Raw genomic sequence first — 143,198 nt, 5'->3', positions numbered from 1 at the left:
GCCAGTAGCTCTACCAAATATTTTGACAGGTCGTACGTGGGGCTACCGATAAAGGATAAAGAAACGTCTAATGAAGTTGTTTTTTCTGTTATGTCAAGTCGGTGTACTTATTTTAATTATGACGTCTCCCGGCTTTTGGAGTATTTTTGCATTTATCCGTAACATTTACGGTTCTGTGGCCCTCAGCAATGTGAGGGAATACCTGAACTTGTCAACGACTATCGTACGACTGGAGTGCCAGCAGGACTTCAACCGTCAATGCATTCAACGTGGCCTCATTCCTCAAGGGCTGCGCTGCAAGCCGCTCGTGGATACCCCCTACGGACGCAAGCTCGCTCGCGATTTCAGCCTGAACTGTGTCAAGGCCCGTGTTCAGGATAACAAGCAACGAATCAACCACGCCAAAAAACGACAGGCGACGGCGGAACGGAACCTTCGACACGTGCTGCAGTATGATGACCTCCGCAGTATTTTCGTCGCACGAAAACAGGCCGAGGACATGGAAAAGAACAAACAGTCAGAACTGCACAACAAGAAGCTCGCACGGTTAATGCCCCCAGAACCAGCTTCCCAGAACGAGAAAAGGACTGTGTTCAACTACTCTTCCAAGGAATTGACGGACCACCACGTGAGTCTTCTTTCAAAAGGTCTCAACTTTGCAATGGCACCTCGATACGTCCCCAAGCGTGACTTCATTGTCGAAATCGAGGAGAAACTCCGCCACATATCTAGCGAGACTGGCGTCAACCTTGCCCGAAGTCGAGTGTTGTCCATTTTGAACAATGCCAAGCCGCCGCAGCCAAACCTGGACCAGCATGAACGCAAGGCGTTGCAGGAGTTGAGAGCTGATGAGTCGATCGTCATTGTACGTGCTGATAAGGGTGGGGGAACGGTGATTCTCGACAAGACCGACTACGACCAGAAAATGTATAACGTTCTCAGTAATCCCGCACACTTTGTCAAACTAGCTCGCGACCCAACTGGGAAAACCGAACGTTCGTTAGTTGATCATCTCCGGGAACTTCGAAAGAAGGGTAGGATAAATGATTCTCTGTACCGCCGCCTTTTTTCCTCCGACGGATGCACACCTAAAATGTACGGCCTACCTAAAGTGCACAAACCAGAATGTCCTCTCCGCCCGATTGTATCCTTTATCGGTAGCCCCACGTACGACCTGTCAAAATATTTGGTAGAGCTACTGGCGCCGGTGACAGGGAAAAATGGTCTTTGTGTGCAGAATTCCCAAGAATTCGTTCAGTTAGTCCGCGCCCAGACCCTCCTTCCGAATGAAGGCATGTTTTCTTTTGATGTAGTTTCCCTTTTCACTAATGTTCCTAACGATGTTGCCATTGATGTCGCACGCGAGCGTCTACTTGATGATCAAAGCCTAAAAGCACGCACGTCACTTCACGTTGATGATATAATTTTACTTTTGCGTTTTTGCTTAAACCAATGTTTTTTCGCCTTCCGTGGGGAGACGTATCATCAGGTGAACGGGTGTCCGATGGGGAGCCCGGTATCTGTCAGTGTTGCCAATCTCGTTATGGAGCATATTGAGGAGAAAGTGCTGAAAAAAGTTCTGTTCCCGGTCAAATTTTACCGCCGATATGTGGATGACACTTTCGTCATTTTAGATAAAAGTCATGCTAATGATTTCCACCGGGAACTAAACAGTGTTCACCCCGCGATACAGTTTTCTTGCGAGGCAGAACAGCAGGGCAAATTGCCCTTCCTAGATGTATCTGTAATAAGGACAGGCGAGCCGAACCACAGGATTGAAACGGGGGTGTACCGCAAACCATGTGAAACAGATAATTTTTTAGATTTTTTGTCCCATCACCCAGTGCAACACAAGAAATCAGTAGTGCGATCGTTTGTACAGAGATCAAATACCGTGTCATCTAATGAGCTCCATGGCGCAAATGAGATGAATCATTTACAGGGAGCTTTGGTGAAACGTCACTACCCGAGGCGTTTTGTTGACGAGGTCAAAAACAAAATGAAACAAAATGTGGAACCGTGCGAAAGGGAAAGAGATAAGAATGTAGTGTGCATCCCCTATGTCAAAGGAGTCTCCGAACCTCTTATCGCGCTTTGAGGCCCCTTGGCATCCGAACTGTTTTCAAGCCATACAGAACTATTGGAAATTCCGTTTCCAAACCAAAGGACCCAACCCCGGCGAACGTCCAAAGAGGCGTTATCTACAAGATCCCCTGCAGTGACTGCCCAGCGTCCTACATTGGTGAAACCGGACGGAGGAGAGATACCCGACTCAAAGAACACAAGCGTGACGTCACGTACGCATCCCACGCGACGCGACTGAAGACTGAACTGGTGGACCACGCGTGGACAATGGGGCATTCTTTCGACTTTCCGGCCGCGACGACCTTGGCGAGAGAGGACAGATGGGGGCCCCGAAAGCTTCTAGAATCGTGGTTTCTTCGCAGGGACACATCCGTGTGCAACAAAAACCGCGGCCCTCTCCACGAAGCTTACACGGACATTCGTGATAAATAGCGTTGTGTTTAGGTTGAACCCTGCATTTGCTGTGTAACTACTGATGATGCCTCCCGCATGGGAGGCGAAACGTCCAATGAAGTTGTTTTTTCTGTTATGTCAAGTCGGTGTACTTATTTTAATTATGACGTCTCCCGGCTTTTGGAGTATTTTTGCAAAGCGAACGCGCGAAAGAACTTGTTTTTGTTTTCATTTGGAATTAGACGGTTCCATCCTCACACACACACACACACACACACGCGCGCGCGCACGCACACGCACACGCGCACGCACACACACACACACGCGCGCGCGCGCGCGCACACACACATTATGGCTTTTTGCTCGCCTCCCCTTCGCCTTCGGGAGGTTGATACCATCCTTTGTAGTACCCGATGCCGACATTGCACACTCACGAATAAATAGCAAAGAAATTGCCGCTTATAAAATGGCGGGGTAGCAGTCCCAAAACTTGCAGCTCGAGCTGGGAGAAGATCGAACGCGCGTTCGAAATTACAAAGTAGACAATAGCGTGGGACACAAAATGGTCTGATATCGCCAGCCTAAGACAGAAGCATACACATTGGGACACCCTAGCCCGAACAATACACCGTTATAAGTGTTTTGTGCGAAAGATAGCCATGTGGCTCACGGCAGGGCCAACGACGGGCGACGCTTTGTCCTAGCTGAACGAGGAGATCCATGCAGGAGGCGACCGCGTACTGCAGTCAAGCTGAAAACTCTCACTCTAAGGGCAAAGCTCGTGCATTTCACAGCCAGAGTGAAAATATTGATGGCTCGTTATTCCCCCCCACAATGTACTCAAAACAAAGCGTCAATGTAACAGGATTACTCACCCGAAGGAAGTTAAACGACCATCATGACGCTTGTGACTCTCCGGCCACGACCGTTTCCAGCTCCGTGAATTGGCGCCAAACCTTAGCACCGTCTGAACTCTTTGCCGTGGATTAGTGCGCCGGCACCTTTCCTCTTGACCGAACTACATTGGTCCAGTTAAGAGGGTTCAGTCCCCTCTTAATATAAAAAGGGAAGCATCCATTTTTCTGTCGGTCTTCCCTACTCAGAGGGACAAAGGAAACGGATTCCTTGGTCTCTCTTAATATGTTGGTGTCCCTCTGGATGTTGCTGGTTTATTTTTTCATTTCCCTCTTAAAAAGAACTTTCCCCCTGAAAGTATCGTTGTCCCCTCTAAAATCAGAGGGACAGTGTTTTTTTATGAGAGACCGGTTTTAGAGTGAAGCCTTCGCTCCACGCTCCGAGCTGAGACGCGTTAGCCCACTTGGCCACTTCCTCCCCTGGCCTCTCGCCCCCTTCTCCCCACCCGCCATGGATGGATGGATGAATACGGCTGAGCCCTTTGGATCGGGCGGTAGCTTACGCCACCGAGCCATTTTGTTTTACCATTTAAGCTTAGAATATTTAAATGTGAAATCTATATTCACTCCGCAGTGCAAAGAAAGTGAAACTATGAAACCCCCTTGCCATCAGTGGATAAGAAAATACCTAGTTTTCTCTCGATTTCTGCCACCATTCACTTAATCTTTGCTTGGTAATCTCTACAGTCTTGAAATCCACTCTCCCTTCGCTGTCTCTAAAACCCAATGACTTTATTAAATCTATGTTGTCTTCGGTAGGCATAGGGTGAAGCCCTTTACAGTAGAGTATCAAGTGCTCAGCCGTCTCGTCCTCCTCTCCACAAGCAGTGCACACTGTATCAATTTCCTAGTACTTCACTCTGTATGTTCTGGTCCGCAGAACACCCGTCCTCGCCTCAAACAGGGGGCGCCTGCAGCGCCCTCCAGTGGCTAGGAGAGAAAGCGGCGCGTCGGGAGCCGAATTCGAGATCCCGATCGACCCCGCGGCGACACGACCATGTGATCGTGTCTGAGGCGAGGCAGCTACGCAGCTGCCTGGCGGCCAAGGATTGGCAGAATGGTTTGATGGACGCCCTCGTGAATGCACGGTGCGCCATAAGCCCACGACCAAGAATGGACGACGGACGAGTCAGCACGAAACCGGTAGATAAAGGAAGCGGCGCCCGCGGTTGTAGGGGTGGCAAACAATGTCTGTTTCGCCAACTTTGGCTCACTCTTCTCTGGTGGAGACCATCTGTGGGTGTCGGTGGTCGTGCGATGTCTCCGAGTGCTCCGTCTGGGTTGTGTTTGGAATATGTCCGTGCTGTCGTTTTTACACCCAGCCGTTCGCCGCTTTCTCATCTCTATTATTTTTCAAAGAAGCCGTCCCCATATTGTGCAGAAAGCCGGCGCTTGCAAGTATTTTCTTCTGAGCCGCTCGAGTTAACATGACTTCTACAGTTGGCGTTTCGGACACAGACGCCGCGGTGGTCGCCGTACACTCGTAGAGCACCAGAAGCTAACTGTCTCCTTTCCCCCTTTATTCTTCCGAAGCTGTTTGACCTTCTATTTTAGGCCTGCTTCCGACCGAGTATATCCCATAAGGTAATTATGTGACATTATCTGTCCTCATTCATTTCGGAGTGACAAATAAACCAAAACGTTCGATGACGCGGGCCGATGACAACTTTGAGAAACGGTTGATTCTAAGTTATAACAATTATTGAAAATAAATTATGCACATCAAAATGCTAAAACGGCGAATGTCGCAAAAAAAAAAAAAAAAAAACACTCTTCGGGTTTAAAAATTTCCAATTTCTCAGTTTACCTTTCTTCTCACTATAGTGTAACAATTTCAGTTTGTGATTTCTTGTGTCCAATTTTTGTACCGTAAAGCGAAAGTAACAGCGTTACGGTTTTTGCAGTAACTGTAACACGTTACTTTTTGAAACCGGTAACTAACTGTAACAGAGCTACTTTTCCCTCCTATGTAACTGTAACACCGTTACTTTTTACTGGTAACGTGCCCATGACTGGGTGACACAAACTATGGGAAGCGCAAGTTCGTCTGCTTCTTGCACACGGGTTGCTATAATGTCGGAACGCCAAACTCTTATTGACTGAATGAAAAAAAAATAGTGAATAGACCTCGAAGCATTTAGTAGTGAGGTCTACCCACTATCCTACGAATCAAAGCCAATCAGAACTCGGCATCGTTCTGACGTCACTGCAAACCGTTGCGCAAGAAGCAGACGACTTGCTCTCCACAACTTGTGTGCAGTTTCTTTAAGGTAATAGCGAAGTATGCATCTTTGTTGCTGTTTCCTGGTGACCGTCTTCAAATAAAGGGCTCTAGCCTCCAGCAACATGTTCACCAGTAAAAACAACAACAAAAAAACTCGAAACTTTTACCTTTGAGTATTTGGGCGCCATACAACTTTTTTCTGGCGACGAGATGGTGCGTGTACGTCCCCGTACTCTGTTTGTTCCACTCTAAGTGCGACCGCAGCCGTCGTTTTTTTTTATTTTTTTTTTTATTATCTGTTTGGACAAGAGAATACAAAAGTAATCACAATGTTATAATCACATGCACGACGTGGGGTGAGCGACATGATAGTTTAAAATTCCTTCACATTCTCCAGAACATCAAGAAGGGACACCCAATCAGGAGGGCAGATCATTGTGGCGTACACCAATTTCAGTCTGTGGACACTTTCTATAAAATACGACCGTACAGGGCGCGCGTTAACATCAGCGTGCCGCACAGCCATTCTGCTCTGCCATATTGCATGCAGGCCCAAGAGCATGACCAAATCTACAGGGATATCATCATGTTTTGCTACAGGAAGGAACCTTATGCCGTGTGGCGATAGGGCCGAGTCTTTTTTAAGAGTTCGCTGGAGAACATCCCAAAAAAGAAAGGCATCCCAGCAGTCTAAGAATACATGTTCCACAGTTTCAGGCTTTTTGCACAGAAAGCAGTGAACACCCCATGGTACAAAAATATTTTTCTGTTCGAGCCAAGTTTTCACTGGAAGCGCGTTTGTGTGTAGCTGAAAGAAAAATGTTTTTATGGAAGGCTGGACGACCACCTTTTTAACCCTGCCCAAAACATCGTGTCCGGGCCTGCATGGAACATAGAACGATACACTGGTTCGGGAAAAACACTTTCAATAATGTCACGCGATAGACGCTTGCGCGTGACAGTAGACAAATATTCCATGGAAAAACGGACACACAAGAAAAGGTACGCGTCTACCACTTCGCTCAGAAAACTACAAATTCTACGCTGTTGGCGACAATACGTGGAAACGACAAAAGAAGGAATATCCTCTGGCAGTCTTGTCTGAATGATAGTGCGAAGGAAAGGATTACTTTGGTCCCTAAGAAACAACGCGAAACTATTTGCTTGATGAACACATGTGATAATGAAAGCCCTCCTTTACTCACGCGACGAAACAGATTATGGCGACATACTTTTTCCCGCCCGGACCGCCAGATGAACACAGCAAAGATACGATGTAGTTTTTGCATGTTTACTCGAGCGCATGCCAAAACTTGAAGACCGTACCAAAATTTAGCTACTAAAAAAATATTACAAACAGTGGCGCGCGTAAAGATAGCCATCTCCCACCCTCCCCATTTACCAGCTTTCTCGTGCGTTTCCTTAACTACCGTCGACCAATAAGCGTTAGACCTTTTGTAATGTTGTATTGGAACACCCAGATATTTAGGCGGGGTGGTCATAAAACTTATGTCCTGAAAAACGTCGGGTTTCGTGGCCCATGTACCGTGCCAGAGGCCACGACACTTCTGCCAGTTAACTGCCGCTCCGGTCAGTTCACAGCTTCGGCAATACTACTCTTATATTTACAAAATAGAGCAACATCATCTGCGTACGACAAAAGTTTGACTTCGATATTATGAAGGGAAAAACCAATAATCTTACTATTTTTTATTACTTTTCTACAAAACGGCTCCAAATAAATACTAAATAACAATGGAGATAAAGGGCATCCTTGCTTAACTGATGAGTTAACCCCAATACGGGTGGTTGGCTTACCGTTGATTATAAGCTGTGTAGTGCACCCCGTGTACGCCATTTGAACAAAGCTAATTAGAAGTTCGCCTACTCGTACATACTCTAATATTTTGTAAAGTACCTGATACTGCACACGGTCAAATGCCTTCTCCAGATCAATCCGGAGCATGGCAACCTGATCTAGATCTTCATCGCAAAGCTCTAGTATACTCCTCGCAACGTGAACATTTGTTAAAATGGACCTCCCTTTAATTCTACATGTCTGATGGTCCCCTACGATTTCACTTATGACGTTTTGCAATCGGCGGGCTAATACTTTCATTAATATTTTATAGTCGACATTGCCAAGTGCTATAGGCCTGTAATTCTTTATATTTTTTAGCTTGCATTCCTCATCCTCCTTGGGGATAAGTACCGTATGCGTGTTCATTAATGACGGTGGTAATTGCTTCGTCTCATATGCCTCGGTTATTACTGCGGGAAGGTGCTTGGTGGCGACATGTTTATATTTCTTATAAAAAGCTGCAGTCAAACCGTCAGGACCCGGAGATTTCTTTGTCGCCAGTTCGCCAATCGCTTTCTCGATCTCAACCACGCTTATCGGCTCGTCCAGTCGCTCCTTTATCTCGTCGCTTAGCCGCGGCATCACTGCAAGATAATCAGCGAGCTGCGAGTCACTCCCGTGCCTTTTGTGCGCGAAGAGGTTGCGATAATACTCAGTAAATGCCTTTTCTATGACATCGGGACGACTGCTGAGCAAGCCACTGTGTTCTATTTCTACAATTTGTTTCTTTTTCACATATTTCGCCTCGGCGCTCAATGCCCGTTTGGTTGGTTGTTCACCAAGAATGTATTTCTCAGCGCGAGCACGTATCAGAGCCCCTTGATATTTCTCTAATTGCGCAATATTGTCCTTGACTTGCTTAAGCTGGGCCTCAAACCCTCCCGGATTTTCGCTCTCGAGGTGACATAGTCTACGGAGGTCTTCCTTTAGTAGCCTTTCCTCGGCCCTCTTCCAATAGGCAAGCGTGGCGGAACGTTCCATAGCACATAATTTCACCTCGCGTTTAAACCACCCCCATCGCTCGCTCGCGCTGAGACTTACATTCAGCATTCTGCTGATTAAGTTATCCACCATCTCATTAAACAATTCATCTTCGAGGACGTTGTTGTTAAGTTTCCACAGATCCCAACAAAACCTAGATTTCATCTTTTTCCCTCCCACAACAAAAAACACCAGTGCATGGTCAGAAAAATAAACTGGCAACACATTATAATCATCAAATCCAGTTAAAAGTTCAATTGACACATATACTCTGTCAAGGCGAGCATGACTCTTGGACTGAAAATGGGTGAACCATAAATTTGCGTAACTTCTTTGATAATTTGCAACATCTTGTAAGGTAAATTCCGTTGTCATTTCGTTTAAAATTCTTGTACTACTATCGGAGTGTCGTGTTCTACTAGTACGATCCCTCGCGTCGCAAACGCAGTTGAAGTCCCCCAACATAACAAGTTTTCGTTGACAGTCTAAAAATGAATAAATGCGCTCAAAAAACTTTTTCCTTGCATTTGTTTCGTTCCGCGCGTACAGATTTATTATTCTATACTCAACATTGTTAATACTGCAATCAGAGATAACAAACCGACCATCGCTGTCAACTATTACAGATTTGACAAGTGCATTTAAAGATTTCCTTAAAAACAACATACAACCTCCTTAAAAACAACATACAATTTCAAAACTGTGCAAAAACGGCGCCAGCAGGAGTGCGATGTCTTCCTCGCCTTCTACCTTGGTCTCCTGACCAAGGTAGACCGAACATGATGCAGCAGAAAGCACATATGGACGGCACGCAGGGCACAGACGAACGACACAGGGACGAGCAGGGGCCATGCAGAATGATGCAGAGGCGACGGCGTGCAGGCAGGCAGGCCATGGCAGGCGCCATTCATCACGTGGTATTTGTGACGTATTAGATTTAAACTATTTAGTTGTTTTAAGTATTTTAAACAATTTTAAAACATTGCCATTTAAAAAATAAACACTTTTCACAGAAGGAGTTTTAATTATTTTAACCAAATTGCAGAAAAGCGCCACGTAGCGGAGGGTATTAAACGCACTATCTGGGCCGCGAATCGGCTCCTGTGTCTTCTCTTTACGTTTACTATATTACTCTATGCGCTCACTTCGAGTGCCGGAAGAAGAATCGACCGCAGCCGTCGTTGCTGGTCCACTGGACTCAACCAGGCAACGCCATATGTGCAATGTCACGGCGTTAGTCGTTTTTTTTTTGTTTTTTTTTTTGCGTTTTTTATTTGTGGTTAAGTCAATCACGCACAGCAAATGCCCCACGATCCGGCGTTTTTTTTTTTTTTTTTTTTTTTTTTCTTTTTTATGCGGGATTGGTTTAGTCGATGATAGCAGACCCAGAAAGACGACGATCACCGTGACGGTGCACGTTTAGTGCTGATGGATTGGCACCGTCGGATGTCGCATCTGTTCGCCAGAATATTCCATACAACCTACACCTTTTTTTTTGTGTGTGTGTTCATGAATCTAGATTACGGGCTCTATCGTAAACCTAGCTATACACGAACGAACGTGTCCGTCATGCTACAACGATCGCCTTGATATATGGCACGTAAGAGATGTTATATCGCGTCACATGACGAAGAAAAGAAGGCGTATCCTGAACCACGTTATAAAAGTCAGCTTCTTTCGCAGTTTACGAACATTTGTTATTGTATCGGGCAGGGTGCAAGTGGTTTTGGGGTACTCTGCAAAACATAGTCCGACAATGATCCAGGTTATCCTCATTGCCACCGTACTGCAAGGTAAGTACACTTTCTATTAGCCGTTCTTAAGGTGAATGTTAACGATAATTTGCATCTATTTCCAGCTCTATGTCATGCAGAGTCTGCCGCAGCCCTAGGAACGCCTTCAGCGAGGCACGAAGCCGTGAATTTTACAGTACCGCAAACTAGTTCGGTTCCTGAGGGAGGTTCAACCACGAAAGCTGTTCCGAAATTGCCGACCACACCAGCGCACAACAGCGTCACAGTAGCCGAGAACTTCCGAAACGCCACAACCTCAACGACTATGCGACCGTCCGCAGAAACTGCGCCTACTTTCACCACGAAGGTAACAAGACCGGAAGAAACTACGGGCAAATTCATGATGCCCGCCGTAGACGCCTTGGTGGCCGAAGATGCAGCATCGTTTTCAACTTCGGGCGCCGACTCTGCCGGCCAGTCCTCGGTGCCAGGAGCCTGGTCCTCCTCCGAAACTTCTCCTGCCCCAACGACAAGCGCCTCGACTCGAAGCGTCGTCGAAACTTCAACGACTGACCGATCAGCGTACGATCCTCTTGCTGAACTCGTGCGCGCCTTCTTGCATCCTGAGCTGAGAACCCGTACGCCAGACTACGAGGGCGACTTCGGGGATTCCCAGATGCACCAGGACGCACCCTTCCACACGAGCGACGGTGAGGCGGTCCCGTTGAAATCGAGCCGCAAGGATCATCATGACGACGAGGTGACCTCGACCGCCGAGGCACCCGCCTACGACATGAGCAAGGAGCGGTACTGCACGGCAGCCCGGTACTGCTACAAGGAACTCAACGAACGCTGCATCACAAGGCGTATGAGGACCGTCTGCGGCTGCGGACGTGCCTTCGTCAGGAATCCCGAAACTTTCACCTGCGAACGTGAGTGAGGGCCACTTGGTTTGTAGCATAAAACATTGTGCGGCAATATTTCGTCTGCTACGTTCCAGTCAATCGCAAAACCAACACATAAGGAAAAATGTTCTAAACATTACAGAAATGTTCATTAGGTTGATGTTTATGTTGTGTTTTGTATGCATCCTTGTTTGCGTCCCTCGTAAATCTGGCGAGCGTAGTTGCTTTCACCTTCGCTACCTTCCTCCGCACGTTGATGGCTTTGGGTCTAGGCAATACCACCTAGAACACAAGGCCTGCGCGTTTCCTCCTCTAAACGTCATCACTAGTAGATCCCCTCAGCGCCCCCTAGCTAGCCCGGATGAGCGACATCGTCTGCTACATCGTCTGCTCCATCGCCTGCTTCAGTGGTTTGTGTAACAGATAATGAAACAGATGCTCACGCCGAGTGTCTCTTGCAAATATCATACGACGAAGTTAGACGTTCACGTAAAGCGTCGAATGCATGAGCGAAATTGCCTTGCTGCTGCGCGAAGGGCTGAAAAGCCCTTCGTTGGACGCTGGACGCTGACACTGGACGCCATTTTCGAGGGCGCTGTTTATACCTCGGGTAGCTGCTTCGAAGCGTTCTACCGCAGAACGAGCGCGCGCGCTAGAAATGCGCGTCTCAAAGCCAGGAGCGCGTGCTAGCTCGCGCTCCTGGCCGAGGGAGCGTTCGCGTGCACGTCGCAAATGCACTGGAAGCTCGCTATCAGCTCGCGCTCAGCAGTCACGCACACAGCTGCGGCCGCAAATGAATGCGACGTAGTTGCGACGCGGCCCCTACTCTCGTCAAGCTTCGGGGTGTTTGCCGCTTGGGGCGGGTCGGGGATCTACTGACGAAACGTCATGCGCAGGCCTTGTCTTCTAGGTGGTATTGGTCTAGGCCAGGGACGTTTCTTAGCGCGGCCCCATCTTGCCGACTAAGGCGCCGCCCTGCGTGCATTTCGCGGGGACTGCGGTTTAGCAGGAGGCGCAATGCCGTCCAGGGTCTTTATAAACTCGTCAAACACGAAGTTGGGGCCGAAGTTCACGGAGAGCACCGATTGGACTATCCCGACGATGACTTCGCACTTTCGTCGCCGACGCCCAATAGACGCGCTCAGCGAACTTTGTGTCTGGCTTGTAGGTTTGCCTTTGGCAGCTGCTGCTGAGAGGGAGTTCGTGCGGCCGAGGTGAATTTTTGAGCAAAGAGTTCGCACATCCAGCCTAATAGTGGTATTGCCGTTAAGCTTGATTTGCATAAAAGGGCCGAAAAGCAAATATTTAGACCAAGCAATACTCAACGAAAGCCGAATAGCCTTTCGTAAGCGACAAGGATCGCACTTCATTCGGTTGTTTTATTGTTTTTCTTAGGGGAAGGGGGCCCCTAAAAAACAAAAAAACAATAAAACAACCGAATAGCGTACTGTCATCATTATCGCTTACGAAAGGCTATTCGGCTTTCCTTCGTTCTTGCGAGTATTAGAAACTTTCAGCGAACCGTTTTCCGCGTACCACACTGCCGGAGCCTTTCAAGCATGCTTTTAAGGGCGCGCCCTGCGGTCACCGTGTCCCCCCGGGAGGGCGCTTAAAAAGCATGCTTCACAGGCTCCGGTAGTGCGGTGCTTAGAGCCATAGCCGAGGTTATGGCAGAACATAACGGTTTGCTAAAAATAGTGCGTTCTTTTCATAAAAGGCGGTCCGCGCGCGTCTCGCATATTACCAAATCAACACCGCAAAATTTTTGCGAAATTTTCGTAGTACGGAGAATTCTCGTGTGGGTATAGAGCCTGGTAAATGTCCGAAATCTTGCTTCAGGCGTTCCTTTAAGCATGTTTTCATTTTTTCTCTTCCTCCTTTGTTTCTGGCTCGCAGGTAAGCTGCCACTTATCACCTCATTGGAACTGCCCCACCAGTCCTACGTCCAGGAGGTGGCTGACAAGAAGTCTGGGGAATTCCGGCGCTTCGAGTCGGCCAGCCAACACCTGGTAAGGGAAGAAGCCGAGCCCCTGGCCTTTCCTCCTCTTGCGAGCTACGAACCTGACGACCAGGTGCTCTGGAAGCTATACGACTCCGACTTGAACACCACCCCTCAGCCAGCAACCGCTGTTCCCTAGCGCGTTGTCTCGACGTCGCGCCGACTATTAGTGGCTGTTGCAGCCTGCTTGACCCTGACCCTCCGTTAACAGTTTATATAATAAAGACTAAGCCAAGCGTAACTCTGGTTTCCTGTTTCACTTTCGTTCCAACCATAGGGGCAGTCGCCAGTCTCCGCTCTTTCGATCTGCAGCTTCCGTTCATGGCTTCACTCAAAATTGCACGTGATGGGCCCGTATCTGTTGCAGAATGTGGCGTGCAAGGCCATACCCGCCAAATTAACGGATCTATAACCATGAGTCTTTGCACATGTTCCACCGTGAATTTTTAAATCTGTTATCTGTTAATGTTAGTCTACGGAGAAGCGCAACCTCCGAGTATTTTTAGGTTGCGCGAACGCAGACTGGTCCTTGCATCAGTGCCTTATCGTGGCGTGAAAAAGCAGGTCAGCTAGACTACGCGCGTGTGGCAGAAGGCACATGCCTAACCTCGCTGGCTCGCTGTTTCACGCCGCTATAAGACACTGATCTGGTGTTCGCGCGATATAAAGTTTGGAGGCTGTATATGCTGAAACATGTAATTGTTGGTGCGAAAGTATCAAAGCCTGCAGATGGAAGCCCAGCCCAAAAGATATTACACGCTTATGTCAGGTAAAAATTACATGACTCCAGAAAGACTAAGGTTTTCCGGATGGCTGTGAAATTCACTCCGCCTAATCTTAAATTGACCTGCAACAAAGACTACAACAAATGGAACCCTCTAAATATGCCGCCCTCGCTTGTAGTTTGCACTGTAGTTCACATTATGATGGAGCAGAGTACAGAAGCTCCATTTCTATATGCTCGATAACTCCTAGCTTAAACCTCCTGCTTTCCCGGTCGTGAAATACATATAGGATTTTGTGTGAGTAATCTAGGAAACCTTTATTCCAGCTCCTGCCAAAGATCGGAATCGGGAATCAACTGATTGAAGCAGCCTTCAAAAAAAATATTGCCAGATAACTTTGCACTTTCACCGGCGCAGTTCATACTCCGTAAAGGGGAATAGATCCGTTGCATCGGTTAATATTTTGTGTGAGCCTCGGGTTCTGCACTGTCGGGTTGAACATGCCCTTTTTGTGCATTATATTATATACTCAAGGGACCAGTGGTCTCATTTCAATAGAGCAGGTGCCAATGTTTCCATTTCAATAGAGCAGGTGCAGATATACCTCCTTTCGAAAGCATGCAGGTCGTATACGTGCTCCTCTTGAAATGCTGAAAGCCGACAGTATCATATATGTAACCCTTGACGTGCACCTCCTGCAGTGACTGCTGTTTCATACTTCGTGTACTCCATTTAGTGCTCTCAAAGCTGCGGGAGCTCGCGTAATAGTCTACTGAACATTGACGTTTTGTTGTTGTCAAGACTAGCGTTCTTTCCACAGTGCTGCACCCTGCAGCATGCTGGGAGAAACGAAGCGCGGGGCTTCTTCTTCGAACGCCTTCTCGGGGAAGGAGACTTCGAACGAAGTCACGTGCTCGTGCGAGTAGCTCTGACGGCGTTGGAGCACAGCGGAAAGCATTGGAGCATTGCTGATGTGGCAGAAAATAGCCTAACGTCAAGCACAAAACGAAGTATAAGTTCAAACCAATTACGAACGTATGACGAGATGTGCGAAAGCAAGGGCGCCCGTAGCTTTGATTTGCACCCGAAAGTTATCCCGGAGGAGCTTGGAGTACATGTACGCTTGTGGGGTAGCAGTTTCACAGTGGCCCTGACTCGTGCACCCCTCGCCCTGCTATAGTTGTAAATTTATATGCCCACAGAATCGGCTGAGTCGCAACTTCAGACGATTAATTCACAAGTGTTATATTGTTCGTTCGCTCGTTCTAGATATCGGTCCTCGTAAGAGTTAAGTGAATGAGCAACAACTCTTGTCAGTCTGCAAATTCTGATCGCAGGCATGAAGATGGAACTTCTTTCTCATTTACTCTACCGTCTTTCATTCTTTCGTAACAGATGTGGGACTTGGTTCTTCATTCACCGATGCTGTGGACTTGGGTCACCGACATCAAAGTGACCGGGTTCCGAGCTGGCCTGCTGATTAGGAGCAAGCTCGTGGTTCCGGCGTCGTTTACCTCGCGTTTTGGCCGCAACGTGTCAGCCACTCTCCACGAGCAATTTCAGAGGAGCATTGCGGTCAATCGAACTACAGCTGGCTCGTTTCTCAATATCACGGGAATAAAACTCGTCGCCGCGGACATTGGTGAGTGGAACAACCTTTTTCCGTTTCAAAAACGTTGCGATACCCGGATACTCCTCTTACAATTAACGTCGGTCTCAATTTTTCACGCAAGCTTCAGTAGCAGGGATGTGTACAAAGCGGTTCACTTTTTTTTCTTATTTAGATTCTATGCGTCCTACTTGTGCGCACAACTTATCGACTCTTGTTGGATTGTTGTTGGCACGTGGTCAGTGCCAACAACCATATTCGTTACTCCCTAAATTTCATACAGTTAATATAATAATCAAGAGGGAAATGTCCCATGCGTTTCAACCACTTCGAAACGGCGGGACACGGCGTGGTTCCGATGGGATCAGATTGCTGACGACGCTTTGATAGACACAAAGCGGGAAAACGTCGCTTGCAAGATCTGTATCTAGTGTTCCTCTGGCTTTATTTCGCACAATTTCACCGGCGTCGTCCACTGTATAAAAAAAGAATAAGGATATGACGAGCACTCGGAACTTAACTCGTCGCGGCAAAACGAGCCCGACTAACCCATCTTCTCCCTCCACATTTTCCTCTCTCTTGACTGCCGATGTTCAGCGCTTAGAATTCGCCGCGTTCTGATACCATTTTACCACTTCGTAAAAAGTAGAATATGGCTGACTCGGTTAGCCTAAATGAGAAATGCGATTGTCCTTGCATTTCTGATCAGGATCGAAACCACTACCGCTTGAGACCGCCCTACACATTTTCTCTGTGCAAGTTACAAAGGATGCATTTGAAAGGATTCCATTTTTGAAAACCTTCAATTCATGGTGCAGTAGCTTCCACTCCCACATGTTTAATGGAAATTCTAAATCGGAAACTATACTCGGGGTCAACCTTTTTGCTCTAGGTTGTCAAGACTAGCGTAGTTCTCTTAGTGATGAGAAAAATGCTTGCGCGGGAGTTCTCAAATGAAACGCAAGACGAAGCAGCCCCGGGAAGTAAGATAGCCTTGACAACGTAGCACAGAAAGATGGACGACCAGTAAAGGCTCTTAATGAGTTGAATTACATTATAACGAGCTGAAACTCGTTACAGCCGGGCTAGCATTAATCAAGAGTTTGTGAATCACACGCTCGGTGTGAAATATATTTTTGTTATAAGAGGTTATTTATTCGCCCCTTCTTATGCCAGTGACTGTTAACAGATAAAAGTTCAAGGAAATGAGGAACTTTATAAAATTAGCGTGTATAAATCTAGCTTTGGGAAAGCAGGAGCGACGAAGTGAGCCAGCTACGTTGAGATGTAGATTCAACGCCAAGCTCGCTTCTTTAAAAACGTCCGCTCTGTGAATGTCGCTTCTCTGCAGCGCGCCTGTGCAATTAGAGGAGCGCATTCGACGGAGCTAAACAGCCCAGACTGCATTCGCGCAGAAGCATTTTGACTGGAATTCGCATCGAGATACGACCGCAAGTTACCGGGATATTCGCATGAATCGTAGAAACTAATATAAGGAATACGGATATAGCGGTAATTTTCAATTACATCCCAACATAACGTAATCAAACGCAACTGTGTGAATGGGCGTTTAGAAAAAGTTGATGACCAATGTTCACTACGTTATGAAATAATTTAATACTCGCCTTTGAGGCGTCTTTATTTTTTTTAATTGATTTCCCTTAACACGTGGTTTTACCTTAATCAGCTCTTTGCCATCCGCATTTCGTTCGTTCGTTATTCATAATTTGATTTGCTCCAAAACTTCGCAGGGAAAGCTCGGCACAGTTTCATGCAAATGCCAGAAGAGTTGCATCCCTGGACGATTTAACATGTAGCGCACACTTCACGTATTGTCTCGCTGCATTCATTTCTTTCGGGATTATTACGCCAGGTATATGCATGTGCACTGCGTTTCAGTGCGAACATGAGTTGCACTCTCTTTTTACATTTTAAGCTTTTCCCACGAATGAGCGCATTCTCATTCGTTAGTAGTTTTTGATTACAAACTCGAAATTTGTACGTCGCGTCGAACTATGTACGACGCGCCAGTGTAGGTAGTTCGAATGTTTCTTAATTGCAACTGGCAATGTTACATTCCAGCGGTGAACCCATGTGAAGATGCGGACTCAAACTACTGCAGTCCCTATTCGATGTGCACTTACCGTAAGCGGACCTTCAACATGACGTGCCGATGCCTCCCAGGCTACGAAGACGTATCCCCCGATATCCAAGGCTACGCTGGAGAACTTTGTTTTTGTAAGTTGCTCCTTTTAATGACTGGCGTCTGTCGAACAAAGTTTGCTGAATGCGCTGCAACGCACCCTGATCTTCTTTCAGCCATCTGTGAACCAGGCTTCTGCCAGAACAACGGCACCTGCAAGAGTACCGGCTTCGGCGTTACGTGCGAGTGAGTAAAACTATGAACGATGGGTCAATCTAACTAGTTCTTTAATTTTCACACACCAGGTGTGTGCGCATGGATGTTGAAAATGTGTAATGCGAAATCAATGAAGAGCACAAGTTCGTCCGCTTCTTTTGCAGGGGTTGTGGTGACGTCAGAACGCGGACTTCTGATTGGCTCTTATTGAAGGATAGTGGGTAGACCTCGTGGCAGCTTGCATGCTGTGAGGTCTACCCACTATCCTTCAATCGGAGCTCGGCGTTCTAACGTCACCACAACCCCTGCAAGAAAAAAAAAAAAGTAGACGGACTTGCGCTTTGCATTATTTTCTGCTTCCTTCGAAGTGGCCCTCGGTCGAATCGATTCATACAAGGCTTGCACTGAAGTCACGTCAGCTGCCATTGTGGTGGCGCCTTGCTGCTGAACACGTACCTTTTGCAGCCTACATTTTACGCTACCAACTTTTGTTTCGGCAAGAACAAGTGAGAATGATCTTTAGCATGGTGCGATGACACCACGTGCAAGTCATGTATACTCGCACAATCTCTTAGCTTCCTTGGATCTTGAGGCCACAGATGCGAGCGAATGCCTCTAAAGTTGCCGACCAATGGTCGCAACAGTAATGGGAAAACTAAGTAAAACCTTCTAAAGTAGTTGTTGCTGTGGTTCAGCATACTGTAATGCGGATGACCACAAGGTCATCTAGTTCAGAACATAACTGTACTTCAAGGCATTATAAACGAAAGCAATGGTGAGTCTTCGCGTGACCCGAGTTAAGTGTATAGAGTTTTCGTGGGCGGCGTGGTCTGGTCCGTGGACACGGAATTGTCATATCAAGTTCTGACTACTCTTAATCCTACTTTTATTGCGGCTTGCGACCTTGTGTGCAGATGCGGTGAGTGGTTCGTCGGGAACAAGTGCCAGTACCAAATGAAACGTGAGTATTCGCCAACAAATTGGGAGCGGAAATACATTAATCTTGTATTTCTGCACGCAGAGATTATCGTCATCGTCGTCATCATTGCCCTGGTACTTCTGACCGTGATCGCTGTTACATTCCACAGGTTTTGGAAAAGAGGGTGCGTACTGTCTGATAATCGTAGCAAGCAGTCGCCCAAAATTATTGCCCGGACGAAGGAAACAGTGTGTGGGGGCGAAAACGTGGGCAGGCTTTGAACACGATGGATAATCTAAACCGAACACCAACTTCCTTTTCCTAGCCCTTTAATAGCTTCTCCAATTGGTCATTATTCTACTCTTGTTGTAATGTACTGTGACGGACGCTACGAGCGATACGAGCCAATCCATCACACCACGCGTGTCATGTGACTTCAAATCCCGCGCCTTGAACTCGCCAACCGGAAGGTCACGTGACACACCCCAAGCTATTAGGGAGTTCTAGTAGATCGTTTTTCTCCTCCGCTACGGTGTCCCCGAAGAAAATGCCGCAGCTGCGCATGCGCGCCGCCAGCCTTGTCTGCATAGTTGAAGGTCTTGTGGCGGATTACGGAGCGCTATCCGGGTGCTTAGCGAGCTGCGGAAACGGTCTACTACAATTCCCCATTGATTGGCTTCCGTTCAGTCTGTTGCGGTATATCGTAAGGGCGTTTAAAAGTACGGCACTTGGGGGCCGTCACCTTGCTGTTGGAGTGTGTAGCGATAGTCAAACCTTGCTGTGTCCCTTGTTGCCAGACTGGCGCCCATACTATGAATGAATGCTAACGTCTCTACCGTTTATAACGGGCGGTAGCTTGCGCCACCTTCCCCTCTGCTATATCGTAACCAGCTGGTGTAGGGTATCCCCCGGATGACCTTTGGGGGGGGGGGGGGGGGGGGGCCGGAGGAGGGGGGAGAGGGGAGATGGGAAAACACGCAGCATTTTCGATCCACGGTGAATAAACTAGGCTTCTTCCAAGCATGGCTGATTGCAGCCCTCTGTACTAGAAAGCCTAGGCTTAAAAGCGGGAGCAGCTTGAACCGTAAAGAGCGTTCGCAATTTAATGGCGGATGCCTCCTGGACGGATTGGTCGCTAGTGAGCACATGCCTTGCGTTGTCGCGTGGAAAGAGCCGTTGAAAGCAGTCTGAAGACTTGGCACACTAGTCTGTAGCAGTGCATCTCCATTGAGTGTTTATTCGGTGCGCAACCCTCAAAGCGAATGCTCCTTGTACCTGTTTCAGACAAATTCACAAGTCCAACATGGTGTGTCGAATGCTCATCATTGAGCCGTCAAAAAAGAGGAACAGGAAATTCTACGAGCTGAGACTGGATTCAAGTTCACCCTTTCCATCTCCGGGCCCAGCGATCTCGCCGAACCATTTTTCGGTGCCAACAAAGGTGGCGGGATCTGAAATCCTCCGGAACACCTCCCCGATATTAAGCTAGAAGTCGCAATGTTTTTTTCTTTCTTTTTCTTTTCTTTCCTTTTACGCGTTACGACCATTGTTGTGCTACATATGAACCTTTATACATATATATATTTTACACACTTGCATGAGATGATGGCTGGAACTTTTTTCATTAAAGTTGCGGTGGCCACAGTACTATAGTCCTGCTTGTTTGTGAAATTGTGTTGGGGTTCGTTTCAGGTGGCCTTAAAGCCAGAGTATCTACAACTCAACATCCGATTTTCTTGGACAGTGCCATTTTGGTGTTTACTGCAGAGCGGGCGTTTGGGGCGAAGCCCCACGATTTCATTTAGCTACCTCCGATTTAACCCCCGTACTGATATCTATGGACAAAGGGTCTCAAACACGCGGCCCGCGACTCGCTGGGACGCGGGGTATGAGTCGCGGTTCCCATATCTCGAGCGCTAGAAATGACATGCGCCATAGTGATCTCGTCTCGCAGATTGATTTTCGCTCGAGAAGTAGCTCTGCTCTTTATGGTCCCTAGTAAGATCGACTGGCTAGTCTTCCGTTCGAACGCCTTTCTCCTCGCTTCGAGATGGCAGCGCCGTGGATGAAATTGCAAGGGGCGCTGCGCGCAGTCGGTGTGCCGTTGAAGCTGACCTTCCTCAGATACTTTCTTCAATCTCAACAAGCTTAATGAGAAAAGCACCGTTTACTTCTTGTGTCCTTGGCAAGGATAGATTTGCCTTTGTTAGGCTGTCAGGTGCATGCAGTAGCGATAACGACAAGCATACTCAAGTTCTTCATCCTTTTCCTTTTCCGCCTTTACACCAAAGCAATGAACGAGAGGGAGAGAACGACTGAGGCATCTGAAGGTCAGGAGGTGTAGATAATACATCTATGAAGTGCTCATTTGCTTGTGTTCGTCAGATTTTCTCCAGATTTCTTTTGTAGCTTGACTGCCATCTATCGCCGTGTAACTCGTCGGGACAGCGGAAACGGCCGTCTCTGCTGTCTTGGCGAATCCGGTATCTCGGTGCGTCGGCGGCAGCCCTGACCCCGGGCGCAGAGCGATGCGCGCGCGTTTTCTCGGACGCTGAAGGCGCTCTGTCTAATGCCAGTAGTATGTATTCTAAGTATTCCGGGCTCTGCTCCTTCAAAGGGTACGCGTAGCGCTTCGAGTGCTTACGGCGCTTGGACTGCGACAAGTCGCTTGCGGTAACTAAAAGTTTGTAACACTCGCTAATGTATCTGTAGACCTTTCCAACCGCTCATTTCGCAAGCGAGGAATGCTGTCGCAGGACTGTGGGCGCATACGCGAGGCGTCTCATTTCGTGGGGGAGAGCTACTGCGCACGCTCAAAACACCTTCGGCCAATTAAAGAAGCGGCATTTGACCATTCGTAGAAGGTTCTGTAGCAGACAAAATATTGGTTTGGAGCAGCCATTTGACGCTAACATCTGTTAACCTATCACTTGGAAAAAAAGAAAGACCGCATCGCTAAATTAGTTTATCCTCGATGTTGAATGAAGGTTCCCCTTTGATAGTGGATCATCTTACTTCTTACCTTTTTGCAATAATAGATAGGTCACAAAGAAAACACAGGACCTTATTTTTATTTATTTTTTTAGAAATAGGGCTTTGGTCAGAGTAGGTCCCATCTACAATGGGTACTAAGGAGTTTTGTTTGAAAAATAAATCATAGAGCAACACTTTGGTTGGGATAAAGCCTCTCTAACCTTCCAGTTTTACAACCGGTAGTTTATTTAGCCTATAAATATAATTTCTGTAAATGACAGGAAGAAAAAAAAAAACTGCATATCCGCTAACAGGTTTACCAATTTCAATATCAGGAGTTTTATGAACCTACCAAATTCAGAACTCGAATATTATAAACTGCGAAAACAACCACCCACAAATATGAAAACCTACGTTTGTGCTTTGAAAGTGACACTACTCTTTCGAAGCGTTGGAGCCGGAGTGAAGTCGAAGTTCGCTGCTCTTTCGATCGGCAGCTGCACGGGAACAACCTTGACTACCGCATTCAAAAATAAACCTGCATTTTTTTAATGCCTTAACAGTCTCATGGAGCAGGCTGACGTCATCAGTTTGAAGAGCGAAAACGGCACCTAGTTTCCTTCAGTTCCATTGGCTGGCGCGCGTCGACGGGGCTCCCATTGGCCGCTGCGCTCGTCAGTTTCCACGACCGCTCACCCCACGGCGCTGCGTGCCCAGGCCGTGCCCAGCCCCAGGGGAGCACACGCGCTGACCGGCGACGAAAAATACGCAGCAGACGAAAAAGGGAGCGGACGGGCGGCTTGCATGCTTTCGCATTTACAACTCGTAAGGAATGCTTAGGTAAAGCATATAAAATAGCGCAACAGAAACAAGGACAAGTAAACAGGACAGGCTTAGGTGTACCTCAATATGTTTTTTTTTTTCTCAGCCCAGTTAAAATGTTCCTTTTTAAATTAGAGATGAACGTATACAATCGAGACCAAAGACCGTGGATTTTTAATAGTACAAAATCCGATTTCCCAGCGTATGTCGCGCTAACCCAAACGTTCACCCGTCAGCCGCTGCTCATAGCACTCCGGCGTAAAGCGGTGAAGCGCGACGCGAGCGCGCTGGAGAGGCGGCACGGAGTCACGCGGCAGACATGCTAATCAAGTAATTTCATACGGAGTACAGGACCTTGGTTCTGTCTTATGACAGTAGCCGCCATCCTATTATTTTGCAGTGTTTTCTCGAGACGTTTATCTCCTCACATCGCCGACATCATCTGGAAATACAGACGATGTCGGCGATCACACCCCGTCAGCGCATCAACCAGCAAGCGCAGTTGACGAGCAATGTCTATACTTCGTTTTACCCCTATTTAAAGCGCAGCCGACAATACGAGTCAATGGGACCAACCATCCAGCGTCGAAGCACGACATCATGGCATTCGTCTACTCTAAACCGTATGCCTCCGCCCAAACAGACCCTCTGAGGAGAGACGCTGTGAAATACATAGTTGTACAAGTTTACATTCCTCCTATTTCTCTGCATATTAGAGTCGACCACCAATAAAGTTTTTTGAAGTTTTACTTTTCAGCTCATTTCGGCGCAATTCTGAGCAAAAATGGCAATCTGGCGCAAGATGCAGCACACTTTCGTTCATGCCGCAATCTGGTGCTGCACTTCTATTACTGCGTTTCACAGCCCAGCAAGCAAAGATGGCAACCCACAGAAAACGGTTAGGTATTGAAAAGGTGCCATCTTTTCACCCTCCGTCGCATGGGCGCTGCCATCTTGGAATCGCATATCTTTAAATTGTCGCTCTCGACTGGTATTTTTCCTAAAGGTATGCAGATAGCTAAGGTGTCTGTCTTACACAAGTCCGGAGACAAAAATAATATGTTAGACCGATCTCAATATTGCCTGTTTTCATGTGAGGCCTAATAAGCTTTGAGAAAAAAAAATATGATGCTTCTGTGAGACCGATCTCAATATTGCCCGTTTTTTCCAAGGGTTTCGAGAAAGTTATTCATGTTAGGCTTAATAATTTTTGTGAAAAAATATGCTACTAACAGATTTTCCAGATGGTTTTCGGAAAGGTCGCTCTACTGAACTGGCTCTTTTACAGCAAAAAGAAATCATCTTAAACATTATTAAAAACAAGTGTCTAACCTTAGGAATATTTATTGATTTTTCTAAAGCCTTTGACCGGCTGAGTCATAAAGTTATGTTAGAAAAACTATTCTTATGGAATTCGAGGGCATTCCCTGGCTCTTGTGGAAAACTGCTTGAGCTTCCGGCATCAAACTGTTCAAATAAACGGATATTCTTCAATGCTGAAAGCATTTCGGACAGGAGTACCTCAAGGTAGTGTCTTGGGGCCATTGCTGTTTAACCTATTTATAAATGATATAGTTACTATTACAAGTAAGGCCTCATTAGTCATTTATGCAGATGATACCAGTATTTTTTTTTTCAGGCAAAGACATTGACAGTCTAGTTAACGATGCAAATATATGCCTAGAAAAACTTAGTTGGTGGACTGCTTCCAATTCTCTAAAAATTAATTAAAGTAAAACAAATGCAATTATCTTTAAACCGAAAGGTACAGTGTGTAAGGCCACCACAAACTTAAAGGGACCATGAAATGACTTTTTTACTTTTTCCACATAACTTTTACAATAAACCGTCAATGTTCACTGAATGCCGAACAGGCATCCGTTTTCGTCTCGGTTTATTAACTTCTACACAAAAAATTAATGAAATATCGACTTTTTCTTGACCGCAAAACAAGCCGTGACGTACGATGTTTCCGGAACCGGAAGTTCTCTCTGCAGTAGGAGATGGGAGCGTTAGCGAGTTGGGGTGCGCCGGTGGGTTTTACTGCGCCGATGTCACCGACGTATTTTCTGAATCGGCGCCTCTCATCGCCGCATCGCAGCTGAACGAAATTCAATGAGATACGTTGCGCTACAGCGACAGCATGGGACTAGTCCCATACGCCGGTATGCCTGTTGGGAAGTGCAGATGGGAACAATTTGCCGCGGCGTTTTTCGCGGTCTCGGAGATGCAGGAGCGAGCCGACGTTAAAAAAAGATACGTTTGAACTGTCAGCAAGAGCCACGTAAATACCTGTTCACACTCGGAGCGGACGCGCGCGTTTGATGAAGTGCTGTATTCGCGCTGTTGGTAAGCGCTTCGGGACCGATCTTTTACAATTGCAACTCGATACTGACGCGACACTCGGCAAAGAAAGGTTGGACCGGTATTGCACGTATACGTCCCACGAACTGTTACAGCTCGACAGTGACGTGCAGTCTGTCAGAATAAAAATGACATACCAATAACAAAGTGTACATACCGTGCTACGAAGGTAATCCATACAGCGTTTATTTCAGCTCTATATCACACAAAACAAGGAGAGGATAGACGAGGGTCCCTTTTCGACGAGTGTTCGTCAACACTGCCTCGGAAAACAAGGGGAAGAGATTGACCTCACCTCTTAACCTAAAATTGAGGTCAGCGATCAAACTATAATACGGAAGGGTCCACAAGGGTAGCGCGGGCATATTCCATTCAGTACGCCAGCCGGTCGTAGGCAGACGGTCTTGCGACGAAGCAACGCTGCGCCGAGTCGGAGTGCCTGCTAGGCCTATATTCTGAGAGTTTCGTCGGCGCGGGATTCGCGGCTGTTGTCGCTCTTCTCGGGTGTTTGTGGATCCAGCGTTCTTGTTCGTCGTGGTTTGTTTTAAGTACATTTCTTTCTTGCTGCTTGAAGTCGGCACGCGCGAGATGAACACGTAGAAAAATAAACGTTCAGTCAGTCAGAGTTTTGAGAGGAAGGTAACCAAAGGAAATAACCGTTCTGAACTTGGCCCTGCCCTACTGCGCACGCGCAGTAGTTGCTTCGTTTACCACACGATAGATGGCGCTTGGCTCTCAGCATTATCAAACTTGGCAATTTTCGCCACACATCTCTAATTATGCTACAGAATGTGGATCTGAATATTATTTAACAAAACTTTTAGGAAACATTCGCCGGCTATTTATTGTTTACGATCGCGGTGCTGGTGAGGTAGGCTCTTACCCAATAGGCGATGTGGATTCGGCTGACGTGCACCGATTCTGCGTATGCATCGTAGTGAAAAGGCAGAGCTTTCGAAGGAAAGAAGTCGCAAAAGAGTCCAGTTTTCTTTTAAAAGTTCTATAGCAAATAATTTTTTTTGGCTCCCTAGTCTTGTGTTTTTGTGTTCCTTTTCACACCTTTTACGACGTGCGGTGGATGAAATTCGATTTTAAAATCATTTCATGGTCCCTTTAATGATCAATTCCTCGGAGGTTAAGTTTGTAACCACTGTTAAAACATAGGCGTGATTTTTCACGAACATATGTCACGAACATGTTCAAAATCTTACTCTCAAACTTTCGAGCATCATAAGTATTCTATATGTAAAACTTTTAATTTACAATGCATTATTTAATCCTCGTATATCATAGTGTCATCTAGTTCGGGGAACTACGACAAGTACTAACGTTAATAAATTGTTTTTGCTGCAGAAAAAAAAACGATTCGCATCGTAACTAATGCACATACTGGACCTCTTTTCTGTAAAATGCAAATCAAAGAATATTTTAAATATAAGCTAGCAACTATGTACATGGCATCACTTAAATTTCCTAATCATCCATTACGGCAAATTTCCAAATTAACTAACAAAACTATTGCGTACGATATGCGCAGCGTCGGAACCTCGAGAGTACCCCGTCCAAGAACTAATTATGAGCTTCAGATGATTCAGCACACATTTCCAACAGTAATGAATTTTTTTTTTTTCACAGAACAAGGTGTCTGCATCGAAAATTTAAATAAGAATAGATTGCGTGAAACATTATCCTCCTCATAACATACTTCTCGGTGTGGTGCATATTTTTTTTTTTTCACAGAACAAGGTGTTTGCATCGAAAATTTAAATAAGAATAGATTGCGTGAAACATTATCCTCCTCATAACATACTTCTCGGTGTGGTGCATAATTTTTTTTTTTTTTTTGCAGAACAAGGTGTCTGCATCGAAAATTTAAATAAGAATAGATTGCGTGAAACATTATCCTCCTCATAACATACTTCTCGGTGTGGTGCATAATTTTTTTTTTTTTGCAGAACAAGGTGTTTGCATCGAAAATTTAAATAAGAATAGATTGCGTGAAACATTATCCTCCTCATAACATACTTCTCGGTGTGGTGCATAATTTTTTTTTTTTTGCAGAACAAGGTGTCTGCATCGAAAATTTAAATAAGAATAGATTGCGTGAAACATTATCCTCCTCATAACATACTTCTCGGTGTGGTGCATAATTTTTTTTTTGCAGAACAAGGTGTCTGCATCGAAAATTTAAATAAGAATAGATTGCGTGAAACATTATCCTCCTCATAACATACTTCTCGGTGTGGTGCATAATTTTTTTTTCACAGAACAAGGTGTTTGCATCGAAGATTTAAATAAGAATAGATTGCGTGAAACATTATCCTCCTCATAACATACTTCTCGGTGTGGTGCATAATTTTTTTTTTCACAGAACAAGGTGTTTGCATCGAAAATTTAAATAAGAATAGATTGCGTGAAACATTATCCTCCTCATAACATACTTCTCGGTGTGGTGCATAATTTTTTTTTTTTGCAGAACAAGGTGTTTGCATCGAAAATTTAAATAAGAATAGGTTGCGTGAAACATTATCCTCCTCATAACATACTTCTCGGTGTGGTGCATAATTTTTTTTTTTTTTTGCAGAACAAGGTGTCTGCATCGAAAATTTAAATAAGAATAGATTGCGTGAAACATTATCCTCCTCATAACATACTTCTCGGTGTGGTGCATAATTTTTTTTTTCACAGAACAAGGTGTTTGCATCGAAAATTTAAATAAGAATAGATTGCGTGAAACATTATCCTCCTCATAACATACTTCTCGGTGTGGTGCATAATATTTTTTTTCACAGAACAAGGTGTTTGCATCGAAAATTTAAATAAGAATAGATTGCGTGAAACATTATCCTCCTCATAACATACTTCTCGGTGTGGTGCATAATTTTTTTTCACAGAACAAGGTGTTTGCATCGAAAATTTAAATAAGAATAGATTGCGTGAAACATTATCCTCCTCATAACATACTTCTCGGTGTGGTGCATAATTTTTTTTTTTACAGAACAAGGTGTTTGCATCGAAAATTTAAATAAGAATAGATTGCGTGAAACATTATCCTCCTCATAACATACTTCTCGGTGTGGTGCATAATTTTTTTTCACAGAACAAGGTGTTTGCATCGAAAATTTAAATAAGAATATATTGCGTGAAACATTATCCTCCTCATAACATACTTCTCGGTGTGGTGCATAATTTTTTTTTCACAGAACAAGGTGTTTGCATTGAAAATTTAAATAAGAATAGATTGCGTGAAACATTATCCTCCTCATAACATACTTCTCGGTGTGGTGCATAATTTTTTTTTCACAGAACAAGGTGTTTGCATCGAAAATTTAAATAAGAATAGATTGCGTGAAACATTATCCTCCTCATAACATACTTCTCGGTGTGGTGCATAATTTTTATTTTTTTTTGCAGAACAAGGTGTCTGCATCGAAAATTTAAATAAGAATAGATTGCGTGAAACATTATCCTCCTCATAACATACTTCTCGGTGTGGTGCATAATTTTTTTTTTTTGCAGAACAAGGTGTCTGCATCGAAAATTTAAATAAGAATAGATTGCGTGAAACATTATCCTCCTCATAACATACTTCTCGGTGTGGTGCATAATTTTTTTTTTCACAGAACAAGGTGTTTGCATCGAAAATTTAAATAAGAATAGATTGCGTGAAACATTATCCTCCTCATAACATACTTCTCGGTGTGGTGCATAATTTTTTTTTTTTTTGCAGAACAAGGTGTCTGCATCGAAAATTTAAATAAGAATAGATTGCGTGAAACATTATCCTCCTCATAACATACTTCTCGGTGTGGTGCATAATTTTTTTTTTGCAGAACAAGGTGTCTGCATCGAAAATTTAAATAAGAATAGATTGCGTGAAACATTATCCTCCTCATAACATACTTCTCGGTGTGGTGCATAATTTTTTTTTTCACAGAACAAGGTGTTTGCATCGAAAATTTAAATAAGAATAGATTGCGTGAAACATTATCCTCCTCATAACATACTTCTCGGTGTGGTGCATGATTTTTTTTTCACAGAACAAGGTGTTTGCATCGAAAATTTAAATAAGAATAGATTGCGTGAAACATTATCCTCCTCATAACATACTTCTCGGTGTGGTGCATAATTTTTTTTCACAGAACAAGGTGTTTGCATCGAAGATTTAAATAAGAATAGATTGCGTGAAACATTATCCTCCTCATAACATACTTCTCGGTGTGGTGCATAATTTTTTTTTTGCAGAACAAGGTGTCTGCATCGAAAATTTAAATAAGAATAGATTGCGTGAAACATTATCCTCCTCATAACATACTTCTCGGTGTGGTGCATAATTTTTTTTTTTGCAGAACAAGGTGTCTGCATCGAAAATTTAAATAAGAATAGATTGCGTGAAACATTATCCTCCTCATAACATACTTCTCGGTGTGGTGCATAATTTTTTTTTCACAGAACAAGGTGTTTGCATCGAAGATTTAAATAAGAATAGATTGCGTGAAACATTATCCTCCTCATAACATACTTCTCGGTGTGGTGCATAATTTTTTTTTTTCACAGAACAAGGTGTTTGCATCGAAAATTTAAATAAGAATAGATTGCGTGAAACATTATCCTCCTCATAACATACTTCTCGGTGTGGTGCATAATTTTTTTTTTGCAGAACAAGGTGTTTGCATCGAAAATTTAAATAAGAATAGATTGCGTGAAACATTATCCTCCTCATAACATACTTCTCGGTGTGGTGCATAATTTTTTTTTTTTGCAGAACAAGGTGTCTGCATCGAAAATTTAAATAAGAATAGATTGCGTGAAACATTATCCTCCTCATAACATACTTCTCGGTGTGGTGCATAATTTTTTTTTTCACAGAACAAGGTGTTTGCATCGAAAATTTAAATAAGAATAGATTGCGTGAAACATTATCCTCCTCATAACATACTTCTCGGTGTGGTGCATAATATTTTTTTTCACAGAACAAGGTGTTTGCATCGAAAATTTAAATAAGAATAGATTGCGTGAAACATTATCCTCCTCATAACATACTTCTCGGTGTGGTGCATAATTTTTTTTCACAGAACAAGGTGTTTGCATCGAAAATTGAAATAAGAATAGATTGCGTGAAACATTATCCTCCTCATAACATACTTCTCGGTGTGGTGCATAATTTTTTTTTTTACAGAACAAGGTGTTTGCATCGAAAATTTAAATAAGAATAGATTGCGTGAAACATTATCCTCCTCATAACATACTTCTCGGTGTGGTGCATAATTTTTTTTCACAGAACAAGGTGTTTGCATCGAAAATTTAAATAAGAATATATTGCGTGAAACATTATCCTCCTCATAACATACTTCTCGGTGTGGTGCATAATTTTTTTTTCACAGAACAAGGTGTTTGCATTGAAAATTTAAATAAGAATAGATTGCGTGAAACATTATCCTCCTCATAACATACTTCTCGGTGTGGTGCATAATTTTTTTTTCACAGAACAAGGTGTTTGCATCGAAAATTTAAATAAGAATAGATTGCGTGAAACATTATCCTCCTCATAACATACTTCTCGGTGTGGTGCATAATTTTTTTTTTCACAGAACAAGGTGTTTGCATCGAAAATTTTAATAAGAATAGATTGCGTGAAACATTATCCTCCTCATAACATACTTCTCGGTGTGGTGCATAATTTTTTTTTCACAGAACAAGGTGTTTGCATCGAAAATTAAAATAAGAATAGATTGCGTGAAACATTATCCTCCTCATAACATACTTCTCGGTGTGGTGCATATTTTTTTTTTTCACAGAACAAGGTGTTTGCATCGAAAATTTAAATAAGAATAGATTGCGTGAAACATTATCCTCCTCATAACATACTTCTCGGTGTGGTGCATAATTTTTATTTTTTTTTTCACAGAACAAGGTGTTTGCATCGAAAATTTAAATAAGAATAGATTGCGTGAAACATTATCCTCCTCATAACATACTTCTCGGTGTGGTGCATAATTTTTTTTTTTTTTTTCACAGAACAAGGTGTTTGCATCGAAAATTTAAATAAGAATAGATTGCGTGAAACATTATCCTCCTCATAACATACTTCTCGGTGTGGTGCATTTTTTTTTCACAGAACAAGGTGTTTGCATGGAAATTTTAAATAAGAATAGATTGCGTGAAACATTATCCTCCTCATAACATACTTCTCGGTGTGGTGCATAATTTTTTTTTCACAGAACAAGGTGTTTGCATCGTAAATTTAAATAAGAATAGATTGCGTGAAACATTATCCTCCTCATAACATACTTCTCGGTGTGGTGCATAATTTTTTTTTTGCAGAACAAGGTGTTTGCATCGAAAATTTAAATAAGAATAGATTGCGTGAAACATTATCCTCCTCATAACATACTTCTCGGTGTGGTGCATAATTTTTTTTTCACAGAACAAGGTGTTTGCATTGAAAATTTAAATAAGAATAGATTGCGTGAAACATTATCCTCCTCATAACATACTTCTCGGTGTGGTGCATAATTTTTTTTTCACAGAACAAGGTGTTTGCATCGAAAATTTAAATAAGAATAGATTGCGTGAAACATTATCCTCCTCATAACATACTTCTCGGTGTGGTGCATAATTTTTATTTTTTTTCACAGAACAAGGTGTTTGCATCGAAAATTTAAATAAGAATAGATTGCGTGAAACATTATCCTCCTCATAACATACTTCTCGGTGTGGTGCATAATTTTTTTTTCACAGAACAAGGTGTTTGCATCGAAAATTTAAATAAGAATAGATTGCGTGAAACATTATCCTCCTCATAACATACTACTCGGTGTGGTGCATAATTTTTTTTTCACAGAACAAGGTGTCTGCATCGAAAATTTAAATAAGAATAGATTGCGTGAAACATTATCCTCCTCATAACATACTTCTCGGTGTGGTGCATAATTTTTTTTTTCACAGAACAAGGTGTTTGCATCGAAAATTTAAATAAGAATAGATTGCGTGAAACATTATCCTCCTCATAACATACTTCTCGGTGTGGTGCATAATTTTTTTTTTCACAGAACAAGGTGTTTGCATCGAAAATTTAAATAAGAATAGATTGCGTGAAACATTATCCTCCTCATAACATACTTCTCGGTGTGGTGCATAATTTTTTTTTCACAGAACAAGGTGTTTGCATCGAAAATTTAAATAAGAATAGATTGCGTGAAACATTATCCTCCTCATAACATACTTCTCGGTGTGGTGCATAATTTTTTTTTTCACAGAACAAGGTGTTTGCATCGAAAATTTAAATAAGAATAGATTGCGTGAAACATTATCCTCCTCATAACATACTTCTCGGTGTGGTGCATGATTTTTTTTTTCACAGAACAAGGTGTTTGCATCGAAAATTTAAATAAGAATAGATTGCGTGAAACATTATCCTCCTCATAACATACTTCTCGATGTGGTGCATAATTTGTTTTTCACAGAACAAGGTGTTTGCATTGCAAATTTAAATAAGAATAGATTGCGTGAAACATTATCCTCCTCATAACATACTTCTCGGTGTGGTGCATAATTTTTTTTTTTTTCTCAGATGCAATTTGATTTTGCTGACCGATCTGCCTGTAGGGGGCAGGGGTTTCGTCAAGCTGCAATTCTGCAGCTTTTTCTCCTGCCTCCATCGCCCATTTTGTACTATGGGACCCACGTAGCATCCAATGTCGTGCGAACATTCCCTGGGTGTTCTGAATGTTGAAGGAACGTTAAAAACCATTCGGAATGTTCTAGGAACGTTCGTATGCGAACATTCCTTACAAGGTATGCTGCTCAACATTCTAAAAACGTTTGTTGGCGAACATTCGTATGCACAATGTTCTCGGAACGTTCCCCTTTGAACATTCATATGTGCAACTTTCTTAGAACGTTCGCTTCCGAACATTCCTAGAACTTTCGCAGGTGAAGCCAACTTTACGGAGCTTTCAAGCAACCTTTGTTTCGAAACACCATCCACCATATGCCACTTTGTGCCAAAAATATGCAAATTAAGTTGAGGTTTTGGGAACTTAGCATAAGGGATCAGTTTTATCTTGTACGAGTGTACCGAGGAATGTGAGATAAGGTGTAGGAGAAAAGCAGTGGTCTTCAAAATGTGATAATGAGTTTGGCACTCACTGCGTATGTAGAGGGGCAGTTTTGAATAGACCCGATTTTAAGCATCTCGAGTTTAATACCTTGAAGAAGGTATGTCCCGCTTAAGTGTGGGATGCTGTAGGTATCTGTTCTTATGCTCCGAGTGAGTAATCGGTTATGTATACCGCACGTTTTGATAAGTAGGAGTAAACTGCCGTTATAGTACAGGCTGTGGCTAATGCGCTGGTAAAGCAGTCTAGGTTGCGCTAGGCCTAGAAAAAATATATTTCGATTAAAAAATATTGATCGCTCTTTGAGATTTATTATACCAATATATGTAGTACGGCTCAGTGGGGATGTAAGGCAAGCAAGCTATAATTGTGCAATCTTTGTAAACATTCCTCAGAGAATGTTGCAGACGTTCTTTGGATGTTTTGGGAACGTTCTTAAAACCTTGTTAGGTTTTGTCGTGCTTAGAATGTTCTAAAATTATCACCTAGAAAACATTCCCCGAATGTAGCGATAAGTGCCTGCGCCACATTCTGACAACGTCGATAGAATGTTCTTACGTAAATTTGCAACATTCAGAGAATATTGCAGAAGTTCTTTGGATGTTCTGAGAACGTTCTTAGAACCTTGTTAGGATGTTTCAAAGTTGATTGAATGACCTGGTAATGTTCTATGTCGTTCTCAGAACGTTCTAAGAATATCCCTTTGAAGACATTCCCCGAATGTAGCGATAAGTGCCTGCGCCACATTCTGACAACGTTGATAGAATGTTCTTACGTAAATCTTCAACATTCCAAGAATGTTGTCTATGTTATTTTGAACATTCCCGGAATGTTCTCAGAACGTTTTCGTGCTACGTGGGGAGTAAATAAAATGAATTGAATTAAATCACGTGTCGCGGCCGCCATTAGGTGGTGCCAAATCATCGCTCCTCTCTCCCGTCCGCGCTTTGATAACGGCCTCTTTATTTTTTTTTTTGCCTTGCTTTGTTAAGTTTTTTTTTTCTTTGACTCGTGAAGTGTCGTCTGATACTTGTTTTTACCACCTAACTGCGTGCAATTATTATGTGCACAGCATCTGCACTTTATTTTATAACAGGGTATGCTTATTTGCACCGTCGGCGTACCGAATACGTGTGAGGAATCAGCGTTAGCGCACATTGAATTTGTAGATGAAGACGGACGAGGTGTTGAGAGGCCAAATATTTATGGCAGCGTGGCCAAGGCGACAAAGAGCAGTTTGCGGGGAGCGCGCTCACATGACCCACAGCGCCGTCGCGAGTGGCCTAAAGCGTGCTCCGTTCGTTTTCGGCAACACGACACTCGCCCGGCACAGCTGACGCCGTAAAGCAAGATCCTATTTGCACAAGGTTTCACGTAACCTCAAAATGGCAAGATCTGCACAAAACTGATTGTCTACACGTGGTATTTATTCCCTTAGGTCACTTGTTCACTTTTTTTTTTTGCAACTTTTTTTTTTTTTTACTTATCTCCTCAGTCTCCGTCTTTTTGTGCGCTTTATTTATTTTTCTAGTTACTGCTCCGACTTGACTTCAGAAATATACCAATGTGTTTGTTGCGTAACATTCATATCATTATAATTGCTGTCGTTATTGAAATATCGCCTTACTTGTGGGTAACATTCTCAGTGAAGGCATGGATCCAAGTTATTTTGAGCTCACCGTCAAATATGGCAAAAGCATAGTGAATCTAACAGTATTAAAATTATTAGGAAAGTCGGCATACCGTGGCAACACCCGAGCAAACCAGCAAAAAAATAAAAACACACTGGATATTCAGTCCTCCCATTTTATTGTCTCTTCAAAGTAAGCAATCACAAAGTTTGCCATTCACCAAAAATGCTGAATCTTCCCCTTTTCAAGACGTGCAGCTATAAGCACACATACAACCCAACCTAAAAGAACTCCTTCGTTCGGCGCACTCATAGCAAGAAATGAAGCGATAGGAAGACAGTACAGGCGGTGTCTTGTTGCAAGAAACCATTAGCTATTTTAAAGACATACCCCGTCCTTCCTTAATATACCGCTATAAATGCATTATCTGAAAAAATTATTTCATGTAGCTCGAGAAAACTGCTCTGGATTTTATTTTTACTACAAGCAAGTGATAGAACCAGCCAATATTGCACTCCATACATAGCCTATATTCTAACTCTTTTTATAAAGCCGGTTTCTAACACTATAGGCAAAAAACATTTTTCGAGGTAACATTTTTCTTTTTTGTAAGCAGTCTCTAAATAAACCATAAGTCAATGCAAAACCATTTGGGCTTATCATTCCTCTGACACAGGACTTGGCTCAAGATTTCTATCAGGCTATACATATTTTCCATCTGGCAGTATTGTGTTATATGTATGTATATAGATATATTGGATTCCCGTTTACACAAAATGTAGCGCAACATTCTCAAAAAGCAGTCAATGCAAAGGTTGACGAGGACAGTATTGTATAAAGGAGAAGAAAGACTGGACAAAAAAATGCAGGAATAAAATCACTGTTAATTAATAAATAACATAACTGAAAGCTCATGCCATTCCTATTCATGTACTACAGCCTTGTGTAAAACTAAGTCAATAATCGTGATGTTGTTTGGATGGTAGCGCTGATAGATCCAGGTTGTATTGGTGACAACAAAAAGCAAAGGTATGTACAAATCTATATTACACAAAAAAACTAAAACTTAGCAAAAGTAGCATTGCTGTGAACAAAAAGGCTGGACCACTATATGTCTCTTCAGAATCAAACCGGCATGAAATCAAGATTCATGAGCATTACCACAGTCGTTGTACAAGCGAAATAACAAAAAGGGTCGTACAAACTAAATAGTAGGTCACAATAAAACTGCACCAAGGGGAGTCCTAACCAGGGTGCAAAGTTACAGCCCCTGGCTACAAAAATGCCAGCGATCAGCTCTGGCACACAGCTTCGACGTTGCACATTGTAAATATAACGAGGCTTAAATCAGCGCTTGATGAAACAAGAACTATTTCTCACAGCAGTCACTAGGCACAGGTGTTTTCCTTAACGTTGACTCACGACACATAAAACTCTCTTCCGTGAAATATCCGGCGACAGTGAAACAGTGTTGCTTTACTCCCCGTCACTACAACTAGGGGGCTTTAGTACATCATTCTGATAACGATGTGATGCACGCACAAGGGTGCCAGCGGAGTATTGGATATCGTTATTGAAACGATCCACTAAAACTCCCCGTTAACTTACATTAAAAAGACCAATGTGTTCATGCCTTAAAAGTGACAAACACTGCGAAGCGATGCGTCAAACGAACGGGGATGATAATGCACTCCGGCAACCCCAAAGACAACAGGTTCCCGCTAGCCTGAACCCAAAAAAAAGAAGAGGAAAAAGTTCCTGCTATCAACAGAGTATGTTCCTACTGCTTTCCGCCGTACGTGGGGTTCTTGAACGTCGACACAGCCCCCTTGTAAATCGGGTTTTCTCCCTGTGGGTGGAAACAAGAGAGGCAGGTAAAGTCTCGCTTAGCGTACACTGCATTTTGAGCACAAGTTTATTCACAAGGTAGTAGTACAGTACCTTGTGACCTTGTACCTTGTAGAAAGGTGCATACCTAGTACTATAAATGATTAAAAGCTTGCTATGACTTGCAAATGCAATCAATAGTGTACTCAATTATATCGCTGAAGTTTATAGTGTGAAGAAACTGGGCACACTCATGCTCCAGGTAATGAGGATGGCAAACGAAAGTAGTGAATTAGAGGAGTAATTTTTTTAAAGTTGTCACTATGTCACAAGGATTCCCCTTTCACAAGGTTTGGAAGTGTTCTCTTTTGAAAAAAATTCTATAAACATTGTATATTAGTATTTCAGAAGTGGCAAAACTAAATGCATGTACATGCACATAACTGGCATTCTATTTTTGAGTTTCGTAATGACTTTCTTCTGTACATGGACTATGCCAGTTATTATAGTGAAAATTACTTAACTAGTATTACAGCACACGGAAAACCTTAAAAAATCACAACATTTATGTAAAAGAGACTTACAGAAAAGAATTGTGTTACCTAACCCTTTCTAGTCAACTTACATGAAATTATCTTGCAGATACTCATGACAAACAATGACTAAACACCAGGCATTACAGAGGTATACATAGGGAAGTGGAAAAACTAATTATAAAAAACTGCCTCTTACCAAACGGTTTTCTAATCTACAATCCCATGCAGGTCAGTTTTCTGATCTTATAACGCTGGCATGAAAGTAGTAGACTCTCGGTAATTCAAAGCCGCTTTATTCTAATTTTCGGTTAGTTCGAAGCAGGGCTGCGGCCCCGGCAGTTACAGATACCAATCTATAGGAGAAAAAGTGCAGGAATCCAAAGTTTAATCTCTGGAACTTGTTTATTTTAACAAAACTTGGTATGAGGCATTACCCAGCCCTATGAGATGTTTTGTCCATCGAATGTACTGATGTCAATGGACATGCCATGGTCTGTAATCTGCTTTCGAACAGTTACATCATGCAAGTGCTCAGGCCTAGGAACAATCCCGTCATCTTCCATGCCGAGTGGCTGAGAGCCGCTGGCACGGAAACTGCTTGTGGTGTCCTAATAAAAGTTTTCAATTTGCTGAGCATAGTTCAAACTGAGCACCTTGGTTAACGGAAGCAAGCAAGAATCAACGTCTCCCAGGGAGTACCGAATAAAATACAAACGGACCAAGTATGTCTTTTTTTAAATTCGAAGTATGCTTAAATCAAAGCATTTCGCTGTCCCCATGAGCTTCGAGTTATCAAGAGTCGACTGTAAAAGGAAGAACAAAAAGTACTCACAGTGTCCCACTTGGCCATCTGCCGTTCCTTCTCGAACTTTGCAAACTCCCTCCTGTCGTGGATCGTGGTGAACAGCTTCCAGATGAGCAGCAGTGCCAGACCGATCAAGACTATGCCAATGATGACACCCAGAATGATCGCCAGTATGTTCACCGGCTCTGGACATTCTGGAGAGATTCACGAGGCAACATCATTGTGAGCACCCGCACAACTCGGAAGGACCCCTTATTATTTCTGGACTGCTTTTAAATTTGTGCAGAAACCGATCCAATCTTAGAGAACAGGGTAACGAGGCAAAAGAATACTTAATTAAATGTTTAGGACAAGCAAATTAAATCCAGAAATCCACATTGCAAATTTCTCTCCTGGCATTTTTGGTGCTCATTTGAGCGGCTAATTAAGGAAGCAAGTTGACTTGTGAAAAGTTCGAGGAAGTGGAAAATGACTGCTGGAAAGTTTGTCTGATCGCAGATAAGCGTGTGAGTGGAATCGTTTCGATGGGTTGTTTGTGTGTTTTTTTCTGTTTATTTCGTGTTTTGTGCACAAATAACCTTTCAGTTGCTAGTCAGCACCGTGTCTGTCGTTACGTCTTCTACTCGTCCCTAGTTTATTTTCGAACTGTTCCCGTTTCATGATGTCAAACCAACTCGCCAAACTTTATGCGTTGTTGTCTCTAATTAGCTTCTAGGCACTTTAAAGTTGTTTTGAGCACATCGGAGAGCTCCAAAATTTGGGTGTTTTGAGCATATTGAAAAGCTTGAGTAAGGAAGAAGGAAAATAAACTCATCTGGCAAAACTGAGGACGTCATGTTTGCAATCTTTTCCTTTTTTTTTTTCCCCTTTTTTTTGTGCATTTTTTGCTTTCCGGTTTGGTCATCAGTCGCACACATGCTGCTCATTGCATGGAAACAGTGTGGGCAATCATTTCGTAGCTTACGCTTTGTTTTTTCTGAGCAGTGCATCATAAGGCACACCACCATAAAATGTGTCGTTGTTTGTGAGTCGTATGGCGCAAGAGATCCAATGGCGTACCGAGCCAAACTAAGTACTACGTTAAGGAACATTAGTAACAAGTATGCTACAACTGAAACTGAGAGTGCCAATGATATTGGAAACGGCTACCATAGAAACAAGGCAGGGTGAAATGGAATGCAGTACTTGAACTCTAGAGAAGAGAACTTGTGTTGGTGTAGAAGACCAGGACCAATGCAAAGCAAACAAAGTTTCTATCACAACAAAAAAAACTGAAGGTCAGAATCAATTACAGTGCGGTGGTTGTCTTCTCACCTCGTTCGTTCTTGGCCCTCACTGTGTATTCGCCGTCGGGCTCCAGCTTGTAGATGAATGTGTATTTGCAGTCATCCTCATCCCGGAAAATACACAACTTTTCACCTTCTTCGCTAACTGCAGAAACAGGTGTAACAAGTTGGCACATTAGCATTTTAAGCGAGGGAAAAGGGACACGCAAACAAACAATTTCTCATTTGTGTTCTACCCCGATGCATAGCCTCCTTGGGATTTAAAGGGCCCCTGAAAAGAAAAAAAAAGTTTTTTAAAAACAGTCTGGTTGGGACACGCGTGTCAAAAAATTAATTTCACGCGAAAAAAAAATTTTTTTAGAGCAATATTGACCGCGCCAGACGCAATTTAGTCGGCAGTCACCTCCTTTCCACCTTTTTCTCTCTCGGCATCTCGGGCGCGTGGAGGAGAGGTACACCCCGCCTCTTCGTAGCGGATCGGCTTGGCTACTTTCCCGGCTTGGCTGCGCCCCGCACGAGAGCCATTGCTACTTCCTGGCCGTGTTCCAAGACTTACTCGATCTTACCCTAGGGTTAGAGTTTTGTACCCTTGGCGTTCTAAAACCTACCCGCGTACAGCGTTCTTCAATCTGTGCTGTCACGTGATACGATCCGCCGGAATAACTCTGATCCATTTGGAGATTTGGAACACAGCCCCTGTGTCTGCCGGTCGCACGACGTACCGCGTCGTATCGTGCACGATGGACCCCGACCTGAAGCGTCGGTTGCTTCAACTAGAGTCACTAGCTTCAACCCTTCAACGCTGCCAGGAACTGGGCCTTCGCCCGTACGAGGACACGCCTCGCCAGCCGGAAGGCGTCCGCTCCGATCGCCGCGAGACAACCGCTCGCGAGGAGGCACCTACTTCGCCGCGGAAGGCGGCGAAGCGGATGCCTCGACGAGTTAGTCTGAGCCGCACGACCCTTCAAGCCGCCGCGAGGACATGCAGTGGTGACTCATTTTTTTATTAAACGTTGAGTGCGGTGCCGCGTGCCTTCACTAAACTCTTTATGGGAACCGACATCTAAAAAACAATTGGCACTGGCGCGCGCCAGAAAACATACAAAAGATGGGGTAAACGGGGCACACGAATCACGCAAAGAAAAGCAGGAAAACAAAAACCTGTCACACCGCGCCACTTCTAAGTACTTACGATGACTAACTAACACAAGCAACAAGCCCTCTTCAGAAAGTTTTCACATATAAACGCGGTAAAACTATAAAACCACCCGAGGTACGCGAGACGCGTTACAACGACGGCGACCATGACAGAAAACAAAATGGCGAAGCGTTTGTTTGTTGTTTTGTTGTAGTATCCGAACGGAAGTTACGATTTTGTAAAACGTTTGTAAGCAATTGCGACATTCATTCGATGGATTCTTTCTTAAACCTAAAAATGTGTCATTCAAAAGGCGATCTCAAGAGATCATGAAGATTTTATAACCAACATCTAAGCTGTCACTCATTCTATTGACCAATGAGAAGCCGATTTGAATGACCATGGTTACCAATGAGGAGCCGAGCTGAATGACCTGGAATTTGCGCGCAAAATTTCAAATAAATCTCTCGCCGTCAATATTGCTCTAAAAAATTTTTTTTTTCGCGTAAAATTCATTTTTTGACACGCGTGTCCCAACCAGACTGTTTAAAAAAAAACTTTTTTTTCTTTTCAGGGGCCCTTTAAGAAAAGCTCCCAGTTTGCAGACACAAACAGAACTATCCGTATATGAAATTTTTGTTTGTCTAAATCAGGGGTGCACAACTCAAAAATGACGCGGGCCAAAAAAATGTTTATTGGGAACTGCACGGGTTTTTTTTCAATATCTGGCAGATAGGTTTTCAATATCTGGCATCATCGTACTGATTGCCGTCTTGAGCACATCTGACAGTGTCGTGTCTGTGGGCCGCATGTTGTGCAGCCCTGGTTTAAGTTATTGACGCCCCCTGCTGGTTGTACCGCATGTCCCAAATAGTGGCCAGGCCCTTTAAATCGACCGCAAAAATTGTTTTCTTAAGGGGGGACATGGGCCTAAATTTCAAATTTCTTTGAAAAAATTTATATTTCAATTTTGAGGTTTTTGGTTTTAGAAACTAATTATACACCCTTACATCAAATTTAATAACCATATGCCAAAATGTTTCGTTGAAACAAAATATTTTCAACACATTGTGAGGCAGTAACAAAGTAAAGGAGTTCAATGTTCACATGCATTTTTCTCAGTTCCACTTTTTGCTGCAAATTTCATACGAAGGAATCTTTCGTTTGAAGGTGAAAGTATTCCGACACCACCATCAAAATGTTTCTTAACTGAAATTTACAGGAGAATCGGGCTATCTGCTTTATTTCGTTTTAGGTTGAAGACCTCAGTGATAAAAAAAAAAAACTAATTTTTCAAAACTTTACATGGGACAGATATGCATCTGATATTTTGAGGTATTAACTCTTGCTGAAATATTTACATATAAGTTATTAAAACTAGATAGCCCAAAGTCCTATATCCCCCACTTTATATTCAAGCAGTCAAAATGTTGTCGCTTAATAGCTTCATTTCCATATCATACATTTTTTAACAAGAGTGACACATCATCTTATGCAGGTATGTAATTTCGTCCTAGAAAGCTCAAAGTTTGCACAGTACACATACGTCTGAAGTTAAATCTCCCCTGCAAATTTCATTCCGATCTTTTGAGTAGTTCAGTAGTTCGACCCCTAGCCAATGTCCCCCCTTAACCTATCGCGTTCCGATTTTGTACAGCGTTGGCCACAGGTGGTGCATTTTTTCTATAAAATTCGCATAGAGCGAACTTACCCGAGGAAAAAGCAAAAAAAGAAAAAGGCTTAGCTCCTATAGAAACGCAGCGAAGCCACCGGTCTTCAAACCATAAGGCGCCCTATGGTTTGAAGACCGGTGGCTTTGCTGCGTTTCCATAGGAGTTGAGCCGCCTTCTTTTTCTTACTTTTTCCTCAGGTAAGTTCGCTCTTTGCGAATTTTATAGAAAAAATGCACCACCTGTGGCCAACGCTGTACAAGATCGGAACGCGAAAGGTTAAGAAACTGATTTTTGCAGTCGATTTAAGAGTCTTGCCGCTATTTTGGACATGGGATATATCAGTGAGGAAAGTGTGTCACTTCTGGCGTGCCACTGTCTTAGTGAGCTACACAAATCACCTGTGCAACAACACAAGGATTAAGCTCATTTATCTGATGCTGGAACCGTATTGTAATTTCCAAATGTAAATAGCAGGAACTACATCCAAACTGAGGAATGAAAGCCTGTGCATGCCAACTGACTGTGGATGACCAAGATTTAATCGCACGCTTGTTGATTTGACACGGCAGATGGCGCTAACACAAGCAAACGAGTGAGCACCCATAGCCCTTTCTGCCGAAATATTTCAACATATCACCAGGAAATTAACCCTTCAACGGCCGTCGCCGTATTTCAACGCTTTTCAGAATTAAATTTAGAAGATGAGAGCTCATCATTTGGCAGTGAAGTTCCATTAAGTACCTCCAGTTAGTAATTTAAAGCCGTTGGAATGTCGCAGAAGCAGATGCGCCAAATTGAAACCAAATGGAAGCAAGGTGACAACTTTTCGCCTTCAATATCTTCATTTGATGCTTCTAAACCTAAACAGCTTGCAAGCACTGTATGCGCTTTGCCCTAGATAGCAAAGGAAAAAACCTGCGCATGGATTCTTTCTTTATACCATTCTTTTGCAAACAAAACCGGACCACTGGCAAACATCTCTTGGACACAAAAACTTGACCATCAAAGGGTTAAAGGAATGCTGAACCAAAATCTGGATTCCACAAAGCACAGCGGCAGAAGCGTGCAACGGGATGCTACAAACATCAAAACATCGCTCATACAACGATATCTCGAATGGATGACCGCATTTTTTAAAAAAAAGGAGGCGCATGTGACAGAAATGTTCACGTCATGTTTCTCCGGGAAGGAGAGAGAACGGCCTCGCGTCTACTCTGCCTCGCTGCCTTGAGGAGGCAAAGCGAAGAGAGGAGGAAACGAGGTACATTCACGTCACGCGCCTCGTCGGCCTGGTTCAATCTCAATCTCTTTTTCGCAAAATACGGCCGTCCATTCGAGATATCGCCTTACGAGTAGTGTTGTAGGAATATTAGCATCCCGCCTACATCTCCTGCGTGTTTTTTTTTTAAATCCAAATTTCGGTTCGCCATTAACAGCTTGCCTCTTAAAAACTAAACAACGTCTGTGATTTTGAAATTGTTTGAAGAGCTATCAAAAGCTAATTGCCATAAGCATGGGTTTTCTTCCCTTGTCCTCTGCTGGCAATAAAATTTGGTGTACAACATCTACTACGAGGAAAACGTGGAAAGCACCAGCTAATGTCTCGACTTCATTGTGCAGCGTACCTCAAGCAGCGTTTTGAGAGCTGAGTATGATACTGGAATTAGTCAGCCACACCCTTCAACTGGGACACAGTCCATTCTCCCTGTGACCAATCCCTCGTGATTTTCTAGCACTTCAAAAAGGGTTATATTCAGTACATGCAAACACACAAGCGGGAATGCCAGTTTCGCCAACTAAGTTGTTCTATTTTGAGCCCCAGTTTAAGCAAGGTTTTCCCAAAGGTCGGGTGCATACCTTCAATGTGGGGGGCCTGGATAGCGAGAAAAGTGCAGTTTGTCTTGCACTCCTGTTCCGAAAGTGCTCCAATCTGGAACACCTGGCACAGGACGCAATCCTTGAAGGCTTCGCATTTGCCAGGACAAGTCTGCCAATGAAAGAAGACACACCTTTGGAGCCAGGATACAAAAGACAACCCTTAAAGGGACACTGACAGGGTATTTATGCTCGCCGAGGTTTTTAGTTGTACGTAACATATGAGAGCCCAACTACCCCGAACAGAATTTGCAACTCGAAATTCGGTTTCTTTCAGCCCGAAAACCGCCGATTGAGAGCTGACCGGTTTGAGTCGCGCTCACTCTCTTTTCCGTGGTCACGGGCCGCTTTTCTAAGGTTTCGACACGACCACCAAATTTAATCAAAGTCGTGGGTCACTGAAGGCGCACAGTCAATACTAAAATTAGAAAAAAAATATAAAACCCATTTATTGTGGCTTTCAACAAGCTGCAAATACGTTGATTGAAAAAAAAGCTTGCACAGACAACCGGAATTATTCTGTGCATTTACTGCATCATTCTCAACATGGCGTCGTTTTGTAGGACTCGCGGATGGCAGCGGACGACGGGCGTGGGACCTCTACTTCAGAACTGTCGGTCACGGCACCGGCAAATTCTGTCTTTCTTCGAAAGATAAATTTTGGACAGACGAAAAGAATTGATATTCGTCCCGTACAACACGCCCGACCAGCAAGCCGATTGTACAAAGGTGTCGCCGAGCCAACGTCCCTTCTCATGGCTGAAGACATCGCTCGCTCAAACGTCAAGCACGAAATGCATACTTCGAGTTGAATACATAGTCGACCAGCTGCATTACTACGAATGAGTATTCCTTCAGTAGCTCAGTGGAAAGACGTCTGCTTCCCACACAGCGGGCACGGGTTCAATCTCCAGTGCAAATGTACCGTTTTGTGTTTTTTTTCAAACATTTTGCAATGTTTACATTTTTTTTTTACAATTATCACTGAAAAAAACAATTGTTGTGGACGATACGTCGCTGAACTAAATGGTATGGGATTCCAGTTTTGACACCTCTGCCGCAGAATGCCACTTTCAGATGCAGGACATCTGAGGCAGCTCCTCACGCAACATCTTGGGAGTATTTTTTTCGGAGCCGATCACGGGAATTCACCACAGGCACCCACTACTAGTTGCCAACACTTAAATGTACAAAACAACTTATCTTGAAGTACAGAACAGCGAGCAGAACAAACATAACTGCAAAGGAATTGCATGGCAAACAAATCCCGCAACGCATTTCGTCTGCTGCGCGCGAAGGGAAAAAACAACAAAAAAACTATCGCACAATTGGGTGTAGCCACGCGACTTACGCCACTCACTCTCTCCTCTCCACTTCTCCATGCGGTGCGGGGGTTTCGGCATCGGTTTCGAGCAGTTGCGTCTTTTGGCTTTATTAAAAAAATATGCGACTCTGCAGCAAAATATTAATTAAGTAGTATTCCGACACCATAATAAATTGCCTGGCAAAAAAATGAAAAAAAATTTTGGGGGGTGTCAGTGTCCCTTTATAGGGGCCGTGCTGTCCGTGCAACAATGTTCAGACTTCGGTCAAATAAATGTGGTACTACTTGTTCCCTGCACCGTCTGGATTAAAGAACTAAAAAAATATTTTGCCTATGAGCGTACACCGTCTTCCGAGTGACGTGCAATGGGGATGGAAAAGATCCGGTTGGGTTCTCTTTCAGAGCCTCCAGGACGATTCTTGCGATTCACATGGCGACCTTAAGGTTGGCCCGAGCGATGGGGAGAAGGGGAGAGGGGGGGGGGGGGAGGAGCAAAGAGCTTAACTTTCTGTAAGGAAGTTTGACTGACGTATTAGCACAAAAATACAGTACAACTTTGTCAATGATATGAAGTTTTGACTCGTTTACTCAAGTTCAAACAACAATATTTATCAAATATAGCATTAGATTGAGCCCGAAATGGCCCATCTTGCCAGCTTATTATATTATACCCATCGTGCGTCATGCCTTACTTTTTATGGCCGCCACCCCGCGGCTGCAAATCGCGAAATACTCCCGTTCTTCTCTTTGCTATAATGCAACGGAATAGTGATATTTCAAATGAATGAGGCGGTTTCTCCCTTCTTTTTGATAAGATAAAGAATGTGAAAATTAAAAACCGCAAATTCTTTCGAACTTAAAATTGTTGCATTGCCCCTTTAAAATTGAGGCAATACGCGAGGTGCCGAAATCCACATATGCGACACACTATTTGTGGAGTTAAAATCCAAGATGATTCAAACTAAGGCCAGGCTTGCTTTGCTAGCTCAGTGAGCTCATTTCGATGCTGACTTCCTTCTCTCAAACCGTGCGCACCCGTTGCTACAGAATGCAAGCAGCACGAAATCGGTTGAGATACTTGTGACCGAATTAAGGAAGCTTAGCATTTCGTTTCTTGAAGGAGAGAGAGAGGGAAATACATTTACTGGAAGGGTGAAGAGATAATTATCCCACAGACATTAAAAAACTACTTCACACTTAAAAAAAAAAAAAGGGGGACTAAAATTGTAGACCTTTCTCACTTTATGTAAAGATGGAGGACCAGCGAAGCTGTTTTTTTTACAATGTTTAGGACGATGCCTAGAGGACAGTGTCTAGGACGGCCTCAAGGACAACTTTTAGGACGACCTTGAGGACAAAGCCTAGAGGAAGGAAACTAGGAGGACATCAAGGACAACTTCTAGGATGACTTCGAAGAGGCTGTCTAGAACGACCTTGAGGACGACGTCTAGGACGACCTCAAGGACGACTTCTAGGACACCCCAGGACGACCTCTCGGACACCTTCTAGGACAACCTCGAGGACGACTTTTAGGACGACCCCAAGGACAACTTCTAGGACGACGGCTAAAGGACGACCTCTCGAACGACTTCTAGGACGACCTCTAGGACGATGCCTAGAAATGATAACAAGAGATCAGGTACTCACTACCTAATAATGCCAAGGAAGGCTGACTCACGCTGGTTGCCCCCTCTTTTTGTTTTTATTTATTCCTACTTGACCCCTCTTCTTGCTTTTATTTATTCATACTTCCCACGACCAATGGGGTGTTTTAAGTCGACATGTGAGGACGCATTTTTTCCCAGACTCTAGTGTCAAACAGCTTCATTGTAAAAACTATAAAAACAAATTTGCACAATGTTGTTGGTACATTTAAAAAGTCTGCCCCAAGAGCATTTGATCCCAACTTGCAAGCACGCAGCAAAGCACACACCGATAGACACATTCTGAAAGAAGCTTGTAGCCCCCGAGACCAACCGCGCGCACTTACAGGACAGTCCTCACAATACAGGCCGCTGTAACGTTCTTCATCCGTCTCGTGGCACTTGCACTGCCCGCAGAAGCACTCGCCAAACCCGCTGCATATTTTCTGCGGAAAAAAAAACAGGCGTGGACGTCAATCACCTGCCCCCATTACGGCAGTCGACAAGTGCCGTAGTCACCAATGGCTTAGAAAACGCAGGTCGTGGCTCGTCATGTTTTCGCTCCCGCTTCGTGATTCATTCTTTCGCGTTCTCGTCGGCAAACGCCGCAGTCCCGTTGGCTGCGGGGTGAAGACGAGATGCCTGGGACTTGCCGCGCCCCGTTTATTGCCCAAGCCATTGGCGACCACGGGGGACACTGCGAGCGAAACTCACCCCATTGGGACCGATGCAGGTGTCGTTGGTGTCCAAGCAGTTGCAGTTGGGACCGGTCCAGCCGTTGCGACACTCGCACTTGCCACAGATGCAGCTTCCCTTTTCTTCTCCTGTGCCGAGAAACAGAACAAGTTTTGTCGTTCAGCTTGCGTCGTTCCCAAGACACGTCCGACGGCTTTCGGCCTGGGAAACGAGGCTTCAAAGGACTGAGTCCTCGAAGGGGAATTTGCCTCACCTCCGCAGAGGTCTCCGTCGACCCGATCACAAGAAAAGTTGTCGCACTCGCAGTACTTGCCGGTCACAATCTCTTCGTGTTTCTACGGAAAAAAAAAGAATGAATTCTTCATTTTATGGGTAGAAGGGCTTCTCGCATGTCGGCCGAGAGTCGGCGTCTACCGAAGTAGAGACCCAAATGTTCCTTTATGAATGTCTTCGTTGGATTCAGCAGTAGATGCATTTTTCAACACTCCACTTCACTAGATCCACATGTTTGCTAAATCCCCCTTTCCTATGAAAAGGTTCTACGGTGGAAACATGTAGAGTGGCTGCCAGGATTCCAGATGCCAAAATACTCTGTAGGCTTGAACAAAAATCTAAACTTGGAAAATAATTGGCTGGTCCCAACTTCGAAATAAAAAGCTCATATAATTTCTCTTAGAGTTCCGTCTTTTTCGTTTTTTATCAGTTAAAAAAAATGAAACCAGAACTTGGTCAAAACAAAGGCTAAGTGTCACCCACCTCCCTGGGGTGACACTCGCAGACTCCGCATCGGCAGTCCCCACGACCGGAGCAGGGCTTGGTGTCGTTAGGGCTGAAAAAAGAACACGGACCACATTGTTGCTATACTTAGTTTCACCTTCAGTCTGAGCGCAGTGGATGCTACGCGCCCTCCCAGCCAATCCAGCGCCGGGGGAGTATCGCGTGACCTCGAGCTCCGCGTGTCGCTCCGCCCAACCACAAGGTCACGTGATACTCTCCCGGCGCTGGTTTGGCTGGGATGGCTCGTAGCGTCCGCTGCGCTCGGACTGAAGGTGAAACGAAGTATAGACAAGCGTGCACTGGCGGGGAATCGAAGGAGCGAGCGGTAAGCGAAGGATCAGATACGAGGCACTCCAGTCGGTACTCACAAAAAGCATCCTTTTTCGTCCTTGATCTGGTCGGTGCCCTTGGCGTCGCACTCACACTCTCGGCCGTAACGGTTGTTGTAGCAGCTGCAGATTCCGCACTCGAAGGTTCCATTGCCTCCCGAGCACTTGGGACTGTTTGGTTCCTGAGCAAAAAGAAAAACATATGACGTCCTCAAAACTGGGCCTTCTTTCTGTTCCCGTACCACGCCCTTTTTATTATGCTGTTTAAACTTACAAAGTTCAAATTTAACTAAAGCAGAGATCATCACTTCTACAGCGTGTACATTAACGCTTATATCCCACACTGGAAGGTCTGCATAAATCGGGTTCTTAACGTGTCGCGCTAGGATTAACTAAAGAGGAGGTCGAATATGGCAGAAGCTTTCATCAAAATTGTGGTAAAAATTGGACCACCCGAGTAAATCACAAAAAATCAAAAACAATTTTTTCCCTATACTTTGCATGTACACTTAAATAATATGCTGTGTCACTGTGGTTCTTATTAGGGCCAAATGAAGTGAAGAACAGTAAGGCAAGTGCATTTTCTTTCCATTTCATTGATTTTTCAGTTGTAATAAATGTCAAAATAGCCCAAAACGATTTTTTTTATAATTTTGAGAAAAAAGGCTTAGCAATAACTTTTCCACTGACAAAACCATATAAGTTTAGAAAGAGTTATATACGTAAAGACAGGGGACGGGACAACACATCAAGATGTGTTGTCCCGTCCCCCGTCTTTACGTACATAACTCTTTCTAAACTTATATCATTACCAACGCGCTCACTAACAAGTATGACAAAACCAGTTTTTATTTTCTTTCTTTTGACTCCGGAGGTTTTGTGTATTCATATTCTCAATTAATGAATGCATCACTCTCGGGTACCTCTGCAGTAAATCTCAGCGCGATACAACAGAGAGAAACCGATTTTTGCACACCATCAAACGTAATATCGAAGCGTTAGTATACACGCGGTGGAAGGGTATGAGAAGTGATCTTCGGGATTGAACCAAACTCAAACTGTCCAGTTTATTGGCGTCAAATTCTCTAAAATTTAGGGTATTTGGACTGAAACAGCCAAATGAACAATTCCACTTCATCCTAATTTGCAGAATAATGCTAACAGATGCTTGTCACTTTACTTTTCTATGACCTTGATTCAAAATTTATGCAAAACATCTCGCGAAACTTTACAAGACCTTCGGAGAGTTAAAAGAGAAACCAAAATGTCTGGCTTTAAATGTAACGTAAAATATCGGGCAGCAAGCGCCCACTCAAAATGTAGAGATAATCATGAAAAAATGGGGAATGGGCGCTTGTACGACCATCAATTTTACATATAAATGTACTGTGCATATTTCCTCAGATATTAGAAATTTGGATATGGGCGTTTAATGTGGAATGGGTGGATGCGCAATATTCTATGGTAATTTTTCTCAGTTAGAACTGGGAACTGGTTTAAACACCAAAAGAGGCACTCCCCCTTGAATCTGGGCAGTTTTATCTCACACTTACCTCATTCCAGGGCATCTCACAATCACACTCGCAGATCATTTCTAGGTGAACGATGAGTGATTCGCTGATACCAACAGGATAGATCTGGATAGTCTGGTTCCACTGACTCCGATCCTTGGGGCACGACTTGACCTCAATGCTTGCTTCAAACGTCACCTGTCGCAATGAAAATTGAACTGACACTGCTGGCAACAAAGACCCTGCAATAGACCCTTTCAAAATTCTGCGCCATCTGGTGGCTCAAATGACAGCTCAACTTTTGCCATACTAATGGTGGTCGTGATAATATGTTTCGTAAGACAGTGTCACTTTCGTATGACAATGGCCGAAGAGAATGGGTTCCTTACCTTGTAGTTCTAGCTATTTCAATATTGATGGTGTGAAAAAAAAAAAGTGAAAGCCGTTTACAACTTCCTGTAACGCCGAATTGGAGCGCAGCTCTTGAGGAGGAGGAGTGGAGGGTATATTCCTCCTCCTCCCTCGTGATCATGCCTGCTAGTCCTCCTCGCCTCCCGCTCCCACTCCCTCTCCTTTACCACCTCCTCGTCCTTCAAGCTCCTCCCCCCCCTCGCCTCCGGCTCCTCGTCTCTCCTCCCCCCTCCTCCACCTTCGCACTGCTTTCCTCCTTGCCGCTCAAGCCGGACAATGAGGGGAGGAGGTGGAGAAGGAGGGGGAGGAGGGGGAGGAGGAAGAGGGGGAGGAGGAGGAGGGGAGGGGAGAAGGGGGAGGAGGAGGAGGGGAGGAGGAGGGGGAGAAGGAGAGGGAGGAGGAGGAGAGGGAGGGGCGCGGTTACGCCGACGCCGACGCCGACGGCGACGCCGACGGCGACGCCGACGGCGACGCCGACGGCGACGCCAACGGCGACGCCGCTCAGGCTGGAAACGGGCCCCTAAGAGCTGCGCTCTAAAAAGAACTGTCCAGTATGAAGCACCAAACCATCAACCCCTCAATAAAAGTCACATCATCAAGGGGCTTTAAACCCGACTTTGTGCCAAGAGATCAAGTCTGAAATAAATGCTGGTGCCGCACCTGCATTTAATTACCATACAGATACCTTACAGTCCGGCGACGGCGATCAAGGCGGCCAGACTGAATTTTCGGAAGGGTTTATTGCATCCGAGTCTAGAACGTGATCCAAGTGTGAAACTCAGCTTACATTGGTACCAACTTTCAGGCCTTTGCAGACATTTGTCTTTTCTTTCTTGTCACTGCAAATGGGGACCAGACAAAATATTTGATGGAAGGCAGGCAAATAAGAACCGGTCTCGCGGGAACCTCCAATACGTTGATTACGTACCCGAGACAGGTAGACCAGTAGGTGATTTGGATGTTGCTGCTGGTGACGTTGTCCTTGATCTCCACTTTGGAGCTAATTTTCTGCAGAAAAGAAATGTATTAGAGAGTTGTGCTTCTCATTTATTTATAAATATTGCAAGCTCATTTGTGTGTGTGTGTGGGGGGATACTCCATAGCATACAACAACAATACAATGCAAACGCAGTAAATGTTGCCACACAAACCAAAGTTGTGTGCAGTACTATCTTTGTGAGATATGCACAGGCCAAAAGAGGCATACCAGGTGATGCAAGATGGAGATCAACAGCTTTAACTCTGGGGCAGTCATGTAACACTCTGTCTGTTTGCAAGGACAAGCAAAGACACCAAAAAGCAGAGAAAAATGTAAAACAGAGGTGGAAGAGAGAATAATAAGTGGAGGCCCAGAGAGGTGAAGAGGCAACGGGGTAGAAGGAAGCGAGATTCGAGCAAAAAAAAAAAAAAGAGATTATAGCAGAACCCTGTAGAAATATCTTCAGGATTGCCTAAGATGGTGGGATCAATCCAAGCGTCCCTATAACTGTGAGTTTTCATAACCACCGTACCTTCATTCGAGACCGTGGGCAACTAGCCCACAATCCGGTGTTCCCATCACAACACTCCATCTCACCTTACGATGGACTGCAGTCAAAGCTGTGGGCCACCAAGTCCAATCACAAACAATTCAGAAACCATACGGTGTATTGCTCCGAAAAGCATTTCAGTAAGCTTGTCTCAGTTCACTGACACGAGCGTCGAAGCATGTGCTTTGTAACCGGCTCGCCATTGAACCTGGTGGTCCGCAGCCTTGGATGTGCAGTTGACTCTCAAACAATTCAAAGCCCATGGGGACGGCAAAATACTTAGAGTTAAATATACTTAGAATTCTAAAGAAACGCACTAAAACCATTTGTTTTTTTATTCATGTAACATAACCCTCTCAGGTGAGATCTCAAATAGCATCACCGCACAAATTACCCTTTTGTGAATGCAGTTGCATTAAATTGTTTTATAATTTACGAATACATTTTTTTTAAAGGCCTGAAACAAATGACCTAATCCCCCCAAATTAGACCGATTTCCCAAAATTTGGGTTTTATTTAAGATATTCAGTATCTGATTGCACATTGGGAACAGGTGCGAGATGTGTTATACATATCAGTGTACAGTTAAACCTGGATGTAACGAACCTGTATACAACGAAATCCTCTATATAACAAACTTTTTCAATTCCCAGACGCGATCTTCATAGAAGCGCTTGTATTTGTGAACTCCATGACACGAAGCGCTCGCACTGGATAACCTTGATCTCGCTCTGCCGCAATCTCCATTTTCTTTTTTTTTTTCCGGACTTCGATAATTTTTTATTTGTTCGATATTTCGGACCTAAAGGCAAAACCGTGACTTACCCCATAGAAATAGTGTATATTCACGACCAATGTTTAGGACAGCTTGAAGTCCGAAAGTTTGATTATTCTAACAAAATCGTCGCGACCGATCAGCGGAAAACACCATCGAGAAGCGGCCATTTCGAATTCTATGTTGGCTGCAGATGGAATGGCTTGGTTTGGCAGCACTACTGGCGCTACTTGAGTACTCCTGAGTCCTACCGCTAGGTGAGGCTATGCTAGCTCTTTCTTCCATTTAGCTGCACGTCATCATCATCATTATCATTTTGCTTTTCCCATTTCTTTGCATCGCCAGTCGCCATTTTGCGCTCGTGATTTTGCGCCTCTTATCTCGTTCGCACAACGCTGGCTTGGACGTCATAGCCCCATCCGTTTTTCTGCCGCTGCAATGTGTCATCAAGAAGCGCATAAAGTACTCGACCGTAACGCTAGAAAAAAAGGCAGCGATCCTCAAGCTAATAGAAAGTTGCCGAAAAAAAAAGGAGGCGTAACCTGAAACAAAGCACTATTTACAGCTTTTTTAAGCCCACTTGGAAGTAATAAAGGCAAGTTTTTCAATCTGCTGATTTTTCGGACTGCTCTATTATTCGGACGTTTTTTCGGACCCTGCAAAGTCCGAATAATCAATCGGCGACTGTACTTAAAATGCAGATATGTTCATGTCCAATTGCCACCAAAGGCGAGCAGCCTTTGGTGCCTACAGCGAGGGAGGTCTTGAATGCCATCGATGTATTTATTATGCCGGGTCGCCGACTCCCAGGACGACTACAGAGCTCTAAACGCTTTGGTGTCCTTTTGAGTGCTGCGTGTTGCCTTCGCTCGCGCGAAAGACGCAAGGCAAGCTTACAGACTTTTTAGAGCACAGCTCTTAGGCGCCCGCTTCCGGCTTGAGCGGCGTTGCCGTCGCCGTCAGCATAACCAAGGTCAACCCAAGATCACCCCAAGGTCACGTGACCCCCCTCCCAAGGTCACCCCAAAGCGACCTGACCCCCCCAAGGTCACGTGACCCGACCCCCCCCCCCCCCCCCCCCCCCCCCGATGACATCCTCGTCACTGATGACGTCATCGGCATCCGCATCGTCATCATCACTGATGACATCATCAGTGACGCCACTGATGTCGTCACCAGCATCCGCATTGTCATCGTCATCATCATCACCGACATCTGCATTGTCATCATCACTGGTGACGTCATCAGTGACGTCACTAATGAAGTCATCAGTATCCGCATTGTCATCGTTGCTGATGATGTCATCAGTGACGTCACTGATGACATCATCGGCATTGTCATCTTCACGTGACCCCCTCCGGTCAGTTGACCCCCCCCCCCCCAGTACCCTTCCCTCCTCAAGAGCTGCGCTCTAATTCGGCGTTACAGAGAGTTGTAAACGGCTTTCACTTTTTTTTCCACTAAATAAATGACGCAGTGAGTTCGCCCACGTGGATTTTTAATTTTCGCTTTCTTTCCACCTGTCCTTTACGAGTTTTTCCACGAAAACTGCATGTAACAAAATCCTCCATATAACAAATTATTGCAAACTTTTATTAATTTCGTTATATCCAGGTTTAACTGTATAATATGATAAGTACTGTAAGACCCTTTATTTTCGCGGCCCCTATTTTTCGCGGATCGGTCACAGATGACATAATCGCGACCACTAAATTTTGCGAATTTCAGTCGCCCGCATTGAAAATCTTAAGGACCGAAATTTTCACACGCCCTTAAATTTCGCGAATTCTTCAATTCGTGAAATTCGCGAAAATTGAGGGCTTGCGAACATTAAGGGTTTTACAGTATTCTTTCATAAATAAGAAAATTACTCAAAAAGCCCCACAATCCTCCTTAATTGGCTTGGCCGCCTCGCGGCTTGTTCACACGCCGCGCTTGTTCTCTTTTTTTCCCGACCGCGCACGTGGTACAGTACAATCAACTTATAACGATGTCACATATAACAGGTGTACTGCTTATAACGATCAGTTTCTAGTAAATCTAGTCCAGATACAACGATAATCGGACATAACAATTTAATTTTCGGGTTATCTCATTATCTTTATAAGTTGACTGCATTGTAGATAAAAGCGATGAAGCGTGCTCGCATGCGATTTGAGCCTGGTCAGCACAATCGAGGCTTTTCACGCTCAAGAGTTGCCGGACTTCTCAATCACGTAAAAAAAATCCTTCGAATTCACCGGTCTCAGAGGTGATACTTGGTATCACTAGACTCGTATGTGTAATCGTCGGGACCAAGCCCCCTTTCTAAATCAAACGAAAATTTGAATAAGGCGACTTCGAGTTACCGAGGGTGGGCCGCAGCGAGACAAAGTACACCGACGTAAAGACTAGCGTCACGAAAGACAGGAAAGCAAGGTGGTTGGTCCACTCACATCGTACTGTTCCCGGACGAGTTGGACGACGTTGGAAGAGTCATTCTCGAGGCGCCCGCTGCTGCAGCCCTCGAGCTGGTTGCCCAGCTTCTCGTAGATGCCGATCTGGTCGGCCGTGACGGCGAAGATGATGTTCACCTTGTGCTCCTGGATCTTGGCGTTGATCTGGCTCAGGGACGGGTAGTCCTGGTGCACGCTCTGCGTGTACTCCCCGTTCTCCAGGTGGCACGACCCATCATTGGGCTTCACAATGCCCCCAAGCTGCAAGCGGAACAAGCAGTCAGACGCTGCGTGCTGTTTAAAGAGATGCTTTCGCGCAACAAAGAACAAAGAAATCACTGGACAGTCATGGTGCGATTCCCCGAGGGCTACCAGAACAGATGTTGGTGCCAAGTTGGCTCTCTTTTTTGTCCAATGGCGTCTCTGGGTTTTAGTCGTCGTTGGGGGCGTGTCTCTCCGCACTTTCCGCTTAATTTCCGTTAACCCCATTTCACCACCAGAAGCTTTCTACCTCCATGATAGTTTATGACCGTTTAAGAATCTAGGAGAAGCTCCGGTGCGAGCTTCCTGTCATCGATAACACTTCGGCGCCTCGTGGACATTTGCGGCCAAAGTATGACGGAAGGCAAGGAGCAGATGTTGAAGGCGGAGCTCCTACTGCCGTGGTAGTTGACCACGGCGGAAGTAATGGGAGACAAAAGGGTGTTGGGCGATTACGACAATGACAAAATAAATGAACACAACTCGTTGCTACGAGTGTGAAATGGCCTTTTCTCGTTCCCCCCATACACAGAAAAAAAAAAACATTCCACAAAAGTGAGATTTTTTTGTTGTTGTTCTTTCGGTGTATGAGAAAGGACAGTTCTAATTGCCAAGCTTGCCCAACTAGCAAGGGCTTCGCAGACTCTAAAATTCCTCTAAGGATCCCTATTTTAAACCACCGATGTAAGTAACTTATGACAGAATTTACGGTGCAACTGCTTCGTCATGCCAGGTATGTCAATAATTTGGTATCGCGAAACAATGGCACATGTGCAATCTCCTATTAAACATTCAAGTGGACTGGAGGCTGTCCCCTTTCAGGAAGTAGGGCCATTTATCACATTTCTTTTGTCTGTAGAAAATAATATAAATAATTTATGGACTAGAAACGTTATGGATGAAAACTGAATGACCCACCTTGCCGTCTCCTGCGTAATGGAAGCCGCTGTCTGTGGAAAAGAGGAGAAGCCGCCGTGCTTTTTCTCTCCAGCCAATGTCTTGCTGCAGCCAAAACAACAAAAAAATGCATGGCAAATCGCTAGGCAATACTGTTGGATGTGTGAAAAGTTCTAGCACCACAAGCATTTAGTGATAGCTGGCCCTCTTGGCTGCACCGATATGGAATCGGTTTCGCGTAATGTATGTTTTCCGCTAAATCTAGCAGGGAAGCTTAATCACTGTATAGGTCATGTGACATCAGGTCACTTGAAGTCAATTTCGTCACTAAATTTAGCAGCTAGACCGAGCTTTTTGTGAGGGTCAAGTGACGTCATTTTCCCGCTAAATCTAGCCGAGAAAATGAATTGCTGCTGAGGTCACCTTAAGTCAATTTTCCCGCTAAATCTAGCGGGAAAACTTTATCCGGCTTCACTTAATCCGGAGCAACTAGCCATATAACATGAAGTCATTTAAAATCATTTTCCCCGCTAACGTAACCTAATAGGTTACGTGACACAAAGCTATGTGATGTCGTTTTTCACGCTAAATTTAGCGGGGAAGCTAAAATGATGTTGAGGTCTCGTGATGTCAGTTTTCCTGCTAAATCTGGCGGGGAAATTCAATTCGCATTGATGTCACGTGACGTAAATTTTCCTGCTAGTGGGGAAACTAAATTTATGTGTAGGTCACGTAACATCATGTTAAGTGACATCAAGTTTTCTGCTAAATTTAACAGAGAAACTGAATTTTGTGTATAGGTGATGTGAGATGATGTCATGTCACATTTTGTAACACTGCGTGCGTTGCACTATGGGAAATCACAGGTGTATACACCAATTTAACTCCCCCGCTAAACTTAGCGGAGAAACTGAATTGGTGTGTAGGTCTGTGATGTCCCATAATGCAACACTGCGAGCGTTGCAATATGGATTGAATTAGTGTTGAGGTGACGTGACCTCAATCTGCCCGCAAAATCTGGCGGGGAAACTTAATCTGGTTTCATGAAATCCCGAACAACTAGCCAAAGAATGTTTCACATTGAAAAGAGCTTGTTACTTAAGAACATGCAAGAACTTCAAAACATTGTATGCAATTACCATCTGTACATGCCTGGACAAAAAACAAGTCACTGTGCAGGTACCACAAGTAAAGTAATTAATGTGGAGACCTCACGCTTCATAATTTCACAAAGCACACAAAGATATATTAAAATTTATTTGAAACATTTTTATGCCATAAATAAAAGGCTGTGTAGAGCAACAAAATTAACACAATTGCCAACCAACTCAAAACAGTGCAAGTTTCCCCCCATGCCTTCGGCTTGGTTGTATAAACAATGAGCCAATATAGTCTCTTACTAAGAACCACTGAAAAGGCGTCACTCCCCCCCCCCCCATATACACACACACACTAAATTTCCAGAGAAATGGAGTTACTATGGTACTCAGTACAAAGACACTATTTTTCTGTCACAGAAAGGAAAAAAGTTCAGTCATCACACTTTCTCAAAGATTGGTGTCCATACGAACAAGGTTCATCTAATGCCCGCGTCCCTCGAAATATTGGGCAGAGCGGAAACTCAAATTCGGGAGTTTTACGTGCCAAAACAACGAAGGGTGACGCCCCAGCGAGCGAAGGACTGAGGATTAATTTTGACGAACATCTTTTATGTGCAATTGAAATTTCGGTTACACAGCTTCTTCTTCGCAATAAGCCTCCGTAAGATTGCAGGCACCTTGGCCGGGGTGGCCACTGAGCGCAGTGCGGTGTTATTGCAGCTCTTGTATTCCAACAGACTAGAGCATTAGCTACGCGAGCACAAGCAAGTCGTCCTAGGGCACTCACGTGACAGACGACGGCTTGCATTATGGCATCGAATCCGCCTTCGGGGGCATCGAGGTTGCCAGAGACCTGTGCCTCGTTCACTTGCTCCTTGAAGGAGGCCGTCTTGGAGTTCAGAGGCATGTGGTTCTTGAACCCGTAGGGCGCAACACAGCCATCACACGGGACACGCAGCCTGGAAGATGGTAAAGCAACCTGAGAAAGGAGCGTCTAACTGCTCTCCTGATTTCATCATCTGAACCAACTACCATCTGTCCTATTGCTGAGATGAAGCCATGAGGTCTCCCTTTTCTGCTATCAAAAGAGGAGTGCTTGAAATGACATCTGGTGGTAACCAGACACGTGCAATGTACTTATACAGGAGTAGCCACAATATGATGACACCACTAAATACTGTGACAAATGATATAAGCAGTATTTGTTGCCGTTACCATGATATGAATGCTGTAAACATCAACGGCATCTACCGATTAAAAAGAAACTTAGGCTGCAAACATTGGTGAACATGCGTCGGTAATAAAAATATGAGACTGGTTCAATCTGAAGGTGACCTGTTAAGTGCAAAATTGGAAGTGAAAGTAATCTCTTTGTAAACTTAAGTGGTACCTCACATTATGCTACAATTTTCATAACTGGCACTGCAAGAAAAAGTGAATGATTTATGGTGATGATTTCTCGAAGTACGCTTCCTCTTGTAAATTCAAGCTACCTTTTAGTTTAATTTTGGACATATCATCCACCGAAAAATATTTCCTGATCACAATGTTTGCACTTCGGAAGCCACTTAAATACATTGTTCTACTCCAAATAAACAGGAGGCAAAATGCACTCGCAGATCTTATAGAGAAATAAACATAAAACAATTTCGGGCCTGGTTAATATACTGCGGCCTCGTAAATATTCATGTGCAAGGCACGAATCGGAATGCTACATCTACTTCACCAACACATACAAATTTAGCAAATGAGAAAGATGTGTTCAAGACCTTTTATCCTCCACTTGAAGGTTGCACATTAATAGCTCAAACCACCATAAGAGGCCGTAAAAGATGACATCACTCCTTGTTGAAGAGGGCATCTTAAAAAAAGCTTCTACGTTTTTTTTTTTAAGAGAAACATTATTCTTAAATGGAAGCAAGGAGCCAGCATGCCCTTTGCATGAGTATGGGTTACTATAATATGTTATGAACTCTTCTTAATGAGTATTCATTTTTAGGCAGGGCAAACCACTAAAAAGAAATACTATAGCACTTTCTATTAAAACTATTTTAATGACCCAAACACCCCCTGAAGCATTAACCTTTTGAATTATCTGCAATCTATAGTGCCATCTTTCATTGGTGTAAACCAGCACTACATAAACTTTACGTAGGCCTCTTCCCCGAGTCAATATTCTAAATTTCAGCCTGTCATTCAGGTAACCGGTAAACAGCCTTGGAAGACCTTTGCTAAGTCAAGACGCGGTCTGCTATTGACAGTTTCGTAACAGGACTTTTCCTTTGCCAAGAAAAAGGTCACTGGCACTTAGCACCACCTTTGATTCAAGCAAAATGATTCTTCGTAATTTTGGTTGAAAATTATCCGCATCCTATGCGGAGCGCAAGTTTGTCCGCTTCTTGCACAGGGGTTGCACTGATATCAGAACCCCGAGCTTTGATTGGCTCCAATGGAGAAATAGTGGGTAGACTTCAATGTTAGCTGCCTTGCATATATATACAGCTCCAAACTTGAGCCTGACATGAAACAGATCCTAATACGCTCCGCTCCAGATCTCGCCCACACATGACCCTGTGCAAACGGTACCCAAGGGGTCAATCCCCACATTCTGAGGAGTGTAAGTTACCATTATTTTTACAGTTTTCCACAGAGCACGTACCATACAACGGTGGTGTACCGACATTTATGACAAAGGAGGAACGGTAGAGCATGTGCCGATGGCCTGCACTTCTGTTAGGTCAAAGACAGTCCAAAACTATGATGGCATAGGTCCACGGCTGCAGCTACTCTGTGTGCCATCCTTAGCTTTGCAGCACTCCACGACTACAGTCACATAATGAACGCACCCGCCACAATGAGCATCAATATTGGAACTTTCATTTTTTTTTTTTTTCTGGCATAATGAATGCATTTTTAATTTTCAGCTTTGTCTTCAACTCCGTCCATCTTAGCTAGCCAACTAGCCACCAAGCCCGCCAATTTTTATTTTTTTTTGCCGCCAAGTGGTCGGGCCAAGTCATGCCAAGCCAAGCTGCTCTTGTAATCGCTGGAATTGCGTGGTTGCAGAAGTGACCAAAAGTGAAACCAAGCGGCGCGCATGCCTAGCGAAGCTGGTGTCGAGGAACTGCCCAGCCACGGAAATGCTTCGTCCATTGGATGCATTGATGTCAACAAACACGCCGTCTTCTATGGTCCGCTTTCGAACCGTAATGTCGCAAAAGTGGTTAGGCCTAAGAACGGCTGCATCACTCTCTGTGTTGAGTGAGCTTCGTAGGACGCTTTTTCTTCGGCAAAAGGCACGCCGAAAGCGCCCTAAAAAAGGTTTGCAATTTATAGAGCTAATTACTTTGGCACGCCAGCCATGGACACACCTCTGTCAGTGGATATGTGCCACAGTACCGTGCATCCTTAGCTTTGCTCTATATTGGCACCTAAAATGACATTTGCGCAAAGTGAGTAAATGCAGAATTTTACCCCAATTATGTAATTTTTCGGGGAAAAAAAAAAGTGTGTTCATTGTGCGACTTATACAAAAGTGTGACTTATTTACCGGATTTCACATGAAAGCAGCTGTTTTTAGGGGGGTGCAACTTATACAACAGTGCAACCAACAGACTGAAAGATATGGTGATCAGTAACTAGCCGTAGGCATAAACACGAGGGCCACCCACTTTTCGGGCACGGTGTTGACGTAAGGCATGACGACCTTGTCCACAAAGGAGCCAAAGCCCAGCCGGAAGTTTGAGGTGATCTTGCCCATTTCCTCGGCCAGCAGGTCTCCCAGGAGGGCCAGCTTGTCTTTGTCGTCCTTCATCGAGTTGGACAGGTCCATCAGGTAATACAGGTCCACGGGGTAGTCCTCCGCCTGCTTGAACTCCACATTCAGCGGGAACGGCGACTCTGAAAAATGAATTCAGTGCGATTCATCCAGTTAGTGCGTTTCTAGTCCTTCCTACCAGTTTCTAGACTCAAAAGACTGACTTTGATACTCTGCACAAAGCTTCAATCTGTTTTGCCCACTAGGTCTCTTGGGCTAACCTGTCAGGGCAGGGGTTCACAAACTTTCCAACCTTGAAGAACCCCATCAACTTAGACGATTAGCCGAGGAGCCCCTCCCAATCTTGGCATTGATGCAATTAAACAGTAAAAAAGCCCACAGACCATGTAAAACATAATGTGCATACTGGTGAGGGTTTGGCTCATAGCCACACATTAAAGGGACACTGACAGGGTATTCATGCTCGCCAAGGTTTTTATTTGTACATGACATATGAGAGTCCAACTACCCAGAACAGAATTTGCGGCTTGAAATTCGGTTTCTTTCCGCCCGAAAACCACCGATCGAGAACTGGCCGGTTTGAGTAGCGCTCACTCTCTTCTTTGTGGTCACGAGCAGTCTTCTAAGGTTTAGGCACAACCACCAAATGTAATCAAAGTCGTAGGTCATCGAAGGCACGCACACAATATTAAAAATAGAAAAGAAATAAGATACCCATTTTTTGGGGCGTCTAAAAACCAGCAAATGCATTGTTTGGCAGGAAAAAAGTATCAAAGCCCCGTGACTTCTGCCACCTCACTCCTCCTCTGTATTTCTTCTTCCTCCCCAGTCCAGTTCGTTTTTTTTTTTACTTTATTAAAAGTATATGTGACGCTGTAGCAGAATATTGATTGGGTAGTCGTCTGACACCATAATGAATCGCCTGGCAAAAAATAAAAAATATATTTTGGGGGGTGTCAGTGTCCCTTTAAGTCTGGCACGAGCACAACGTCATGGAAGTCGTTGAATCAGGTCTGCTAAAATAGCACTTAAACTGGAAAAATGCCTTACTTAGGGTCAGGGATGGCCAAAAAAAAGAAACTCTGGGGAGTTCTGTGTACCTAGGAACTTACATTGAGAAACAGTGTTATCTATGAAGTGCTCCATTTCACATCTACAAAGAGATCCAGAGCACTATCCAGTCATAAAATAAACCCAATAAATCAGCCAATAGACCAAATGCAATGAGACCCCTCACAAATAAGTGCCCAAATTTAACAAACACAAATCCTCCCCCCCCTCAAAAAAAAAAAAAAAAGTTTTGTACACGGAAAAAACAAACGTAAATAAACCGTTTTCCCCACGCTGCCACTCGCGAATGGAGCAATCATTGGCAGGCACGGCAACACAAGGAACCTTTCGAGTTCCCGTTCCAAATGATGACTTGTTGTTTCTTCAAAGGTTACATTATCGTTAGTTTGAAAATTAAAAGTGAAACCAAGAATAAATTTTTAAAAATGGTCTGTTCGGCATTATGCAACGTAGACTTCATTGCTGAAAACAATTTTTTATCGCCTGCTTTCCAACTACGGCTCGTTTCCAGCGCTTGTCCTTCCTCTCTGGATTTATCTTTATTACTAAATTCCCTGTTTGTTTTATTGTTGTTTCCTGCACGAAATACATGCCGACGTGTACTGTGGAACGGCGTACACTGATAAGGTGCTGGTGCTGCGAACCTCATGGGGCCATCTGTGAGTGACAGTATCAAGCCGGTGGTTTGTTTGCATTTGTTTTTCTTGCGCGTAGAAAAATTTTTCCTTGTATTTCTTTTTGGAGAAACCCACACTCTCGAAATTTGAGTACAACAAATAAACCACCTAAAGGCAGATTACTGAAGAGTTTCACTGCCCTCTGCTTATTGGTCGGTTCATACGTTGCAGTTTGCGACCGAATAGCAGCTGGGAACTTCCCGTAGACAACTAAAGTGCAGAAATCTCCACAAAATTTCTGTTAAAGGGATGCTGAACCGAAATCGGGATTCCACAAAACACGGCGTCAAAAGCGCGCAACGGGATGCTACAAACACCAACGACATGAATGTAAAAATTTTCAAGCATCCGAGACCCTAGAAATCACTTGGGGTGTTTCAGTTCCCGCGACTCTACTTTCTAAGTTCCTTCTAACCAATAAATTCTCTTGTTTCTCGGCGGTCAGGAGGAATTGGGTTGGACCGATTTCATTATTGTGATTAATAAATAAATGCCTCAGGCAGCCTTAAGACTTATAAAATAAACAGAATTTAGTGTCGATATTGAATGAGACCAGGGTATAAAGAGCAGGAACAATTATTACATTAAAAAAAGCTTTTTTTTTATTGTTGCACTTTTTTGTTATATCTTTATAAAAAATTTGAGATACTGTAAACGACTTAATTTTCGCGGATCGGGCCCAAGCTGAAAATTCGAAATTATTCGCGGGTTCCAATTTTCGCGTATCGAGTGTAGCTTCCGTAGCGTTCACATGATTGCCCGAATTGTTCGCGGGACGTATTTTTCGCGAATTGTAGGCGATTCGCGAAAATTAGGTCCTCATGAAAATTTAGTCGTTTACAGTATGCATAAATGCTTTGTGAAAGGCCTTTCAATGCCAGTGTAACCAGAGGATCAGACTGTTCTGGAAGGATGACTTACTTGGCTTCAACCTGAGCCTGATTTCTTGTGGCTTGATCTGAATCGCCTCGCCTTCTCTCACCCCCTTGTTGCTCAACTCGGAGTCCTGGACACAGTGGGCAGAAACAACAAGTGTCGCAGCACCCAAACACCATGATGGCGACAAAATTTGGAAGGTAACAGGCATACCGTGATTTTAGTCATTGTGTTTTTGGGGTGGAAGTAGTCGTTAGGGCAGTACTCGGCCAAGTTGATGAGAGTATCACATCTCGGCTTTCCATCATTTGTGTAGCCCTGAAACAAAGCCATGAGATTATAATACACATTTCTAGAAATGTTGGCAATTTCTTTTAACATAGAGCATTTAGTTATGACAGGTGCAGCTGCTCAATGTCACAGGTTGGCAGCTAATATTTACTAGAGGTAAATCATTGGATTGGATTCTGGCTGAAGCAATTTCAAACTGAATGCACTCCAACATAAAGTATTTCTTTTGATCTTTTTTGTGGCAATGCTTACCTCCTTCAAGCACCACCCACAGTCAGAGTCAAATGTGAAGCACTCGTGACATGTTTCCCTGCCGCTGCAAGGATTGCTCAGGAGCTTTTCTGGCGCTGGAATTAAAAAGCATAATCTGTTTAGTATACTTTATCACTCGACCAGAATTTGTTTCATGCCACTTAATGTTTTGTTCCGGTTCATCTGTGCGGTTTCATGCTAATGGGTAGCGTTGTAACATTTAAACACTGTCAGGCTATGTTTGTGCATTATTGAAAACATTCTGGCAACTTTTTACACTGCTTAACTGAAGCAAAAGCAGAGAGGCTGAGTGAGCCCCTCCAAAGGTGGTCCCACTAAATCTGTGTACAGCCGTGGACAATGTAAGCTGAAATGACCAAAGTGTACCGGTGGCACTGCCTCAATCCAAAAGGTTGAACTACCAAAGAGAGGCAGCGTGCAAATGAGAGTGAAATGGCCACTGCTATCCGACTCAGCCAGTTCCTTTTCCACGCTTTAGGAGAACTCTGATATGGCTTAGCTTCACTCTTTGCTAGCACCTAGCCGGGCTTGTCACTGCCTTTATAATCTAGGTGCATGGTCACTGCACTAGACAAATCATTTATGCGATGTCTGAACAAGCAAGATAAATGATGATAACTAGAAGCTTGCCAAGCAGCAGCCTGTGAGAAGCAACAGTGCAGTTTTGAACCCTAATTATGCCGAGTCAAATATTATACCATTGTAATCTCGCAACCACTATCGTAGAGGCCCCACCATAGCTATCTTTCAGTCACTCGGTCGTTTCAACTTATTTTGTAAAATTACTGCTCTTGTAAGTGTAGCGCGAGCATGTGAGAAATGGTATAAGTTCAGGCTACGCTTTTAGATGGAACGTGTCAACAAAGACCAGATATCAGGACCACACAATGAAAGATAGCAGTATTTAAAAGGAGGAGATTCAAGATCAGGGCTTTCTTTCACAACATAAGAATAAACTATGAACATGTATCAGCTAAACTTGCTACCAAGCCAAAAAAGGCAACAACACAAACAAGTCCGAAAAAAAAAAAAAAAAATCTAGCAATAAACGAGGAACTCAAAGACAAAACCTACCTTTCTTGGAACTTTTAGTGATTTGTTTCACTTGGCAGTGTGTTGTACTAACAAAGACAAGCAGGAGTAAGCTCAGACTTGTACAGGCGGTGTTGAACATCATCTTGGCAGAACTTCAAACTTTTTTTTTTCTGTTTTCCGTTTTTCTACAAAAAGAATCCTGAAATCAAAGACATAAAATGAGTGAACCGACATACTCGCAAACCATCAAAATTAGTCATCAAATGAGCGTCTTGCGTACCTAACGGCTACGAGGAAATAATCTGAACACAGATTTCAAAACGCGTCCACACCCATCCGAAGTTCAACCGCACCAACGAGAAGCGACAAAAAAAAAATACACAAAAAAACAAAAAAAAAAAAAAATGGCAAGGTATTTTAAACGCTAACCCAGATGAAAAACTTACTTCAGAGGCTTCCCTTTTTACAAGAGCCGCCGCTCCCGAGCTCAAACTTCTTCACGATTCTCCAAACTTCGAAGTTTTCAACAGATGGATCACAGATGCGCCCATCCCATTGTTTACGTTCTACTCGTCGCTCGACCCCAGAGTTCTAAGCTCGGCAATAAAATTAACAATCACCCTTAACGCAACACCAAAATGTTTAACAGAACCTTCCGTTAAAGCACGGACGCCCTCAGAAAACCTAGCGAGGTCTCGTCTGAGGTTTCTATACAAAAGCATCGCAAAGTTTCACATGGCACTACTGGCACTACGGCGGCGACCTCGGGAGAGGTGCCTAGCGAAGCATCCGCTACGCGAAAACAAAACTCGCCGTAGCACTGCAACTCACCGGCCAAAAAAGCACGATGCGGTGCGTCTTCGAATCCACCCGTGTATCACGTCATTTAGGAAAAGGAAAAGCACATCGCCAAACTACACCGAAACACAAGGCACGACTACGAACACAAGGCACTTGAACAGTTCCAGTTGCCTATGTAAGGAAGGGGACTCATCGGTCCCAGTGACGTCACGCAGGAAGTGTGTTGCTCACGGCGCCCGCGCTGCTGTATCCCCGTCTGCGCGGTGTCACCTCGAAACAGGAACTTGTAACTTGATCCAAGACCAACGGGGCTATAAACTCCAACGCGCGAGTAACGAATGAGAAAAGTTTTCACGAGTTTGTTACGGGGAGTACAGAGATCTGGCGTTGTCTTGCGAACTATTTCGTGTCGTTGTATTGCGGAAGGAGACACCGGCAACTTTGCTCGTTCGCCCACGTACCGCCCTCCATCCGTACGCACCTAGTTTCTTTGAGGTGGTCGCGCTGTTCTAAAAACGGGTTCTCCGCTGTCCTTTGACTCTGCTTTGGCCCCACCCCGAAAAGGGTTTGCCTTCTTTTTGGTGTCAAGCCCGGGAGGACCCACGAAAACACGGCGGCAGCTGGTTTTTTTTTTGTCCCGCTCAAATAAAAACAATTGTGAGCCATGCCGCGCGCGTCGGCGGTTGTAACGGGACTTTTGTACAATTTATTGTTTGGCATGATTAAAAAAAAAGGGGAAAAAAAAAAAGAAACAATATATATTGAGGTGGTAGCGGTATTTGCTTCTATTGGTCCACATAAAGATGTTTCGGGTCTGTGTTGCATGACGCGAATTCTGGGTTTTCCAACCTTCGATTTTTCTGTGGGAGACGTGCGGTCACGTCACCGGCATGCCGCCTTCTTTGGATTGTCTGGTTGCGTTTGGAAATGTAATTAGAAGGAAATGAAGTTAACAACGCATATTGTAGCTTCAATCGAACGTCGTAGCCACGATCGCGGCAGTTTCCCTTATCCGGTGTACTAGATTCAATCTGCCTTCCGCAGGACACCCACGCTTCCACTGTCTGCCTTTATTTCACTCAATCCAAGCGCGCAAAGCGCAACGTTCAGTAGGGCGTTACAAAGTGTGCACTTTTTGCTTAGTGTTTTCAATGCTCCCTTTATATATTAATTTTCCACGCCCTACCGGCCCTACCAGCTCTCCCGTTGCGCTCACCTGCATACTTTCTCTCTTAAAAACGTTTAATTTAATTTGGAAGCGACTCTGTAGAGTCAGCTTGGCACAATGCTAGAAGGGAAAAAATTCGAAATTATTGCACGTTTGTTGTCTATGTTGAATGTTCTCCCTTAAAACAAGATGTACTCTTGACATGAAGCGCATATAAGACGCACCCCGAGAACTCAGCGCGTTCGATCATTCAGTGGCGCCTATCGCAGCTAAATCAACCCCATGACGTCACAATTGGGTGAAAATCGTCTAAGTGGTCTAAGCAGTCTAAGCTCGCATCAAGGAACACACTGAAAGCAACCCACCAAAGCGCAGCGCACGCGCAATTATCGAAGACGACCAACACAGCTTTTTTGGCAGCTTCGCAAGTATTTGGTTTGACTCCTACCGCTTTGGCAACTGTTCTAGCTGTCACGTCTGTTGTGACTGTCATAACCGTGCGAGTTGTAATTTTAACGACCTCGGAAAGGCTTTAACGAGACGTCGCGGTTGCAGGGACCACGGCCGTCTTATGCGCTCCTTACGATGTGCTGGTGCTGGCGCTCTGTGACCCGTGTGATCCTTTTCACGGCGAACTGCTGGGCGAATATGAGCTGGGCGGAGACTTTCGGGGCACCAACAGGGCTTCACACGAACAGAAGACGCATCTGTTTCTCTTAGCCCGTCTTCTGGCGACTATGATCAAAAGCCATGCCGACGCTATCTACAGAGGAAGAAAGAGAAAAAAGCGGCAAGATCTTGGAGGTTGTATACGAGCACTTGTTGCTTGGCTTCTGTCAAATCGTATTTTAACGCTTATCACAGAGTTTTGGAGATTACCTATGGTGCAAGCCTAAGACACCAAAACAACATTTGCGCGGCACCTTAATCCCCGACTCTCAGTGTGTGCTTTTATCTTTCGCATGCCTTGGATTGTCGAAGCATTGCTGGAATTTTTTTTTATACATTGTCGCAATGACGTCGTCCTGCCTATTTCACCATAATGATGAATTGTCATAAATACTATCCTCAAGATTTTTTTTTTTAAATGCTAAACATTAATTTTAAATGTTTCCTTTTCTTTTTTTTTTGCTCATCTGGAAAGCACATTATTAAAGGAGCACCAGGTTGTTTATAGGCCACTCACGATACACAAACAAACTTGCACATTTTTTCAGGTATTCGACGATGTCCGGGCATTTCTGTCGGACCAAGTTCTGCGCTCCATCCCGGACGGCATCGAAACATTCTTCCAGGAAAACGGTGTTCCTGGAAAGCTCCAAGAAGACGTCTCGACCACCTGCCTGCGTTACCTAATCCAGGGATCGTTCCTCGACATTCTCACGGCACGCGAGATTCTACAGAAGCACGTGTTACAGCAAGACGCCATTGGCCCGTGCCAGATCTCGGACGCCGAAGAAGTCACCCTGTCCATAGCATTTCAAGACGGCATTCAAGATCCTTGCGGAGATGACGTGGCATCCCACGAAGTTATCAGAACAAACGATGCGGACGATTCGACTGAGCTTCCTGTTAAAGAGGAGGCGTTCAATTTGTCGAGCGAGACAACGCTCCTCGTGAATGTTGTGCCGGACTCCAATGACTGCGGCGAGTTCTGCCCGACAGACCTCCAACACGCCTTTCAAGAAGTCGGAGCGGTTGCGGACGATGGTGTGCTCGAACAAGTCGAGCAGGTGTGATTTCTTTTAATATTCTCAACTATGATTCTCACATCTGCACCACACATGCTCGGCACAGCTGCTGTTCGATTTCAAAGCGCAATAATTCCGACGGCTTTTACAATACTCGCGCAGCATTCTACATTACTGCGTTCACCTTCATGAAGGCATGTTTTGCCCCTGACCTTCTGCTCCTTCTTTTTTTTTAACTGTCACCCCAGACACTGATTAGCCACCTGTTGTGTGACCATTTGTAGCCTCGTGTAAAATAGCACAGACCGCGGGTCTGGTTTTCGGGTTTTCGTATTCAAGAACAACCATGCAAATCCCAGCATGTTTCATTACAAAGCAAGGCTCATAATATTTTACAGCCTCTACAACAGTCTGTTGAATGGGATAGGGGTTTGTCATACAATTTGCGAGGACTGTCGGCATATTTTGCACCCTGCATGCAATAGATCCAGTTCAAATTTAGTTCCCCACTTAGTAAGCGGTAAAATTGAGTATTTGGTTTGTCTTCCTTTAACCATTCACATACATTTTTTTGGTTTTGTTGGCAGAGCGATAGCAGCTCTGTGCCCCTGCCAGACCCAATGGTCATTGAAATCCACTGCTCCAAACTCGAAGATGCGATGCTCGATTTGCCGGTGGGCATTTCAACAACAGAAGATGGGACAGAGCCCGCTGCGGATGTCCATGATGCAGGAAAGGAAGCAGCGCAGGAGACTGTGGGCCAGAGACGAAAAAGGAACTATGAGCAAGTGACGCCATTCAAGTACTTTTGTGAGATGTGCTCCTTCAAAACAAAGCGTAACAGTCACTACATCAAGCATATGAAAATACACGAAAAGGTGAGTATCCAGTAAATGTACCAAGAGGCTACTTTTGTTTACTTCCTTCCCCCACCCCAGGTCCTCTCCTTCCTTCACTCCCTCTCCTCCCCCAGAAATTAACCGAGGCTGTGGGTCTTTCTATAGGCATCAAGTTCTAATATTTGTCGGGTGTCATAGTTCCCTGCCTTCTATTGTGCTTCTCATTTCTCAACAGGAAGTAGCTAAGAACCTCATTTAGATGAGAAGGAGGTGCTTGTTACCCTGATGATTCACATCCTCCTCAATTGTGGTGCATTATACATTGTGGTTTGTACTCGATCAAAGAGAAAACATAGAGGATCATACTACTAGATGTCTCCCAGTGTTCTGACAACAGGCTCAAGTTAACCTCTTATTAGGGTGATGTGCAGAGTCAGACTCGGCATTTTTCCGCCCTAGACAGCCTTTAACAGTGCTGCCCCCTGCCCTCCGTCCCCTCTCCCTGCAACTTCCAACCCCCATAGTCAGTGACCATGGGCAGTGGGCTGCAAAGGAGCTAAGTTTGGACTTAAAATTTTCAGGAGTAACCAGATTTGGAGCTAGAATTTCCAAAGTAGCTGATAGATTTTAAAAAAAGAAAGGCAGTTAATTTTGGGGCGGCCACAAATTGGCCGCCCCCCGAACCTTCTACCGCATTAGGCAGCTGCATTCTTTACCTATTGGTAAGTTCTTCCTGGTGATGTGCCTGCCTACTGGAGGTGTTTGATGTCAATGATTGCTTGGCACACAAATGCGCTTGCCCGACGTGTCGCCGTTCAATATGCAGGGTGTTATGAATCAGGGAGCTTGAGGCAAGAAAAGTGGCACCTGCACGTAACAAGCTCATATTTTCACAGACATATTTTAGTGGTGGATTTGACCTCACAAAATTTTCAGAAGTGGCTTCAGTCCTGCGAGAAACTAGAACCTCCTTGACACATTCAAAGATGGGTTTTGATGCAGACGACCAAGTCGCGCGAGAGTCATGCTTGTAGCGCCATCTCTCGACAGGTGCAACAAGCGGACGGTCGAAAGCGGACAAAGGTCACTTCGTCGTCTGCTCACGACCGATTGCCGCTTTCCGAGAACGCAGGTGAAGACGCTGCACAACTGCGACAAGTGCGCCTTCACAACGCTTCGCCTGGGTCATCTGAGGAGGCACGAGGCTACGCACAGCAACCTGCTGCACCACTGCAGCCATTGCAGCTATGCCACCGACGACCAGAAGCTGCTGCTACGGCACAACCGCATGCGGCACTACTGTGTCAAGCGTCCCCGAGTTGCCCCCGCAAAGGTACCGCCGCGGTCCTTAGATAGACTATTTACTTACTAGTCTAGAAACTTTGGCGGTGTCTGTTTTATTAAATTTAGTCGCTACAAGTTGCTCAAACCCATGTAGAAATGAAAGAAAGTTAGAAAATATTCAAATATCTTGATAATTAGTTTCGAAGCCTATCCAAATAGGACACTTCAGAATTTGTGAGGTGACACAACTCCAACATAAGTTGTGTGGTGGTCCACTTTTGACCGTTTTTTTTTGCCAAGGGTAAAGTTCTCTCCATCAAAGTTTGCTTGTGTCCTTGACGGAAGCCTTGAGCATGCTGATCATGTGGGTCTGGACAGCCACTCACAGGCTCTGTCGGCTGTCGGTCAATCGCTCAAGTTACCCGCTGCTCTTCAAAGTCCCGAAAACGAAAAAGGGAAGGATTGTGTTCGAAATTTTACCCAAATAGTAATTACTCCGGTGGGTTGTGTCGCAAGATAACACAGATAGAGCGGCGCTGGACGCGGGTAGGTTCTCGAACGCAAAGGTACATTACCCTTGCTCTGGTGTAAGATTGAGTAAATTTTGGAAAACGGCCAAGGATATGAGGGCCCGGCAGAACAGATGGACAGCATTGGCAGGTGGCGTGCGAGCATCAAGGTCCCCTAAAATTGGAGGAAGCAAGGAGAAAACTTGTGACGTTTGCTTGGTGGTGTTCAATCAGACACCGAACTGCCGGATTTCAACCGCTTCGACTTCCACGACTTTTGATGGAATTGTATTGCCTCACGATTTCTGAAGTGTCCTATTTGGGCAGCCCTTAAAGGGGTACTCCGCCGTTTTTATCATAGTCCCCGATTTGCCTAAAAACTTGCTAAAAACACCAACAAACATCGCTGAACTAGTAACCCAAATATTTGGACAAAAATAATTTTTTTTCGCGATGTTACAGAATTTACAATTTTGGTCCTCATCGTGTTTTCCAAAGTGAAAAGCTCTACTGGCAACATTGAAAAAGTGACGTCATGAGTGTGCAGGGGTTCACTCTTTGGGCTGTAGAGTTTGTTTTCAACTGATTACAAGCAGTTTTATGGTGTCAAATGAATGCTTTGGAAAGTCGCTCCAGCTCCTGTGCAGCAGCACATTTTTAGACTGCCCGCTCGAACCGCAAGCCGGCACATTCGTGACGTCACGGCAATGAAAAGCGCGGGTATATTCGAATCTTCGTTTTGGCATCATTTTCATTTGCCGATTTCACAATAACTATTCTGAATTTTGCGATACAAAATAACATATTAGAAAGAGTAAAGGACGGCGATTTCAAAAATATAGTTAGTTGGGGTTGCTCAAAAGGTCGCCGGAGTTCCCCTTTAAGCAGATGTTGCATCCTGTACGTGGCATTTCAACTGTTCTGAAATAATGTGACTCCTAGGTCTCAAGTATAGATAGCGTTTCCAATCGTCCGTCCTTTCGACGGGTCTTTGGGGATTTATTGAAAAGTAGACGCATCTGGCGACTTTCCTCCCATTGGCTTCTCTGAACCCAAGTCCATCCGGCAGGTTCTCCTAGCGATCCGATTGGTCGACTCCTAATGTTGGCAGGACGTCTGTGGTGCTTCAATCGGTCCCTAAGAAATCTTTACCAGTGTGACAAAAATATTCTAGACCATGTTATCGCCTCCCTTGCCAACAACTTTATCCTTTCACACGGTACCCTAAACATGAGACATGCTATCTTGGAATCGTCGAGATGAAGAAATATAGTAAAAAATAAAGGAAGGAAAACTTTTGCCACCAATGAACACTTTTGACACTGTCACCGGAAATCCGCAATGACGTTGCAGGAGCATTATATTATTTTCTGAGAAAAAAAAAGCATAGTTCAGTTCACCACTGTCAGCTACTGTTTCATGGCTTCTTCAAGTAAGGCATACCCTGTATTGCTAAACCTAGCTTCGAGGGACAAAAAGAAAAAAAGAAAGGAGCAACGCTACAATATATTCTTTATATATTTCATTTACTCTGTGTGCATTCAAATTAAGTCTTCCTTTGTCCCTTGGAGCTATGTTTATGGGAAATTTTCCTTTATTCGGCATTGCAGGGCATACCCCGTGTTAATGCCAGTTCATTTCTGCGTAATGTCCAAGTTTATTGTCGGTAGCGTTTTTGGTTTCCGGGGTTTATTTCTGGCCCAATCGAGTGTTTATTTTCCCAGAGTTACATTGACATTTATCGGTGCTTATTTGACATGTGCTCAACTCTAGCATGCGAGATTGGTTTAACATTTATATACGTAGGCTCGCAATAATTCAAACGCGGATATTTCATTCTTCTGGTTAACTCAAACAAATTTCAATATTTTGGTTGTCTTGATACGTTTTTAATGTATGTATTCATAAACCGCTTAATTCGAATGGCGTTTTCGTGTACTTCATACTTTTTGTTCTCGCGGCCCCATTGAGTGTGCTTCTTCCCGAGCTCCGGTGCACTGCAGAGAGGCAACACCCGTGGAGCTTGCTTTTGCAGGTGTTGCTTCTCTGCAATGCACCGGTGCTCGGTGAGAAGTGCTCTCAAGGGGCTCAAGCAGGGTGCGCACAAGCTATGAAAACAGGCACCACGCGTAAATTTCCATAGCAACTCACGCGGATGCTATGTCGTGGCGGCATGGCATAGGTCCATGTCTCTGCGTCCATGCAAGTTGCCGTGTAAACTGCCGCATGGTGCACCTGCTGAATGGTTCACATGAGACAACTTCTTGGCCTGATGAACAAATCTAATTTCTGTTTGAGTTGTCATGTGCTGTTTAAGCAGCCCACGATAAACAACATTTTTCAGGGATAAATAAACTGACGTCATACCTTTCACAGATGTTTCATGTATGGTATATCTGCTTGTGATCAGTAGGCCTATGTAGAGGAAATCATCAATGATGTGCTTTGTATGTGTAGCCAATCATATGGTAAATCATTATTCTATCTTGCATCATATTTAGATGAATTTCTGATAATTCAAACAATATTCATGACCTCCTGGAGTTTGAATTAATGAGAGTCTACTGTAAGTAAAGAAGCAGCGGCACACAATGGCGAGTCTATGTTCAGCTGTACGAGCATGACAACGGTTTCTTCAACGACCCGAGCCTTTCTGGTCACATATTCGCGAAAAAAAAGTGTATCGTGGCAAGCGGTCTACATCTCCGTTAACCGAGATATCAAGAATGAAATTGTCGGGAAAAATACTCAGATTTCCCGCATCAACTTTTTTTTTTACAATCGCGTCGAGAAATTATGGCGTCCATTTGTCCGTGTTTTTCAGTGACAAGTACTGTCAGGGTTTATTTTTTCTTCTGGTTCGGTGTTTTCTCGCATTAATTTTTGGCATCGGTAATAAACTTGGTTTCTACGGGGCTTTTGTCGAACAAAACAGGGCATGGGCTTTCAAATCCTCCAAGGAAGAAGCACGTGACCCAGATGCGTGGAAAACATCCCAGTACTGATGACAGAAGGAAACGAAACACAAAGCGCGTAATGTCGTGCACCGCGCTCACACTCATGACGACCTCGCCCCCCGTCCCAGCCGATGGAGTGCCCCCACTGCAGCTACCGCACCACGCGGCCCCTCCTCTTGGCGAGACACCGGCAGCGGCACTCCGGCGACAGTGCCACCGCGCAGGGGCCCCTGCACCAGTGCGCCCAGTGCGGCTACCAGACGCACCGCAAGGAGCACCTGGTGCGCCACCGCACCAACGTGCACGGCGGCGCCCGGCCGTTCCTTTGTCATCGGTGCGGCAAGGCGTTCAAGCGGGCCGACGCACTGCGCCAGCACCACCTCACCCACGGCACCAATTCGCAGGAGGCCGATGGCATGCCCAGGGCTTCCTTTCCCTGTACGCAGTGCCACAAGGTGAGGAGGGCAGGAGGAACTGCCTGTTTCTTTGTAATGTGACAGAGATTCTAGAAATTTGTTGCATATTTCACAATATGTTTATTGTGAACATTTTTTTAAATATGCTCATTGTGAAACAGTGCAGTGACACTCTCGCTACTAAGCTGTGGTTCTCCTTAGGGCCACTGCCTTTGGGAGTACTACGTTCGCGGCGAGACGCTCTACCGCGAAGCGGGTTCGTACTCGCGTGGCATGCTGCTCGTTGAGCGCAAACAGACACCAGTCACGTTGGTAACGGTGATAAACTGTTTATTTACAATGAAACAAAATAACAACAACACAGCGGCTATAAGCTGGTGAACGCCGTCGGTGTAGAGATCGCCCACGGCCGAACGGTCGTTCACAAATGTACAAAGGACGGGGTAAACGCTCACCGGTGCGCCGGAAGGTTCCCCGTTGTCGCCGCCGCCGAATCCCAGGAAGAAGAGCGCGGAGAACTGTTGACCGCTGGTTTTAAGATAACGGCGGGGGCGAAGTGGCCAATCAAGGAGCGACACGTCGATCCCCTTTGTGCGGGGGTTCGTTACGGAAATCGCCCCAAGGGGGGAGAGGAGGAAGCCACTCACAGTGGTAAGCAGCGCCACCTCTCGCTACGCCAGCGCGGCCGCCACGGCGCGCCAAAACGCTGACGCGACAGAATGTTGAGGGATCACAATCCCCACAAAGCATAGAGTCAAATAGTTTGGCTAAATGTTAATGTCGTTGGTATTATCTACGTAGCTCTAATAAGGTAGTTGGGCTTTCTACACTTTGAGCATATGTAGCTTATATGCACTCCTGCACCTTTGATGTATCAAAGCAGAGTCCAGTTTTCTTTTTCTGTGTTCTGGAGAGACCCCTGGGTGAGTACTCTTTTAATGAAATTAACTTTAAGTTCTTTGAGGCGGTTCAGTGCGCTTTGGCTCCGAAGTTTAATCGGAGCTACGGACGAACATTGCAGCACTGACAAATTTTTCGTGGCACTGCGTAAAAGAGAGAGGAGTAAAGGGTGCACTAACACTCTTATCTCTCTCCCCTCACTGTGTACAAGCGGGGACTGCGTCTTAGAATAGGAAAACAATTTGTTTTCCACGTGCCACACTGCGTATCATTCTGATAGCGAGTGCCGTTCATTGAAAACCCCGTCAAGTGCTATCGCACTTTCATTGCATGTTTGTTCTTATTCGGACGCCATGTTTGAATGTCTAAGCCAGGCGACTATTTTTTTTTTAACCCTTTATTGACAAAACATACAAAAATTACTTAAGACATTTATTTTTTAAGATGTTAATTTTTAACAAGATCAAATAAAAGAACAGAGCTGAAATAAAAAGAAATCGTAAGGTAAACTTGCAAGTTATAGGTTTGTTGCCTGTGGGCAGCACCAGGCAAAAGTCCGAAGGTGGCTCTCTTGTGTAACCTGTATGGATCCCTATAAAATGTCAATATCTGCGCATAGGATAGCCTCGAGTAAAACGATCACCTATCGTAAAATATCAGTGGCCAAGGAAAAACACTTACCCTAAAATACTGCACATCCGCCCATTCCGCACTAAGCACCCACCCCAAATTTGTAAGATCTGAGAAAATATGTACAGTACATTTATATGTAACATTGGTGACAAAACAAGCACCCCCCCCCCCCCCCCCCCCCTTTTTTTCGTGGTTATCTCTAAATTGTGAGTGGGCGCTTGCCCGGCACTTTTACGGTATTCATATTTTTGCCGTTCCGCCATTTTCGGTTGCGGCGTTCTTGGCCACCAAACCTTTTTTTCTTATCGACTATTTGCGTACCTTTTCACTGAAGGCACCATAGTTTCAATCTTCAAGACTGTTGCCAGACCACTAGATTGCAAAAACACGATAAAACTGAAACTATTAAACAAAAAAAAATTATGTGGTTTGTTGCCAACGCTCGAAAAACAAAGGACTAAGACAGTTCCTCCATTCCTCCGGCACAGGAGTTCCGAACGCACTCGCACCTGACGGAGCACAAGGCCATCCACTCGACGGCGCGCCCCTTCCTGTGCGAGATCTGCGGGTCGGCCTTCAAGACGCGCTCGGTGCAGCGCAAGCACGTGCAGTCGGTGCACCGCAACCCCCGGGCCTTCAGCTGCGCATGCTGTGGCAAGAAGTTCAACACCCAGTATGCCCTCAAGCGCCACCAGAAGCTGCACTCTTCTCATGGCGTGGAGGAAGAGGACGCGCCGGTCACCGAGGCAGCTGCCCCGCCATTCTCAGGTGCTGCCCACATTTTCAAACAGAATAAAGGAACCGAAAGACCGTATTCGCCGACGGGATGAAAAACGGCAAGGCGTCTCTTTTGGACGTTCCTGGCCTCTGGGAGGCGCTCGTCGTCTTTCACCATGCTTTGGCCGCGAGTGCACGCTCAAGGTACTCACGAGACGCCCAAGCGTTATCGAAGGACGACCAAAGCTTTTTCCTGCCGTGCTCGTCCTATCGGCGACTACGGTGCAACGAAGAATATTCCTCGTTGCATACACACGCCGGTCGAGAAGCAAGGCACAGAAAGCGTGACCTTCCTTTTATTTACCCTTGATGGAAATTGAACACAGCAACACGTTCGCATGTCTTTAGTTGCCCTACCTAAACTTTCGGGTTTGTTATTGGTTAGACGCGACTTACATTGGCATCAACTATCTTGTGCTAAGTTGTCGAGGTCACTGTTGCTTCCCAAGTGCTGCAGTCTGACGCTGCTGCAAGAGCGTGCGACCTTGTCTCGCATCTCGTTCGCATGCGCACTGCGGAAGCAATAGTTAGCCTTAACAACGAAGAGCAGAATAGCTGACGCCGAATATTGTGCGATCTTAACACTACTGTAGTTGACCCGGTTAAAAATAGGGGGCGCGGGAATACTGCTTGAATTGAATAGCATCGGCATCATCCCTAACTTGGACGCTGCGAAGAGAGCCAGTGTGCCACGAGATTCCTTATCACTGTGAAGGCTGTGAATGATGCAGCCCGATTCATTTCAAACCACTATTCGCCCACCTAGTAATGTGATTGGTTCGAGTCATGTTGTAGCATTTCTTGTAGCAGCCAAAAGTTCATTTTGGAGCAGCAATAAGAAGTTTTGGAGCATTCGAGCATGCTTCAGTTTCATTCATACCCCAGCAAAGATTATAATGTGTTGCCCAACTAAAAGGCAATGCCTATTTTGCCTTCTCAGTTATGTGCAGCCTTTCATTAGCATCAATTGCAGAGGAGAGGCGATTCCCTCAAATACAAAAGTAGCTGTTTACTTGCGTGTAGAAGCACCGGACACAGTAACAAGATGACCGATGAAAGACAGTACAAACTGGTGTGGACGGGTATTTTGGGTATGGAATCTAACTGAAATAGAGTTGGAATACAAAACTTTTGAGCACCTAAAGTTCTGATAAAAATGCAATTCTTTATTCACATAAAGAAAAGACGAAGCTTTTTTCATTTGATTATGGACGTCAGTTGCATTTATATGTAGGACTTTATAACAAAACTTGGCGTACGAGCCCTCTTAAAAACAATCTTGCCAAACTTGTCAGTGCTTTTCCCAAGCTTCCGTTCACTGCTCCTGTTCATTTAGTTTGAATAGACTCCCACTTATATTAAAGCGATAATTAAACAAAAGAGTTGGCATAAATAATAAGCCTACAGAAGAGCCCATATAAATCGCCTTGAAATACCAAAGTATCCTTGCAAAATCTCAAACTGGAAAAGGATACCGCTAGGATATTGCAGACTATCATATTACATAAAAGCCAAAGTTTTATTCGGATATTTTCACGTCTCACTCCGGAGGATAGTGTTCCCCCTAGCATGCGGGTGCGCTGTTGCACCAGCGCGCAGTGAGAAGTGCACTCAACGAAACTAGCTAACCTGCCAGAACAGACCACCAACATGAGAATTATTGCGAAACTTCCCGAGTGCTGCCAGGGTTTGATACGAAATCAAATCGAAAAGTATGTTATATGCAAGGCAATACATATTCGCAGGTTCTGAAAATTTGCCTTTCGCAACTATCCGTCCGGGTAATGGAGCCTCAGCTATTATATGCTTCGAGTATTATTAAAACTAAATCAAGTTTTAGTGCAATGTTGGCGCGAATTCCTCGCAATCCTGGTCAAATGTAGCGGGATGTAGCAGGGTATACACCTCGGCGCGAATGGCGCGGCAATCGCATCACTGCACGCCGCTGGGCCCTGGTTAGAAACATTGTGCTTTCGGAAACACGGAGAGTGACTGGCGACCTCCACCTGCCAACAGACGTCCTCGACTGTGGTGCGTCGGTGGTGAGTGGAGCGGCAGAGGTCGCCTGCTTGGAGCGGGTGATCACCACGGTACCAGTGCAAGATTCGTGCGACGTGATCAGCCACATCTCTTCGACCATGCTGCAGCCTGTGGAGACGGCCACGCTGCTCTACCTCACCAACACCCTGCCCCCCTTCTGACTGAGGCATTCGTGAAACAGAGGGGAAGAAAACGCCCGGGCTGCTAGTCCTTCCGGCTCTCGTGCAGCCTGGGCCACACAAGCTGCGAGTATACCACATTTGCTGGAATATAGTCCGCAGATTGTACGGGATGTTTTATATGTGGTGTGCATTATCCGTAGGTGCGAGCTAACGAGGATTTGTTGTTTAAGGTTAAGATTACCCAGTGCGATAGTTGGGATCACTTTTCCACGCTCAGCGTTAGTCTGCAACGAAAGGTAGAACTGTCAGTGCATCTCGCCCTTGTGGATGGCACGCATTCCGTTACGTATGTATTTCTTAATATTCAGGATGGAATGCTCTTCCTTGTTAGACTAACACATGTGGCTTTCTTAACCCATGTTAAACATGGATGAAGATTGCGCTTATTCTGGGCTGTGCACTCGGTGTGGACGGTCCAGGAGAAACACTTTTTTCACCCGAAATTGGGTATGCACTGACTGCGGACTATATTCCAGAAAATATGGCATTAAATCTCCCACATTATTTTTGAAGTAAGGGTGGTTTGTGCATGGGACCAACAATAAAGATTCCTGTTGACATTTATTGAACGATAAGTTTGTGCCTACATTTATGAGTATTCATCGGAGTGTGAAGGTATGAGGTTATGCTCTCAAGCTGCAGTCAACAGTTGAGGCTAGATGTAATAATGTGAGAAGTTGACCCGTGCCATTTTCTGTAGGCAGTTCTGTTTGCTCAGATGAAAGTTATACCAGTAGTGTCTTGAGGTCAGTTTCTACAAAGCTCATCAGGTAATCGAACCACTAACTTTTGCGTGCATTGGCAAGACTAGTGGTATAGCAGATGCCTTTGGGAGCTCTACTTTCGAATTTGTCTATTGCTATTGCATGTAACCTTGCATTTTAAAATTGGGTTTAAATGGACAATTCCAGATCCACCGTTTCAGCCTCTGCATGAGAGTGCTATGTGAAGCTTCAGTAGAATACACTTTCTCCTTTCCACAACAGACAAAGCCATTTCGTGCTCAGAAAAGGTTCTATTTACAACACTGATCAGTGGAAAGACTGTACAGGTGGTCCTCACAAACACCAATTAGTCCACTAAGGTTCAGCTTTAGAGAGAAGGGTCGAGTGCACTGCCATTTCAAGTTAACATTTTTCACATCAACGTTGCATACATACTTATGTACAAACATATGATTCTTAAGATGCATATACAGATGCTAATAAAATTATAACCTTAAAAAAAAAATATGATGCATAATGCAGAGAGAATAACTGTACAAAAAGAAAATGTAAAAGTATGAAATAATTTTTTGGGATCAAGACATAGCATACTTCAGAAACTTGCGGACCTTTTTTGAAAGTCTGTCGGCTATCTGAAGCTCTGAAAAACCTGGGAAATGGCAGCCACAATAGTCATTGACAAATTTACATCTGTGCAGATCATAATCTACGTGTAGCATTAGACTTATGAGTCGTTAGACGTGAAGGGTTTTAGACCTACAAGACATGGTGTCGGCTGTTCTGCCAATATCCACATGAACAGTTCTCCAAACGATGAAGGTGTATATTTTTAAGAATTTCAGAATTCCGTAATCTTTGCATCGCCTTGCTCCAAAGAAACTTCTGTCCGGTGAAACAGGAAAAAAATGGATGTATAAAAAAGAATGTTCCAGAAACACTTGCTGGTCCGTGGCACTTCTTGAACACAACTGCTGCACTTCCGGAATCTTGCGAATGTTGTTCGACTAGTGTGATGATTTCAGTTCCTGCGCCTGCGGACACGCGAGATTCGCCAGGCGTTGGGCTCTTCGTATTTGTTATACAAGGGCTCTAGCCGGAGCTGCTTCTTGTGCTTGCTCAGCTTGGTGGGGTCGGCAAACTTGAAGAAGGACGCCGCAAACTCCACCAGCCACTTGGGGTCGATGGTGGTCACCTCCCGCATGTACTCCTTGGTTGTCAGGACCAGCTCGTAATAGACCACCCTAGAAAGTCGGAAACATCTTCAATGTTGACAGCATTGCCAAGTGCACTAGTTGGGCACAAAACTTGCACCGAAGTACCATGGGATCCCGAGTTCAATGCCCACCCCTGCCCGTCTTTGGTCTGGATGAGCCTCGTACCGGCATGCAGTCGTGTGTCATGATTGTATCACCACTGCATGATGCACATTAAAGACTGACCAGCAGTGGTACTGCACTGGCTAAGTTTCTCATCTACAGCAGACAACAGACACGCATTCAGGCTGACTAACTCCCACAGTTTACACAATTACTTCTAAGCTTAGTGTGCAACACTATGTATCAGTGTGTCTTCCTGAAGCAACCGGAAGTACTGAAACTAAACGCTCATCAACCAGGTTAACCACCTGTTTGAACAAAGTTCAATCAACTGGACTACACCCATCCTTGTGCTCACGTCAGTTCGCCAAAAAATTTTGGAGACAGAGTTTTCACAATGCATTCTTTTCACTGCAGAAGTGCCGAAAGTCTGGAAAGAAGGCACACACCTAGTATTCCGTGCTTTGCTCTACACATAGTGTAATTAATTGTCCTGTGCGCATGTTTAGACAGCGGTAAGCTTGTCGGCTCTTATGGGAATCTGGTGTCTGTTGTACGTGAGAAATCTAGCCAGTGCAGTACCGCCACTAGCCCAAGGTCTTAAAAGGAGTACCTGCAGCAATTTTTCGAGCTACCCCAACTAATTATACCTAATTTTGGAATCACCGGCCTTTACCATTTCCAGTATGCTATTCTGTATCACGAAATTTAGAGTACAGTCGAACACGGATATATCGAATTCAAACGGGATCGTAAAATAGTTTGATATATCGATAATTTGATATACAAAATACATGTGAACTTAAGCTCCAGTTGAAATTTCCACGCGTCTCTGCTAATACCGAAGGCCGCAACAAATGGGACATTACGAAATAAAGCATCTAAGACCTGCTAAATGCAGTAGAGCATAGTTGGTGAAGATCGCAAACACCGCCACACTTATGTGACTGTGTTTGCGATTGTGTACGCGCGCGCCTTCGGTATGGCAAGAAAAAAAGATAAGGTTTTTAAAGTGCAATTGCTCAACCGTTGTTGTCGACACACTCAACTTGTCTAAAACTTTTTTAAAATTTTATTTTATTTTGGGGTTAAGGAGTTGCGTAGCGACAGCGGTGTTCGGGAAAAGAGCGCACGCTACCGCTCCAACAGCGGGCACTCTCTGCCCTCCCTATGCGTGCATGCGTGTGTCCTTCCCTTGCATTTGCCATCCTCCACTTTTTTTTTTTAAGGTTGCTTTTTTTTTTTTTTTTTGACAACTGTTTTTTTGTTGTGTATACCCGTGTGCGTATGCTGGCTTGGCGTTCTGCCAGCCCCGTAACGTAATGCGAGCAATGTGCTCATGTGCTGGCCGAAGGCGCGATATCTAAACGCGGGAGTAGCAAGGGGCGGCCTTGCTTTGTTTGCTATATCAAGTGTTCCCGCCCATGGGAGTTCAATACAGAAAAACAATGCTGGTATACTATTACATGTGATTTTCAAGGGGATGTTTGGACTGTTCGATATAAACAATAATTCGAAATACCCGGGTGTGATATAACCGGGCTCGACTGTAGTTATTGCGAAATTGGCTAGTGAAAATGATGCCGAAACTAACATAAATATAACTGCACTTTTCAGTGCTGTGACGTCAGTGGAAAGCAGGCTTGCACGTCCAGTGGCAGACTGTGCCAAGCATTTGTTTTGTTAGGTGCTGCTGCTGGACTAGCTTCCAAAGCATTCGCTTGGCATTAGGGATGTCGCGAACAACCCAAAGTTCGAATTCAACGGTTTTCTAACTTTGCGAACATCCCAGGGGTTCGATTTCGCAAAGTTTGGAACGTTCGAAACTGCCCGGATCTGAATTTGCAAAGCTCGAAGTCATCGAGGTTTTTATAAATTCGAAATTGACGGTTTCAACTTTTTTCAAGGTTGAGGTTTGCAAAATTTGACGGTTTCAATTTCTGTATGATTCAGGCTTGCAAGATTCAATAATGTCGAATTTCTCTGAGCTTCAGGTTTGTCGAAACAATCGAATTTTTTGGAGCCTAAGCTCGCGAAGTTCAAAGTATTCAAACCCAACGAAGACCGGAGTTCCCGTAAACATTGCGAGCTGAGCTCCGGAAATTTTACTATGAATCTTACACGTGCGGTAAAGTTAATTTAGTGCTCGCTACTTCGATACTACTCGATCCTGGCCACAACTTCTGGCTGGTGGGAAAGACGACGCTCATTTTAAGGCAGACAAGAACAAAAAAATTACTGGGCCACAAGCAAGAATAAAATCAACACAGAACCCGACACAGCGAAAGAGCAAGCAGCACCCACCGACTAAACTCGAGGCCCCCAAAAACGCGGTCCAACAGGCTCCCAGAAGCATCCAGAGCTTGTTTATCTTTAAGCTACTGCTTCAAACAGAACAAGGCTTTGTATGTACACTGAAATCCACATACCCAAACACTGGTTACGAAATTTGGTTCTAAATTCGAGCCAATGCTTTTAGATTCTCTAAAAACATTGACTCGAGCGGTCTGTACTGCTGTCTACGCGTTTTCCTCCGATGGAGTGGCGATGTACAGCGGACTAGACTCGAAAACTTCTCCTATTTGTGGCTCGCGCGCCGTTCATTCGGGAGAAGGGCGCCTCAGACAAACTCCATTCACCCGCAGAAGCAATTCGCCTTCAGCCATTTGCTTCTGCGCGATTCTTCTGCCCTTGCTAACACGTGCCTGCACGTGCAACCAAAACAGCGCAAAATGCAGTGTGCTGGCAGTTAAGTCGGTTGGGTTGCACGCTTTGCTCGCTTTCCGAAGCAGCAAACAACGAAGTGGGGGCAGTCAATGCCAGTCGGGGCTCGCTAACAACGGGCAAAAGAGGCAACAAGTCGTGTGGTGGCTCCACCTAGGAGCAACGAATAAAACCTTCGGCGCAAAATTTTGAATCCTGATGAGATTCGCAGTTCGTCTAACTTTTCAAGATGGCAGGTTTGGAAGTATGATACTTTTCAAACTTTACAAAAAACAAATTCGAAGTTTGAAAATTGTTGAAGTTTTTAATTTAGTAAGTTTGAAAGTTTGTGAATTGCGAATTTCTTAATGCATTAAGTTCGAAATAATCAATTTTTCAAATAGACGAAGTTTGGAAATTCAAAATAATACAAAATAATGCAAAAAGTTTGCGAAAGCAAAAATTCTCAAACCTTTCGAACCCGCTGGTTCGACCTTCACCATGAAACTGCTTGTAGTCAGTTGGGAACAAAGTCTACAGTCCAAAGAGTGAACCCCTGCCTTCTGCTGTCGGCATTTTTTCATTGTTGCCAGTAGGGACTTTCACTTTGAAAAACACAGTGAGGTCCACAATTGTAAATTCAATAACTGCAAAAAAAAGTGATATTGGCAAATATCTGGGTTTCTATTTCAGCAATGTTCGCTGGTGTGTTTAGCAAAGTTTCAGGCAAATTGGGGACTACGAAGAAAATGTCCGAGCACCCCTTTAACGAGCATCCCCGCAGTGATGATCCATGACCGCTTGCCGGTACGGCGCCTGTTCAGGTCGAAATGAGAAGGCGTGGGAATCGAACCCAGGAACCCTGGTATCTACAGCATGAGCTTTTGCTCCAAGTGCTCCAAACTGTGGTGCGCCAACGCACTCCGCCGTCTAACGCCCCCTCCCTACACATATTGTGCGACACTTGCCATTCTGGCTGGCGGTTGAAGAGGGCACTGGAAGGGTGTATGTAGACCACCTGGCCGTCCACCAGGGTGCGGTAGCCCTCTTGGGGGTCCTTCTTGGCTGCGTTTCTAAAGAAGCCGCTGCACACGGCTTTCTGCACGCGAGCCGTGTTCTTGGCGCATGACACCACGTCCAGCTTGTGCCTGCACAAATGTCACAACAGGGAACGACAAACTGTTTTAGAACACGCCAACAATCAAATCCGTAAAGGCGACTTGCAGAAAAAATAGTCAATATTCCTTTCCACTTGGGAATGCACTGGGGCAAGAGTTTTACTACGGTGCCTAAGGCAAGTCTCTGGCTGGCGTGCGTGGCATCTCATATCAGCCACGTGTCGGAACTAGTCTCAAAATGGCGACAAATTAGATTACAGGAGCTGGCGTGTCATACTGTTGGATGTCGCAACACCGGTGGATGGTTGTACAAGCTCCAACGGAAAGCACGAGTGTCGCCGTCTGCATGTCGTCCCAACTCGTGGCTGCCGATGTTTCTGTGGACTGTGAAGCTGAAGAGCAGCGTACAATTGGAATCAGTGTCTTGCATTCACCTCCGCTGCTAAGCCACCACCAGGACCGCAGCAGACGGAAGCATAACAGTTCTATGACGTCATCAGGCAGAAATTGAGGGACCATAAATGAATACATGGGAAATGTTAGACGAAGACACATAATGTTACTGCAGAGCTTGTCCCCATCAGAACCTAGAGGAACAATGTGATTAGAATACACTAAAAGCGTTTTGCACTGCCCTCACCTGCTGCACCTCTAAACATTTCTTGAAACTCTGTCACTCCAAACATGCACCAAGAATGCAACTGATCTGCAACATAGGTCAGCCAGCTTTGGGCCGGCCTGTGCACAGTAACTGGTGGATAGTATTGCCCACATTAATGCGGCAATGGAAAGGCTATTGGAAGTGGAAATCTTCAGTGTTCCCAACATGCTAACCGAGGTCGAGGCACAAACTACTAGAGCGACATACATTATATAGCTGCTACTCTATCTCGTCTGATCTCTAATGGGGCCCCAAGCACCGACCTGTCCATGATCCCGAGCAGCTGTTTCCTGACGTCCTGGGCCCTCTTGAGCGTGCGTATCTGGACAAAGTTCTCATAGCACCAGGCATTGGAGAACTTATTGTTCTTCCAGGAGTTGTACACCGAGAGCAGGGTCAGGTGGTCGCCCTCGAGCTGGTTGAACTTGGCTTTTTTCTGGTCGGCCAGGGCTTGCTTGTCCTGGTGCATGGAAAGTCGACGAGCATTCAAGAATTGGTCGCACGAAATTTCTCTGGACCACGAGACAGAAGGTGTAAGGCTGGTCTAGAAACCAGAACCGAAAAATTTCGAGAACACCTAAGCACTTCTTATGAGTTGTGAATGCAAAAGCATTCTCGGCGCCAAGAGGAGCAGAAGGGGCCGCAGTGCCGGCAGGGAGGGCGGTGGTGCGCCGTGTAGACCGCTTTGGCTTGCTGGTGACTGCTGCCCCGCTGGGTGAGGCAACGGCTGGGGTGCGAAGCTCAGCACGGTGCCAGGAGTGCAAAGCTCAGCGCGGCGCGTGCTGGTGAATTACGTGTCCTCTCATCATAATCATCGCCTTAGCTGTGTGCACCGGTTGACGATGTTAGACCTCAAAGCGTAACGAAAGGCCTAACGTTAGGCTCAACGTCAGGCCAGTGTATACCCGCGTACCCCACTCCAGCTGCGCCGCCAGCAGTTCGGCTGGCCCCTTAGCAACGATGACACCGTTGCTATGGAGCCACATGAAGCGTCACAGCCAATGGGAATTTCGGTGCCGTTTTTCTGCTACGAACGGCTAGACAATGCCAGCTTCGCTTCATAGGACGGTTAATGCTTATGCATTAACAGACCACCTTTCTATGACAAACAAAAAACGAGGGAGTTCCAGATCTCGCCACCTTACAAATGAAGCCTGAAGAGAAGTGGTAATCACTTTGTCTATATAGAAATAAGAACAAGATGATTCCTCCAAATACAGCGCTTGTTATCTCTTCTAGATCAAGTGTCCATGTAAATGCACATTTGAAATACAGGTATGGGAACATCAGAGTCTGATGCTTTACAAATAAATGAGAGGTTACGTGATCTGCTAGTAATTAAATATGTAGAGTTCTCCCCAATCTGAATGCCACCATGTGAGGGTCCATTTTTGGCACTTTTTAATCTGAAAGCATTAACTGTCTCATGGAGTGAGAGACATCATCAATTTGAAGCACGAAAACGGCACCTTAAATCCTTTCTCCACATAAAGCCAGCTCCCAGCTATGAAAGCACGCGAAAAGCCTAGACACGGCACCTAGCTTCCCCGATTCCGAATAAGCGAAGTAAAGCTGATGGCTTTTCGGCTTCAGTCCTACTGGCTGGCGCGTGTCGATGAGGCTCCCATACGCCTGACACGCAGCGCCATGCGGTGGCCAATCGTTGAAACTGACGCTGCGCATTAGTTTCAATGGCCGGCCACCCCATGGCGCTGCGTGGCTGTCGACGCAAATACGCTGCAGACGAAATAAGGGAACGGAAGAATGATGTCCATGCTTTCGCATTTACAACTCATAAGAAGTGCTTAGGTGTACCTTGAGCCTTTTGTGTTGTTTTTTCACCTACCGGTCTAACTATAAGGTGCAAACTCGACTCCCCAATCACAACCTAGCCTGGGGAAGACATTTCAGTTGCTGCAGTGACCTATTAGTTTTAAGTAGCTAGCAACAGATCAATATTTGGCTGACCCAGTGGCAGCATTAAGTTTGAGGAGCACTGTCAATAAGAAATGTGCATAAAAAAAAAGGCTGTTCATAGCTGCAATTTAATTCCCCTTACCCTGCACCCTTGCTTCATTAAGAAATTCTCTGTAACTTAGATCTCCATATATTGTGCCGTGGTCATCAGTTCATGCAACCACAGTGCAAGTTGGCATCAAGGAGACTCGACACGCACCTTGGGCCTGTAGAAGACGTTCTGCACTGACAGCATGGAGACCACAGTCAGGATCTCCTCGCTGCATCCCAGGTGCACCGACATGATGAGCATTTTGGCCAAGTTGGGACTCAGGGGAAACTCGGCCATCTGGCAAGACCAAGGAAATTTCCATCAGAAAGGCACGTCTTCCAATGTGCCCCCGAGCAGAATGCATTCATCTGCTATCTGTATTCGAACACTAGCTAGGCTCTGCTGAAACATGCCACTCACCCTCCTCCCAAGTCGAGTCAGCAGTCCCTCGTTGTCCAGAGCACTTAGGGAATGAAGCTGTTCCAGGGCCATAATCAGGGTCTGAAAGAAAATTTTGCAATTGTTGCATTTCTACTGACTTCTCACAATGCTATTCATGGCTCAAGTTTAACAGACAAAAGCAAGTGTGCAAAATAGGGAGCTCTCCACAGGGAGCTTTGAGCCAGTTACCCAAAATGTGCCCAAATCCTTTGGTGTGTGTCCAACAACCGTTTTACTTAAAACGTGTGCCTAGAAATGCAGACGTCCTTGAGATTGAGTCATGGGTGTGATTCCAATCGTATGCTAAGCAGGAATGCAGATTTTTTTGTCTCTGGTCAAAATGATTGTGTGACCTGTTGCTGAACTGTACAACCATATCTCGAACTACCAAAGGGGGGATCAGTGGCCGAGTGGGCTAGCGCACACCAGCTCGGAGCACAAGGAGCAAAAGCTTGCGCTGCATAACCCAGGGATCCTGGGTTCAATCCCCACCCCTGCCGTGCCTGTTTCAATCTGGATGAGCATCGTACCAGAGTTCGGTCAGGTATCACTACTGCATGGTGCACGCAAAAGACCCCAGGCTAGCGGTTTGTACGGTACTGGCTAAATTTCTCGTCGACAGCTGGGAGACAAGTCGTCATTCTAGGCTGTATAAACATACTCGCACAATAATTTTTTTTTTTTTTTCTTTTTTGACTACGAACCTGGTTACCTAGCAGTAATAGTCCTCTGGCAAACTCCTGGGCCACTGATTGACCAGATATACTGATTCGTGATGGTAGCCAGCCACTATCCAAAACAAACATACATTGCAGGATCTTTCACCCAAAAAGTAACAATGGGTCAAGAGGAAACCCTGGTCTTGGATCATTTTTTTGTTGTTTCTCATCTCATTTATATTAAATTCTCACTCCTACAGGGTGTCACAAAAGAAAATTTACACGGTCTTTTTTACCGCAAAAATAAACTAGGCATCGCCGAACGCTCATTCTCCGCCCAAAGGTAGAGCTAGATGTCACAACCAGATGCCAAAGTTTCAGCCCGATCCGATAACTCAATCAAAAGTTACAAGGGATTTTCTGAAAATTTCAATGGGAAAATGGAGCCCATTTTTGCCCGTTTTCGGTTTCTGGTGTTATAGAGCCCCATGTGTTTGAAAACTCCGTCGGCCGCCATTCTCCCATTGAAAATTTCAGAAAATCACTTGTAACTTTTGATTAAGTTATCGGATCGGGCTGAAACTTTGACATCTGGTTGCGACCTCTAGCGCTACCTTTAGACGGAGAATAAGCGTTCGGCGATGTCTAGTTTATTTTTGCGGTAAAAAAGACCGTGTAAATTTTCTTTTGTGACACCCTGTGTTATACTTTTTCATGCTAAGCACAAACAAGCTATTGTGTTCCTATTACCGTAAAATACCGGGCAAGCGCCCACTCAAGATTTTGAGATAATCTTGAAAAAATGGGGGATGGGCGCTTGTCCGGTCATCAATTCTACATATCAATGTACTGTGCATATTTTCTCAGATTTTACAAATTTGGGAATGGGCGCTTAATGTGGTATGGGCGGTTGCACGGTATTCTACGGTATGTCTGCATATTCTACAAACAATAAAGAGAGCAGCAAAACCATTCTTATAACTTTAGCTTCATTTTATAAAAGTATATCACAAGTTAAAATTACTTTGCTGATGATTAAGAAATAATAATTGAAGTCCTTGCCAGCAATAAAATTTAGTCGTTAACATTTTTCAACAATACTGGTTTTGTTGCACTCTCTTATTTATCAGACATCCAATCCTAGAAAATGTATTCAGATCTAAGTTGTAGATCCAAAGACCGCCATGGGCAAATCTTTGTGTTGTGATGAAAAAAATTTATCTTGAGAAAACAGGAAGAGCTTTTCAAAACAAGCCTGTAAACAGCCTGTAAACAGCCTGGGTATGAAACTTTGAATTGATGTAACTGTACATATAAATGTGCACTTGCTGGGTGTAGTACTTATAAAATATGCCATGTGTAACTTGTATATAATTTTTTTCTCTTTTTTTTTTACATACTTTTTAAGACCAAGGTTTTCCCTGGGTTAAGGCAGAGCTAAAATAACTATTTCGAATAATTCCATGAGACGGCATCATAATCCTCTTCAATGCTAACTGTTTTTCCAGTTTAAAGCGAAGCTGAAGAGGTTCTTAAAGAAAACAAGCTAAGGCGAATTTTAGCATTTTTTCTTTTTTCGTGGATCCTAACACTACAAGCAGTAGAGCGGAACGTACTATCACTAGATGCACTAAAAACAAAAAACCAACTGCAGGGTATGACATGCCCAGAGCTTTCAAATGTCTGGCAGGTGCCAATTGTGAGTGAATGTGTGCAGTGGCAAGCTTGCGAAAGTTGCCTCCACGCAGATGCTGCATGTGTTTTCACACCCGAGACACCAGTCTGGACACCTTTCCACAGTTTTCGTGGTATTTATGAAGAAGTGAAGGGTGTGCTTGCATAGCTCGATACATGACTGTTCAAGGTGCATGGGCTGTCACACATCTCACCGCAGACAAGTATGGCATGGTAAAGTCACCATCATGAAGCCAAGCCCTAAAACTACCTTGCACCCATAGACCACTTCGAGAACAAGCACAGAGGTGCACTACCTTTATTAAAAGAGCTGTGCAACAATTTTATTGTTGAAAGAATTTGGCTCTTGTACTGTTGACATTGTTAATCTTGTCACAAAGAACAGAAAACATACTTCCTTCCTTCGAAATGTTGCGATTCTGCCGTGCAGTCGCGAGGCAAAAATTAAAATATTTCCCGATCTGAGGCCGCGAGTGGCGGCCATGAGAATTATGCGACGTGACGTCAAAGGGGGACTTGTAAAAAGATTGCAAGTTGTGCAACTACCTCCTCAATGAAAGGTAATTTTTTTAAAAATCTTGTTGCTCCAACATAAATATAAATGTGTCAAAAACCTGGTATCATCGACAAAATTTTTATTATACGGCGTTTCAGTGGTGCTATCTATCGGAGGTCAACCAAACCGTCGGCTCGAACTGCTACCGCGAAGAGCCGCCGCCAGAAGCCGGACGAGCACGTTCGCACTTTACTCCTTTCTTTTTTCGGTCTCTCGAGCACTGCTTGTGCGTCCTCTTTGCTGGGACGCTTGGACAGCGTTCCCGCATACGGAACGAGTCTCAGTAGGGAGTTATAGAATAGCACGCGCTAAAGCTTTACGTACGCAAAGAATAGCATCGTCGCCACTGCGCATGCGCCGAACGCTAACCACGTTTTGCGGCGTCGTGAGCACAACGTCGGAGGCGAATTCACCTTGGAGGAGCCTTTGCGCTCCTCCAAGGTGGATTTGTAATGAGAAATTGGCTAAAGCCAAGACGAGCAGAGTTAAAGAATGGCGGCTCCCAGGACCATGGCTGCGGCTGGCTGTGGCCGCTTTGGTGGCGTCGTGAGCGCGACGTCGGCGGCATCCTCGCAACTGCAATTTTCAATGTGGGACGACATTGCACACAGTTTGGAAAACCCAGTAAGGTGAGCAATGATCACCGGCAACTTGATACTTGCGACGCGCAAACATTTATTGGCGAAGGTCAGTACACGAGACCTCTCTTGCCGAGGCGACGCATGCGGACGCGACCGGTTGACCGCTTGCGTCGCATTCTCCCATTTAAACAAATGTAAAATGTTTCACTGGACCAAAAAACTTGTTTTAGCATTTCGTATGTAAAATAAAAATCATGACTCATCTTGGTGGCATTGCAAGCGCGAGATGCTTGGGCTTTTGCGTCGCGGCGGAGAGACACTGTTCCAAGACTCTCATGTGTCGCGCGCTAACGCAAGCGCTAAATTTAGCGCTAAAATTGCGTACGTTATTCTAAAACTCCCCAGAGACTCGCTGTACTTCAGCACCTGGAGCTCCACCTTGCCTGCAGCCGGTCACCATGTCAATCGCGCAGCGCTAGCACGTGGTCACATGGTCGCGAGCGGGTGAGTTCTCGCTGCTCACTTATGGCACTAGAGAGAACTTCACTAGGACCCCGTGCGTCCCCCCCCCCTTTCACGTCAGAGCGCACATGACTCGGAGGATAGTGAACGGGTTGAGAAAAGCCATAAACCTCAATCTTTGTCATTTTTTTTTTTAAATAAAAACTAGGACAAGCAGGCAAAAGCGGCTTTTTTGTTCTTTACTTCAGAAGGGTCGAGACACCAACTGCCACAATAATTAAGCAAAGCACTAAAATTGTTGCACAGCTCCTTTAACAAAGACATGGGCCAACAACTTTAGCAAAAAGGGTGAACCGCAACCACGTTCATGACTTCACCTGCAAAGCTCACGGGCGCAGAAGTGTTGAGAATTCTGCATAACACGTCACGATTATCTGCTAATACTGCCCGCACCAGGAAGAAGAGGCTTTAGCGTTATTTTGAAAACTTTGCTATGGCTACTCGGCGCATCAATTTAAGAAACAATTTTCCTATTCTTGATCTTGGAGGCCAAATAAAGGTGATCAGAGTGTCTTAAAGCGGCAGCTTTATAGGACCAACCAACCTCAGGAGCTGCGTAAGCATGAAATATGGCGGTTGGTTAGTTCCTAACTGCTAAAAAATAAAAAAAAAAAAACAGCAACCGGTGCTAGGCATTGAACCCCCGTCACCAGCATAGAAGCTGAGTGAGCTGCTGACTGAGCTACAATTATAGCATCTAGGAACAGGAGGAACAGAAGCAGGCGGTGCGAGAAAACGTGCGGAGCAGAGAGGGGTGAAAAGAACGAGAAAAGAGAGGAACAGAAAAAGATGGTATAGAAAGAGCTCAAAGCAGAGAGGGGTGGAAAGGGCAAGAAAGAGAGCAGAAAGAGGCGATGTAAAACGAGTGCGGAGCAGGGAAGGGTAGAAAGGGCATGAAAGAGAAGGGCATGAAAGGGAAGGCATGAAAGGGAAGGCATGAAGGGAAGGTAGAAAGGGCATGCTTTTCCTCTCTTGGTGATCCAGAAACTTTAGCGCAAAGGCTTTGCATCCAGGTGGTGCTGAAGGGAAGTGTGCACACAGCATCACAAATAGACAATTATGTGATGCAACATGTTTCCATACAAAACCCTCTCCTAGGAACCACCCGAAGTAAGCGCACCGCCCACCCTATAGAGCTACAACATTTAAATAAATTTGGCAGAGTGACCAAACATACAGCCAATTTTTTCTTAAGTACTAAAACATCAGTTTCCCTTTAAGCACTATTTTAGCAGGCCTCAGCCACCACTGCAGCAGAACTGAGAGCCCTCCTCAGCATGTGTGTTATTGTTTATAAGGTCTGTAAGCTTCCCCACCACTTCAGTGGATCAATGTCAAGACAGGGAAGGCTCCTTGACTGCCATCCAAGACAAATATGTGTCCTTCAAGATTAATAATTTTGAGAAATCCCGCATTAAGCCGCGGAGGCGGTCTAAAGCAGCACCGGCCACGAGCGAGGGCCCACCTCTGTGGGGGGCGCGTCCATGAAGTCGAAGGAGAGCAGGTCGTTGATGCCCATGGCCTTGAGCTGGAGCACCGTGGAGGCCAGGTTGGTGCGCTGGATCTCGGGCACTGGGGTGGTGAGCATTTCATCCCGGTACGCACGCTCCGTGTAGAGCCGGTACGTCTTGCCCGGCCCCGTGCGACCGGCACGCCCCGCCCTCTGCTTGGCCTGGGCCTGTGGTTAGGAGGGCTTGGTCTTACTTACTTACTTACTTACTGAACCATTAGAACATACCGATAGGACTAGAATAGGTCTATAGGTGTATTCACAAGCACTGGCCACATTCTATGCAGACATTCTCGCCGGATCGTTGGAACATACTCGTGGAATTAAACCAGGTGTACATGGCGGGCAAATGTGTCCCTTCGCACGGGAGCGAAGAGGAATGATACAGAGAGTAAGTAACCTTTCCGTGCATGAGAGCAGGAGATTAAAAAATGTGAGAGGGAGTGAACAATGCCTCGGCCGTGTGTTCTTTGTTCGTTGCAGCCCATCTGTCAAGTGCTAGTAGGTCAAACCATGTTCAGTCGCAATTCATATCAAAGTGAAGGCATGATCACTAACTGCTCCACACTGGCAGCGCCATGAAAAAACGGTCATGGTTGCATATGTGCTTTGCGAATCAAGTGTGGCAGCTGCCATGGCCCCCACTTTGTAACACTGCAAGTACAGAGCAGTCGATGACTGCCATGCTCCTTTTCTTGTAAATCAAGATTGTACCCGTTGCTACGACTTGCAGGCAATGCTGGAGTTTGGCACTCTGACTCCAAACACCCTCTGCACAAGGAGCGGACACACTTCTGCCCTTATGTCTACCCACTATGCATCCTCCAATCAAAGCTTGATGCTGTGACATGTCCACCAACTATATCGTTCCAACCTGAGCTCAGTGCTGTGACGTGACTGCACCCCCTGTGCAAGAAGCAGATGAACCTGCTCGCTGTATAGATTCACTCACGAGTAGCACTGCCTAAGTCCCAACCAGTTTGGACGACCCGTCTCTTGTGGTTACCATACTTTCCACTAAAATGGCACCTTTCACGGCTATGAAAGGGTACATTCACTCAGACAATTTTGATCAGGATTCTAGTAGAAGCATTAAGAAATCTAAAGCTTAGCAGAAATAGTCTCTGAAAAAAGCATAAATTTGCTAGTTTCATTCAGCAACAGCGACATCACATACAAATGCTGCAAACAGTCATCTCACAATTCCAATTCCAAGAAAACATCCAAGACCACAAACCTGTGAGATCGGGGTGACGACCAGGGAATCCATTCCGGTCTTGGGGTTGTACACATTCTGCTTCACAAAGCCCGGATCGACGACATAATAGATTCCATCAATGGTCAGGGATGTTTCGGCAATGTTGGTAGCAATCACAACCTGAGAGTGGCAAAGAAAGTCGCCTGGCTTAGACGTTTGGTCGAGTGCGGCGGAGGTACAAAGGCACTTCATGGGTCTATTACAGCGATAGCTGTTAGTGGGACACTTTGCAGCTTCACGTTGTCGACTGTGCCCCATATCGACGCGGACCATTTTCGGACCTCCTCCAAAACATTCCACGGGCCGCTGATTACAAGATAAGATGTATGGTCATGCATAGTAGCAAGATAAATTCATGGTCTGTAAGACAGTCCCCACCGTGCAGTCTGGCAGTGCACCGGGATGGGTGCCCATGTGACCCAGAATTAGAACAAACAAAACAATTCTCAAGAGGTGGGCAAATAAAACTGCCTTAAGAATTTCACAATGCATTCTGTATCCATTGGTCATGCGTGCTATGAGAGCAAACCACCAGCTGCGCTTTGTTGCTGATGCTCTCTCTTCCCTTCAATGCGGCCAACACCAACATGAGCAAGCGAGGTATGTGCAGCATTCCCGTATAACGCTATCACTTTAAAAAGAAAAGGTAAGTGGAGCGCAAGTTCGTCTGCTTTTTTTTGCAGGGGTTGTGGTTCTGATTGAAGAATACTAGTGGGTAGACCTCAAGGCGGCTTGCTTTGAGTTCTATCCACTGTCCTTCAACCAGAGCCAATCACAGCTTAGCGTTTTGACGTCGCCACAACCCCTGCAAAAGAAGCAGACGAACATGTGCTCCGCATAGAGCCAGTCCGTTGCCACACCTTAAACACTGAAGCAGCAGTGCAATCTATACGAGACCTCAGTTTCTAAAGGAACGAAGGTAACAGACATCCGAAAGGAAAGTATATACCTTTCTGGAACCCGGCGTGGCAGGTTCGAAGATCCTCGTCTGCATCTCGCTGGGCAGTGCCGAGTAGACAGGAAGAATGATCAGCTCGGGCACGTCCGGCCCGAGGGATTTCATCCGTTCGTAGAGAATCTCGCAGGCGGTGTCGATTTCCTCTTGACCGGTCAGGAACAGCAAGATGTCGCCTGGGAAGTAAACGAAGCATAAGTGCACTCGGTCGCAGAAACCAAGGTTTAAAACTTCCAAGTTTCGAGTATTGTAATAAGAGCCTCGAAATCTTTAAAACCTTTCAAAATATAGAGTATAACCTTGTTCCAACAGATATGGTTACAGCAGACATTCAGTTACAACGTACCGATTCGCAAAGTTTGGTTGGTCTTCCATTTATGCCATTGAGCCAACTTCGCTCATTACAGATTCTGTTATAACGTATACATTTGAATATAATACAGTAAAACCTCGTTATAACAAAACGGGATATAACAAACTAATGGATATAACAAAGCAATCATAATTCCCCTTGCTTGCTAACAGTGGGAAGAAATGGACATTGGCTATAACAAACTAATGGTTATAACGAAATAATTACGACCGCTCCTTCAACTTTGTTATAACGAGGTTTTACTGTAGACTAGTATATTAGGGAGTTTGTAAGTAGTTCACCATTCCATTATGGTGGACTCTGACAGCAGTCATTATTTTGGACACTGCATGGCTGGTTCGGTAGCGATGGCGCCCATTTTGCTAAGTGCTGTCATCACACTCGACACCTCGCAAACCTCGTACGATCCAAAGCGCGCAGTGATGACGATCATTGGGACAGCTCAATTAAAAAATTTCCACTTCACGTGAAGATGGAAGACCAGCGAAGCTGTTATTTTCATGACGTCTTTTAGGATGACCTCGACGACAACGCCTAGAGGACGACCTCAAGGACGACTTCTAGGACGACCTCGAGAACTACAAGGACAACGTCTAGGACGACCTCAAGGACGACCTCAAGGACGACTTCTAGGACGACGTCTAGGACGACTTCTAGGACGACCTCGAGGACGACTACTAAAACGACCTCAAGGACAACATCTAGGATGACCTCAAGGACGACTTCTAGTACGACCTTGAGGACAAAGCCTAGAGATAATAACAAGGGATCAGGACCTCACTTATCTAATAATGCCAAGGAAGGCTGACTCACGCTGGTTGCCTCCTTTTTTTATTTATTCATACTTGCCCCGACCAATGGGGAGTTTTCTGTCAACATCCGGGGACACATTTTTTCCCAAATCCTAGCGCATAACAGCTTCGCTGTAAAAATCACGATGTTCCAAAGTACAGATGTTCAAATAAACCATTTCTTTTCTGTTATCCATTTACATTTTGTCAGTCTCACTGATTATAACAGACTCCAGTCATAACCAACCTCAAATTCTGTAGTAGGAATGTCTGCGGCCTGCATACTCCTTTTATGACGGACCAAAATCTTCATCACTATCACAGTCTCTTCTAATGAGTTTATACTACTATTCCTCCATTTTACGAATCCCTACCCATTTAAGGCTACTCATTTATAAAAATTCTCAACAGCGCGTCTGAACTTTGTCGGAACTTGCTGGCTTTAAAGTGCCACAAATACTATGCCCGTTTAATGCTTTATTAAGGAAATAGTAAAGGGCCTTACAGGAGGACAAATCCTGGAAAAATGACCATTGTCAAGAGTCAATGTTGGGCACCCTACAGTTTACCGTAAAATAAGCCTTAATCTTTTTAATGTCTGAGAGCAGAATCAGAGTTGTTTGCAAATATTTCTCCCAACCTGGAGGCTCGGTAAGATGGATCTGCATCACGGTGATGAGCGAAGCGTCCAGGTAGTCAGTCTCAGGTTCCTTTGTGTAGAGAATCTCAACTGGGAAAGTCCTTCCCGGTATTGTGAAGATGGGCTGTGGACAGTAAAAAGGAATGGGAGCAATGCCTTCAATGCTACATAAGCCGCCACTTCAACATGTCCGTGAAAAGTATTTTTTTATATTTTTAATTAAGCAATTAGTTAGTAGTTTGCTGCTTCTGCAGTCCCACCATAAAACAAACCCATGAACATGCATTGCTCCCACATGGAACAGGAAATTCCCTCATTCTGAAGTGTCCTTTATCCTTTGACTTATTATGCTACCTGACCATCACAGGCTAGTTTGGTTTCATACAAGCTGCCTGCTACACATTTCAGAAATGTCACAGATATACACACAAGGCTAGTACAAGATATGAACCATATAATTAGGGTTCCATATTTTCGAATAAATCCAAAAGAATCTGGAAAGTACTCACCAGTAAATTTTTAATTCATTCGGATAAATTTTTCGTTAATTCAGATTTATCCGAAAAACTGAATTTTGAGGTCACAATGACAAAATAAAAAGAAAAAAAAAAAGACGGTGTTTTACAAATAAACTTTATAAGAGCACAGGGTCAGTTGTCCTGAAGCGATCCCACTTCGGTTTCCTCTGAAATCTCGGACTACTGACAAAAGGGGTTTACCGTTTAGCCTGTCAAGGTTAGACAATGGGTCATGGTACCCGGACTTTACTTATTTTTTTTTTTTTTTAAGTCTTAAAAATTGGAAACACAATAAAATAAATTCTGAATTTTCGCGAATTGGGAATCTAACAAAAATTAGCTTTGATAAACGCAACATTTTCAGCAAAAAATAAACTCCAAAAAACACCCTTCAAATTTCACGAGAAATGACCTCCAAAAACACGGAATTCCACATACCGTAATATCCCGAGTCATCGCCCATCCCCGAGTCATCGCCCACTCCATTTTTTGGGCCAATATCGATTTCCGAAAAAACACCGAGTCATCGCCCACCCCTTCAAATACCCCAGCGCGGACTCTGCGATCACTCATCCTACCCGAATGACGCGGCCGCGGACCTTACAGTTGGAGGACGTCCGTGACAAAGTAAAACGAAGAAGGGAAAGACACTTCTTTTTGTTTACGCATTTCCTCCGTGAGCGACCCCAAAGTGGTCGTGTATCCGTGCGAAAAGAAAACGATGGAGATAACAATATAAGAGTTTGTTAACGTAACCGCGGAGTGTTAGGTCAAAGTCTGTCTCCGCCGAAGTAAGGTCACCGCGAACCCGCTCCTTCTTCCCGCCCGTCGCGACCGCTGTTGTGCAATATTTTAGGCAAAGCCAAAGCGTAAATAAACTTTGCTGGAACGTCCTACACAGACGTTTGCAGAGCGTCCCAACCGTGCATTGATAGCCCGCCGTGCACGGACGCACGTATGTACGCACCAAACAAGAAAGTTGCGCAAGAGCTTGCAATTGACAAGGCGCCCCACTTGGCCCGACGCCAAAGTATTTGCCAACGCGACCGCCGGCTTTCCCGCTTTCCCAGCATTGCTCTTGGTCGCTTCTTTGGTCCGCTCGCTCGCTCGTTGCGCCTGGTCGGTTTTTCCATTTTCTTGTAGACTTTTCTTTCTTTTTTTTTTTTTTACTAACTAGGAGAACATAATGGTGACATTCTTTCACGGAACAAACGTTCGTGCTATATGCAGATCGGCGGTGTTTCTAGCGCGTATGCAAGCAACGGACTTCGCTATAGTAAAATATTCTTTCGTGAGCATTATTTTTCTATAAAACAATCACACTGAATCGAGTTTTGAGTTTGATGTATCTCTTTTGCATCAGCACTAGATACGCAGAGAAAAACAGGCGGTTTTTTCCGCTTTTTTTCAAGTGTTTGTGCTTACCCACCGAGACATGGCCCACCCCACTTTTTTAACGAATTTCAGGCGGTTGGGGGGTGGGCGATGACTCGGGATATTACGGTAGTATAATATAAATTCGCTTACAAAAAAAAATAAAATAATTGATGGCATGTACACATTACTGAAACATTTATTGGAGCAAAGTGCCGTCAACGTACCGCCTCGAAGAAGTATTGGGAAAACTTGACCGCATCCAATGTGGCCGACGTCACAATCAGCTTCAGCTGTGGGCGCTTCTTCACCGCCTAGAAAGAGGCAGAAGAAAGCACCACAAGTTAACTGCCCATATGTACAAAGCTTTTGGTGGGACACTACCCTTGCTTCTTTCTTGTACGCAGATTCTTTCCATGCTTTACGGTACAAATGACACAAGTAACCTAGAAAATTTAACCACTTTAAGGAGGGGAGAGCAGATTGGGCATCGCAGTGTAGACATACAAAATTCTGGGCAGTCTGCTCACTAAACCTACTATTCTGAACATGCGACACACTCGTTGCAAAGTACACATTTAATCTAGACTACCATATTTTCTAGTCTATAAGTTGCACCTTCTATAAATAGCTGTTTTCACAAAAAAATTGGTACGCAAGTCGAATGTCTGTACGGTTGGCGCGGTGAAATTGCATTTGGTAGCCCACATATGCGTATGTGATCGAGAGATGTGCGCAAGCAGGAGCCGGACTCGGTATTCTCGTCAATAAATCAAACAAGAAATATCATTCCCGCAGGAAATTCGTTTTCATGTGCCGGCCATCGCCTCCACAGGAAGTCACCCTACTGCCAGGCGCAGATGACAAGAAAGTCGATCCGTGGTACCCGAAGCCTACATCCGACGGATCTAGGCCCGTCTTAGGACCGCCGGAACACCCAGGCCATCAGTGGGTGCTTTGATGTATCTCCTTGGTTGTAAACACTGACACAGACTACACCTTCCATGCACAGCTAAGGTCCATATTCATAAGAAAAGAAGACACAAGTCGCACCGACGGGAGTTCGAAGTAAAAACTGCGACTTATAAGCTGGAAAACATAAAACCTGGGTTCTCTAGCTTTCAATTCAGTTACACGGCGCTTATAACTCTGTTGAATTACGGGCACATTGGCCAGAATTCGGGCCCACCAAAAGGGAATCCACAAGACAGTTGCTGCAGAGCTAGGAACTATGGCACAAACATTTTTGAGGAGACCGAAAAGGACGTCCGTGTGTATGGTCCTCTCGTGGGCTTCGTCCAGCATGATGATGGAGTAGGACAGCAGGTCCAGGTCAATCAGGCACTCTCGCAGCAACATGCCGTCTGTCATGTACTTGATGAGCGTCTCCGGGCTTGTGCAGTCTTCGAAACGGATTGTATAGCCAACCTGTTTCAAATTAACAAAGACGCACAAGCCATTAACCCATTGCATGCTATTTCTCTTTTTTTTTTCTTCGTTAAACATACCAAGTAAATTAATTTAAAATTAGCAATTTGTATGAAAATTAAAGGAAACATTCATTCGTCCTGCAGATGTTGTTTGTTGCTCTCACTAGTAATTCCTTGCCACCTGTTGTGTCCATTTAATAGTTCTTCACTGCGTGGTACTGCTGGAAGCATTCGGGAAGGTGGAGAGCAACAAACAACATCCTGAGATTGAGTGAATGTGTGGTCAAATTGCCAAGTCATTGGAGAGATGGCACGACTTGTCGTTGGAAACGGTGGAACACTCACTACTTTCAAATAAAAGTTTCTGTATCTCTTTATCAGTTAAAGTCAACCTCTGCATTGAGGCCAAAGCAACTTTTGCTGCACTGAAGGTCTTTCTTTCTTTTTTTTGTTGATATAGAGCTTATTTTTGATAAAATTTGGAACTAAAAACAAAATAAGTGGAGGCAGGACAACAGTGGTAGCATCGCCATCCATCAGAGAGCACACGAAACAAGCTTCGAAACATGAGCCACACTGGTGGTCGGGTTTTCTGGTCCACAATGAATGACACAGGCAACGTTTGTGATTAGTAGCTAAGAGGTCAATAAAGAATGCCAGTAATTTTAGTGCATTTGAGCCAGCTTCCACTGACGCGAGTAAAATGTAGGCACATCTTGATTATGTCTGACGAACACAGAGACACACAGGGTGTGTTGCGGACCGGCTGGGCACATGCTGTGCGTGTGTGTAACATCCTATAATGTCATGAGGTCACGTGACCATGACATCACGTAGCGTTACGGTGTCATGTGATCTCAAGTGTTACATGGCATCATGATGTTGTAATATTATGACGTCATGTCACGTGACATCGGGGAGTGTCACATGACCCAGGGTTTTCACGCAATGTACCGATGTCTAGGTCATATAAGCAATACAGCCATTATGAAGCTACAGTGCTCATATGACCTTGACCTATGTTTCAGTCATCCCTAATGTGGTAACTGTGGTGACTGTTCGATGAACCGGGTAACTGTTCAGTGAACCAGGTAACCGTTCAGTGAACCGGGCTTAAGGTCTTGCCTCCTGTCCGAGCCGGCAGCCAAACTCCTCGGCGACCCTCTTGGCCACCGACATGGCCGCCACACGTCTGGGCTGGGTGCAGCCAATCTTGCCCCGGGTGGTGAAGCCAGCCTCGGCGAGGTACTGGGTGATCTGTGTGGTCTTGCCGGACCCGGTTTCTCCAATCACGATCAGAATCTGGTTGTCCGTCACAGCCTGCCACGACACAAAACGCAGCTGAGATTGCACAATTTCCGTTTTTACGGGCAACGAAAGTACCGTATTTACTCGAATGTAACGCGACCACGATTGTAACGCAAAAAGTGACTTTTCACAGCGCAAAAAAAAAAAAAAAAAAAAGTACACGAATGTAACACGAGTTAAGTGAGGGGAAAATAGTACCTAAAAAGTACTACAACGTGGTCCACGGAAGCCTTTTCGGCCGGGCTCACACTTGAAGAGCACTTCACGCTGGAGCCTCCACCCACGGACAGTCGGTTCTGTCACATCTACCCGTCGAGCCGCGGCACAGTTTTCGATTTCCTCAGCCATCATAATTGCACTTCTTTTAAAGCGGGCGTCGTACTGAGCTCGTTGCGTCGCCATTTGCTCGAGAGTCCAGTCGCAAAGCACGTAGCAGCAGCTCACAAAACACGGACAACACGGGCACATGGGTACGGTAACTTTAACAGAAAGAGAAAGAGTTGTGAAGGTAACCCGTAACCCTAACATGGGCGCAACGAGTCGCAAACAAGAATAGGATTGGATTGGCTGTTTCCAGCGTGTATATGTTGCCAGCACAAGATTGAAAGATCGCGAGATTTGTCGTAGCCATTTTAAAGAGCCTGTGCTGCGACACCGCCAAGGCAAATTTTGAGGCGTTTCGATTATAACGCGAACCCCCAAATTAGGTGAGGGAAATTTGAAAAAAAAACTCGCGTTACATTTGAGTAAATTTGGTATTTCTCAATCAACAGACTTTCTTTGCCGCCTCGGCTGCTTCGAGGCAAAGCAGATCCGAGGAAAAATGTGGCTCGAGTTACAAACTCGCCGGACCTATCAAACGCCTCCCTTCCGTCACCCGACCTCCCTCTCTCCGCACAAGTGGAGAAAGTGGGACCACGTAGCGAGAGATGAACGTACGACCGGTTTAACGAGCTCGTAGCCTCTACCCCACAATCGGCTTAGAATGAACGAAGCATAGACGTTAGCGACAGTTCGACGACGGTGGTGGATGAATCGAGTGCATACCTTGACCAATTCGTCCTTCAGCTTGTAGATGGGTAGAGACTGCCTCTGTTCCAGGATGGTCATCTGGGTCTTCTTGCCATAAGATGCCTTGGCCCCTCCCGTCACGTGTTTCTTCCACTCGGGCAACTCCTGGGTCATCATCCCGATGCCGCGCATGTTGGCGGCCAGGGTGCGGCCGTCCGCTACGTGACGCGACAGGTTGCGCAATTAATGTGATGTTGCACACGCTACGGGGAGTGTTCGTGGTGTGCCCTACGTGAGTGCGCCGTTCAAAGCACGTGCTTGAAACGAGCTCCTATTTGTAGGCTGCTAAGACCAACAATCTTGATGGTCTGGAAAGCATCTTAGAAAAGCACAGTAAAAGCTTGTGATCAGCACCCACGCTCAGCAGCCACCTTTTCCAGAACCATCTATTATGTTGCTTGAATGTGACAGACCTCCAAATGTCTCTGTGGCAGCTGTCTACTAGGGAGCACTCAGCCGTGCACTAAGCTTATTTTTTATTCAGGAGATTCGAAGGTCCCGGAGCAATACACATCAATACAGGCATGGTCAGTTTAATGTCGAAGATTATTTTACATGCCAACCAGTATTACCATACCCACTAGACTGCCATTAATTAGCTGACCTGGAAAAACCAAAAGCTTGTCTTTTTCCTTAACCTACGTTTTGAACAACAAAAAGATGAAGAATTCCCCAAATATTTCCGCACTGTCTGCGAGAACAGGCCCAATCACATTTCTCCACTTTAAACATTTTGTCTCAAAGCCATGTTCTGCTATGCGAGGCCATTCCGATTCCACTAACTTCCAGTAGTAGAACTATAGCTCAATGTGCTTCAAGAACTGGCTCAATTAACCGAGATATCACTCAATAGGGAGTATTCGCTGGCAGTCATGGCTGCATGGTTCGCTGCTGAGCTTGTGCTGACAGCAAGCAAAAGCCAGACTCACTGCCAATGCTGTTGTTCATGAAAAACCATAAGTTGGTTTATCCACAGCTCATGGTGATGACAGTACAGTTGAACCTCGATGTAACTAAGTCGGTAAAATTCGCAATTTACTTCGTTACATTGAAATTTCGCTAAATCGAAATTTGGCTTTAGCATGCAAAAAAAAAAAAAAAAAAATTCCGAAACATTTTACGAGTATGAAAACTCACCGAAAATGACATTTATTTAGGGGCAAAGTAGTCCGCGAGTTTTGCTAGCGCCTTGTCCGACAGTAGCAGCGGCGTCGGCGGCGTCATACGGCGTTCGAGCCATTCGAGCGCCCAGAGCGCTTGCACGGCATCTTGCTGCCCATGCGACGCCGTGTACCTCCTCAGTACGTCCATTGCACGTCCATTGCGTCGAGCACTTCCCGAGTGCTCGTGATCTCGGCAGTTTCTTCAGGATGGCGTCCAAAACGTTTGCTTTCTCATCCAAAGAAAGAACTTTACGTTTCCTTATGGCAGCAAGCACGTAAGTGAAGCGCCCGGTTAAAAAATAAAGCTGTTTAGTTTAGGCAGTTTAGGCGGTGCCAATGTTTCCAACCTACACAGCACTCTTGACCGCAGTTTACTTGCCCCCTTGCGCCCACAGTGTGCTTGCGCCTTTGCTTTACATCACGCTCGCAAGACGATAATCGGTCTTTTCGGTCTTCTCCTAGATGGCACTGCCCGTGCGGTCGCGCGGTCGCGCCAGTCGCGCCATCAGGTCGCTCCCCCGCTGAAGTTGGCTCCCGCGCTACCCGCGATACAGTGGACTATGATGATCAGTGAATGTCAGTGGTGATGCTGTTATGCCGTGTTAACTTTTTGCTCGGCATTTTCTGGCCAGCCTCGCGGAATCCGCTTTGCCGCATGCCTCGCCGGCGCTACCGGCGCCGCATCCTCGGGCAGCCTAGGAACGTTGGAAGGCCTGTCCCCGTGAAGTAACCTATCAAGCGCTCGCGTTTGCGCATAATTTTTTTTTTTTTAACCACAATTTTTTTGCGCAGTTGTTTTTTAGAGTTGATTTATTTATTGCCTTCTATGGCAATGGCGCTTCGCTATATTGAAATAGCAGCAAAATAGACTTCGTTATATAGGGACTAAAAATACATGGGGTCTATGGGCAAGAAATTATGAAAAATAAAATACTTCGTTAAATCGAGGATTTCGTTACATTGAAGTTCGTTATATCGAGGTTCGACTGTATGTGAATACCTCCTATACAAAGACCACAACCAAGGGCTTAGTTCACTGCTTTGTTTTTTACTTAATGTAAAAAGGTGGCCATCGATGCAAGGTCAGGCTGAAGGAAGCCCACATCAGACGAAAAGTTGCAATGAGAAGGGACGAGGTTTTTAGATATTGCTCCTTACCATCAGGCATGGGGTCAATCCAGTGCTTGTTCAGGCCAGCTGGAATCGAATCCATCTCTGCTTCTCTTTGCTGCTGCTTCTGCTCCCTACGTTCTTTTGCTAGGGCAGACTGCATCATGGCTGCTTGTGCAAGGGAGCCGTCAGGATTCTGCAGTTGGAAAGCACGATAGAAATTGCACCACTTCGGAGTCATTGCGGCACTGGCCGCTTGATGACACCCAAACCAGCGCATTAATAAATAAAGACACATACCAAAATTAAGCCGTAAAGTCAAATAAATACAAATAAAAATGGCAATTGGAAGTACAGTAAAACCTCGTTATAACAAAACGGGATATAACGAACTAATGGATATAACAAAGCAATCATAATTCCCCTTTCTTGCTAATAGTGGGAAGAAATGGACATTGGCTATAACAAACTAATGGTTATAACAAAATAATTACGACCGCTCCTTCAACTTTGTTATAACGAGTTTTTACTGTATATTTGTTCTCTTAATATTTTTCTATGTACCATGACAACAAAATTGTCTGATAGGGTGCTTTGAAGCTCTGACAAGCATTGTTTCAGCTCTTGTACTATAATAAATACTGCTGTATTCATATTGCTTGGTAGCATGGATTCTTCCTTGCTTCTGTGTTTACACATGATGCAGGAACAGAGCACTTGTGCAGTGGCCATTTGTGGTTGCTGCGCGGTAGGAAAACTCTTTGGCCCAGCCTAGGACTTGGTAAGTAGGTAGCAAGGAGTCTACACAGCAAAAATATAAATGCCTGTTTCTTCCACCTGTACACTTTGTTCCTTGAACACTATAAAACTAAAAATTTTGCTGCTATTTTTACAAGCTAACCATTTAAGGGGAGGCACGGCCTAGGAATCGCGATTTTTTCAAAAATGTCACATTTTTGGAAAATAGGCTGACCAGCTTTTACAACTCATAAAGAATGCTGTCCAAAAATTTTATTCCTGTAAGTAAAGTATTTACTCCGAAATAAATTATTTTCGAAGTGCTGGCGGCCGCACGTGCGCGCCGACGACGCGGCCGACTACGAAAATGTGCCATTTTCAAAGCACGCTCCCTCCGCGTTTCATAGGACTAGCATGGACAGGCCCCCCTCGTTGGAATGAGCGTCTCGCCCTCTTTCGTTCTGTTCGCAGCATTGTTCGCGATATTGTGCTCACAGACCGTAAAACACCGTAGAAAACATAGCTGTGCACGCTCTTATTGGTCAAGCTGGCGAAACAAGAGCTCTGATTCGCTAGGACGAGCCACGTGACGTGGCTTGTCCTAGCGAATCAGGAAGCTCTGTTGGAAATGGGCATACAGCCACGGAGCTACCAAGCGTCATACGGAGAGAGGGCCACCAAGATGAAGGTTGCGAAGGCCCAAGTGAAAGCGCTCGAGTCCTCCAAGATGTCCCACAAAAAAAGGAAGATGGAAGCTGTGGCCAAGGCACAGAGGGACCGTGCAGAGGAAGGAGTGACATATGCCCCTGGAGCATTTTAGATGAAATGGCAAGCCCCATCTAAACTAAAACACTGTTCAAACTTTCAAACCCTTTTTTCTCAGCTTCATGTTTTCACCATTTTTCACAGCTCTAAAACTATCGTTCAATCAGTTAAGTGCCCCAAAGTCTAATGTATGGCTTTTTTGGCATGAAATTTACTGGAGAACTCGGCTATGCGCTTACCTTTTGCAAATTGTTATGTCTTCACACAAAAAATGTTCACGTTTGTGAAACAAGAAAAAAATTAAAAATTCATACCATTATTGAAAGTTAATTTTTACGTGAAATATGGCCTTAAAAATTATTTCAAGCCTACTACCGATTAGTTTAGTCATTCAGCGTTATATCCCAAAAAAGAAATTGTGCCTTTTTATCCATATTTTGAAACGATAGTTTTTTTCCCTTTGGTACTGCTACATGTACATTTTTTTTAACGAATAAGGCTGCAACTTGTCAAGAAATAGACCTTTTGGGTTGAAAGTTGGTGTAGCCTCCTAAGTTTTGACGTTTAAAATACCCTAAAAATTTCAATGACCTGGCACAAATACTTAAAAAGTAGACCCTCCAAGGAAGTGCCTCCCCTTAAGAAAAACCCAGAAAGTATAGCTGTGAAATATTGCCATGTGCATCTCAGAGCAAGCGTATCCGTGGCTGAATGGTTATAGTGCTTGGCTACCATGCAAGGGGCCGAGGTTTGGTTCCTGAGAGCAGAAGTACCTTTTAGTTATTTTAGTAAATGTTTCATTCTGGTTAATTCGAGAACCCTGCTGCTTGTTTGAGGTTTGAATGTTCTGAATAATCTACGCCGATCGTTCCAGAAGCCCACGCGTGTACATAAGGGGCTCCGAATGGCCAGTCGGAATCAGTCTCGCCCCCAGAACTCTATCCCGCTACTACGCCACCATCGTCACCTCTTCAGTTGCCATTTGTGACAATATCCAGTGGATGCAAATACTAAATCCAACAGGAAGCCAGTGGATGCAACTAAATCCAGGAAGTCACAAATTTTGTTTGAATTACCAGAAGTTTGAATTATCAGAAATGTATCTAAATATGATGCCCGATGAAAGTATGATTTGCCACATCGATGGCTACACGTACAAAGCAGATATTTGATGATTTCCTCCATACAGACCTACTGACCATAAGCAGGTGTGCCACACATGAAATATTTGTAAAATGTATGACATAAGTTTATTTATCTCTCAAAAAAGTTGTTTATCGAGGACTGTAGAAACAGCACATGACGACTCGAAGCTAAATTAAGTTTGTTCATCAGGCCAAGAGGTTGTCAATTGTGGACTATTAAGCAGGGGACACGAGCGATGAAAACGGGCACCGCAAAGCAGTTTTCATAACTTGTGCGGATGTTGTGACGTGGACCTATGCCATGCCGTCACACCACAGCGTCTGCGCAAGTTACTTTGGAAATTTCCGTGTGGTGCCCGTTTTCATAGCTCATGTGTGCCCTGCTTGAGCCCCGTTGAGTGTGCTTCTCACCGAGCACTGGTGCACTGCAGAGAAGCAACACCCGCGAAAGAAAGCTCCGGGGTGATGCTTCTCTGCAGTGCACCGGTATTCGGAAAGAAGCACACTCAATGGGGCCGCGAGAACAAAAAGTGTGAATTACACGAAAACGCCGTTCGAATTAAGTGACTTATGAATACATGCAAGCATAGCAGGACAACCAAAATAATGAAATTTGTTTAAATTCACCAGAAGTATAAAATATCCAAGTTAGAACTGTCGCGAGCCTACTGTATGACAGGCACACCATTGACAACATACCTTCACTATCCTGACCGGACTCAGGTCTTGCAAGTTGGATCTTCCATGGCCTCTCAGGAATGGCGGTTCTTCCTCAACCAGTTCAATTTCTAGATCTTCCTCTGCAAGGCAAGAACCGGGTTGGACTCTAGATTTCCTACAGCTAAGCCTTCAGACTCCTTAATTAAACAGGAGACACGACTAAGTATAGGTATAAACTTTGAAGAGCCTAAATTACGCACCATCGTCATCTTCTTTGGGTAGTATACCGGTTGACTCATCAAAGTCTGGAAGCTCCGACTTGTCAATGCAATTCGCAGAAAGCATCTGAAACATACAATGCAAGATGAGGCATCAGTGTCCCGTGCACACCCCCGGTTGAGCCCGAGTATACCCGTTATGTGGCTTCAGTTTCGGTGTGTGAGAAAAAATGCTAAATAAGGCAGCTCAAAAAGAGTGATCTTGGGGTGTGAGGTCGAGGTACCGCCTTGCATAGTACCACGTCTCAAAAGATACAGTACGAGAAAAATGTTATAGGTTGGAAACGTGCACACATAAAATACTTTGCGCTCATAGATCAACGTGTATTCGATAAATAAATATACACTTCATAAAGCACGCCGATGCATTAGTGGAGCACAAACAAAATTTGCATTGGGCATGCGGGAAAGTACCTGGCACTTAAAGGCTAACATACACTTTGGGCACTCCACTTTTCCTCTTCCATATCCTCTCTACCTTTCCACACGCGCCAATACGGCCCCCCTCACAGCTCAGGAGAGGATGCCAACACAGAAGACCTTGGTCGCGCGCCACCAGTGCACATCGGCATAGAGTTAGTGTTCAAAATCGGAGAAGCAATTCCCTTCCCTTGCGTGCGAGTCAAGAAATTCCTCCTTTCCCTCCACTGCCTCCGCAGCAACACGATTTACACAAGAAGGAGAACGAGGAATACGGGGTGGGGAAGGGGAAGAGGGCAACGTGCTCTACCCACCTGCTTGATTTCCCACTTCTCGGGAGAGGAGATCCTCTGGACCCGCCGCCGGTTGTCCACGTCGTCGTCGTCGGGGCGTGCCACCAGCGGCAGGGAGCAAGGGCGGTCGGGATTGCGGGCCGCCTCCTGAGACTCCGGGTCTCCCGCACGCCGGACGGGGTTCAGGTCTTCCCCCGTGTCTTGGTCGACGTCCTGGGGAACAGCGTTTCAGTGCGTCACATCAAACGCCAAAAATATTTGAATCGTGCTTCGAGTTTGAAATGAATGTGGAATTATTCCGTTCAAACTCCGATATGAAAATGTTTTGTTCAAAATGAAATATGAAGCAAATGTAAAAACATTCTGTTCAAATTATGATTGAAATACACAATATTTGCCCCACCCCCGGATAAAATGCTTCGGTACAAATAAAGCAAAAAAATGTATGCTCCTTCATTTTAAGTGTAAGCAAAAATCTTTTGTGGAATGATTATTTGCTCAGTTTGCATGTCTACATTTGGGAGTTTTGCCCTAGGCTGTTCATACATTGTAGACAGATTGTAGACATTTCCAAGGCTGACCTGCAGTTTGAAAAGAGGGAAAATAAACATTTTTACCCCTGTCCATAGCCACGGACCAGCAAGGCCGAATCCAAGAACTCATCATTCAGCCCTCATAAAAGTATATTTTGAGTCTGCTGTGGGTTACCCGACTTCCTAAAGTTCATTAAAAGGTCCTATTTTCTCACATCCAAATAACTGCAGATATAGTAGGAAAGAGAGTTTAAAACCTGCTAGAGATCTGGCGGGTTGGCCTCAGAGTGGTCAGTATTGCCACATAATGGTGCCATAACCACTGTGACGAGCACCAGCTGCCTTAGGATGCTGACTTTTAAAGCAGTGACCAGTCAGAAGCAAAGGCCAGGCACAATTCAAAAAGGCATATACCTTCATGGAAAGGCTGGTCTTCTGTCCCGTGAATGACAGGACCTTCACCTTGACGCGCTGGCCTCTGGCAACTACGTCTCCGACGTTGGTGATGCGGCCCTCCCTCCGCAACTGGAATACAAACCAACCACTGTTAGGTCAGCGAGACAAGGATGAAGATCAAATAAACTATCTTGATATAAACTTCATCAAGACATCAATTGGCAGAGTGTAAATGCCACACTTTTTTAAGAGCTGTCAGCCTCTATACTGGCCCAGATTCTGGAAAGTGTGTGAGCTTGGATGTCACGCAGATCTATGCATGATGCGGTGGCCTGGTCATTAAAAACCACACTTCTAAATTGTTTCACTACTATGGTACTCAAAAAGAGCTTAGTAAAAGCAGTACACCACTATTGCATTCTAGTATAACAAGGACAAGGCAATGTTGAATGCCATTGTTTTATTTATTTAATGAGACTATCAATCTCTAAACAAGGACTATGATGAGTGCGAGCAGCAAAAATAAATAAAGAAACAGTAATAAACGTGCAGAACACAGCAAGTGTTCCTTGAATACCAGTAAACATTAAAAACTCTGATCAGTTAGATTATTCTAGGCAATCTAAGAGCCAAACAACACTTGGTCTATTTGCTTGAGATATAGACAGCTTTAATTTCGAGTCGCCAGAGCATTACTGGACGGAATTTCGCATTTCCCAAGCTTACAAGTAGAACCAAGGGGCCTAAATGATAATAGCACATACGGTAGGTATTATTTGAGGTGTTGGTCACTACTTACGAACAAACCAAGTATAACACACACATAAGGATACAACATTTGCACATACCTGAGAGATATGAACTAGGCCTTCCCAACGTCTGGGTAGACCTTCCAGCTGAACGAAACAGCCAAACTGCATAATGTTGGTCACCTTCCCGTTGTAGATCTGATACACACGAAAAAAGAAAACAACCAAGTATTATTATCTGATGATGATGTAAATAAAATTGATTGATTGATAATATATAAATGGTGATTGGCTATAAGAGCATGAATGGAAACAATATTACTTTTTTCCCCCAGTTATCTTATACAGTTTTAACTTGTCTTAGTGGAAGCTGGGCAGCTTGTTTATGTAATGAGGCCCTTTGGAGTGAATCTGGCATTTACTCCAAAGAAATTTTAACTGGGTTCGTCGAAGACTTTACCATCATGATACAACGAAATACGAAATATTCCCAGTCTTTTAACGATGTTACCTAGGCTAGTTACCTTTCCATGACTCGCAAGTATTGTTTTCGATATCAAAGGAGACATTCCAAATCAAATATCAAAGGACAAGGAGCATGTTAATGAGCGAGTAGTTCACACTAAAATGCACCAAGAGCCACAAGCTTCGTGGTCTTCAAACTGCCGACCTACGACGAACCGCCACACCCACCTGTCCAACCACGGGGTCAGGAGACACGGGAGGCGCGTTGCGGTCCTTGTGGCTGCTGCTGCTTCCACTACCAGAGGCCTGGTGCCGATCCTTGGAGCGAGATCGGCGGCGGTCCCGGTCGCGACTACGACTGCGGGACCGGCGACTGGAGTAGCGCCGCGAGTAGGGACTCTTGGTTCGAGACCTGGAGCGACGCCTCGAAGACCGGTGGACGGGGCTCCTTGAACGAGACTTTGATCTATGACGCCTGGAGGACCTGGAAGTCATCCCGAATCGAGTACATCTCAACGGTTAGAAATGAGCCACTTTCGAGTGAATCCACACTTCTCGTCGACATCCCCTCGAGACGACTGGCCAATGTCGCCGCATTTTTGGGTCACGACAGAAGCCAACTTAGATGAACGATTGTGCTAGTCGCCGTTCTGGTCTAGAGTTTAGACTATTTTTCCAGACTTGTTTTTACAGGGAGCGAGGCACGGCGTTTTTATGTCGGTGGAAGCTATGATTCGCGGGATAACTAATATCTTGGTTTTTAGCGCATTATTCAATTTTATACGCAACTATGGATGATCAGGAATACAAAACCTGTCTCCCTCCAACCGTGGATTTTAGAAAATTTGAAATTTAAACTTAGGATGTAAACACCAAATCTGCAATACATGAATTGTAACTGATGTAGATAAAAGTGAAGCTAACACCCCTCCACACTGTGCCAAGATACTGAAAATCAGTCGCCCATTGACTGTCGGTAACTGCGGCTGCAAAAGTGTCGAAAAGCATGCCCTCCTACCCTGGTTTTCACTATGTGACAGCATACCTGCTATGCTTGTCATTTGATCGTTCAGTCCTGCTGCTTGACTTGTCCACTTCTGCGTCTTTTTTCCTGCACAACCCAACACAAACAAATCCAGCTGTATAAATATACACAGAGCACAATTACAAACTGCAGAAATCACGAATATGTGTTTCGAATTTCTGATCACCCTGGGCACACACCAGGAACGTACCTGGCACCCGGTGCTAGAGCTTCTAGTTCTGCGAGGGCATCCGACGCAACTTTCACATCCTCTTCTAGTAATGTCTGCAAAAAGAATCGGTCACAACAAGTATTATTGCACGTTATGCAAAGTAGTTGTGTTGTGTGTATGTTTAGACAATATAAAAGTAGTTGGCTTCAATGGGTGTCTGGCATCCTTGCATCCCCGCTCATGTTATACAAGCACTTGTCAGGTTCATTACATTCAGGTGGAGACAGGGCCCCCTATGGAAGCACTACTGTCGGTGAAAGCGTGCTGGCTTAGACGGTACTTCGGCTGAAACTGAGAACCATAGAAGGTACCAAGCTGGCACTGAAACGAAGCACAACTGAAGGAAGCAATGAATCAAAAAGCTCTACTGCTGCAGGTTTGTCGAAGACAATAGTAAAAGTATAAGCAACTTACCCGTGCTTTTGGGTCATTCGGTAGCGCTAGAAATGGGAAACGCTCGCGCTTGATGTCCAGCTCTGTCCTGGGCTTTTCTTCAAAGCCTTCTTTGGGTAGAGAGCTTGTATGTTTCTTGGGTCTCATGTGCTGAATGATACGCAGCAGATTTGCCGTGAACGAGTCCTATAAGTACCACAACATAATTCAAATGGCCATTTGTCTTAGTGTGATTGAACAAGCGTAATTCGGGATAACCAATGCCAACCGAGCGCTAATTCCAATACTTAACCAATAAATAACTTTCTGAATTAAAATAAAAAAGCGGGCTAGTTTTCTTAGTCATCCCCAAAGGCTGGCAATGAGAAAAATATGTGTAAATGGAAGACAGACACAGGCCAAGCACTGTTTGTCATTCTCGGAAGTAACCGGCATAAGAGGATGCAGTTATAGGCAGAGGATGATGCTAGTGTTATGTGGATCTCCAACTTGTTTACACATTTTCGCAACATTGTTATAATGATCATGAGGCAAACGGCATGCCCACATCTAAGAAGATAACTCCAATGACCACTGAGATCTCTGTTAATGTAAGCCAACATCATGATATCCAATACATAAAGACTTCTACATCTGAAGATGTCCAAGCATAATGAAATCTAACCAACATGATATGCCATCAAACTTGGGAATCTCTCTCAGTGTAAAGACTGTGGAAGTTTTGCGTGGACTACGTATTTATCAACAGGGCTGCGTAGTACGGGTGCGATCATCTGCATGCTAGGAGGACAAAACGGAGAAACGCACTTACCGAAAACTCCGCCTCGTTCTCTTCCAGAGCCTTCTTGAAGGACTCAAACGTGTTGTTCTTGTCTGCCAGGTCAATAATAAACTCGGCTGAAAGTATTATTTGAAAGACACCTTGGTTGTCGTCGGAAATGTGATACAACAGTACAACGCTAGGAGCCTCAGGCACGTCAAGAAACCCATGTAGGCTACAAGCTATTAAAAATGACCATAACGATCACGAGCTCGGGAACACGTACTTACCCATGTCTTTGTCGTTTATTCCTAGATGGTTGTCCAACTCCGTGCATATTTTGGAAACAAGAGACAGGTACTCAAGCTTGGCGATTTCGTCCATGTTGACAGATCGTCGAACGCTCCAAAGAATGTGCGATTTTGTCAGTAAACCCAGTGCCTTAGCGAGTCTAAATAAAACACCTATAAATACTGTATTTATGTTATATAAACCGAGAGTTTGAGCTTACAAGACGAACTTCATTTTGTTGACGCACAAACCACGACTCGAGTCTCGACCTGACCACAGCATACGACTTGACCAACTTGAACAACGAATAGTGAAACTTTGCCAAGTTTGTTGGATAGATGGCAGCAGTAGCAGCAGTAGCAGAGGAGGGTAGGTGGCGCAAGTTTACCACACCTACGCCGAGTGGCCGAGTTCCGTTTCCGGGTAACTGCAGTTTATAAAAAGTTTCGGAAGCTAGCGGGGTTCGGGTTTCGTGGTTTTGTTCCCGCGGATTTGTTTTGTTGTCAGTAGTCGTGAGCCGCGTCTTCGTTTTCGTTACGTAATGTTGTGTTATTGATGAGAAAGAAAGAGCTGTCTGTGACTCACCTTTAGGTTCGTTTATTTTTTAATTTGTTTTTATAAAAATAATGCTTTTAGTAAGCCTGCTTGCGGTGACACTACCCCTTTCTCTACTGTTTTGGACGGTGTCGGTGGTTTCATCTTGGTATTCCGAAGGTGAGTGCTGCCCGAGTTATCCTGGAGCCTCAGGTGCTGAATCTGGCTGCAGTTATTTTCTCGGTCATTAAATGAAGAAACGCCGCGTTCATCGAGCTTACGTATACGTACGCGTGTATAACTTGCAGTCGTTCATTTTTTCAGATATCGCTCCGCCCACCCCGCTCCGTTTCTTCGTCTCTGTTTTTATTCCACTTCTCATCGCGACATGGGGCTACAGGAAAAAAAGCTTGGACGTTTCGGGAGCACTTTCCGGTAAGAATATTTCCTTAAGTATAACTACACGCGTCCGTATTTTCTCAAAATTTGTAAACTGATTGATTGATATTTATTTGAGCTCAGCTGAGCCGCGGCGCCGCTGGAAGACAAGTTTCCCATACCGTGAAGGCCTGCGGCGCCGCGTCGAATGATGATAAAATTATATATTGTACAAATAAATTAAGAAAAAAAAGTGATGATGGTTTAAATGAAATTTGTAAACGAGAAGGGGTTGATGTTGCGGTATGTAATATAAATGTAAGCAATGCGGAAAGTAAATCGTCTGCTTCTTGCGCAGGGGTTGCGGTGACGTCAGAACGGCGCCTTGTTCTATTGGCTTTGATTCGTAGGATAGGGTTAGACCTTAATGCTAGACCAGCCAATAAGAGCTAGGCATTCTGGCATCATCGCAACCCCCGTGCAAGAGGCAGACAAGTTTGTGCTCCGCATAAATGTTAATTTAACCAATAGAAATAAAAAAATGTAACCAATGCATTAATTTTATTGGTTACATTTCTTCATTATTTCCTTTATTTTGCAGGTCTCATTCTCGGGTTTGTCCTTACACTGAGCAGTTACTGCTTTCAAGCTGTGCTGCTCGTTTTTTTCGTGTCCTCTTCAAAAGCAACGAAGTTCAGGTCCAGCCAAAAACGAAAATTTGAAGCCGACCACAAGGAGGGTGGGTATCTTTAATTCTCAATTCTCGCCCGATTAAAGTACAAAAGCTGATCGATAACAGAACTTGTCAGCATGATAGTATATGCAACTAATCGGGACTATATGCCTTCCACAGTCACCTCTTGCCACCTTGCGCATGTGCTTACCGGTGTGCCTCGGGGCAGTGTAAGCCCTATGCCCTTCCCGATTTACGTGAACAACATCGCCGATGGACTAAAATCAAAGGCAATACTACATGCAGATGACCTCTCACTCCTTCAACCCGGGACATCAATGGAGGCATCCACCTCCCTCCGAAGGAACCTCGGTGAATGCCACAGGTGGTGTGTGGCACACAACCTGCCACTAAACACTTCAAAAAGTGTATGCATGACTATCAGCCTGTCCTTGGCTGAACCCTTGCACACCTACACCCTCGCAACCTGTGGCACCCTCCCTCCCCCATGTCACCCAGACCACACTCTTGGGAGTCGCGTTCGAACACCGCCTCGACTTCACCTGCCGGTGTTTTCCTATGCGGGGCACAAGTTTGTCTGCTTCTTGCATTGGCGTTGCAGTGACATCAAAAGATCAAGTTTCGACTTGGAAAGATAGTGGGTAGATCTCAGTGCTAGTGTCCTTGGGGTCTACCCACTATCCTTCCAATCTAGCCAATCTGAGCTCGGCGTTCTGGTGTCACTACAACCCTTGCGCAAGAAGCAGACAAACTTGTGGTCTACCTAGTGAGCCATCAGCCGCCCTTCATTCCTTTGTTGCCAGACTTCGTGGCAAACTTGACCGAAGGGCACGACGTCGTTTGTGCGCAGGTGGCCAGCGAAACTGGGTGCAGGTGCTGTGCAATGGAGGCATAGCCGCAGAGTTTGCCCTGCTCTACATGCTCGAGTGTGGGATGGGGGAGAAGCTGGTGGACCCCAGCCGGAACTGGCAGTGCGCCATGCTGTCCCTGGCAGTGCTGAGCGCCATGGCCGAGAGCTGCGGCGACACATGGGCCTCGGAGCTGGGCAGCGTCTGGTCCAGCGGTGACCCTTTCCTCATTACCACCCTCGAGAGAGTACCCAGGGGTGAGTCACACTCCCCTTGCTGCCAGAGAGTAGGGAGCCGCATTCCTTGCTTCAGAGCATGGTCTGCTTTACACTCCAATCGGGTGTTTACCCAGTAACAGTATGGGGCAATATGTGGAGCGCAAGTTTGTCTGCTTCTTGCACAGGGGTTGCGAAAATGTCGAAACGCCAGACTCTTATTAACCGATTGGAGAAAAAAAATAGTGGACAGGCCTCAAGGCATCGAGCATTTAAATTTATACCCTCTATCCTTTCAATCAAGCCCAATCATAGCTCAGCGTCATTCTGCATCACCACAACCCCTGCGCAAGAAGCAGATGACTTGCTCTCCTAATATGACATACTTCTAACTCAAAATCTCACCGGATCATTGATTCTTTCGCCTTATGTCCTCCTATGCATGAAGCTAGTGTTTCCCAGCTCGGTTGAGATTTTTTTTTTTTTTTTTGCGTCGCAATTTGTTTTGTTTTTTGGTATAGTTTGCGACAAGAAGGAGCATCGTCCGATGCTCGATTTTCATACGTACCTGTCTTAATTCGAACGGACTTAAGACAAGGCATCGACCCGTCGGCGGCCACAAGAGCTTGGTAGATGCCGCCCGGGCGACTCCGAAAGGATACAAATTAAAACAAACTAATACATCCCCGATTATGCATGCTGAGTTCCGTCGTGGACAGAACCACTGGTGACGCTCTGGTGTTACACGGACATCTAAAACGATGGCAGAAACTAAGCGTCCGCACGTAAACAAAAGGCGAAAGTGGCAGACGCTGTTTGTCGACGTGGTGGAACGCGACTTGCCGAAAAGGAAGAGGCGTTCCGTGGGACTGCCCTTTTGTGTTTGAGTGTGATTGTTCTGCGTTGCAACCGCCTGTAAAAAACCGATCACGAATAGAGGACGCGCTCCCGCTGGCTGTTGTGTCGTCACCATTTCTTGAGAGCTTTTCTTTTACTCCGTAACTTATCGTAGTCAGCCGATTCTAACGCCAACCTTGTTTTTTATATAGAAAATTGTTCCTAAAAACTTCCTTCACGCTAGACTTGGATACAAAACCGACGTCGGGGGCATGTTGAAGTTTCACTTCTTGGATATAAAAACTGTGTGAACATTAGAATGCAGAGCGCAAGTTCGTCTGCTTCTTTTGCAGGGGTTGTGGCGACGTCACTATGCCGAGCTCTGATCGGCTCTGATTGAAGGATAGTAAGCAGACCTCGAAAGCAGACAAACTTGAGCTCTGCATTAGGGGCACATTAGAATTGGGTAAATGAGGTACCTATAATTCCTCACTCGTACCCCAACATCCAAAGTATGCTGGGTTTGGGCACAAGTTTGCCCCATTAAACTTTTATTTTCCTCAGTTTTAGCTTCCCTTTGTCACCTGTTATATGTGACAATATTTAAGGAGTGAGAGCCGTAATAGTTGCTTGCTAGGAATCATAGAAAATTCAAGTCATATTTACCAAAAGGAGTGATGCTATAGTGCAAATGTATCAAAAAAATATGAAGAAAACAAGAAACGGGAAGATTGAGTGATTGGATATGGATTGGCTGCCTCTCTGAATGAGACAATCTTAAGTGTTTTCTTTTTCCGGGTACTCGAGATCAGTTGAGGACTGTATTGTTTCTCTATGCCAATATGTCGCCCCTTCCACTGTGTATTGACGTAGAGTAGAGTTAGTCATTTATGCCCATACTATATAATTGCAATGTCTTTCTTTTTTTTTTATTAGTTTCTTTATACTACTAGCCTTCTGTGATCCAACATAGCAAAGTATAAAATATGAAAACATGCCCAAACCAGTTAGTTGTTGTGACAAGTGTTTGAAGGGTTGTTTTCATATTCTTTGGGTTTTGCCAATTTTGTGTCAATAACAGTTTGAACTGACCTTAAGTTGAACTATTTTCATTTGTTGTCCAAGTGACTTAAGAATACCTCTATGCATACTCAAAATGTCTTATATGTGACCTCTGAAGAAGGAGGAAGTTATTGTGACAAGAGCAAGGAAGAGGAAAAAAATATTGTATAGGAAACTAGCATTGGCTTAGGAAATGTAAAAATGCAGGCAAGCTGATGTACAATATCTATATATAAATTGAGGCTGCTACAAGCAAACGAAGGGGGCAACCACAAACATATCTAACTTGACTCCTACTTTGTTTTACAAAATTGTTTTTATACACTTGTAAAACCCCTTTAATCAGTCATATTTTGTTAACTAAATAGAGAAATGTTTTCTGGAAATGAATCTTCAAGTATTTTTGTTTCAGAATGCATAAATCTAGAAACAAAGTACCGCATTTCTGGCACCTTTGGTTAAGGCTAACATCGGTTTGTATTTTGAGATTGTCTTTTTATGGTGCAACCTCAACCTACACGCCCTAAACATCCTACAAAACCCAAATTTACAATTGCACGTGACCTTTCTCGCCCTCAAAAACGCAACCGAACATTGCAACTCACTCCTTTTTCTGAGAGAAAGAGGCAAGTCGCAGTGTTTCATTTTGTTGAGTTTCGTTTAGTGCGCTTCTCATCGCGCATTGGTGCACTGCAGTGAAGCGACAAAAGCACGGTAAGCATTGCATATTTGCGTGTCTTGCTTGCTTCACTGCATCGCACTCGCGTGCTTAGGGGAAAGGATTTCTCCAGAGAAGGGCAGTACACACAATTCCTGAATAAAACTGAGGAGAATAGATGATAGCCTGCAATATTTTAATTATTGTTTTCTCATTTAAGATTCGGCAAGGATACGTTGGTATTGCAAAACGATTTATATGGACTGTTCTCCAAGTTTTCTTCATGCCAAACTCTTTTTGGTTTAGTTATTACTTTTGTGTAAGTGTGAATAAATTAGAGGAGCAGTCGATGGAAGCTGGGAAAAACCGTAGTGAGTTCAGCAAAAATGTGTATAAAAAGACATAAATTGATTGCAATCCGATTTTTGTTATGAAGTTCTGCATATAAAATGTAATTGATGTTCATAATCAAATGACAAGGGCTTTGTTTTTTGTCTGAATGAAGAATTGCAGTTTACTACAGCCTCTAGAACTTAAACAAAACATCAATTTATCTACTCAAAATAATTCTATTCTAACTATATTTCAGTGGAATTTCTTACCTGAAATAACCATTCACAGCAGTTTGTGCTGTCCTTCATTAATCATCATCTTGTTACCGTGTCTGGTGCTTCTGCCTGCAACTAAATAGCTAGTACTGTGTTTGAGGGAATAACTCCTGCTGTGCAATCAATGCTAACAAAGAGTCGCACATAAGTGAGAAGGCAAAACAGACATTGCCTACTAGTTGGACAAGCCAATGCCTTAAGGGGGGACACTGGCTAGAGCTCAAACTTTTTAACTACTCAAGTGATCGGAATGAAATTTGCAGAGGAGATTTAGCTTCAGATGTAGGTGTATTGTGCAAACTTTCAGCTCTCTAGGACAAATTTACATACCTGCATAAGGTAATGTGTCACTTTTCATTAAGAAATCTATGATATGCAAATCAAGCTATTAAGCATCATTTTGACTGCTTGAATATAAAGTGGGGGATATGGGACCTCGGGCTATCTAGTTTTAATAACTTAAATGTAAATATTTCAGGAAGAGTTATTACCTCAAACTATGAGATGCATATCTGTCCTCTATCAATTTTTGAAAACTTGGTTTTTTATCACTGAGGATTTCAACCTAAAACAAAATAAAGTAGATAGCCCGATTCCTGAGTAAATTTCAGTTCAGAAACATCTTGATTGTGGTATCAGAATACTTTCACCTTCGAACAAAAGATTCCTTCGTATGAAATTTGCAGCAAAAAGTGGAACTGAGAAAAATGCATTTAAACATTGAACTCCTTTACTTTGTTACTGCCTCACAATGTGTTAAAAATATTTTATATCAACATAACTATTTGGCATATGGTTATCAAATTTGGTGTAAGGGTGTATAATTAGTTTCTAAAACTGAAAACCTCAAAATTAAAAAAATGAATTTTTTCAAAAAAATTTAAAATTTAGGCCCATGTCCCCCCTTAATGCAATGGTCCTCAAATCGGGGTCCACAGGCCTTTTGGGGTCCCTGAAGGCATTCTAGTGGTCCGCAAATCCCTGGCTCGTCAGTCAAGCCTGGCTATAAAAGTTGCCTTTTTCCAGATTAGGAAGAAACATTCCTGTTTTCGGGTAAGTTTTGTGGTGTGTATGTCAGTGTCTTCTGGTGTGTATGTCAATGAAGTCTATTTTACACTAGCCCTTAGTTATATTCATTTATTCAGTCATGATCATAATTAACCTATACCTTTATCTTTCCCTCACCTTGAACAAGGTGTTCTACCATCTTCGTGAATGCACAAGGGGTCTGCAAAACATCAGTGGTTGTGAACCACTGCCTTAACGTAATAAATAATTAAAAAGTAATCCTAAATAAACCCTAACAGGATATTTGCAGTGGTATAAATGAAGATGAAGTGTGGGCTTAATCTCCAAAAGATCTTTTTGCTGCTGCAAAATGACCCTTTGGCTGCTCCAAAAGGTGCTCCGAAACGACTCTGATATGTCACATCACTGAGTTGGTAAGCGTTTTTCGAAAATTTTCATTGGGAAAATGGCGGTCGATGAAGCCCATGAATACATGGAGTTGGATGGCGTCCGCTGTCAGGAACTGGCCCCGTTTTGTCATTGAGATTTTCAGAAAATCTATTAAAACTTTTGAGTCGGATAATGGTTTGTTCTGCAAATACGGCATTTGGTTCAGTCTGCCAGCGCTGCATTTCGGAGAAGACGAGTTCGGCGATGCATAATGAATTTTTGCAATGCAAAAAACTCTACTTTTCTTTTTTTTGTGGACGTGTTGTAACAATAATGGAACATTGGGTAAGACTATTCCAGAGGTTTAAAGTTGCACTCGTTCAACACTTTCACCTATCAGAGCTCAGTTTCAAAAGAAGCACTGTATAGTCTCAGCGCCTTTGGTGCCAAATATTTTTTAACACATTTTTTGGGAACTTACGGAAACTCGAAGTCTTCTCTTCTGTGTGCAGGCACAAACGGAGGGGTGTCCGTGGCGGGAACGTTCTTCAGCGGCCTGGCGGGCGCCTTGCTCGGGCTGGTCTACTACCTGTCCCTGGTGGTGTGCGTAGGCTCCACCACGCTGCGTACGAGCCCCACCCAGGGCGCTCTCGTTGTCGTGGGGGCATTGGCGGGCTCTCTGGGCTCTCTCATCGACTCCTTCCTCGGCGCCACTCTCCAGTATTCGGGTGAGTTTGCACAATTTTCGAGAAATAGTCGTCTATAACATTGCCAGAATTATACCATGGCAAAAGATTTATGCACCAAAATCTTTTAAAAAGATATGTGTGAGCCGGAAGGGCTTTGTATATATCACCACGCAAACATGTCTGCAGCGGTGATAGCCTGTTAAAGGGACACTGACAGGGTATTGAAGCCCGCCAAGGTTTTTATTTGTACATGACATATGAGAGCCCAACTGCCCAGAACACAATTTTCGGCTCAAAATTTGTTTTCTTTCTGCCCGGAAACTACCTATCAAGAATTTGCTGGATTGAGTTGCGCTCACTTCTCTGTGGTCACAAGCCATTTTCTAAAGTTTGGGCATAACCACCAAATGTAATCAAAGTCGTGGGTCATCGAAGGCATACATTCAATATTAAAAATAAAGTGAAGAAATAGGATATTCATTTTTTGTGGCTTCTAAATATTGCAAATGCGGTGATTTAAACAAAAAAAGAAAAAAAAAAAAGCTGCACAGTCATGTGACTTTTGCCAACTCTATCCTCCTCTATGTTTCTTCTTCCTCCCCACTCCAGTTTTGGTTTTGAGCAGTTGCGTTTTTCGACTTTATTGAACAATATGTGATGCCTTAGCATAATACTGATTGGGTACTCTTCAGACACCATAATAAATCACCTGGCAAAAAATAAACAAAAATTTTGGGGGTCAGCAGTGTCCCTTTAACAACTTCAACCCTTGCAAATGCTTGCTTTCGGGAGGAAGTTTGAGAGAACGAAATGTTTTCACTTCCACTTTCTTCCTCAGATGTATATTTGGTTGTGCACAATATTTTGGGACACGAGCATAAAAGCAGCTTGGTTAAGCCACCCCAAAAAGAGATTATGGCTCTGAGTGCAGATCTGTTAGCTGGAGAATCCTTCAAGATAGCTTGATCGCATTTCCACACTGCCCCTTGTTGACGTTGCTTCTTATTGCCTTGGCATGTGTAGTCTCTAGGGAATTTTAGTCTGTGGCAGCCCTTTGTACGTGTCACTGACCTATAGCAAACTTGCTTTTAGGCAGAAGTCTTGTGTGGGTCTGAGGATTGAAAGCAGCTGGCACCAGACACTTGTTGCATTATCTTTCCTTGATAAGCTTGGCTTGGGAAAGGGGTACACAGTAATATTCAGGCATTATCTGAGAATGTCTGGGAGTCTTTGGGGCTATTTTTGGTGGCTATCTTATCAGGTTCTCCAGCTTGGAGCTGATTTTCTTTTTGTTTTGTTTTGCAAGCGTCAGGTTGTTGTGTAGTCCCATTTAGTTCAAAAGCATTTTGTGCAAGTTTAATTTTAAAGAATGGCTTGTGTTGAACTAGTTTTAAATTCTGATTAATATAAAACTAAGTGTGTTTGATGCATTTTTTTTTAATTAAAACAAGCTGAAATAGTTTTTTTTTTTTTTTTCATGCTTAAGTTTGGGTAGTTTTATGCTTATGTTATGCTTGCACTGTCACATATTTGAATTGTCTTATAATATTTGTTCCTTAGTTGTTGTTTTTTTTGTGAAGTATTTTAGGTTTTTTTTCTCTAGGGTCTAGCTCTTACCCAGAAAAGTTGCAGGATTGTTTATTTGTGCACTGATATTTAGGTTATGGGCAGGAGCTGAAAAAAGAGTATCTGGAAAACATTTCTCATTTGTACAGAGTATGTCCAGAATGTAAGTACCATTTTTAAATAATAAAAAAACTCCCACAACATTGTTTGGGAGTTGCTTTATTTCTAATAAATTCTGGATGCCTTAATCTGTCTTTCGATATAATCCCCTATCATGTCAAAAGCTTTTTGATAACTTCCCCACAGAATCTGCCCGAATCCTGGGCCGGCATCTTCGGCCTCCATTGTGAAACAGTTTGTGCTGCTGATGTGTTATGTAACACTTTCATTAAGTAATAATTTTGGAGATTATAACATGTGCGTTACAAGATCAGAAGTAGAAAGTATCAGTTATCCAGAATTTTTTTTTTATTTGTACTTCCTCCACCAATTTGTTTCTCACCAGAAGTGGCCTACAGAGTTCATTATGAATGCTCTGCCACCCTCGATTAAACATTGACAGTGATTTCCACATCATTCCCTCACTCATTGCATTTCGTCTACATTTTATAATTATGTGATATATGTGAATACACACTATAAGATTTTTGTACTCATAAATCTGCATTGTCAAACATTTATCGCGCCCAGAAATCTCATCCTAGACCAGGCATCGGAGTCAGCAAGTCGTTCTATCTATTTTTATTGCTAAGCACGAACTTAAAAAATACCCAGTCTCACAAAATGGCGTCAAGGTGTGACTAATGAATGGGGGAACACAAATGCACAAATGCAACTTGGAATGGAATACTCTTGCAGAACTTGTGCACCAACGTAGTCACTTTCCGAGTTTCCCTTAACTAAATTATGCCATTTAGGGAAGTAATCAATTGCAAATGTGATGTGAAGAGAAACATGCATGCTAGTTTTAGCTTTAAACATTTAGGCATATCTTAACCTTCAGGGGTTACACAATCATGTTGGTATGCAGGGAGGGAATTTCCTGGAATTGTCGCCCAAATCATTCCTGTATAAACTATGCATCCCACAGAAAAAAAGGTTTATGTCATACTGGTTTCTACTAATTCAGGAAAATTATTCACATTTGGTATACAATTAGGTCAATAATTACTCTTTAGTAATCAACTTTTAGTTAGTAAATTTAAAGGTATGGCTTCAGTTAGGAACTTGCTGGGCATCTTCAAAAATAACTAATTGTCTTTCAGTGCATATCCTACCACTCTCTAAACCGATCAAGTGCAGGGCGTTTGCCATGACCTTTGTGCTTTCAATCGGTGTGCTTATGATTGTGTATCTGGACTGCTTTCTTATTTATGGTGAAACAAAGTATGACACACGAGGGAACATAATTGCCAATGCGTGACAGAAATGAATTCTCTCATGGGCCTTAAGGCCCGTTCACACTCTTGCGACCTCTTAAACCTGGGTTCCTTAAAACTTCTTAAACCAGAGAACACACTGGCGCCATCTATATTGGGAAGCAGTGTAAACTCAACGGTCCGGCATATTTTTTTTTTATTTCTCGCGCATTATCGTTTTTTTCTTGGCTCGAAAAACTTTTGTCAATGTTAAAAACGAGCCTTTCTATGGGTATTACGCACATTTGACCTCGGAAATCCCGCAGAACCTTCGCTCTTGTGAAATGCAGTTCCAGGGTCACCGCATAGATGGCACCACAATGCCTGTGTATTCCCTGACTCTAAAAACATTTAAGAAGTTTTAAGAGATCTCGTCTCTCTCAGTCGTACTCGGTCGCAAGAGTGCGAACGGGCCTTTATGCACAAACCGTACTCCCTTTCTGGACGCACCCCATAAATTGTTAGGCATTTTTTTATGCCCTTTAAATGCAAAAAAGTTGCCATATAAGTGTGAACATGGAGACTTGCTTGGGTTGTTTGTGCAGGGTTGGACGCTTCAAGTGGACGGATAGTGGAAGAACCAGGGCCGGGAGTGAAGCACGTCTCCGGAATCAATCTACTCGACAATCATTCCGTTAACCTGATCTCAAACCTTGTCACAGCCATGCTTGTACCTTGGATTTCGGTGCAAGTGCTGTCCTTGTTTCACTGATTTTTCCAACCTCTACAGTGTGTGAATGTGTGTATAATTGTGTTTGGGTTGTTTTTCCACTTTCGAGGTGTTCTTTTGGTACTGTTTTTCAAGCAGTTGTTGCAGCTTGTTTGGGGACATCACAGATTTTACGGCACATTTTTTGAGCGTTTGCGTTACATTCTTCAATCCAAGGCTATGTTCACACTCTTGTGTGCAATGGAAGTGTATTGATTTAAATGTTTGTGTGAATGGGAAGACATTTTCATATACTGTTGGAGCTCGACCTTTTGAATGTGGAAGGCCGTTACTGTTGAAACTGAAATGACAATCATTGTACTATATACGAAGAGCATGTTTTCCCCGTTTGTCCTTGTGTGTGCAAGTAACTGTATGGCTAGGTGTTTGTTTGTGTCCTGCCTATGCTGTGCAGTGCTTCTTGCATATGCTGACTTGCCTCTTTTGAGTAGCATGTAAGTGTTGTAGGTCATTTTGCAATAGACAGTGCAATACTTTTTGAAGATGTACATATGTATATACCCAACAGATGAAGATGTTGAAGAGTTTGTAGTTGTATCCAGTAAAATGACAATCAACATGTTGGCTGCTGCTCAAATTGCAAGTGATTATGGAAAAGTTACATGGGGTTTAACTAGCTCGCATAAGTTAGCCGCTAATGTAGCATTAGTGATGTATGATTTGTTATGTCAGCAAATGTGGCGAAGCATTCCAAGAGGACAGCTGTGAATGGTCTATCCAATAGAGGTGGTATCTGGAAGAGATCATTTTGACGAGTTTCTAGATGCTAAAAGAGCATTACCATCTTGGCTAGTTTCATTTTTAACTGTGTGAAAGCTTTTTTTGTTTTACGGAGCTATTCTGGCACCGTCCGAGATTTTGGGATATCAAATTTTCTTACTTGTTTTCTTGTCCTTTTGAGCATTAGTACTTTATGTTTTGAATTGAACGCAAGATCGCCTGAGCACTTGCGTGTCTTGCCATTCCATCAACAAACCCAGTGAGGCTTGTCTGAGCTATATTTATGAAGTGTGAATCGAAGCTGACTTTGGGCATCGAAGCCGTAGAGGAATAGTACATACCAAAGCTCGACAATCATTGCGGCTATTTGCATATTTTAATATAAGTATTTTGATATGCCCATATACCTGAGTGTTTGCATATACAAATTAAATGTATGTTTAGGCGGTGATCTTTCTGTGCTCTCTGCAGTGCCGATAATGTAGTTTGTTTCAAAGGGAGCATTATTTGTAGCACGCTCTCTACCAAGTAGCATCAAGTATTTCGGTGTTGGATGTGCATCAACAGTTGCAAGTTGTTCCTTCAATTTTTTTTTTCTTCTGGCATGCAGCTGATGTACATCGAGTTTTCAGTGTCTAAATAAAAGCATTAATTTAGGTTTATACTCTGAAAAGCTTTTTTCTGTCAACCCACAAATGTACTTGCCTTTTTGCCATTGGTTAAGATATGCAGAACAAATGACTTTTTGTGCGGTAATTCTCTGCTGAACTCGAGAAGCAACGATAGCAAGTTTAGTCAAGTGTTTTCTTGCAGCTTGATAAACCCAACGTGTCCTTTTAATGTCCACAATCTCTTTCCTGTCTTGAAAAAATGGGCATATCTCGAAAAACATGCTTCTACCGTTTTTCATAGTTTTATCTAACGCGAGATTATAAGGTGGCTCCAGTGACAATATCTCGCACTGTGTCTTAGTCTTCAGTGCATGCGAGTGCATGTTTGTACGTGATGAAAGCTGCTTAAACAGTGAAGACGAAGTGAAGAAGCATACACAACAGGACGAAACTGTACTCGCAACTAAAGTTTTATTCGTGAAAATGATACAAGGAAAACTGCATAGCCACGACATATAGCACTCACGTCAGAACGCCAAGCTCCGATTGGCTCTGATGAAAGGATAGTGGGTAAACCTCAATGCCAGCTGTCTTGAGGTTCACCCCCTATCCTTCGAATCGGAGCCATTCAGAGCTCGGCGTTCTGACGTCACCGCTACCCCTGCTCAAGGAGCAGACCCTGCTGGAAATGGCAGGCCTGTTCCAATTGAAATGCATAGCCAAAGCCTATGAGCATGAATGTGCAATTGGCGCCGATGAGAAAATCCGATGTTTTGCACATTGGTGCAACTGGAAATGCTGCAGAGAAGCCGCAGCGCGGGGGAAGGCCAAAGAATCGGTTGAGGGAAAGTCAACTTTAGGGGGCAAGCGCCATGATGCCAATTGTGTCAATGTGCACGACACTCAGTTTGCTCATTACCGCTCATTGCAGCCAGTGGCGCTATGTGGCAGAGCCATTGTACGGGAGATAGCAAAGAGCCATGCACTGCAGAGAAGTGAACTCGGTGCAGTATGGCAGTGACAATGCTCAATCGCCAAATTAGCACACCCTTGCAAACATTTTCTATGGGACCGATAGAGATTTTTATGCGATCAATAGGATTTCATCGTACCGATGGGCATTTCTACTGGGCCGATAACAAGTTATATCGTACCAATACAGACTTCTCTTGTACCATTAGGAACTTCTCTGGGACAAGCAGGAACTTCTATGGGACAAGTAGAAACTTCTATGGGAACAACACGAATGTTTTCTGGTCCGGAATACAAGTGCCTATTGGTCCTTCAATAGGATCAATAACAAGTTGTACTGGTTAAACTGAAAGCTTCATTGGTGAAATGGAATGCATTTCGGATCGAGAACTTTTAATGGTCGACTGGGAATACAGAACATAAAATCTATTAAGTGGGCATCTATCAGGTTAAACAGTATGCTTAGTGGAGAAATTAGAGTTGTTATATACTAAAGTTTTATGTTTTGAGCACAGGAAAATAATTTTTGCCGCAAATATACCCGATGGCAGGCACGCAGCCAGGATTTTGATTCGCCCATGACAAAATACTGTATGAGGGGGAGGGGGGAAGGGGGCCCCACCAAATGAAAGGTTTGAGAGGAGGGGGGGGGGGGGGGGTCCCATGGTTCCTCCCCCCCCCCCCCCCCCCCCCCTTGTGCAGATACGTGCGTGCCCGATGGGTTCCTCTCTGTCAAATAAACATTTTTTTTTAGCTATATAACTTGGGTTGGGCCATGTAGACACTAATTAAATAAAACATTCAGTTAATAAAGTGAATATGAACTCTTTTTTTGTCACGTGTTTTAGAATTTCCTGATTACGTACTGTCCTCCTTCGTATTATAAAACATGCGGCTGCCAGTAAAACATAAAGAAAAGACTATGGGGAACGGGAACATTGTGTGTGCACATAGTATGCACAAGATTCTTGAATAATTATATATAGGCAAGCCACGAAATTCAGGTATCATCGCAACTCTGCAGTTTTAGCGGTGTATTCTGTCCTTTTGTTTTCCAGGATGTTTCAGTAACAGCAATAGCATAAACGATTGAACCAACTGGATTATGTATTCACATTAGGCTTTGCTCCGTTTTATTCAGTTTTATCTGGTTTCGGAGTGGAACGTTCTCGTTTTTGTATAAATTTCGCTCCAGAACCGAGCAAATCAGAGTAAAACCAAGTCAAAAACAGAATAACACTGACTCAAAAATCCTATTATCATCTTTCACGATTGGTCCAAAGCTCTCCGACTTCCGACGTCGGGACTTTAAAACTTTGGCGGAGTTGGCGAAAAAATGCGATACTTCAGGCTTCCATTTTGCCATGTGAACGTATCCTGTTTGAGCCCTAGCAGAGGCTACGCGCTCGTTCTGGGGCGGCAGATCACGTGCACATTCTATCGTGGGCATGCTTTTTATTAACAGAAAAGAGAAGCCGGTAGTGCCGAATAACATCCAATAATTATTAACACCATAGAAGTCATTAAAAAAAAGCACATAAAATGCGCGCACACACACACACACACAAAATAAGGATGACCTTCCCGAAATTATGATTGCACCTTGTTTCACGCACAGTAAGTGTCAGGCAGCGCTTTCCACTTTGTAGTTAAGCAAGGAAGTTCCTTTTTGAAAGGCATTTTACGCGCTTGTTGGCAGTTTGGGCCTTTAGTTTGGCTTCTGGCTTCCCAATGTTGTAGTTTTCCTTGATGCCGGGAAGAGTGTACACTCCAGCAATGAAGTTTTCGAGATTCAAAAGCCCTTCATTTTGCGTCCAATTAAAATGAAGGCCAGCCGAAACAGGGTACGTCAGACTCGTTACATTCGTCTTTGGCAGTAGCCTTTTCAGAAACTTGGACAGGAAATTGGTCTTCAAATCTCCCGTCACTTTCACAATTTTATCACTTGTGTCTTCACTAACTGGCTTAGTACTGTGACCGCTTCTGGTTTCATTGGTATACCAATGAAACTCATAGACCATTGTTGGAATACGGGACACAGTTTCGACTTTGAGAATGCGTCCACTCTGGCGCGTGAACAAAGGTGGGGTCCAAGCAGGTTCGTAGAATCATGGTTCATCCGAAATGACTCATCAGCTTGTAACTCCAGCTGCGGCCCCCTCCTCAGTGTGTATGCGGACTTGCTTAAATAGGACTGTTGAAGTTTCTTTCGCTCATTCCTGCTTCAAGGTTTCACCGACGATGTTTCCCACATGGGAGACGAAACATTTGATTAAATTGTTAATCTTGTTGAGTAAAGTCGGTGCAGTTTTTTTTATCAGTATGATTCCCGGCTTTTGGAATATTTTTGCAGCACATTTAACGAAGAAATGGATGCCGATAAACACCTGCCAAGGTTGACTAAAAATAAACAGAAACATCCAATCAATAGTTATGATTGCCCTAAGCGGTTGCTATGTGGATGTTTTTTTATGTTTGACAGCTCAGCAAAGTCTGCGGATCTGGTTATGCTTCCTGTACGAGACAGATCACGAAGCGGTTGCTGACTGACCAGTTGGGGCGAAAATTTTTGTGGGAAGGACGTAAGAGAAAGTTGACATTCAGGAACCTTCACCTTGCTGAGTGCATCATAAGTAAGTAATCTCTGGAACAGTATTGCAGATCGCTTCACATGGAACCAGATTTATGGAATTGTTGGTGTCATACCTCTGTCGCTTTCTTTTATCAGATGCAGTGCAGAGCTGCCATAAATGTGAAGACTTCAAGGTAGAAACCATGGTCACGGATTAACTTCGCCACGCACCTGCCTGACATCAGTCATCTCAAATGGTAAGCTGGTCTTATTAAGCTGATGTTAGCACAAAAATCAAACTTTTCTAGAACAGTAAGTATGGTGTGCAATTTCTTCAAAGCATAATTTCTATATGAGAGTATTTGAATGCTTTAAATATTAAAGCCAGTGCCACCTTTTTTGGTTTAATTTGAGAGCAAATACTACAGGTGTGAACAGTATTGAATAATTTTAAATAAAAAAAATTTTGTTTGGAGTGTTTCTCTAAGAGGAAAAATTTCATTATGTAATAGTACCTTATTATGGATTAAAAAGAATGCATAGACAACGAATTTTAAGAACACTGACATTTGATGTAAATCTAACAAACAAAAGTTGGCAATACAGTACACACATCCAGCATGAATGTGCTTTAAAAACAAGGCATAAAATACTTGTGATTTATTTACATCAGTTCCAATTCTTGCATATTTGAGTCACTTCACTTTGAAATTCACTGTTTTATTAGTTTTGTTTCAAAGAATGGTAAACCACTGCTCACATATCTTTAACGTAACATTTTTTCGTTGCTTTTCAGGAACATTCTGCACCACAGGAGAGAGAGATGTGAACTGCCTTAAGTGGGCCTTGAATGCGCTGAGCTTTTTATTATGTTTATCAGACATTTTTTTTAAGCAAAGTATCCTGCATTGTTCAGTAAGTATACTTTATTTTGAAAACCTCATGCTGTCTATGCAGCATTGTTCAAAAATTATACTTTATTTTAAAAGCATCAAGCTTTGCTCGTCTGTCTAACAGTAACAATAAAGAGTTAATGGCGATTTGTTTGGCACTGCAACTTTTTCTACAGAACGGATGTGCATGCCTGACAGGCTGGGCAGGAATTTAGTGCGCTACTCACGTTCAAAGTTACGCTGCAAGACTGCAGCGGCATCTTTTGCCATGCAGTCGGTGCTACAGCTCTCATGGAATTCTGGTGTCCTCATCACTAGAGCATATGACTACTGAAGCCTTAGACTTCAGTAGTCAATTCCTCAGGGCCGTTCGTCATAGCTTATGAAAATGTTTGTGTCCAGTATTTCAGTTCTCTCGCATGTGGCGAGGTCCACCTCACTAAAACGAGTCAGCATCAGTAGTGTCGCCTTCCTTGTCAGTGTCGTCTGCATTGATCCTGTGGTAAAGCTTCTGAGCTTGATGGTGAAACAAAAACTTCAGTATAAAGAATGTCTGCTGCGGGCCTGATTGCTACATTATACGTCTGTAATGCGCCATTTGGGTATACATTGAGAGCATGCACGGGCCATACAGCAAATCTGCCCTCTGAGCTCTTGTTTTGTAAAGAATTGGACTCTTATCCGTTTAAATTTTTCTGTAGGACAGTCTACACGCTATATGCTAGCATAAAATGAAGGCTGCTTAGGCACTTCCTTGCTCTCCTGGCATAGGGCTGGTCCCTATACCAGGAAAGGTAATATTTCTGAGGTATGTACATGGTACATCCACAGGATCAGGCTGAACATCCTACAATGGTCCTGAATGTCCAGCTGCATCAACCAGATTGCGTTAGTGGTACGTTTTCTGGGGAACCATTTTGCACTGCACAGTAGATATACTTTCAATGTTGGATGAATCGTAGCAGATATCCACTGGATATGTTAAATGTCCGAACAACACATCTCTCGGATGTTTAATAGACGGTAGCTGGTTGACTGGGTACCATTAAACCAATGTGCACCGGGGCACCTGTTGTCAATTACCGCTTATTGGTTTTCGCCCCCTAAACGCCATCAAACCAATGTGCACAGGGGTGCCTGTCGTCAATTGCCGCTTATTGGTTTTCGCCCCATAAATACCATCAATCCAATGTGCACAGGGGGGCCTGTTGCCAATAGCCGCTCATTAGTTTTTGCCCCATAAATACCATCAACCCAATGTGCACAGGAGCACCTGTTGCCAATTGCTGCTCATTGGTTTTTGCCCCATAAATACCCTCAATGCAATGTGCACTGGGGTACCTGTTGCCAATTGCTGCTCATTGGTTTTTGTTTCATAAATGCAATCGGCCCATTGTGAATTCCCTAAAGGATTACCAATTCAGCCCAATGTGAATTCCCTGAAGGATTACCAGTTGGTGCACATAGGTTTTTGTTTCATAAATGCATATTGCTCAATGTGTCTGGACCTACAGTTGCACATTGGTTCAATGTGAATTTTGGCCTCATTTCACATCGCCCATTTCCAGCAGGGGACCAATTTGCGCTCCGCATATATAGGCTACTAGTGCGCCGCGGTGTGCTAAGCGATGCACTACGCGCCTGTAAAAGGCTGAACTGTGGCGTCCCCACGTGTTGGTGGTCTGCTTCTGTCAGCGAGTTCGGCCGCAAGTGAGAGTAAACGCAGCGTGTAGACGAGCAGGTCGCCTGCTTTCGACTGAGTGCATCGTCTACTTGCTGCGTCTATCGAGAGATAGCGTTATAAAGCTTTTCGATTAAGTAGAGCTCAGTAACTGGTGGCTAAGTTCAAGAGACTGCAAGAGGATTAAATTAGTTTAAACATAATTAAGTCTTAAAAAAAAAAAAAAGGTGAAACACATTTGGCTAGGTGGCGAAGTTTCCGCCCGATTCAAAGGGAACAGCCGCCGATTCAAATTGGCAAGAGAACACGACGGGTATATTTCAAATTTCGTTGCAGTATCCCTTGAAGAAACGCAGGACGTGTCCCATTATGTTCACGCCCCCCGATTCGTTCTTTGGCCTTCTTATTAGCTAATGTCGCAATCGTATTGGCTAAATAGAATGCAGAACGGCGGTAACTATTATTACAACGCCGTGCAAACGCTACGGCCTTCGTTTTCGTGCGTCATCGGCAGACTTGAGATACATTGCGACTCACGAATAAAGTTCTAACCTAATACTTTAGAACCTCGTGTTGTTTATTTACTTTTAAGAGTAATCAGAAAGATAATTTTGATGCCATTCGAAATTTCGAAGTCTGTCGTTCGGTACTGCAGAAGAACCGTGACCGGGGAAATCTGAAACTCCGGGAGAGTGTGACGCTAGTGGATGGGTAGAACGTGGAAGTTCGATGAGCCGACGTTCACCTAAGCCTAAAAATAGTCAAAACATGAATTGACATTCTGGGAGCCCTTACAAAATATTTTAGCGAAGAAAGCTAGTGAAAAAGAAAGAAAACAGTATTCTGTTCCTTGCTGACAGGTGTTTTTCACCGATAAAAATGCCACATGCGTCCGCAATCCCAGCTCTTGTTTTGACAATATTAGGCCTTGGTGAGCGTATACGCTCATAAAGAAAAATCGTTTTTCCTCAGTTATGTTTCGATCCAAGTAACGTCTCGTTCTCAAAACGTTCGCGTTATATCCCTACCCCTAGCGTCATAATCTCACCTTTCTTTGAAAGGTGAGATTATGACGCTTTTGACCTTTCTACGATGCATAGTTTATTTGGCGCGGACCGAACAACACGGTTCTCTTTCCCCAGAAACGCCCGGTATAGGAAAGCCTCGTGATTCGTTCTTCGGTGTTTTTATCGATTGATGTCAGATTATCATGGGCTGCGGAGCGATGACAAGATGTTCATCATGCCCTGCTTTGCACAGACTGCTAGTTACAACAAAGTCGTGGAAAAATTGCTCGCCACTCTGAGGGTCCTACCTTTTTCCCGGCGATTTTCGGGACGCATCATGTTACTTATTGTACGCACTAGTGCGTTAATGGGGGCCGTGCCTTTTTGATGCCAATAACAGAGGTGCGGAAATGTTCAATTTTACCGCAAATCAAATACGAGTATTAAGAATTGACTACGCATTTAATTCGAACTGAGCACGGGTGCTTTAAAAGTGTCATCTGGAATTTTTCGAGGCACACCCATGTGTGAAAAGGATCAGTTTTATTCAATGAGTACATTTTCACATACTCGTGTTCAATAAGAAAAAGTCGGTGATAGGACGAGCCGGGTAAAAACATAATGTAACGTGGTAAGAAAAAGCAATGAATACTTTATCTATCCGAATATAAGTTGAGATTCTTTTTCCAGTACTGTCTTTTAAAAATATGATTAACTGTAATGACTACAATCGTAACCAAAGAAGACCGAATTTGTGAGCCCATCGAATGAATTTCCGAACGCTCTCCGCTTCATCCGTTTCTCCTAGCACGCCGGTACAAAGCAGTGAAGCCTGACGCGTGCGCTCCGAGGCGAAGGATGTGAAGCTTGATTGGAGTGCGCTCGGGACAAAGCGGTGAGGCTTGGCACGAGAAATCGAGGAATACGGAAGGCATTATTTGTAGTTTTCGAAAATTCGAGTAACTTAAAAGTGTGTTGAGAATCGAATCAAATAGGAAACACTATTCGCGAATTATTCGAATTTTCGTACATCCCTAGCACATAATGCAGATGATAATGGTGATGACGATCAATCATAATGACGGCGGAGTGCGGGTGAATTTTTCACTTTCACGAGTTTAGATATTGTAAACGACATAATTTTTTCGAGTATCTACATTGCGCGACTTAAAATATATATTGCAAAAAAAATATCGCGCGAATATAGCACGTACTTTACGGTAATGAATAAGCATTTCAGAATTTTTCTCATCAATTTGCGTACTACGATTTATGCTTTTCGTTAATTCAGTCTAAGCGGGAGTTTTCTTCTGTTTTTTGGAACTGTATTGGGGCGCACGAACCAAGTGATGGTAGAACTAAGTGTTTAAAAGTGTTCAAATGTGGTGCTCAAAAATATGTTTTATTTTGTATGTGTATTTATGTTGGTCCTGCACTTTAATATGAATATAGGGGTTTTGGAACGATGTGATTGTCCTAATTTGAGTTCAAGAAGACGCGAGCGAGATTTACTTTTTTTTTTTCTTTCTATAAATGCCTTTATAAATCACACGTCATCCATCCATGTTCACATTCCAGGGCGTGGTCTGCGAATTTCTCTCACTTTCTCTGTTAATCAAGTCGTCTCAGTAGACAGATCTCACTACGCCTCCATAGTTTTACTTCACAGAAGGCAGGCGGCAGCGCACATGACGACTCGTGCAGCCTCGTGCTTCGCATGCGCAGAGATCGAGAGAAGTTGTCGAACGTGCAGAAAGAGCTACAAGTTCCCTTGATTACGGCAGCGGGGACATAACCAAACCGGCTGGGAACCGCATACAACACCCTCGGTGCGGCGGACATTGACGTATCTAACGCAACGTTTTTTTTTAGCATTTAAGTTGTTTATAATTTGTGGTCTCACCATGGTGTGCATAATTACCAAAACATCAACTGTTCACGAGCGCAAAAAATGAGTTAATATATAAATTAATAACTCATTACCAAATAATTACCATTCCTTAGTGAGAAATTTTGTGACACTGAGATAGTCCCGGAGCCCATATTTCGCTGAATTCTCGGAATATCAAGCCAGAGAAGATGAGGTTGTTTGAGTATGGTAAGTCATAAAAACTGTTTTGCAAACTTGCCACGCGCGCGTGGGAGAGACAGCGCGGTTTGCGTTAGGCTATCACTCGTGGGGAAATACCGGCACATTTCTCCGACCTCGAGCGCTTTGAAAGGCTGAGTAGACTGTACGAACGGCGTTCTGACGCATTCAGATGTAAACAGAACCCTCGGTTATACTTTTCGAACATGTATTGGAAGTTCGGAAGTGTTTTTAATCGTCAAGCATATTTGCTTTAAATCTCCGCCGTGGCAACCCTTAAAGGGGTATTCACATCGATGCTTTTCGGGGAAGGATGTGTGCGTGACGCCAATGATCGACGGAACCAGCGGGACTCCCTCACCGACTCAATCATTCACACAAACGCAATCCTTGCACAAACGGCAGGGATGGATGGATGGATGGATGCTAATGGCTATTAGCGGCGAGATGTTTCGGTGGCGCCCTCCTATGGTTCCCCCTTGTGACGTCATTACCTTGCGAACAACAAGTTGGAGATTTGTGTTTGTCCATTGTCTCTTTTGTTCCCCTTCTCCAGGGATTATTTTCAACAAGTTCGATGGTGTTTGTAAATAGGATGGTGGAAGCCTGAAATCATTGCGCTCTCAAAGCAACACTGCCAACACCGTCGAAATTAAAGTTCTTTCATTCCTCTTATTTCTGTCGATGGTATACCCATTCCGACGTCATAGTCAGCTTTTGGGCCAATCGTGGAAGGCCGACCACAGCGACGCTTTCGGTCGCGCACGTCGCCAATACCCTTTGTAACGGGTGGCAGCTTGCGCCACCTAGCCTAACAAGGCTAGGTGACGCAAGGTGACGAGCCAAGAGGGACGTCAGTGGTATCAGACGCACGTAGCGGTCGCACTCTCGACAACAGGGCTCAGGTGCACGAGAGTAGACAAAATGGAGGTGTGCGTGGAACGGCGATACGCGATTATGGCAGCAGCGCTGTTAGATGCAGAAGGGGACGAACTGCTTCCTGCTTAATAAAGGTGCTTCTTGAATGCCTGGATACAGCAAAAATGACGTGGAATCAAAAATCTGTTGGCCAAGAGCGGCTTGAGGACGACGTCGATGAATATCGAAGACTCCTTCGGGTGCCGCCGACGACATGCGCAACAGCGCAAGCCACAAGAAGTTAGGCGATCCCGATGCTGCAGCGACGGCATACGCGAACAAAATATCGCCAATTGCAAAAAAGATCCCACGCCAAGGCGGGAGAGCTTATGTGCAGCCCGATAAAAAGCTTCCCCATCCCCCTGGTATGTATCAGCGCGACCACGCGCAAAAGTGTGACGTTGTTACCACGCTATGCTCATCCCGGGGACCAAAGGGAGGGAGGGATTTTTTTTCCCGCGTGAATACCCCTTTAAAGCAAAGCCTATTTTCAGCATTGTAAAACCCGAGACGTAGGACAAAAGAAGAAACGTCTCGGGTTTTACAATGTTGAAAGTTCACCAGCTCGCTTGGCTTGCATCTTCTCTGTAATTTCCATATTTTCAGATCGCCTTTTTATGGCCAAGACCCGATCCTACCAAAAAACCCAACATTATAATCATGCGTGACCTTGTGCTTTGCTCTAATAAGACGCGATCAAAGATCTTAATACGCCCCTTTTTTTAAAATTTGTATAGATCCGAAAAAAAAAAGAGGCGTGTCACAATGTTTTGGTCGCGTTTTTAATAATAATAATAAAAAAAAAAACACATGTCTGTGATTCTAGGTTTTCGTAAATGCTTAGGAAATATAAAACAAGTTTGCGCCGTAAAAAAAAAAAAAGATAAAAAGAAAAGAAGAAAGGCAATTTTAGGATTTCTTTTAGCGCTTCTGTAACTCAAATATTTGTAACACGTCCGCGAAACCTAACGGGAATTCTGGCACTGACCACCGGGAACAATTAGTAAGAATAAAATTAAACAACACTAAGTTTCCGGCAGATGAGCGGGAAAGGCGCGGAAGAGTTCCGGGAAAAAGAGGCGCGCCACCGAGTTAAGACACGAGCGCATCGACGCTCTGTTGACAAGAATCCGCTTTAATTAAACGCGACTTGAGATCGGACAGCCGCCGCTGTTCCTCTACCTCGTGTCTGTCGCCAAAATTCTAAAGGCTGGTAAACGTATTTCCATTTCAGTGCGATCGACCGCGCTGCGATCGCTTATGACCTCTTTCGACGAGATAACACATACGTCGCCGTCTATCGGGCGGACTTGGAACATCTCCGATCTGCGTCGACATTACGCATCGTACTTTCACCGTGTGCTCGAAATAATTATGACGAGGTTATTGTAATTGATCCTTTCTTATAGATAGTCCTTATATAGATTTTATCTCGCAAACATTGCAAAACCTTCAATCTAGTTGTACGGAGAACGCAGGGGCTCCAACGCTATTCGATAGATGGCGCCACTGTGTTCTCTCGTCGCAAACGGTCGCAAGCAGTCCTAACGCAGCTCGATGACACCCACAGCGCAAGTGTGCGAACCAGTCTTAAAGAAGCACTCAAGTGGATTCTGAGATTGTCTATTTATGTTGATAACTATCTACGCGCATCCCAGCATCCCAGAGAAACCGAAATTATACTCATGTGCGGCCGATTTCTCTATTAAAAATTTAGTCAAAAATCGTGACAGGCCCCCTTTTTTTGTGTGCCTTGGAGCAGACACCAGGGTGCGCCGTCAGACGGCGTTTTCGAGCAATACTTGCTGTATTAATTGCGTCTGCTACACCCAAATATTTGACATATTTGTCAAAATTAAATGCACAAAGCGCCTATAAAGGTCAATAAGACTAACGTTTGGAATCTCCACGCAATTAACTATTTTCGGTGGTCATATGTTATAGAGGGGTGGGGCTTAGGGTAATTATAATGTGCGTTAGAGGTTCAACTGGCGCTAGTGTCAATGCGACTTCCGCGATGCAGATTGAAGCAGACAGCAACCAGTCTGCTTTTGCGGTGCTCCTGCGCATATTCTTATGGGAAAATGCACGTGCATTTTCTCTCTTCGCGGAAAGATAACATGGATCACTTTTGTTACTTGCGTCATGCCGAAGAGTATGTAGCTTTATTATCACTGTAAAAGTGTAATTGCATTAGTTGCAGTATTTTTCTTTATCAGCTAACGATGTTAAACTTTGCTATATCTAATGTTCAAAAATCTATTCCACATCTGGCCTGTACAAAGAAGTGACGACTCTAACCAAAATCACAATCGAAAGTAATGTAGATTCTACTCAAGGTTTGCCAACATTTTGGTGTCACTTGCATATTACTAATATGCCCGTTTGTCGCTATATGGGAATGACCCCGTCGTGCATCTTTACGAGCGGTTGAAAACATTCAAAACGTAAAGATCAGTGATTTCCCTACGCACCCCCCCGGGGGGCGCTTCCGATCAAGAGATCCAACGAGTCAAAAGATCCAACGAGTCAAAAGGTCCAATAATGGATCTCTTGACTCGTTGGGTCTTTTGACTCGCCAGACCCGAGTCAAAAGATCCAATGTGGGTCAAGAGATCCAACGAGTCAAGAGATCCACGGCGAGTCAAGGGGTCCAAGTTCCAACGAGCCAAAAGGTCCAGCGAGTCAGAAGGTCCAATAATGGATCTTTACACGTTTGATCACTTAACTCGGCAGCATAAGCGCCAACTACGGGGGGGCAGTGGGGCTCGTGCCCCCCCCCCGGACGGCTTCACGGGGGGGCAGAGCCCCCCCCGGCCCCGGCCCGGGATTTTTTTTAAAGAGCTTGGCTTGGGTCTGCGCCCATCGACAGTGGACTGTTGGCCGTCCTGACTGGCAGCTATTTCACAGGGGCCTGTTTATTCCCGCTTCTTATTTCCTTTCAGGCTTTTAAATGGTGGATCTCGGGACAGTGACAGGTCAGACATTCAGTGGAAAATTCCCCTCAGACGGAGTTAGATGCGCAGAATATGTTGTCTGAATGAACAGCTGAAGTGCCCGCTTCAGCTATGACAGGCTAAAAAAAGTCTTGAAAGCGTCGCGACATCTCTGTCGGTTTTTAGACAACAAAAATGCTTCTGAGAATAGGAAGCATCCCCGACACAGTGAGTCAGTGACTGATTCTGCAGACCTGCTCGCCAAGAAAAAAATTTTAATTTCTTGCGCGTCTACAAATGAATGCCCTTTCGGCCAAGAAAATATTGTACACATTTTTGATTGGTCAGTGAAGGGCTTTACTACCAGTCTTGTCACCGAACAGCGACTCGAATACTCGTCCAGAAAACAACTTTTGGCGGAAAAATTTGTAACCCCAGCTTCGCACAAGGTATAGTGGTATCAAATGGTCTTTGCTACCGTCTGAGAATTATTTTTGGCCCTCTTAAAATTGAAGTCAGTCGTATAATTAAAGCTTCTTGTGCCACCATTACCCCACTCTCCCCTGCTGCATGTGTTAACAAAATAAACAAAACATGACAATAAAATACACACCAGAAGCCAAATAACAGCATCGCAAAACACAACAAAAACAAAGGGACACTGCTTTGAAACAAAAGCCTGTGGGGAAGAGAGCGATTCTTTTGCGGAGCGTCTTATTTGGGGACACCAGGTAGTTAGCTGTCACAATGTCCGTGTCCGTTTGTTTATGTCCTTGTCCCTTTTTCTCCAGTCTCGGGTTTACCAAAATGCTCGGTAAAGGCTCCGACTGCTGCAGGTGACCCTTATGGGGAGAGCCCACGGAACAAATAAAACAAGGACCTTCTCCTCCTCTCCCCCCCCCCCCCCCCCCCCGCAGCCTCCCCCCCCCCCCTTTTTTTTTTGAGCCACATTCCGGGTCTGCCCCCCCCGGGAAAATGGAAACTCTACGCCACTGCTCGGCAGACACGAGTCAAGAGATCCATTGAAAGTCGAGAGCTACAATTACTCGAGAACTGCCGCTTAATATTGCAAAGGGGTCACAAAAAGCCCCTCACCACTCATCCCCTAGTAGCGGGGAGGCTTTGCACAATAAAGATCCGTAAACGATTTTTAACCTGGCGCCTTAGTTTTAGTTTAAAAAAGAAAAACCGAAAGAGATTTAAGTTTGATGCGCTGCACAAATACGCACCGTTTTCAGGTTCCCGGCCGAAAAACCGACTCAAGGGGGGCACCCACGGAAACATCCAGTTTCGTGTTGCTGGCTATGGAAACTGGGGAGGGAGCGCTTTTCTTCGCTTTAGGTAGATAACGCCATAAAACTTTGCGTAAAAAAAAAAAAAAAAAAAAAAAAAAAAGAAATTAAGATTTTTAGGTTTTTGACGCGTCTCTTCACGTTTCCGCGACAACATTTGAAAAAAATTTGCCTCAAATCGAGCAGACGCTTACTGAGCTTGCTAACTCAATACACTTTCAACAAGCTCACGTCACGCGCGTAGTTTTCTCGATCGGCACGAGCGGCTGTAGGATGGAAAATAGTCCCCTTTCCTCTTCGCGATTTCTCCGCACACTCGCAACATTTAGAAAACTCAAAGCGTGCTTTCTTTTTTCCTTTTTTTTTTGTTGTTTTATTAGCCGGAAGTTAAGCGAAAGTGACACGCACCAGGTTCTATGAACATTAAAATCATCTCACGGCCCCTTTAAAGGGGTCACGAAACATTATCGGGTTGGAACGTTCCTGACCTTGCCTGTTCGTACTGGTCCCAGCCTGGCACATGTATGCTCGCACAAACCGCCACTGATTCAGAAACTTCTTTGTCGCGGGGAAATTGTGAAATTGCGAAGATAAAAGGGCA

At 44.4% G+C, this 143,198-nt stretch overlaps 5 protein-coding genes and 1 long non-coding RNA gene across 8 annotated transcripts; 4 read left to right on the top strand and 2 right to left on the bottom strand.

Annotated features, from left to right (window-relative positions):
* Positions 1-10,214: 10,214 nt before the first annotated feature.
* Positions 10,215-20,196, top strand: LOC8035375. Its single transcript, XM_029976633.2, has 9 exons — positions 10,215-10,251; positions 10,317-11,123; positions 12,993-13,105; positions 15,216-15,462; positions 17,512-17,667; positions 17,749-17,818; positions 18,703-18,749; positions 18,810-18,891; positions 19,992-20,196. Exons 1-9 carry the CDS (start codon positions 10,215-10,217, stop codon positions 20,194-20,196), a joined length of 1,764 nt encoding a protein of 587 aa, XP_029832493.2.
* Positions 20,197-34,778: 14,582 nt separating this feature from the next.
* LOC8028157 (integrin beta-PS) lies at positions 34,779-66,893 on the bottom strand. The gene is made up of 21 exons (XM_040218646.3): positions 66,278-66,893; positions 65,486-65,645; positions 64,391-64,485; positions 64,061-64,165; positions 63,893-63,977; positions 61,117-61,345; positions 58,233-58,404; positions 56,367-56,450; positions 55,188-55,448; positions 51,377-51,456; positions 51,236-51,287; positions 50,080-50,235; positions 48,566-48,708; positions 48,177-48,249; positions 47,674-47,755; positions 47,439-47,548; positions 47,072-47,170; positions 43,740-43,869; positions 39,100-39,216; positions 37,813-37,979; positions 34,779-36,466 (listed from the first exon to the last, which is right to left on the bottom strand). The coding sequence occupies exons 2-21, from the start codon at positions 65,586-65,588 to the stop codon at positions 36,398-36,400; spliced, it is 2,412 nt and encodes an 803-aa protein (XP_040074580.1). The 5' UTR covers positions 65,589-65,645; positions 66,278-66,893; the 3' UTR covers positions 34,779-36,397.
* Positions 66,894-67,705: 812 nt separating this feature from the next.
* LOC115324971 (zinc finger protein 16) lies at positions 67,706-80,212 on the top strand. Of its 3 annotated transcripts, none has more exons than XM_040503931.1 (8): positions 67,706-67,843; positions 67,971-68,219; positions 68,633-69,148; positions 69,694-69,984; positions 71,078-71,278; positions 74,824-75,150; positions 77,133-77,412; positions 79,438-80,212. In XM_040503931.1, exons 2-8 carry the CDS (start codon positions 68,166-68,168, stop codon positions 79,620-79,622), a joined length of 1,854 nt encoding a protein of 617 aa, XP_040359865.1. In that variant the 5' UTR covers positions 67,706-67,843; positions 67,971-68,165; the 3' UTR covers positions 79,623-80,212. The 3 variants fall into 3 exon arrangements, with proteins under 3 accessions (XP_040359865.1, XP_029841529.1, XP_040074582.1); XM_040218648.3 differs by having other exon boundaries at positions 67,778-67,843; positions 71,071-71,278; XM_029985669.4 differs by having other exon boundaries at positions 67,734-68,219.
* A 431-nt stretch (positions 80,213-80,643) lies between these two features.
* On the bottom strand, positions 80,644-115,580 carry LOC115324969 (ATP-dependent RNA helicase DHX8). Its single transcript, XM_040218647.3, has 25 exons — positions 115,271-115,580; positions 115,032-115,117; positions 114,242-114,406; positions 113,807-113,880; positions 113,617-113,682; positions 112,800-113,055; positions 112,206-112,304; positions 111,376-111,486; positions 110,450-110,641; positions 109,698-109,782; positions 109,477-109,577; positions 106,178-106,325; positions 103,833-104,014; positions 102,603-102,797; positions 101,290-101,475; positions 100,275-100,361; positions 98,156-98,279; positions 96,346-96,527; positions 95,376-95,516; positions 94,094-94,306; positions 88,595-88,675; positions 88,343-88,471; positions 86,430-86,626; positions 85,356-85,535; positions 80,644-81,609 (listed from the first exon to the last, which is right to left on the bottom strand). Exons 1-25 carry the CDS (start codon positions 115,362-115,364, stop codon positions 81,387-81,389), a joined length of 3,597 nt encoding a protein of 1,198 aa, XP_040074581.1. The 5' UTR covers positions 115,365-115,580; the 3' UTR covers positions 80,644-81,386.
* A 106-nt stretch (positions 115,581-115,686) lies between these two features.
* Positions 115,687-128,288, top strand: LOC8027023 (transmembrane protein 19). Its single transcript, XM_002406913.4, has 6 exons — positions 115,687-115,985; positions 116,130-116,240; positions 116,785-116,922; positions 117,728-117,982; positions 123,016-123,231; positions 126,722-128,288. The coding sequence occupies exons 1-6, from the start codon at positions 115,898-115,900 to the stop codon at positions 126,886-126,888; spliced, it is 975 nt and encodes a 324-aa protein (XP_002406957.2). The 5' UTR covers positions 115,687-115,897; the 3' UTR covers positions 126,889-128,288.
* A 3,404-nt stretch (positions 128,289-131,692) lies between these two features.
* On the top strand, positions 131,693-132,627 carry LOC121837994. The gene is made up of 3 exons (XR_006078381.1): positions 131,693-131,842; positions 131,938-132,038; positions 132,578-132,627. It is a non-coding gene; the product is annotated as an uncharacterized LOC121837994 (long non-coding RNA).
* The last annotated feature ends 10,571 nt before the right edge of the window (positions 132,628-143,198 follow it).

This window comes from Ixodes scapularis, unplaced genomic scaffold, assembly GCF_016920785.2.
Source record: "Ixodes scapularis isolate PalLabHiFi unplaced genomic scaffold, ASM1692078v2 PGA_scaffold5__190_contigs__length_132052651, whole genome shotgun sequence".
NCBI lineage: Eukaryota > Metazoa > Arthropoda > Arachnida > Ixodida > Ixodidae > Ixodes > Ixodes scapularis.
Note: the sequence above shows the minus strand (reverse complement) of the source record. Positions and strands in the feature narration are given on the sequence as shown.

Bases quoted from the DNA above. Each gene is read 5' to 3' on its own strand.
- LOC8035375 (XM_029976633.2), top strand. From the start codon at position 10,215: ATGATCCAGGTTATCCTCATTGCCACCGTACTGCAAG. The intron at 10,252-10,316 runs GTAAGTACACTT...ATCTATTTCCAG, and splicing joins CATTGCCACCGTACTGCAAG to CTCTATGTCATGCAGAGTCT. The intron at 17,819-18,702 runs GTGAGTAAAACT...CCTTGTGTGCAG, and splicing joins GGCTTCGGCGTTACGTGCGA to ATGCGGTGAGTGGTTCGTCG.
- LOC8028157 (XM_040218646.3), bottom strand. From the start codon at position 65,588: ATGATGTTCAACACCGCCTGTACAAGTCTGAGCTTACTCCTGCTTGTC. The intron at 64,166-64,390 runs GTAAGCATTGCC...GCTTTGTTTCAG, and splicing joins GTGGGTGGTGCTTGAAGGAG to GGCTACACAAATGATGGAAA. The intron at 47,756-48,176 runs GTGGGTGACACT...TTTTTTCCGTAG, and splicing joins GCGAGTGTCACCCCAGGGAG to AAACACGAAGAGATTGTGAC.
- LOC115324969 (XM_040218647.3), bottom strand. From the start codon at position 115,364: ATGGACGAAATCGCCAAGCTTGAGTACCTGTCTCTTGTTTCCAAAATA. The intron at 96,528-98,155 runs GTTGGGAGAAAT...TTTACTTCCCAG, and splicing joins CCATCTTACCGAGCCTCCAG to GCGACATCTTGCTGTTCCTG. The intron at 95,517-96,345 runs GTATATACTTTC...TGCCACTCTCAG, and splicing joins CCACGCCGGGTTCCAGAAAG to GTTGTGATTGCTACCAACAT.
- LOC115324971 (XM_040218648.3), top strand. From the start codon at position 68,166: ATGCCGACGCTATCTACAGAGGAAGAAAGAGAAAAAAGCGGCAAGATC. The intron at 68,220-68,632 runs GTTGTATACGAG...ACATTTTTTCAG, and splicing joins AAAGCGGCAAGATCTTGGAG to GTATTCGACGATGTCCGGGC. The intron at 69,149-69,693 runs GTGTGATTTCTT...TTTTGTTGGCAG, and splicing joins TGCTCGAACAAGTCGAGCAG to AGCGATAGCAGCTCTGTGCC.
- LOC8027023 (XM_002406913.4), top strand. From the start codon at position 115,898: ATGCTTTTAGTAAGCCTGCTTGCGGTGACACTACCCCTTTCTCTACTG. The intron at 116,241-116,784 runs GTAAGAATATTT...TTTATTTTGCAG, and splicing joins CGTTTCGGGAGCACTTTCCG to GTCTCATTCTCGGGTTTGTC. The intron at 123,232-126,721 runs GTGAGTTTGCAC...TTGTTTGTGCAG, and splicing joins CGCCACTCTCCAGTATTCGG to GGTTGGACGCTTCAAGTGGA.